The following is a 121,896-nucleotide window of genomic DNA, read 5'->3' on the forward strand; positions in this document are numbered from 1 at the left end:
AATTCGTTTGGGTATTGAAATGTGTTTTCTTCACAGGTGCCAGGATGCCTAGACTGCGGGAGAAGCCGCACGTTCGAAAACGAGCGTCGCTGGAAACAAAGACGATATTCGAGGACTTCGGATCTCGCACCGGCAGCCAGCAGTCAACAGCTCGAGAATTCGCAAGTCTAGAACTGTGCAGTGGCGCATATACGCCGCACACATGCATTACATGCGCGGTCGTGCTGTCCCTGCGAACATTTGTACGCCTCGTGATGCTGGCCGCTGCACCGAGGCGACATCGGAAGTTCAGGACGGTGGTTGTGACACTACGCGCACTAAGGACAATGTGCCTTGCTTCCCTGATGGATATACTCTACATGACGCTTCGGATGGTTCACTTCGCTGTGAGAACGGAACAGGATCCCTTAGGAGAGGTGTACGCACAAGTCAATGCGGGTTTTCTGGTAAGCAGGACCCCGGAGTCTACATTTGCTTTAGCTACCGCGGACTCTTCATCGGCGCCCTTTGATTCTCCTGGCAAACAGCTTCTCCTGGCTAATGCGCTCATGATCAGAGCTGTAGCCGTCAGTAGGGGCAAGATCGCCTGCTGATCTCTACGAAAATAAAAAGCTCCTTTTAAAAAATTAAAGAATATATTAGTTGTTTTTATCTACAAGTTTGTTTAATATCGTGAGAATATGGTCACTACGGCCACGGCGGGGACATTGTAAACGAGAGTACGCATTCGATGGCCAAGTGAGTTTTAATAATTGTAAGAACGCACCACGCCACGAGAAAGAGCTATTGTTTAAAGAAAGTGAAGAATATATTGATTGTTCTTCACTAATAGTTCGTTTAGCCACGTCAGAATGTGGAGACATTGGGAACGAGAGTACGCATTTGACGGCAAGTTGACTTACGAGAACGCACTACGTCGCGAATAACATTTAAGCTGCAATACCATTAAGCATGTCCGTGTGGCACCCCGCGAATGACATTAAAGTTTAAGGCATTAGCCAGTTAATGTCATTTTTTGTGCCCGTGTCGCAGAGTGCTAGTGAAGTGATGTAGTCAAGATTAATTCCTTCTTGTCATTTCTGTTGCTTTCGCTGCTTAATAATGCTAATTGATGTATTTTTGCTCTTTCTTTTTATTCCATGCTGCAAACTCAAATGTCAAAGCAGGGTGGGCAATAAGTATTTTTGTTCTGCTGTTCTCTACCTTGTGTTGTGCTATTGAAATTGCAAGTTTTCTTCTTTATCCGTGTATTTATTTGTTCTTTGAACAGTACGCATATATCTGCTTATTGGTCTTTTTATGTATATGTATAAGGTGACAATAAACGTTTAATTGTATGTGGAAGTTGGTGTACGTTCATTTCTCGTTTATTTAAAACAAAAATGCATTCAAGCATTAGACCAATGTAATATATATAATGGTCCGGTGCTTGAATGTGTCCCGGCCACTATTGTTGCTTCAAGGCATGTGTATATCTGGAATATCCTCGGGAAGACACACACACACACACACACACACACACACACACACACACACACACACACACACACACACACACACACATATATATATATATATATATATATATATATATCTACCGCCTTCAACGCACTCGCCGCTCAAAACCCTTCGACGGTGTCGGACGTCGTCTCCGTCTGTCAGCGCCTCGACGCCCTGCAGTCAATCCGCTTGCAACCGGACTTTTCCGACAACTCCCTGGCCAACAGTATTGAGCTCCGGTCTATCATTCGAGCCATAATTCGTGAGGAATTGCAAGCGCATGGCTCAACCCCTTGCAGCAGCGCTCACGTCCAACCTGCTTCTACGGACCTGCGCGGTGTTATTAAGGAGGAATTGGCCTCCCTGCATAACGCCCAGCATACCAACGCTTCTCCTTGCCCACAACCGGCTTCTTACGCCCAGATTGCTGCAATGCCAGCCGCGCCGCCTCCAATTACACCATCTGCACCTGTTCACGATCACCTGGCACCCTTAGACACCCGAGCTCCGAACCCGCCTTACTACTCTGCCTGGCGTTCGTCGAGGCCTACCTGCTACTACTGCGGCTTTCGAGGACATATCTCCCGGTTTTGCCGACGCCGCCAGCAAGACGAACGTCGTGGTTACGCGGCCTTTGAACGCGATGAGCCACCTCCTCGCGTTTACCGCACTTATGACGATAATCCTCCCGTTCGCCGATCTCCATCTCCGGCCGACTTCTCCAACACCGCACTCAACACACGTGCCTCGAGACGCCGCTCCCCATCGCCGCTCCGACGTTCTGTTTCGCCACTTCGCTTCCTGCATGGTGCGGTTCAAAGAAAGCTCTGCCTTAATCATCGCTTTAAATGCGACCTCTGAGACAATCCTCCTACCTCAAGGCTCCGCAGTGACTTGTTATGTGGATACCCAACCAGTCTCCCTGCTTCCTCTTGCCGCCTCGCCAGCTCTTCCTCAACAGGACAAATCTGCTTCATCTGCCCTTACTTCCGTGATAAGCCCTGACCTTACTGCTGCTCAACATGAAGCGTTGCTAAAATTGCTTACGAAGCACCAGGCCTCCTTCGATATGGATACTTCGTCCCTCGGACAGACTTCCGTTGCCTTCCATCGTATCGACACCGATGGCCAGACTATTGTACGCCGTCGTCCCTACCGAGTCTCTTTGGCCGAACGCAAAATCATCGAGGAGAACGTCGCCGATATGCTGAAAAGAAACGTCATACGTCCCTCCGCCAGTGCTTGGTCATCACCCGTCGTTTTGGTGCAGAAGAAGGATGGATCGGTACGATTTTGTGTTGACTACCGTGCGCTAAACAAGATCACCCGTAAGGATGTATATCCGATGCCCCGCATCGATGACGCCCTTGATTCGTTGCAAGGCGCGCAATATTTCTCCAGCCTTGATCTTCGCTCCGGATATTGGCAAATCCCAATGCACGAAGCGGACAAAGAAAAGACCGCCTTTTCTACTCCGGATGGTCTTTATGAGTTTAATGTAATGCCTTTCGGTCTATGCAATGCTCCCGCCACATTTGAAAGAATGATCGACACGGTTCTTCGCGGCCTCAAGTGGAAAACTTGTCTATGTTATCTCGACGACATCGTCGTGTTTTCGTCGACTTTCACTGACCATCTGCAACGCTTAGATGAAGTGCTCACATGCCTTTCTAATGCCGGACTTCAACTAAACACGAGGAAGTGCCGTTTCGCTAGCACAACGATTAAAGTCCTGGGTCATCTCGTTAGCAAAGCCGGCATCCAGCCCGATCCGGATAAAATTTCCGCGGTGCTCAACTTTCCACGTCCACTTCGTGCAAAAGAACTGCGCAGCTTCATTGGACTCGCCTCATACTTTCGACGTTTTATCCGGAACTTTGCCAGCATTGCCTCGCCCCTCCACAAGCTCCTTGCTAGTTCCAGTTCCTTCGGTTGGAACGATCAGTGTGAAGCCGCGTTCCAAGAACTCAAGCGCGCACTAACATCCCCACCTGTTCTTTGTCATTTTGATGACAAGGCGCCCACATTAGTGCATACTGACGCCAGCGGTCACGGAATTGGTGCCGTACTGCTGCAGCGCGACCACGAATTTTGCGAAAAGGTTGTTGCATATGCAAGCCGCACTCTCACTTCCGCGGAAAAGAAGTACTCGATAACCGAACAAGAGTGTTTGGCTGTTGTCTGGTCCATTCAGAAATTTCGTCCATACCTCCACGGTCGACATTTCACGGTTGTGACCGACCACCATGCTCTATGTTGGTTGTCGACGATCAAAAACTTGTCCGGGCGCCTTGGCCGCTGGATACTCCGATTGCAAGCATATGATTTCAATGTCATATATAAGTCCGGACGGAAGCACCAAGATGCCGATGCTCTTTCACGATGCCCATTACCACCATCATCGGGGCACATCACATCACCTTGTCAAATTGGCCGCACGGAGGACGCTTCGTCTCTTACACCGATTTCTTCCTTGACTTCACCAAACCGCCTTTCAGTGCTTTCCACTCACCAGCGCGCCGATTCCTATTGCCATAGTATCATCAATCGCCTTAGCGGTGTTTCATCTCCTCCCAATGCCAGGCTACGGAAACAACTCAAACTGTTCAAGTTTGAAGACGACGTGCTCTACCGGTACATTTTTCACCCAGAAGGCCATCGATGGGTTCCCGTTCTACCGCGCTCTCTTCGCGCTGCAGTTCTGCAGGCCTCGCACGATGACCCGACGTCAGGCCACTTGGGTTACAACAAAACACACGAGCGCATACGCAGCCGATTCTATTGGCCAGGCCTTTCTACGAGCATAGCTAAATATGTTGCCTCGTGCACGCTTTGCCAACACCGTAAGCGACCTACTACTGCTCCGGTCGGGACCCTACAACCACTTCCTTGTCCAGCACAACCCTTCTCTGTCGTCGGCATTGACCTTTTCGGGCCACTCCCACCTACTCCAGACGGCAACCGATGGATCGTCACTGCTGTTGACCATTTGACCCGGTACGCTGAAACAGCCTCAATACGCTCAGGAGCTGCCTCAGAAGTAGCGGCCTTCTTCTTGCAGGCTGTCTACTTACGTCACGGGGCGCCTCACGTTCTTTTGAGCGACCGAGGCAAGGCATTCCTTTCAAGCACTCTTAATCAAGTTCTGCAAGCGTCCAACACCGTGCACAAGACAACGTCTAGCTACCACCCTCAGACCAACGGCCTAACAGAGCGATTTCATCGCACGCTGTGTGACATGCTATCCATGTATATTCAACCTGATCATCGTAACTGGGATGCGATTCTCCCATTTGTAACATTTGCGTACAACACGTCTGTTCAACGGACCACCGGATACTCTCCGTTTTTCTTAGTATACGGCCGCCACCCAACCTCATCACTCGACGTTTCTTTCTTCTCTGGCCCCGTCAATGCTTCACCATTCATTTGCGACCAGTTTGTGTCTCGTCTTGCCCAATGTCGTCGTCGCGCCCGTATGAACACTGCAGCCAGCCAAGACGATCGCAAACATCGGTACGATGCCTCTCATCGCGCCGTTTCCTACCGCCCTGGTGACGATGTGCTCCTATGGACCCCTGCGCGCACACCCGGTTTATGTGAGAAGCTTGAGTCTCGATATCTTGGCCCCTACAAAGTCATCGAGCAGACCTCGCCGGTGAACTATCGCGTTACACCTGTTGAGTCCCCAACCGACCGACGCTGCCGCGGAACAGAGATCGTGCACGTTTCTCGCCTGAAGCCCTTTCATATCCGTTCCACTGTCTAATGTGCGGCCAGGCTGGCCGCTTCCGTCCACGGGGGAAATTAGTGTAAGCATTTATGCGGACTTCATCTTCATCTGTACAAAGTCATCATCAATCATCGGCTCGTGTTCGTTTTTGCGTCGGCGCCATTTTTCCTTCTTGGAATAAAGCGTCGTCTCAACCGTAGTATTTCAATATATATATATATATATATATATATATATATATATATATATATATATATATATATATATATATATATATATATATATATATATATGTCCTGAACGTCCCCTGAATGTCCATGCTGGATGTCCGCGTCGGACGTACTACGGATGCCAAAGCGATTACCTTTGGATTTCCCAGGGACGTCCCTCGGACGTACGTCGGACATTCATGGATATCCCACGGACATCCCGAATATCCAGAAAGGACGTCCGTCGGACGTCGCCCGGATATCCGTGGTTACTTGGGAATATTCGAGGGTAGAATGGTAGAAAATATGCAGGCGACTTCACGAAGCAAAGAAGCAGTAGAAACTCGGCATGCTTTTTTTGTTTATTAACGCTGATGATCATTGATTAGGCGGAGAAACGGAATCTTACTGTCCGATTCTGAACAGACCCGCGTGTAGTGCGTAGGCCTTATATCGCTGAAAATTCGCTACAAATTCGATACTGCGCACTCCTATTCTTATTTTGGCCTGTGGTACGTCGACAATTTTTTTTTTTTTGCAATCGGAAAAGGTAAAAAAAAAGTTAAATTATGGGGTTTTACGTGCCAAAACCACTTTCTGATTATGAGGCACGCCGTAGTGGAGGACTCCGGAAATTTTGACCACCTGGGGTTCTTTAACGTGCACCTAAATCTAAGTACACGTGTGCTTTCTCATTTCGCCCCCATCGAAATGCGTTCGCCGTGGCCGGGATTCGATGCAGCGACCTCGTGCTCAGCAGCCTAACATCATAGCCACTGAGAAAATCGGAAAAGGTAGGCGATTCTTTCTTGGGATATCGCCAATTTGAAGGGATTAGTAATGCTAACACACATAGAAATAAATATAAAGATGTGGCGCGCCCAACGCGTCCTTTACTTATTATTTTCACACGCCCGCAGTCTGAGCGCCTGAGCCGAAGTCAGCGTCTGTCTTCATGAGATGCATTGCAGAATTATTTTATCACTTGGCTCTATTGACTTGCGGAAGCCGATTCCTGTTTCACTTCTAATTTCTAAAGACGAGGCACTTGGCAGTTCGGAAGGCCCCATTTTCTCAGAGGTCTTATATTATGTTGCTCAAGACAAAGCGCTCTCGCATCCGTGATGCCGCTATTAGTTGTTTTCTTGTGTCAGTTAACGTGGAGCACAAATAACGCACAAAAGCGAAAGATAAGAAACTCGCAGCACTAGCCCATCCGGTTACATGTTTGAGTTTGCGCGCCTTTTGTAAAGAGAAACCGTCTAGGAAGTGCTGCCACCTGACGTAAAGTTAGGAAAACAATGTTTTGACGCCGGTATGGCCTCCGTGTTTTTGCACGCCGTGACGCGGCGACGTTGGTTTGGCTTTCCAACTCGTCTCATGGGGCTCTTGCATTGCCCAGGGGGCGCTGCGAAAAAGGTGCTAAAAAGCGCCCTCTGTGCTAAAATGGGTCGTACCAAGCTCGTTCGTCTGCTTCGGAAAGCACGTTTACAATATGGACCCGCCACTTTCGGTTGTGTTGTTTCACGGCCTGCAGCGAATATCAGGCGCCGAAGATTTTTTTCAGGGGTAGTACGCTGCGTAAAGGCAAGAAATTATGCAGTGCCGAATACGTGTACGCCGTTCAAGAATTAGGCGGCGAAGTTTTAGCACCGTGTCAATCGCAAGTGAAGCGAGTAGCGTACGAAGTGGAACTTCAGGTAAGGTTGCACGCTAGCTGCTAGATTCAGGCGCACAAACGCAAGGAAACGCTTGCTATAAATGAATCCACAGCAGCGATAAGCAGGCATAATGTGTACGGAACTGCTCGAGCACACGACGGTACGCGCCGCGATGTACGAACTGCTCGAGCGCACGATCGTACGCGCCGCGACGGCAGCGGTCTTTCGACATGCTGCGAAACAGCGGGCCTCCTGTAATCTTTGTTGACTGCATGCCGCTAAACAAGTAGTTATGCCTGCGCTGTAGTAGCGGCCATCTGTCCCTTTAGTAACTGGTAATAACTGATGCAACGCATGTGAGCTTGCACGTACGTGCGAATTGCGCTGCAGCGCGAGCTCGTACGCTGCTCGCTTGATATAGGTTTTTAATGACAGCGCTCGAACATCGATGTGCTGCAATCGGTACTGCCTTGCTGCGCTGCCTCAACGTGTTAGCTTGAGATGAAGGATGAGCGCATTTAACTCTCTTAACCTGTGCTGCTCGTAGTGGAGTAGTGAATTGTCATCGAATGAGCCCGACCATTTGTGCTGATTTGCACACACCTGGTCACTTCACCACTTCGCATCGGTCGAATTGTTAATTGTCGCTGTGGCCGGGTCTCGAATCGTGAATTACCAGCCATGCCTGCTGCTATGTCGGTCTGCCGTCGGGACTGAAGGTGCGAAACACTGAACTTTAGAGCGCAGATAATCAAGCAAGCTTCAAGACAGGCGAAGCAGTCAGCATGGCGCGAAGTTTCGCTTACTCAGCGCGAAGAACTGCAGCTATGCAGCGTTCCCGACGCTCCACTTCGTGAGGCCTTGAAGGAAAACGGTAGAATCTGATGTTGGGATTCAGGCTTCTTGTTCATGGCAGCCCATGACGGAGAAGTAATGACGGTGACACCTTTTCGAGGCTCGGCTAGGTCTCTCCGGATCGGCGTCACCGATTCCTTCTGCTCCTGGCATTACGTCCCAGGGCACACGGAGAGTCCGTTTTAGTTAAACTAGAGGCTTCGGCGAGCTCGCAGCGTGGTCTGTGAGAAGTGAGGGGCCTTTTCTCACTCGCAACAGGGCAGAAAAAAGTGCGAATCGGCGCAAAACTCGACCTAGAAACGTGATTCGCCATAGCCTGGGTTCAATACGACCCAAGCTGGTACGACCCAGATGTCGTTTCCCGCGCCGCCACCAGGCGCCGCTACTATACCTCAAACTCCAGCGCAAGACTCCCATTGCTAGCTTGGCTACAGTTCACTGTAGCTTGGCCTCGTTTACTCCCGAAAGCTTCCAGTAAAGCGTCACTACGTTGAAATGGTTGAAATACGCGCAGAATTCGTTGTGTGAGAGGTGTGCAAATACGCTGGTTAGGACTTGGGCGCCTGATTCTGCCGCCCTAAAGTTTTTAAGTCGCGTCAAGCTCCTTTCTTTATTATTTCTTTTTTGAGCAGTAATTGTCCAATAAGTGCTGCCATCTGACGTAATTCGTATAAAGTGTTCCGGCGCTGGTTTCGCTTCTCGTCTCCGCAGGATATGAATGCGCAGTTGAATGTCGATTCCTTTATCTTTTCTAATTTCGCTGGAATGTTTGGCAGGCCTCGCTCCTTTACAGGTGCTAAATTGTGCAGTTTACGACTAGGTGCTCCCAAATTCGTGACGTTCTTATTATAGTTCGTTGTACGTTTCAGTCAAGGTGTCTTTTTGGAGAGACAGTTCTGTGGAATGTACTGCTCCTACAAACTGCGAGTTCAAATGCGCCGTCGATGGTGTTGCTTCCTGACTCTAGGTGTTCTATGCGCTGTCACTGTCTAAACTCCCTGCGTTAGGTGTGGGGTCGGTAGCGTAACATATAATTTTTTTTCGGGGGCGTGGTGGGGTTGCACCTACTTTGAGCGAGTGGTGAGGAAGGAGGTCATGGAAGGCTGCGATACTAACCAAAAAATTTAGAGGAGAGGGATGTGCCCGGTGTGCCTCCTCCCCTCCCCCCTGATTACACAACTGTTTACGCCCGGACCTAATTTCCGCTGCCCTCTTCGTGCTTTCGGCAGTGCTGCAAACGCCTTATTAAGTGGAGTAAGTGCAAAAGCGATTTTGTGCCTTACAAATTACGGAAGAGAGTAGTGAAGGATATACGGGAAATACAATATTAACAATTGTTTACTAATGAATGGTAACAATCAACAACCTATTTAAATGAAGAAGCGTTGATGATGGAAAAAATATAGTTGCATTTGATCCCTGTCTTTATGTGTTTGAGCACCAAATGATGCGCAAGATATGGTAGAATTGTCGCCATAATATTCACGAATAAGCAGCACTAGGAGAACCAGGTGCACGTCTGAGTTTACGCGCCTTTTGTAACGAGAAACTAAAAAGAAAAAAGTGTATTGACGTCGTTATAGCATGCGTGATTCGTCATTGCCATGACGCCAAGACGGTGGTTTCGACTTCCGTCTCCTCTTGTAATTAGAAGTCACCGTTCGCTTGGCTTTATTTGCTCCCAAAGACTTCCAGAACTGAGTTAATACGCTAAAATGGTTGAAATGATCGCAAGCGCCGCTGTGCTATATAAGTGCAATTATGCGGCTTACGACCTGGCGCCTGATGCTGCCACTTAAGGTATTCAAGTTTGCGTCAACCTGCTTTCTGTATTTTATTTTAACGGAAGTTGCCCAGAATGGTGTTGCGATCTGATCTAATTTGCAAAAAGGGTTCCGACGCTGGTTTCGCTACTCGGTCCCGCCATATTTGAACTTTCACTTGGGGCTCTTTGGCGGAGTACTGCAGGCCACACCTGCCGTAACATCGAAGCCCTAACCGTGTGGTGCAGCGTACTGGAGAGTCCTTCCACTCTGGCCGTACGCAGAATTGCGCTGGTGGGACACACCGCAGGCACAAGGAAGCCATCCGAAAGCAGCTATCAGCTGCCCTTCATTCAGGCAGGACCGCTGCATGATGCCTTCGTAGTTCATAACGGCGGTGTTTGCGTAGCGCACGTATGTAGGAAAGCAAGGACAGAGGCGAGTAAAGAGCGCTCTTTACTCGTCCTTCCTTTCCTACTTTCATGCACTACACAAACACCGCCGTTGTGAACCACGACAAACTCGCTCAAGCCTCTACACTTCTACGCCTTCGTAGCTGTTCCGTACCTTGGCGACAAAGTCCTTTTGTTGAAACGAGCCATCTTTTGTGCTCTGGCCAGTCACGACGACCAACCAAGGCGACCAAAAGGATGGTGTTGACTTGCAAGCCGCGAAACGCCGGTGTTTCCACGAAAGTCGCCTGCTGTAAGTCGCAGCTAGTCATCTCCACCAACTGGGCTGCCGATCCAGCCGCGCAAGAAAGCAGGGGCGTTGTCCACGGACAGTCCGGTCTTTGTAGTAGTCACGGCAGCAAGTTGTACCACCAAGGAAGCATGTATACGGTATCCTTTGGCGCCTTGGAGCTGGAAGTTGCGCCTGGGAGGATATTTCCTCGCAAATGGAAGCGTGGACGGCGTTCCCAAGCAGAAAGGGCCGAAGACAGAGAACCTGAAGCGCTGTCGCAGTGTGAGGTCGAAGTAAGGCGCAACCGCTGACGATTGCGAGGACGCTCGTCAAAACGTTCAGCTGTCGCGTCAACTTGGCGATGGTTTGGAAGAGATGACCGGCACAGTCCTGCCCTAGGGCCACGGAGGAGGCTTTTACGTGGTCACCGGACGGTGTGGTGGATACTTGCGTCCGTGGTTGGATAGCGGGTAACATAATCGATGAAGCTTGTACGGCGTTCCTCGGCAGGAGGGTCCTGTCACAGCGAACAACCACGAGGATGCCTTTCGAAGACTGGAACGCCTTAAGGCGAGTTCATTCATTGTAGACTGCGCAATTGTAATGGCGAGGAGCAGACAACAGGCCGACGCTGATGAAGATGACCTTAATGTCTTTGGCACATGCCCACTCAAGGGAATTGACCAAGAGCCGGGCAGATTCGACATAATTTTGGTTTGGTTTGGTGCCTACGTATAAGGCTCAACCCATACAGGGTTTACATTAGTAGAAGCGAATAAAGATAAAAATCCGACGCTCCGAGGACGTCCTTTACTTGTTCTCGATGATGATGATGACCTTGATGAGTTTGGCGCATACCCACTCACGGGGATTGGCCAAGAGTCGGGCAGACTTTACATATTTGTTCAGGTAATAAATTTATGAATGTATAATTTTGTTGCATAATATGAAGCGAGGAAAGTTCAAAAATATTCAGTAGACTATATGAATAATACGGTCAAAAATGAAATCGGTTTGATTCAATAATGAATTTTCTAAGGAGATGCATACATTCCTGTGTGAGTGCCCAAGCACAGACGCTCCGAAAGACAGCAGTACCGGAGTGTTCAATGGCAGGCCGAGCTTTCGCACTGTAATTTCCAATGTAATTTTTCTCAGGGAGGAGAAACGCCTGCATTCCAGTAACTACAGTCTTCGGTCGTCTCTAATGAGTTGACAAAATGGCACAAAGGGGATATTGCCAGACCAGATCGGTGCATGTATAAATTTAGGGATGGGACTCGACAACGCAGTGCCAAGGGAATTGTAAGTGGTGTAGTTCCTAAGATGATTTAAGATTTGATTTTGATGTTAAAAGGGTGCATCTTCTAACCTGACAGATGTGATAAAACCTGTCGTTGGAATGAGGGTTAACTCCGCAAATGACTTGGAGCCAGTGAGTAGAAAGTGTTTAATATATTCGACTCGCCTGGAGCAGAAAGTGAGGTGCATAGTGATAAAGAGTCTATAATTATTACCGCGGTTGTTCCGGAAGATTGTCGATTACGCAAAATTAGAACAACAGCTAGGAATCACGCTAGGAATGTTGGAGTGAAGTCAGGGAGCCGAATAGAAAAAGACCAATCCAATGATGATGAAAACATTCCTACTCTGGCCCTTTCCTCACTCTGCGAAGTATCAGTTGCTATAATTACGTTAGTGTGGAGCTGATTCAAATGATCCTTGTTCTTTTCATGCGCCTGCAGTCGGAGATTTGAGCCTACCTGCATCTCTTTGTCTCCGTGAGATGCAACACAGCTTTATTTTACGACTTAGCTTTTATGACTAGCAGAAGCCAATTCCTGTCTAGTTGCTAAACATTTCTAAATATGTTGCGCTTGGTGTCTTGAAAGGCCTCGTTTTGCGAGTGCCGTTGAATGAGGCTGTTCGCGACCAGGCGCCCTCAAATTGATGATGTCGCAAGTTCTCACGTTTCAGTTAATGTGAAGCACAAGATGCCGCGCAAAATATGCGAAAACAAACGTCATAAAGATGAGAAACTAGCAGTAGTAGCCAAACTAGTTGCACGTTTGAGTTTACGCGACATTTTTAATTAAGAGGAAACAATTCAGGACGTGCTGCCACCTGATGGCAATCTAGGAAACAATATTTTTACACTAGTATAGCCTCCGTGATTCGTCATTATTAAGGCGCCACGAGGTCAGTTTCGTTTTCCAGCTGATCTCTCATGAACTGATCGTTCGTTTGGCCTTGTTTACTCCTTCTGGCTTTCTGGGGTGGGGGGGAGGAGGGGGCAGAGCGTTATTATATTGAAAATGTTGAAACGCTGGCAAGCATCGGTGTGCTGCAGGTTTGCACTTAGACAGCTTATGACTTGGCGCATGTCACTTAATTCTTTTAATCAGGTGTTGCCTAGAATATGCTGCCATCTGACGTAAGTTCCAGAAAGTGTTCCGCCGCTGGTTTGACCCTACTTTGGCTTCTCGGCTCCCGCCAGATACGAACGTTCACTGGAACTTCTTAGTGTCCCTGTATCTGCCCTGCGGGAGCATATACAGGAACACTAGGACCTCTATGTTGGAGGGTTGCAGTGCACACCTGCGGTAGCAGCGAAGCTGAATACCAGGAATTAAGGACAACGCCAAACACCGGCTCTAGTGGTCGCTCCTGCAAAGATGCGCGTTCCCTATGGCACAGCGTCGTTTTTCACTAATCGCTTACCCTAAAAACCAGCTTAAAAAAAAAAAAGAAAAGGCCCGGAGAAATAGGTTCTACATGCTTAGCTCGACATTACATGCAAGTGGAACCGTTACTTACAGCCAAAATCCCGTTCCAAATTGTGTGCGTAGTTCGAAGTATGGCAGCCTGTGGAAACCTTCAAAATTTGATGGCCTGTTTTGACGTCTGGTCTGCTGCACGGCTCCGTGTGTGCCGCTTCTCCTGTTTTTTTTTTATTATATTAATAATATTTCTGATGGTATACCCAGATACCCAGATACGACTGTTTGACACTGACTGTGTATTGCTTGCGAGGGTTTCTGACGAGGCAAATTTTTCCATTAGTGGATGACCTGAAGCCTATAGATAAATGGTGTGTCACTAATTGCGTTTCTCTCAACATAAATAAATGTGTGCACGTTAGCATCATTATAAAACTGATCAAAATCAGATATAACTATTCTTTAAGCGGCCAAGAAATAAAAACAATAATGAATTAGTCAAATATTTCGGTGTTCTGTTACCAGAGGATGGCTTTTTGTCAAAACATGCTAACACCGCACTTAAAAGTACTTGCTAAGCAGCTTTCATTAATTGATTCTAGGAATCTCATCAATAATAATAATACCAGGTTTGCACGTAACTATAATATTCCATTGCCCATGGTTCATTCTAACAACAGAAAAATGAGGTCGCCATTCGTGGCTATAAAACTGTGGAATGCTTTAACCAACACCATTAAATCTCCATCCTTTCATGCATTTAATCATGCCATTAAGCTGTTTTACATGCCTAGCTAAGTTGACATCGTTCATTATACAACATCTGCCAGTATTTTTATGCACTATACGATTGTAAACTGACAATTGTTTTTCCACTTATTTAAATGTTCTACGTTATATTTTACGCGAGTTTGTATGTGTCGCTTTTTTAATAATCTTGCTCATCTTTGAAACTTCTATACATTGTTATTATTATCCAAAGGTCCTGCTGCAGTCTTTGAGTTTGGGACCCTCGTCTGTATACTACATGTAACCAATCCACTGCACCTAAGGAATAATAAATTGTAACTGAAAAGGAAACATAAAGATGCAGGGCGGGCCCGTGGCTTCTTGCAACTTAGTTAAAAACACGTTGGCATTGACCTAAAAGATGCTTAAAGCATATGTTTTAGCAAATTTTGGGGGTGCTTTCTTTGTGTGAGACCCGTTGTGTGGTGCGCATATTAATGTATTGGAAAAAATCCAATCCGTCGCGGCGAGGTTGGTCCTGGGTAGACACGACCAGATCGTACGTTTAAGGGGAATGAGAAAATCACTTGGTTGGATCCCTTTGTCTGAATGACGAAGCAGCTAACGCCTTAAGATGTTTAATTTAAGGTTCCATAATTATATCGTAATATGCTCATCAGAAGGATCCGCATTATGTTTGTTCGCGTCACCGCCATGCGCAGTTATGCAGTGCCTTTCCAGCACTGATCTCTTTGAATGCTCTTTTTTTCTTAGAGCTATTGTCGCTTAGAATTCACATCCAGCGGATGTGCCGTAAAGCAAGAATTTTGATGTTTGCCCTCCACAACAACACCCCAAGAGCGATGCGGTTCATGTATGAATAAAAATAATAATAATAAAAAAACGTCGTAGTACTGCGTGACGCGCATAAATTTTCATTGGTTAGAGTTTATTTCCATGAGCCATTCTTTACACCAATTAGTTACGGCGTCAAAGTCAGAGAAGACAATATCGATATATTCGCCGTATATTGCTTTCCCTACATATAATTAATTCCTCTGTGAGCAGATGAACGCTCAAGAATTTTTACGTCATCGCAAGTGGTGTCAGAACTCAAGGCTAATTTGCTTGAGTCGATGGTAAGCGAATAAAAATTGTCTTACAGCTGTGTTCCATTGTTTTTCGAACCAAAAGCTGTTGACAGATATTTTAAGCACTGATTAACTTTAAGTTTAAATGACACACTGAATCGATGGCGGGAACAACAGGCCGATGCTGATAACACCATCGTCGCAAAACAAAACAAAAAAAAAAATTAGCTGTTGCTTCCTCACAACACCAACTCAGCCTTTTCCGGATTCGTTACCAGCTACACAGATAATTAGTGAATTCTGCTTTATTTCCCTATTTCATACGCAATACGAAGCACGCAGTATGCATTGCCATTCTCCTCGATCAGCTGAACTGGACAACGACGTCGTATTTTAAGAAATGGCACATAGATGTGCTTGCAAACTTAATTCATGTCTGGTAATTACGGCGTTATACAAGCATTATGCTCATGTTTTACAGTGAAGCAAGTAGCCTCTAATTAGTCGGTGTTTTTTCGTATCCCCGTCTGTTAGCAAAATACGTGGGCCGATAAGGCGGCAGTACAGGGCCGGGAGCAGTGTCCCGTACCCCCGTAAGGCAGGGGGCTTCAAGCGGTCAGCAAAGTGAAGCGACCAGTGCATACAGTCTTTGGAATCACGCATACAACACACAAAGAAAGGGTACGTTTTAATGAAGAACAAGCGCAGCACAATCACCCGGACTACGTAACTGGTGATACGGCGTTACTGATAACGATGCGAAGAATGTAGCGCAGCCCGCATACGTTTCGCGGTAAAGATTACTGTTGCGAAATCTTCCGCGCCGACGGCAGATTGCGACGTGGTTGTTGTCCCTGGGCTTCCGTATGCAAAAGAACAAGCCTATAGCAATTGATTTCGTTGTTCTTGGAGCACCGTGATGGGGGCCGGCGTGCTGCCAAAACTACCATTACTCCAATAACTCCCAAATTACTATTACTATAATTATTATACTAAAGCTATAAAGCAGCACATGCCCCCCTCCCCACCCTCTCTGCAGTTGCAGTGGTAGTTTTCAATAGCTTCGCTGGACATGCACTTTGGCAGGGCAGTGATATCGAGTCAATTTTTTTAGGCGTCTTGGGAGAACGACAAGTGACACTGACGTTCAGTGTAGAGGAAATGTGATTCAAGCGTGCACACTTTGCAAAATCTTATGCGGGGAAAGTTTTGAGCTGTGTATTACCATGGTGCTTATTACCAGTTGCAGATTTCTAAACTTCGCACTTCTATATCCCTTTTTTCAAGTGTAATCATTTCCTACAGTTATGAAAGATTCCATATCCCGAATCAAAATTTTGTTTGCTGCAGCGATTATGATCGAAATTTGTCTCTTAAATGCCAGAAATGTCGTACAAATCAGTTCAGCGGCTTTCTCATAAAAGAATTCTTGTGATTTACATGTATTCGAGTCGCTGGCATGGGAGATAGGCTCCAGGTTAAAGCTTGATATTAAAACATGCATCAAACAGCTTCCATAGGAAACTCATGAAACAGAACGCTCACGTATACGCAAGCCTACCGCCACAGCGGTGAACAAATAAAGAAACCGCAGAAGCTGTAGTCAGAAAAAAAAAAAAAATGTTCGACGGAAGCATCGCGGCAGGACTTATCTCGGCCAGACATCTTATGCGGAATGCCGACGAGGTGTCTGGGCCAGAGGTCTAGCGAAATAGGCGAGTCATCGTCAATCAAGCAAGTAGCTGGCGGTCTTCGAGATAAGGTCGATACATAGGCGCCCGCGTTTCCAAGGGCCGAGGTGAAGCCACAGTGTCAATATGCGTGTGCGTGGGTGTGCGCGCGTGGTTCCTTTTATTGTTGTTTCTTTAGTTGTACGTCATGTCATACGTCATGGCGGCAATTTCGAATGTTTAAGGCCGATACGCACCGTGGTGGTAAAAAAAAAAGCAAACTGACGAAGTGTCTATAATTCCTGGGCATTGCAGCTCTCAGGAGCATCGTGCGCGGAAATACGCTGGCCGTACTCGTAGCAGGCATAAGGTCTCCGGCCAAAAGCAGCCATCATCTGCACTCATTTAGGGCCAGGACCGCCGCTTGACGCCTTCGTAGTTGTCTCATTCCTTGGTGATAAAGCAGTTGCGTTTTGCTGCAACCAGCCATCTTTTGTGGCCTGGTCAAGTATGACGGTCACCAAAGGTGTTGCTATTGCGAACTCAACGATTGGCGTCGTCTCGAAGGCTGCGAAATGCCTGTATTTGCGTGAAAGCCGGCTGCTGTGAGTTGCATGCCTCATCTCCACTAGAGAGAGATGCAAATGAGAGAAAGGCAGGGAGGTTAACCAGACTTAAAACCTCCGGTTTGCTACCCTGCACTAGGGGAAGGGAAAGGGGAAGTAAAGACGGAAAGAAGAGCGTGACAAAAATAAAAGCGTGAGAAAAAAAATATGAAAAGGGATGCAATGGGGTCAATATAGTCTTTCTAATAGGCCACCAGGCCACTAGGCTCCACTAGGCTGCCGATCCAGCTGCCAGAGGAATCAGGGGCGGCGGTGTTCACGTACAGTGTGGTCATTGTGGTAGTAACGGTAGCCGGCTTTACCACTGCGGTGCCTTGGAGGGTCAAGTAGCCCCTTGTAGTATATCCTCGCCAAGGGAAGCGTGGATGGCGTTCGCAGGCAGAAAGGGCACGAGACATGAGGGGCCGGAACTCTGTGGCAGGTCGAAGTACGGCGCCACCGCTTGACGCGTGCGAAGGTGCTAATCATAACATGGAGCTGCTGTGTCAGCTTGGCGACGGCGTGGAGGAGATCACCGGTACAGTCCTGCCCTAGAGCTGATGAGGAGGCTTGGACGTCGTCTCAGAACGGTGTGGTGGCTACTAGCGACGGTGGGAGGGTAGCGGGCTCCGTAACACGTGAAATGTGCACGGTGTTACTTCGCATGAGGGACACACTAAGTCGAAAAACCACCAGCACGCACTGAAGGCTGCAACCCATTAAGGCAGGTTAGTTCGTCGTAGATTGCACCATTGTAATGGAGAGAAGCAGACGACAGAACGACACACTTTTTGCTGCTACTGATGACGACCGTCGTCTTTGGCACATATGCATTCACGCGGATTAGCCAAGGGTCGGGCAGATTTCACACATGTGCGAAGTTAATAAATATCACAAATACGACGCTCCCAACGCGTCCTTTACATCTCACGCGACCGCTGTCCGAGCGCCCCAGCCCAAGTGCGCCTCTGTCTTGATGCATTACAGAATTATTTTATCACTTGGCTGTGTTGATTTACGGAAGTCGACTCCTGTCTTGTTTCTTATTTTTTTATTCTTATATTAAGCTGCTCAAGACCAGGCACTCTCAAATCCGCGATGTTGCCACTAGTTCTTGTCACGTTTCAGTTAACGTGGAGCACAGATAACGCACAAAATAAGCGAAAGGATAAGGAATTCGCAGCACTAGCCCAGCCAGCTGCACCTTTGAGTTTACGCGCCCTTTCTGAAGATAAACCTTCCAGGAGGTGCTTCCACCTGGCCTACAGTATAAGAAATAATGTTTGGCGCCGTTGTAGCCTCCGTGATCCCGCATGCCATGACGCGGCGACGTTGGTTTCGGTTTCCGGCAATGATTGTTGCCTTGGCCTCGTTTACTCCCAGAAGCTTCCAGTAGAGTGTCATTACGGTCAAATGGTTGAAATACTCTGAAGGTTCGTTTCGTCACAGGTGTGCGATTACGCAGGTTACAATTTAAGTACCTGATTCTGCCACTGTAGCAGTTTAAGATCGCGTCAAAGATCCCCCCCCCCCCCTTTTTTTTGAGCAGTAATCGCCCACTTAATGTTGCCATATAATGTAATTTGCAAAAAAGTGTTCTGGAGCTGGTTTCGCTTCTCGTCTCCCGCAGGATATGAATGTTCACATGGTTCCCCCAGCCCCAAAGGGCCATTTCAAGCGCCATCGAACTTTTCGATTTCGATTGGCTCCCTATCACAGCTCGCAGAACTGAGGGAATCACGATCGAAAGGCCGCTGTGTAACTGAGGTACTGGTATGATTTTGCGACTTGGCCCGACTAACTCACAATTGCTGATTCCTGTCTCTTTTCTACTTTCGCTGGGCTGTTTGGCAGGCCTCATTCCTTCACAGGCATTAAATTATATGCGGTTTACGACTCGGTGCTCCCATATTCGTAACGTTCTGACTAGTTCGTTGCATGTTTCAGTCAACGTGTCATTTTGGAGAGACAGTTGTCTTGGAGGTGCTGCTACTGATTGCGAGTTGAAATGCGCCATCGGTGATGTTGCTTCCCGACTCTACGTGTTCTATGCGCTGGCATTGTCTAAACTGCCTGTGTTAGGTGCGGGGGCGGACGCGTTGCGAGTAATATATTTCGGGGGTGGTGTGGCTGTTGAACCCACTTGTGCGGGTGGAGGAGGAAGCAGGAAGGATGTCAGGGAATACTGGCCAAAAAATTTCGCGAGGTGGGACGTGCTCCCTGTGCCACCTCTTGGCTGCACAACTGTTTACACCCGGACCTGATCTCCGCCGCGGAAGCTAGGATATTACATATCGACACCTCTTGGCTTCGGCACTGCTGCAAAAGTCCTGCGAGGTGGAGGAAGTGCAAAAGCTATTTTTCACTTTACAAATTACAGAAGAGGGTGGTGAAGGAGAAATAAGAAATGAAATATCAACAACGGTTTACTAGTGGATGGTAACTTTGAATGAGAGATTTAAACGAAGAAGCGTTGACGACGGACGCAGTTAGTTGCATTTGATCAATGTCTTTTTGTATTTCAGCAGAAAATAATCGAGAATCAGTGCCATAAGACTGAGGAACAAACAGCGGAAGCACACCGAGGTGCCTGTTTGCAGTGTACGCACCTTTTGTAAGGAGAACGGCCGTGGAAGTGCAGCTACCCGAGATGAACTAAAGAAGCAAAATGTTATGAAACTGTTGAAGGTTCCAGGATCTGGCGTTGCCACGGCTCTCCGACGTTGGTTTCACTTTCCAGCTCCGCCCGAAAGAACTCATTGTGCGTTAGGCTTTGTTTGCTCCCAAAAGCTTCCAATACAGCGTTATTAGGCATAATCTTTGAAATTGTTGCATGGTTTGTTGTTTCGCAGGTGTCCAGTTATGTACTTTTCGACGTGGCGCCTGCTATTTTCATTCTAGTTTGCTTAGTTTGTGTCAACCTGGATTTTTTATTGTTTTTATCAGAGGTTGCTCAGAGTGCGCTGCGATGTGACTTAAGTTGCAAAAACTTCCGACTCTGGTATTGCTTCTCGGCTCCCGCCAGAGATGTATGTTCTCTTGGAACTGTCTTTCGGAGGGCTGCAGGCCACACCTGCCGCAACATCGAGGCTGTAGCTCAGAGGTGCGCCGTACGCAGAATTGCGCTGGTCGGATTCACCGCAGGCATGTGGAAGATGGCCGAAAGCAGGCACCAGCTGGTTACCATTCATGCCAGGGCCACTGCTTGATGCCTTCGTAGTTGCCCCATTCTTTGGCGGCAAAGCAAAGTCGTTTGGCTGCAACCAGCCATCTACTGTGGTCTGGCCACACACCACGATCGCTCATAGGCGACCCAAATCATGGCGTCGTCTTCAAAGCCTCAAAACGCTCGTATTTCCACGAAAGCAGGTTGCAGTACATCAATTGCAGTACCTATCTCCGCCAGGCTGCCTGTTCAGCTGCCCGAGGAAGGACGGCAGTGTCCACACACAATGGGGACGTTGTGATAGTAACGGCAGCCGGCTCTACCACCAAGGAAGAGTAGTCGGCGACGCTATTTGCCTTGGAGCACGAAGTTACAGCTCGCATACGATATCCTCGACACGGTAAGCGTGGACGGCGTTACCAAGGAGGACGGGTCCAAGAGAAATGGGCTGAAGCGCTGTCGCAGTGCGAGGTCGAAGTAATTAAAGCGCAAGCGCTCACGGTAGCGAAGGCGCTAATCATAACCTTGAGCTGTTGTGTCAGCTTGGCGATGGATAGGAAGAGATCACCTGTACAGTCGTGGCCTAGAACCGCCGAGGATGCTTGGACTTCGTCTCGGGATGGTGTGGTGTGTAGTCGGGACGGTGGTTGGTAGCGGACCTCACAACTGATGAAGCGAGTCCGGTGTTTCGTGCCAGGAGAGACTCTGCACGCCGTAGAACCAAGAGGACGCACAGAAAGCTGGAACCCCTTAAGGCAGGTTAATTCGTTGTGGACTTCGCCAATGCAACATGGAGAGAAACAGACCACGCCGACCCTGCTGCTGATGAAGACGACATTAACGTTTTTTGCACATAAACACTCCAGTTGATTGGCCAAGAGTCGGGCCGATTTTACAGATGCGCTAAGCGAATTAACACGTCGCAGTTTCGTGAGAACGGCGAATTACCGATAGCGATAGCAAATTATTAGATAGATGTACGAAGTAATGATGGTAGTTTTATCAGTCGTATCAACTTCTAAACATTCTCTTATGAACTAAATCAACATTGACAGAATGTGTAAGCGCGACTGAACCAGCACGGAGAAAGAAACGTTCACACATGGACAGTGCATATAATGTGTAAGCGCGGCAGTCCTCGTTTAGTCGTGCTTACACATTTTGTCATGTATTCAAACCAACTAGCCCGCAAAGGTATTTTAATTAGAAGGCACGGTGTCACGCGCGCATAGGTAAACATGAACACACCTCGCTGGATGAGCGCGGAAATTCGCTGTCACAACACTGGAGTGAGGAATTGCGGCAGCAGCAGCGAGCGAATTGACCTTCGTGCATCTCACCTCAACGCGAACGAAACGTCGAAAGCACAGCGCATACGATGCTACCGGCACTACTCGCAGCCTGCAAACGTCGTAGATCGCTTTCAATATACGGCGCCCACACGGCCGCGCCGTAAGCAGCAGCCGTAAGAGAAGAAAGCGCGTCCCTTTTCTTAACCGTCATCTTTCGCCTCATCCCATGCATCGCGCGCACGGAGGGAGGAAACTAAGGAGCGCGCTGGGAGAAAAGTGTGGCGGAAATGACGTAGTAGGTTCTCATTTTTTTGCTGCTTTTAAATTTTTTTTTTTTGCTGTATGGCCACGCCTTTTGGGCCACAATGGCGGCGTTGTTCTGATTTTGAGCGCTCACACGTGTTGCTCTGGTAGGTTTCGTGCCGTGGCAAAGGCGTTGTGGGGGCGGGTTGGCGTTAGCCACCGTGTCTTGTTGCGCTGTGTTACCTGCACCGTGCTCTGCCGGATGTTGCACGAGCGCGCGTGCTCCGCGCGCGAAACCACGCGCCGCGCGGCGTGGTTTCGCGAAAGATGTAAACAAGAGAGGAGGGTGGCACAAAAGGCGGAGCATCGCCATGAGCAACGCCAACTTCTGGCTTCACTTTTGCTTCACAAAGAGTGACGTCAGGGCCTCTCCTTAGTTTCCTTCCTCCGTGCATCGCGCGCGACAGGAGAGGGTGCGCTTCCGGCCCTCCTTCCTGGGTCGCACACGAGATTGAGCCGCGTACTGCATGCGGCGCGTGGTGACGGTTTTATCGCCTTTGGACTTTGCACGGGGCCTCACGGCGACGGTCGAAATACGCCTGGAGTGTCCATATAATTGTTATCGCAATAATATAAAAATACGACTCTCCGAACACGTGCTTCTTCTTTCCACGCGCCCGAGCTCAAGTGCGCCTCGTATTTTTCATGAGATGCATTACAGCATTGTTTTATGACTTGGCTCTGTTTACTCACGGAAGCCGAATCCTGTTTCGTTTCTAATTTCTGAACACGTTTCGCTTGGTGATATCGAAGACCTCCCTTTCTGAGGGGTGTTATATTATAGTGCTTACCACAAAGTGCTCTTAAATCAGTGATGTCGCCAATAGCACTTTTCACGTTTCAGTTAACGTGGATCACGAAACAACGCACAAAATAAGCCAAAGAATAAGAAACTAACAGCACCAGCCCCAACGAGCTGGGCGTTTAAGTTTACGAACCCGTTGATAAGAGTAGTGATCCAGGAAGTGCTGCCGCCTAGTGTAAATTTAGCAAAACAATTTTTTGATGCGGTTATGGCCTCTGTGATTTGGTATTGCGATAGCGCTACGACGTTGGTTTCGATTTCTGGCTTGTCTCAGAAGTACTTCCTTACTCCCAAAAGCCTCCACTATATATAGAGCATTATTACGTCGAAATGGTTGAAATACTCGCAAGCTTCGTTGTCTCAGAGGTGTGGAATTGCGCAGGTTACGGCTTGGGGGCCTGATTCTGCCACTCTAGGGGTTTCAGGTCGCGTCAAGCTTCTGTTTTTTTTTTTGAGCGGTAATTGCCCAGTACGTACTGCCATCTGACGTAATTTGCAAAAAAGTGTTCCAGCGGCGGTTTCGCTTTCTCGTCTCCTGCCAGATATAAACGTTCTATTGGTTCCCACGGCCACAAAGGGCAATTTGAAACGCCATAGAATTTTTCGATTTCGATTGGCTCCCTACCCCAGCTAGAAATAACGATCGAAAAGCCGCCGTGTGACTGGGTTGTCTGTATGGTTTTATGACTTGGCGTTGCTCACTCACAAAAGCCGATTCATATCTCGTTTCTAAATTATAAATGTGTTTCGCTGGGCCGTTTGGCAGACGTTGTTCTGTCAGATGCTTTAAAGTATCCTGTTTACGACTAGGCGCTCACAAGTTCGCGACGTTCTCACTAGTTCTTCACATGTTTCAGTTAACGTGCTTATTCGTAAAGAATGTCTGGGTGGTACTGCTGCATAACGAGAGTTCAAATGCGCCGTCACTGGTTTTGCTTTCCGGCTCAAGCTGTTCTGCTCCCTAGCAACATTCTGCGCAAGGTCTAGGCGCGGTGGCGTATCCAGGAACTTTTTTTCTGGGATGTCGATCATGTCGACGGTGATGGCACACCATCAGAAGTCACTGCTGTATACCTTAACCTGCCCGGATTTGTTTGCTGTAGACTCATTTGCAACTCGAAACATTGTCTTCTTTTTCGGCCTGATTCAAGTAAGAGCTCTGTGGGTAGTTCTGCCAATTAACATGCCTGTTATCTGTGAACGTCATTTTTACACCTCGAGCAGACCCTTTGGTTCAAGAAGTATTATACTTACTTGATATTTCATCATCATCGTTGTTGTCGTCGTCGCAGTAATCATCATCATCATCCCGGATACGCCCACTGCAGGGCAAATGGCCTCTCCCATACTTCTCCACCAACCCCGATCATGTAGTAATTGTGGCCATGTCGTCCCTGCAAACTTCATAATCTCATCCGCTCACCTAACTTCCTGCCGCTCCCTGCTACGCTTCCCTTTCCTTGGAATCCAGTCCGTAACCCTTAATGACCATCGGTTATCTTCCCTCCTCATTACATGTCCTGCCCATGCCCATTTCTTTTTCTTGATTACAACTAAGATCTCATTAACTCGTGTTTTTAATTTCTCTGATATTTACTCGATATAACCCCGGACTTCTCGGCGGAACGTTGCTGAAGCTGTTGGCGGTTGCTGGCGCGAGCGTCCTCTCGATTCAGAAGGCGTTCGATGGCAGCAAGCTGGTGGCGGCCCCTGGTGCGCGGTGCGCAGACTAATCGTCCTTTAAGGTATATACGCCACATAACGAGTTTATTTAACCATTAATTATTTCAAACACCCAGACAAACACGCCAGGTGAAGACTTGGAAGTGTTCATCAGTGTCCGAACATGCAAAGCCTCAGTCTATAGCGCCAATGCTTTTACAGTAAAAGCTCGTTAATTCGAACCGCAAGGGGAAGCTCCTTGAGTTCGAGTTAAAGAAAGTTCGAACTAACGAAAGTGAAGGACAGCAACAGTATACTGCGATTTGGGAGCAGTAGGGCATGTCAGAAAGTGATGGCGTATGCTGCGGGCACACGCCATCTTCAAGTCGAAGCTCTGGGTACGACTGTGCCCCACCACCGATGTCCACCGAAACGAACGTTAGCCGAGGCTTAACACCATCACAATGAATCGCGATGGCCGATACCTCCTAATCTGAAAACAGAGGTGCACAACCGATGAAGACTGCCGAGACAAAGACGCTGAACATGTGAAGGTGGCGAAGGCCCTGATTCGTTGGTTCTTGATTGCAAGCGCAGCTGCGACGTACTTGATTCGCTGTGTTTTGGCGCTTGCCGTGCCATCTCCGCACAACATTAGCAGCTGTACAAGATTTGTAAAGCCTCCGAGATTCGCAACGGGCAAGAAGTCTTGGAGGTTACGTAGAACGGAGAGGCGGCAGCCGCCGCTGGCTTCTGGCTGACCCCGTGCAGGTCAGATTTTTTTCCAATTTTGCCTTCTCTCGCCGTTCTCTCCGTTTCGGAGGCAATACAGCCTTGTGTGTAGGCAGTAGGCGTGTTTCTCTGGCCGTGTGCCAGGCGAGCGTAGTTCGAATTATCCGTGAGGTAACCTTCTCGCGTTCGAATTAACGGACTTTTTTATACATAGACTTCTGTGGAGCTTGGCCGAACCAAATCGTACAGTTCGAATTATCCATAAATTCGAATTATTGAAGTTCGAATTAACGAGCTTTCACTGTATTTGAAACACTGACGGATACAAGTGATTTTGTCATAGCGCTGGCTCCAGGTTGAGGCTTGTCAGTCCTTTCGATGCAAATCAGCAGGTGTGTTTATGTAAATACACTACAGTTTAATGAACTGTGGTAAGACGCCGGAAGGATCCGCCAATGAAGGTGCGCACGAGATGTATGTACAAAAGGGCGCTGAGAGAAGGGCCAGCCATTTCCCGTGTCGTTCTAACAATTAGCAATTGCGACATCACGTGAAACTGAAGGTTACAGCAGTGAACGTAGCGGGTGCTTCTCAGACACCTGCGCCCATTGACGGCCGGAGACCACTGACAATATCTTTCTGCCTGCCATTCTTTCGAGGTTTGCGTATCACGTTGCCGAGAGGAGTGAACTTGTAAATCACGCCGCCTTCTTTCGTCGCATCAACAGGAACGCAAGGGTCACCACCTTTTTCTTGCAAGTGTTGCAGTTCCAAAGGTGGCACTTTGAAGCACGGATCGATGACTGTGACGTGGCCATTCTCCTGTAAAATAAAATAAAATCTATAATGTAACACGGAAACCTTGATCTGGGTGCGTTCACCTTGCTGACAATGATGTTAAATGTCTGAAGACAAAGAAACGTAGAAGCAACGCACACGACAGGACAGGAATTGACTGACAGGTGCACACGGCTGCGATGTTGATGGAAAGTACAACAGGGTCACGCGTGACAATGGACGAAAAGACAAATACTCGTTTTCAATATCTATGTCCCAATAAAACCTTGTTCTTCTACTGTGTCAATTCTTTCGTGCGCGGACAAGTTCTACCTGACCGTGACTTGCTTGAAACCTATGTTTTTATGCATGTGTCTGTCAGCGCCTCTCCTGTGGTATGCGTTCCCTTTGAGTCTAACGAGGGCAGCATAAAGTTTATCGATTATCGGGAGAATACAAGAAAAAACTGCATATTCCAACAACTTCGGAAATAGACCCTATGTGAAATATTTCCCAGGTCGCTGACTGTCTAGATCTCGCATCGTTCAGGGTTCTGCATAGCGTTGCCAGGGACCCACGTGATGGTGAAAGGCGTCGCATACACCAGCGAGCGTGGGACAACAGCAGCAAGATGACGATAATATGACGGTGTGGGCATGGTGGCTCGTCTTGTTTTGTGCCTCGTTGAAGAAACATTAGAGCCTGCTTTGTTGTGACGTTAGCCGATCCCGAAGGCGGTAGAATGACGTGCAACGCCCAAGTATACCGTCAGGTACTTCGAGGAAAGGGCTGGAGAATGTGAGTCGATCGATGAAGAAGTGCAGTTAAACACAGAAACTGCAGATACTGTGTTTGTGCAGTTGACACAGCAGTTAAACACAACATCTGCATCTGCAGATGCAAACAGAGCCAGATGCAGCCACGAGGGAATGATGGGAGAAACTGGCCCTCGCTCGCTCATATAAGCAGCTTGTTGCTACTCGATGTGACGCATGCAAATGACGGTCTGTGGCCGAATAAAAAAATATGACGTTCGCGCACGTGACCACGGAGGAAGGAAAGAACTAGGAGGGGGCTTTTCCGCAACACGATCGAAGCCAAATGAGTTGGTCCAACCCCGTGATTGTCACGTCACAATGCGCAGCAGGTTTTCGGGCTCCCGCTGTGCTGGCAGCTGCCAGCGCAGCGGTTCTAGAGCCACCGCCGAGCAACCGAACAAGTGTCCATCGATTAAAAATCGCACGGCACTTTCAGAGGAAGAAGGCGAAGAAAATGGCTTCATGGGGGGTTGGTTTGCCAAGGTTGGTTGCATGGCGTAGTGCATCTATCCAACTTTATTTCCTTTTTCCGTGGTATGTGGTCTTGGTCGTGCTCTGTGACGAGACGTACGCGCCGATCGTCGCAAGTAGCTAGCTGCTGTTGGCTCGAAAGAAGTGCGCGTGTGGTTGTGGTTTCACCCGTAGGGGCGCATGCAGTTTGCAGTCGCCTGGTGCGTTGCGACACCATGGACTCGAGCAGATGAGGTAGGACCCTCCCACACTTATCCGTGCACGGCTTAGGAATGTCTGGGGAAAAGTTAATGGTCGTGGTTGAGCCGGCGCCGAGTGCTTGGACCATTAAGGATGCTCGGCGAAGGCAACGCAGCACTTCGGCCCCAGCTTCTTGCATATGGCGCTTCCAGACTAAGCTGACCTGGCGAAAACGGCAGTAGCCTCTTCTAGTCCAACTTCCCAAGCTTTTAATTTCATCTCATACTATCTATCTCTCCTCTCCTCACTTCTGTTCACTTTCCAATTTTTGGGTAGCAAGATAGTCAGTGTGTGGGTAGCCAGGCTTGGTCAACCATCTTTTTGCTCGCAAACCTGCTCCGTGCTGGACTAGGTAGTGGGCAGTTGGCGTTGCTGCCGCATAAAGGTACTTGTGCCGTGAGTTCTCATACTTCCCTTTTTAAATTGGCCTCTGAAAAGAGATCACACCGGTGCGACTTTCCGGTCATCCCTCCGAAGCGCCCTGGAAACATTTCGGGAGTATTACGTAACACCCAAGGAAGGGAACGCACCAATGAGAAATGGTTCCTCATTCTTGGTAGCGAAATTCTTGGCAGAGAAACTAGGATAGCGGGACAGAGATTCAAAAATGTCGTGCGGGGACCTCTGTGTAACTGAAATGTTGAAAAAGAAAGAAGAAAGCAGTTGAGGCCTAATGGTTAAAGCCTCGCGTTGCTATGCTGGGAGGGGGGGGGAGCTTTGTATTGTTTCACTATTGGACAATTGCGTTTATTTTTTAAATTTTTACTGCAGATGCCGAAATGGTGCGAGACAGGACCCCACTTACCGCAAAGTGCCTGGTGCGAGCCAAAAAAATTTTCGCATTGAAACAGCGCATATCTGCAAAATATTGCAGAACCTTTGTTTTGGTAGCAATAAGAGGAAGCAGAAGCAGTGAAGGTACGACCATCTTGAAACGTTTTTACCTTTTGTAAATGTTGAAGTAGTGCTATCCGCTGCCAGAACTTCAACATCACGGGGGTTGAGAGTCTGGCGGCATTTCTTAGGCTGTCAGCGGGTCCACCTGAAAAAGGGGAAAAAAATACCCCCATTTCTGGAACGAGTCACCAGCGGATTAACGAGAAGTTAGAATAACAGTTACAATTTCTTTAGAACCTAATCAGTGATATACGTTATTCTGTATCACGTGTCGTCACTTAACATCTCTGAATATTTGTGTAACGCTGGAATTGCGTGCATAAACTTCCAGCTGATGACAAGCGGTAGTGATGTCCATTCTACCCTTTCTCTCTTAGCGCTGAATACGGTGTGTGTGCTATGAAATAATGCACAAACTAGCCAGATTGTCTGGCGTCCTGTGACAGCTTCGCTGGTGGAACTCAATTTGAACATTATGCTAGTTCGTCATTCGCATTCGGAATGCCTTGCCGAGCTTTGAATGTCACGCCAATGTGCCAGTAACGTGTTGAAACTTTCGAGGCGTAGCTCTGACTCGAACTTCGGGATACGCAGCAGTGAAGCAAAACTCGTTTGTTTTGTTCCCCCGAACAGACTGTGTTAAATATTATCGTCCTTGAACCGTAAGAATTCTTGAGTTTTTTTTCCCAACGTTAATTCTGCGATCTATGCAGCTGTTTTATTTTTTTTTATTCCGTCCACCAGAAAAGTTGCTTGTTATATAACTATGGTTGAGGAGATGGAGATAGTTTCCTCAAAAGTGAAGATTCTCTCCTCAAGACTGACGGCCCCTCAGGACGCAGGATGCTCAGTATCTCTGCATTGGCTACCGGCACACGTGGGGATCCCGGGCAATGAAGAGGCGGACACTCTGGCAAAAAGTGCCCACCACTCAAGCGTCCCCCTCAGCCCTGCTGTAACGGCCGCAGACTTCTCGAGGCACAGGCTGCGCCGGCACATCATCGCCTGCCACCCGGACAAACGGATATCCCGGGGCCGGCCTCCACGGCCTCTTCCACAGCACGGCCTCCTACGAAGGGATGCCTCGTTGCTGCTCCGACTGCGAGTTGGCTGCTACTGGACGGCAGCCCGCCGGCACCGCCTTGGGAAAGCCACCTCGCCAGCCTGTGCCTCCTGTGGTGAACCAGAGACTCTGGAACACCTCCTGCTGGCCTGCCCTGCTCACCTGCAGCACCGCGGTCGACTTCTGTAAGAGTTCCACCGCCTGGGGCTCCCATGTTCACGACAGGAAGATATCCTCTTCCCCTGTCGTAATCAACTACCAGCCTTCCTAAGTGTCGTCGAGTACCTCGACTCGTCGGGGCTCTCGGCGAGACTATATGACATTTCTACAAAGACGGATGGCCTAACGGCCATCCCACCACCTCGGGCTTCCTGATGGGCCACTACTTCGCTTCTATCTCTACGACCCTCTACCTTTCTCCCTCCTACCCTCTCTCTCTTTTAACCCCATCCCCTCCACCCTGCTGGAGCTGAGCCGTGCTCCCGCATGGGTTGCAGAAAATAGCGCTAGCCTTTTCTCCTTCCCCTCAAGAACCACTTCTCCCTCCCTGCCATATGCCTGGATTGTTATCTCAGAAAGGGCAGCATTCCACTCTTTCAATCAAATTTAAATATTGCGCGCCCACAAATCAGCCGTATTGAATAAGGTAATTGAATCAAATATATTATATATTCCTATCAGGTGCTTTAACCTATTTTTTCGGGAATTCTAGCACGTGCAGTATTGAAGCTTCGTGATGATGCGTGGCGGTAAGCAGAAGTGCTACTTTTGATACTACCGAATTTCGGCATAGTGTAGAATTCTGCAATGGTGGCAGTTCGAGCCCGCCAGGGAGCCCGTAGCAGCCCCGCGAACCAATCAGAGTTGTCAAGATGGCGTATTCGACCCTATGAAGGAATCTGGCAGTGTGCAGAATGGTCGGATGAACCGTGTTCTTTCAGAACAAATGTTAAGGCCGACGCTGTAGTTTCCTAGTTATCCGCCCTGAAGGTGTGCTACGAAATACATTTCAGTGAAATGTTCCCGCAGCGACGCAATCGCGTCTGCGTTCTTGTATCTCACTATTCTTCAGAAAGGATAATTCAGCGGCAGATGAACATTTCTGGGAAAGTGCGATTAAACGCCGCGTCGAAAGATGCCGCCACGTACTAGCACAGGTGCTGCTCCCACCCGCGTCTGCTGCCGTTTTTTTTTTTGTACGCGTCTACGTTAGTGCGCACGCCTACCCTATGTTAGATACTTGCAGTATTCACTTGTTTGCGTATGGGATCTTCATCTGATACCCTATCCGATGTTATAACATGCTGATACGGATTCTTGTCAATTGTGAGGAAAGATACGTTGACCATCCACAACATTGTGCAAAAAAAAAAGAAAGAAGAAACGCGGGAACGGCTAAATTAGTGGCTCATAATTGACATATCGAAAGTGGGGAGTACCGATCAAGAGACTGAGCACCAATCCGAGCAGCACGGTCGAACAGGCCGACAGCAGGCAGCACCAGTACGATGAGAGCCGATACAGAAGGAACCCCTCCGATCTGCGTGCATTGCAGGTGCGGTCATATAGGTCAACTTAGGTGAAGAAAGCTACACGAATTCGCGCAAATGAGGCCCCAAAATAGGAGATCTTTCCTAGAAACAGTTGCTCGTTACTGAGGACGTATTCTCTAGAATTACTCATATTTAAAAAGAAAAGATGTTTTTGCGACCTTATGATTCTGCAATACGTACGACCTTTCGCAAAACCGAGTTCAACGTCCTTCAGACCTTCTAGAATATAAAAAGCAGCATGTTTATTGTTATCTGCGCTATCTATATACCACTCGACATACCACACATAAGGACCGAGTTATGCTATGTTCAGACTACGTTCGTAAGGCGCCGATTTTTCGTAACATGCGTAAGCGGAAGCGCAACAAGCGTATGCGTCTAGTTCACACTGCGAACGTAAAGGTACCAACGTGCGCAATTCACGCAAAAATCGTAGGTGAGAGTGTTAAAGGGTCGGCAACATTTACGACTGTTATATTACGACCGTTGCGACACAGCCAATGAGAGATAAGCTTTCGGTTTTCAACAACCGGTGACGACACTTCCGTCCTCCCGCCTGCAGACAGCTCCAAGGAGGTTATATAAAAACTGCTTGGACAGCTCCGGGCGCGGGAAGTGCCATTCCGCCATTCCGTGCGCACGATTAGGTTGGCTGCCTTGCGAGACTTTTTTCAGTTCATCTGGTTTATCCGCCGAGGAAATCGATGGCCGCAGATGCGTGCTCCGAACTTCGATGAGTGGTCTCACTAGGTTTTGTAGGAAGCGGAACTGCTGGGGCGACATGCGCATGAAGTTATGAAACATCGCAGCGTCAACTCGGAGCTTGGCGAAAAGGTTGTGAAAATCGCCGTCTACGGCCCTATCGAGAAATACTTGCCGCACCCAAACCCTTCTGCGTCGCCTCCGTCGTCTTTGGGCGACTGAATACATGACTATAAGTTTGTTTTGAGCGTGAATTTCTTCGATCTCGGCCAGCGATCGCATGTTGACAGGAGTCATATTGGACCGCTGGTGACGTCGATTCTGCAGCTTCAAATTTGATTGGCCTGTTGTAAAAGCCGTAATTTACGCAGCAGTAAATGTGAACAAAGGTGCCGGCTTAACTGCCGTAACGTTTTTTACAGCCGTTACGTTCGATACGAAAGAGCTGTTACGCGCGTTACGACCGTAGTGTGAACATAGCTTTAGTTTTATCCTCGACCTACTTACTTGTTAAAACACCATTTTTTAATCATGTAATCCTCATCCCTCATCACACCTTTAGAGTGAGTTAGCTCAAGACGACCTCTCTGCCTTCTTTCAGATAAGTTCTCTCTCTCTTGTAATCATAAAATGTTCACCATTGTTCAACTTGTATAAAAACATAGCGCAAAATTACAAAACAAGACTACACGGGCCCTGTTTATAGCACTGACAGCCGTTTCCTATGAACAGACAAGGCCCCTCACGCTTCCAAGGTGCCGGATGGTTCTTCACGCAGAGTGGAGTTAAAAGGGCAACTTTCGACGCTGTAGATCATCCTGACCGCTTCGATCCGAGATAAGAATCGGCCCGTGGTCTGCCACGTCTGAATGAGGAAAACAGCGAGGGCTGCCATAGCCGTGCCCTGAAATACAAAAAATAAACATAAGCCAATATCAAGATCTCAGCGAGTGCGATAACACGAATGCGACACTAACGCGAGGTGTCAGTGCTCGGATGCTGTGCACAAGCGCCAGCGGCAGGGACATCTTGATATAACTTGATTAACTAAAGATGAAGAAGTGCTAATTAGTCTGAGTAATTCTATTGCGGTCACTTGATTGGGTAACTATGTTTGGTTTTGCTTGAGATAGATACATCTCTACGACTTGAAAGGAAATTAATCGGACACCGTCTGCCCTGTTTTCACTTGCCCCTGTTTTGATGGTGAGAGTGTGCTAAATGCTACGTAGCCGTATTATTTGCAGATGATTCGCAGCTCCCAAAATTTAGGCTTTTGCTGGTCTAGTCCGTTTTCATTATAAGGATCATTGTCACAATTTCTTGCTTATAATTTTGCACTTGAGATGAATTCGGGCCTTGTTACAGACCATTAATGCTTGCGGTCTCTGTGTGGCATTTTTTTTTTCGTTTTCTGTGTGGCATTGTTTTTATGTTTCTGTTGAGCGCTTCGTCATGTGTGTCGCTTGTTCGGCTAGGCCACATGATCTCTGAACGCAAACATGACGCGCAAACCGCGCGCTGTTTATATATGTAACATTCCTGTGCTCTTATTCAAAGTCCTCGTGTTCTGTCCCTTTGTGCTCAAAGTCGCGCTGCCTTTAATAGTGACAATGAAAGGCAGCGCCTTTGACCAACCTGCCCTACTTTCAGCCTTGTAACCTCTAAAATCCAAACTCGACTTTGAATAGACTTTGTTGTTCATGTCCACTGTTTGCGTCACTATCATCGCCAATTTTTTATATTTTTTATATTTCTCATTCACTCCAGTTCTTCTCCAATGCCTAGTAGCTGATCAGAATTAAGACTCAGCCAGCCGACGATCTATCTATCTATCTATCTATCTATCTATCTATCTATCTATCTATCTATCTATCTATCTATCTATCTATCTATCTATCTATCTATCTATCTATCTATCTATCTATCTATCTATCTATCTATCTATCTATCTATCTATCTATCTATCTATCTATCCATCCATCCATCCATCCATCCATCCATCCATCCATCCATCCATCCATCCATCCATGTATGTATGTATGTATGTATGTATGTATGTATGTATGTATGTATGTATGTATGTATGTATGTATGTATGTATGTATGTATGTATGTATGTATGTATGTATGTATGTATGTATGTATGTATGTATGTATGTATGTATGTATGTATGTATGTATGTATGTATGTATGTATGTATGTATGTATGTATGTATGTATGTATGTATGTATGTATGTATGTATGTATGTATGTATGTATGTATGTATGTATGTATGCATGCACGCACGCACGCATCGCTCGTGTATGTGTGTGACATTAAGTGAAAGCTCGTTAATTCGAACTTCAATAATTCGAATTTATGGATAATTCGAACTGTACGATTTGGTCCGGCCAAGCTCCACAGAAGTCTATGTATAAAAAAGTCCGTTAATTCGAACTCGAGAAGGTTCCCTCACGGATAATTCGAACTACGCTCGCCTGGCACACGGCCAGAGAAACGCGCCTACTGCCTACACACAAGGCTGTATTGCCTCCTAAACGGAGAGAACGGCGAGAGAAGGCAAAATCGGAAAAAAATCTAACCGACGCGGCGTCAGCCAGAAGGCAGCGGCGGCTGCCGCCTCTCCGTTCTACGTAACCACCGAGACTTCTTGCCCGTTGCGAATCTCGGAGGCTTTGCAAATCTTGTACAGCTGCTAATGTTGTGCGGAGATGGCACGGAAAGCGCCAAAACACAGCGAATCAAGTACGTCGCAGCTGCGCTTGCAATCAAGAACCAACGAATCAGGGCCTTCGCCACCTTCACATGTTCGGCGTCTTTGTCTCGGCAGTCTTTATCGGTTGTGTACCTCTGTTTTCAGCTTAGGAGGTATCGGCCGTCGCGATTCATTGTGATGGTGTTAAGCCTAGGATAACGTTCGTTTCTGTGGACATCGGTGGTGTGGCACAGTAGGACCCAGAGCTTCGACTTGAAGATGGCGTGTGCCCGCGGCACACGCCATCACTTTCTGACACGCCAAATTTCTGACATTCCCTACTGCTTCCAAATCGCAGTGTACTGTTGCTCTCCTTCACTTTCGTTAGTTCGAACTTTCGTTAATTCGAACTGAAGCGGCTTCCCCTTGCGGTTCGAATTAACGAGCTTTTACTGTATATTATATGACACGGTATATAGCCGACGTCACTTCGTGCCTTGTCCCAAAATGTAACACTGATGCAAAACATGTGAGGGAAAAAGCACGACTAGAGTGATGCTCTAACGGTCGTGCTTACCCTGGCATTTGCCCAAGGAAACAAGAAGGCGAGAATCATGATTCCGGCGAAGGGTCCCGACGCCGCTGAGTAGAGCGAGATGCAGAACTGCAGGGCGGGTACGATGCAGAAAAGCAGAGACGTAAGTTCAGATTTCACATTCGCTCGCTTTTTTTTTTTTCATGAAAGACTAGACATGCTACAAGATCAAAGGAAACAGTCCTTCCCGCTGCAGGAATAAACGCTTCACTGTTAATTCTTGAACCGCCGTGGAGTTTACGCGGCTATGGCGCGCTGCAGCTCTCCGATGTCGCCAGGGCGAGCCTCAGCGGTGAGGGCCGCTTTAAAAACAATAATTAAACCTGCAAACTCAAGAAAGTTTTACATATTCACGTGTAAGGTGTGAAAGGACGGCGGCAACGAAGGAAAAATAGATGCCAGAGTGCTACTGCCAACTACATTGCCGATCACATTGTGTCCCTCGGATCAATGTGGTTAGATGAAAGTGACACACTGGGTCTCCTATTCTGTCTCCGTGTCGTCTGGCTTTCGCACCTTGTGCAAGGTTGTTAAAATCGGGCTGAAGCGTTCAAACGCGGCGTATGTGACAATCCTCCCCCCGCGCTGCTTTCGAAAGTTTCAGTCAATCGGTAAATGCCCTGCTCTTTGTTATCGTATTTCTTTCATCGGGTGCCATTTCGAATATTAAATGTTGTTGAACAGAAGGGGACAAAAGCTGAGAGGTTCTCAACGGTATGAAATAATGAATGCACGACAAAAGAATCACTCACTCACTCACTCACTCACTCACTCACTCACTCACTCACTCACTCACTCACTCACTCACTCACTCACTCACTCACTCACTCACTCACTCACTCACTCACACAATCAATCAATCAATCAATCAATCAATCAATCAATCAATCAATCAATCAATCAATCAATCAATCAATCAATCAATCAATCAATCAATCAATCAATCAATCAAAACAAAAGAGCAAGAAAACATCTGCAAGCGCGCAACCAACGTTTTGTGTAAGTCACCAGGGGAATTCATTGCGTACGTTGTGCCATTCTTGTCCAGCTTGGTGATTGTGCGCTGCAAACCTAAGCTCGCGTATTCTCGTGTGACAAGCGTGTTGCTGGTGCACAGCATTGCATGCTAAGTACTGCCTGTTATTGACACTTATCCTTGCGGCAGATCCAGCGTAAGGAACCGCAAGGCCGAGGAGGGTCATCACCGTGCCGCTTGTCGCAGCTGTACATGTAAACAGTGACTAAATATCGTAAGTATGGCCAAAAGAGGGAATTTACACGAAGCTATATTTTAGCGCGGTGCCAAACTTGATGCCGTCTATTGATATACATGTAAAACGCAGAAACGCTTTCATGAAGCAATCCCTGGACTAATTTGAAAGATTTTTTTTTCATTTGCCAGAGAAAGTTGAAACATTTGCATCGTGCATTTCATGGTAATGGAATTAAATGTTAACAAATGTCAATTCATGCGTGTATTTAGAAGTACCGATGAACCACCTGTGTACTCCCTTAATAACGCGCCATTAGATTTGGTAACAATTTACAAGTACCTTGGCTTTGAACGCCTAAATTGAACGCCTAAATAAAAACTTCGCTTCGAACAGTCACCAGATTTTGACTTTGCCCTCTAAATGCAATATACATTACCAAATTTGGTAAAGTGGTTGCCGAGAGATACGATTTTTCCGTTCCCATTGGGATCCTCCAAGCTAACGCTTGATCTTAAAGGGGCACTAAAGTCAAATGTTAAGTCAAGCTAAAGGGATAGATTAATGCTCGAGAACTTCTAACGCGTCAGTATTAGAGTGAGCAGAGCTTAAGTAATCGAGAAATTAAGGTAGATACGGGACACGAGACTCCCCCGGGACATACAAGTACTGGCCCGATGACGTAGGCTCCTCTTATAAGTGGGAGACGCCGACTCCGTGAGAGCCCAAAGCTCTCGTGGCCTGCAGGACCTCGAATAAAGCAGTTTAGTAGAGTAGTTTGCTAGGCAGTTGGTGCATGGTGAACGTATAATCGTTTCCAGCAAGTACGGACGCGAACACAAGTAAGCGTTGTAACCAGCGTTGTCCTGTCCGTTTTTACTTATTTGTGCTCGCGTCCGTACTTCCTGGAAACCATTATACGTTCACCTCGAATAAAGTTGATTTCATTCCTTTTTTCCTGTCAGCAGTACTCAACCACTCGTATTAAAAAAAAAGGGTCATTGCATTGGATTATATTACGGAAGGAACTGCTACTTGTCTAGTTCTATTTGATTTCTAGAAAAAAAAAAGTCATTGACGTAATCCTTGACCGCGACGCGGGTGGTCCAGAGGTTTCGTTTTTCGCTCGACTCAGCGTTGCCCGCGCTTTCGCGTTTCCGTAGTTTCCTTATCGCGCAGTGCTGCGCTGGTTTTACTAGCTAGTGCAACTCACACAAACTTCAAGCAGCAGACAATTCTAGGTACCCGCTGTGGTTGCTCAGTGGCTATGGTGTTGGACTGCTGAGCACGTGGTCGCGGGATCGAATCCCGGCCACGGCGGCCGCATATCGGTGCGGGCGAAATGCGAAAAGACCCGTGTACTTAGATTTAGGTGCATGTTAAAGAACCCCTAGTTGGTCGAAATTTCCGGAGTCCTCCACTACGGCGTGCCTCAAAATCAGAAAGTGGTTTTGGCACGTAAAAACCCATAATTTAATTCTTTCTTAAAGTATTTCAGGCCTACGTGATGTTGCGGGATGCCCGAACGGTCCACGCCACTTGACCGAGCGCAGCTGCAGCTGCGAATCCAATGCTTTGTCTTGGCTCGGTTTCTCTATGACCGCGCTTTTTCGTTTTGCGTAAAGAACTATAGCGCCGTCTGCCGGGCGTAGTTTTACTCAGCGCTGCGATTAACGAGACTAAAGGCTGTTTCACATGCTGCGACTGCAACGACGAAAATCGGTGCTGTCGCACGCGTCGCAATGCGATTTTTAGAGGGCTCATTTCACATGATTGCGATTTCAACAATGCGACTGGTGCGACGCCCACGGTTGCTTAGTGCCTGGTTTCGTGGCACACGCTGCATAATTCTTTTATTGTAGTGAATAAAACGTTTACAGTATAATATTATTGACTTCTCTTGATTAGAAGCAAATAATATGTACGTGTACTAATTTAAAAACGTTAGTTAAGATTTGTCTTGGGGTGCGCGACGGCGGTTTCTCTAGTTCAGTGCGACATCGCGCACTTGAAACAGCTGTTCGCAGGTGATTCAGCGCTGTGTGTTGTCTTATCTACCTTCTACGGCCGTTTCGTTCTGCCTGCGCTACAACAACCTACAAGATGACCTATCGACAAGTTAATATAGCTACCCTCACCGTATATGCAGTATTCGGAATTCGGCTGCCACGAAGTTGTCGTGTCAGCCCAACAAGATCCTCGCGCTACCCGTGCTCGGCGTCAGCTTCTGGAGAAAGGATGCGTGTATATTGCCTGTCATTGCGCATATGTGGTGCCTTCTCCTAGCCATATTCTTACGACAAACGCAACAAGAAGCACCAACCCGAACGCCCGCGTGTGCCCCTGAACGAAGCCTCAAACGATCTGTGTGATTACGACGTGGAATGAAAATTGTGTTGTGAAATTCAACCTTAGCGCTAGCCTGGTTCGTCCATCGCCGTGCTTATCAATACCAAGACCATAACAATACGCGCTATTCATAATGCAGGATCGTAGGCCCACGGCAGGCGCACTTGCCGTAGAATTTTTCAGCTTTCTGCTCAGCCTCGCACGCCTCTCACGGTTAGCCTGTTTTGTGGAAATAAACATTATTATATTATTAATGTTATTAGTTATTATAGTTTCTTCACTGTAATTTATAGCAATCATCCAGATTTCTTAAGCTAGTTATGCATTTAACCTGTGTTAGATCAACATTGTTACGACATGCTTATGGGAGTCATTTCAAACTAGATTGCTCAGCCACTGAGAGTACAAATGCCAGCCTCAATGTTTATTCGAATTTGGTATTCCTAAACAGATTATATTGGCAGAATTTTATGCCTGCTTGCATTTCCTGCAATTCAATGTTCAGAGCTGGAAAAACTGATTCCTTTTCTTGCTGTCGAAAGGCTGCTTCAATGTCGATAGCAAGTTTTAATTATTCATTTCGAAAGTGTTAAGCAATGACTATATGTCTGAGCTTATCAATGCATTTTTGTTCCGCGAACACAACTAAGTTTTCTCTCTCCCTCTCATTGACAGCTATGGAATGAAACCGTTCACTTTCATAAGTATCAGGATGCAAACATTCTGGAGTTTCTCCTGAGCATTTTTCTGCATCCTATAGTGTGCATGTTTGTATCAAGTTCTCGTGTTACAATCGCAGTGATCTACACATATTGTTATATTGCAACAAACAAATTTATTTCACTTTGTTTTCAAATCTACAATGTGGCCATGCAGTAACGACTGCATTAATAAGCAAAAAAGAAAACTGCAGATTCAGTGTACGTGTTGGAATCTATGCGAAGTGAAGTTTTTGTCAAGTGGTCAATTAAATGCTGTTAAAGTAACTGCGATATATACAATTTGTCTTATATTAAACAATTCAACATGTCATCTTTTGCAAGGTTTGCTTATGCACCGCATAGGTCACAACCTTAATGCCATGTAATCTTTATGCATTACACTGTTCACAAACCATACCGAAATGCAAACGGCAGTTAATCTAGATGCACGCTGCGAGACATCAACGCAGTGATGTTTGTTCAGCAAGGAATGGTGCGAGGTGTATGCAGATGAATGAATGACGTGCTTATGTACTTATTTATTTATATACCTCACAGGCTGCAAGGTTGGATTATTATGCAAGGGGGAATAAAAAAGTTGTTACAAAGGGAAGAAGGGCACAACATTAAGAAAAAAAACCAGCAAAAAAAGCAGTACCAATACATTGCATCAACTAGCCCAACGTGTTTTACTGGCACAGCATTATACAATACTTAACAAACAATAACAGAAAAAGTTACTGCCCATGCACCCTGTACAGATGCTAAACCAGCGAAGCTCAAATGTGCAGCCCCGGTGTTTATCACTGGGTTAATTCCAATGGTTTATTCAAGTCTTTCTATATTATTGGTTATGTCTGTGTTTCTTAATGAGGTTATGCACATGTTTGGCTTGGGTTTATCACACTGTTTATTTGGAATGCCACACATTGCACTTTGCAACATCACCATCATGGAAAGTGCAATGAGTGGTTCATTGTGTTAATCCAGCGGGTCCATCAAAGTCTTTCTGAATTATGTTACGCACTTGTGTTTTGTAATGCGTTAATCATAATGTTTATGACTCGGTTATGCACTGTAGTTACGAAGTGACACACCGGGGCTGCACATTTCATTTAATTAAATACAGGGACACATTTTTGAACCAATTGGGAAGTCGGAGAGAGACTGCTGCACGCGCGCTCTGCTGCTAAAGAGAAACGTCACTATCGGTTCAGCCAATGGCCCACCACACCTCTGCTGTGAGATGATAATGACATCATGATTTTGTCTTAACCCCATCCCCCTCTGTGTCCCTTCCCTGCAATAATATACAGCTAAATGTATGTTTGAAATGCATAAGCATTTCTATGTCTAACCAACAAGAAATGTCTCCGTCCATCATGCAAGATGAATGCAATGGCTCATACCCCTACACTAGGGTTTTTGGGATCGGACCATGAGTGTTTCGCCTAGGCATACACAGCATCACTGTAAAAAGAATGAACACCTTTTTGCTAGAGACCAAGACAATCATGAGGTGTATTAACAAATGAAAGTTTATTGAACATGCCGAGTAAATGCTGTTTGACAAGCAATAAATCGAATTTACACAAAAAGCAGAAGCAAGATCTGATGTGTGTCCATACAGATCCCAACAGGAAACGCATCCATCTCTGAAAGTGTAACAGCGTCCATGCTGACACAAGATTCTCCCAGTGTATTTGCATCTACAGCATCCATAATTTCTCTAGGCAGCCGATCTCCATAGAATGCTAGCTTGTTCCTCTACAATGCACTCTCCACATCTGAATGTGCATTGTAGAGGAAGAAGCTAGCATTCTGTGCAGATCGGCTGCCTAGAGAAATTACGGAAGCTGCAGATCTAAACATGCTGGGTTAATCTTGTCATCACGGCCTCCGTTAGAAATGGATGCATTTCCTGTCAGGAAACGCACATGAATTTTTGCTTCTCCTTTTTGTGCTTGTCAGCGAGCATTAACTCGGTGTGTACATTAAACTTTTGATTGTTAGATCACCTCGGTTTTCTTGTTTGTCCTGTGTGTTCTCTGGTGCCATTTGCAGCCAGGCTATTCGTTTTTTTTAGACTGCAACAAGTCACTTTAATGGCCCTCATGAGACCTTATAAAATCTTTTATTTGGCCAATGTAGCAAGAACGTACAGTGTGAAGCAGTAAGAACAGGTTATGCTAACTTCTAATTAAAAGGTTTATTGTGAAAATGCAATGATCTATAAAGGTTACCACAAAGTAGTACAACAATAAAACCTGATAAAGACTAGTGCTTGATGAAACCAAACATAAAAGCAGGAAAGGGAGAAAATACATATAGATATACAAGTCCAGGGAAAAAAAAACATTGTGATCACCAAGTGTGCATGTGGCTACCTTCCAGGAAACTCATTTTTTTCCCAATGGCATGGAACTAGAACGATGTGCTTGCATAAGCAAGCTATCAGTCTGTCTATTGGAATAACAACAGTGTTTCTTGAAAGGTGCTGGCATGCAGGATTGGCAATTGTAATGATTTTTTCCTGCACTTGGAATTTTTCTCTGTTTTCTTTCTGTAGCATTTTTATTTATGTTTGGCTGCATCAAGCACCAATTTTTATCTATCTTTCAAAGATGTCTTTATTTTTCTGGGGAAAACTCGGGGAAGGCAGGAGATGGAAATTCAAGACGATGAGCAACATGAGAACAAGGTGAAAGTAGGAGCCAACGTTTCCAAACGTGGACCTTGGAGAAGACAAGTCCACTAGTCAAGACGTTGGCTCCTGCTTTCACCTTGTTCTTGTTTTGCTCGTCGTCCTTTCTTTTTCTGGTAATTTGTATAACTCGCCACATTTTTACAAATGAACCTCAGTTGAAAGTTCGTCCTCATCCATATCTAGTGTCATCCTGTTGATACTGCTTCATGCTATGCACTCTTGCAACATTTGTGTGCGTGTGTGTGCACACATGTGGATTTGGATGTGAGATCGGGTCCTTGGGCAGACGTATCATTCTTCTCCTGTGCAGCCTTATGAATTCATTAACTATAGTGCAACAGAAATGCAATGGACAGGAACGAAGTGAACACACAGAGCGCTTCGTTCTTGTCTGTTGTCTATCTGTTGCACTTTAGTTAATTATGAATACACACAAACTCTAGTTTTCAGTTATTATGTCAGGCTTACAAGCCCGCTTGTGTCCTGGAATATTTGCATGGCTATGTATCCTGTAATTTAATTTCTGGTCATGTGCTTGCAAGTTGCGTGTCAATCTCCTGATTTTCCTGACAATCTTGTGTGATGTGCAGGCCCAGACAGTTTCTGGTGAATCCATGCAGGGTGTTGTGCAGGGTGTAATCTGCACTACAAGTGCTGCTTTGATTGCTTTCAGTTCAGCTTTTCTAGGTGTAGGATGACCTGGAATGGTACTCACTTATATGGGGTTTAGTTTTATGTAGTCTCATACTACTGTTACACTGCTATTGCCAGATCAGTGTACTATATGTGCCTTATGTTTGCTTGCATCTTCATGATTAGCAACCTCCCCTGTGGTTTTGGCAGTTGCATATAGTCTCCTGGCCTAATTGTTTACCCCCATATTCCACGGTATGCGCCTGTTGTGTTTCAAGTTCAGGTACTCCCGAGGTTGTGTTTCTGAAGGGAGGAGTAGTCGTGTTTGCATCTCATATGCTAGCTGGCATAGCATCTTGGTACGAGGTTCTGAGCTCTTGAGACAAAGAATTTGTGCTGCAGGCAGCAATTCTACTCTGTCTAGGTGCTTGTTCGTTGGCTCTTTCTCATAGAGGTCTTCAAGCATGGTACAGTTGGAAAGACCTGTTATTACTACCCGATGCCTGTATTCGATGAGTTGTCTTTTTTGTGTGCTGCAGGTAATTCATACCGTACCATACCTAGGACACAAGCAAAGCATCTGCAATTTTCTATAGTATCCACTCGTCCACCCCCATTACTTGGAGATTATTCTTTTCACCAGGTGTGGAAGTTGCGTCCAGGCATTGCATAATTGTTTCACCCACGTGCTGGCTCTGCCGTCATGGGCTTACACTTGCTGAGGATTTGTGGACGTTGACTTGCGGGCATACTTGTCCAGCTATGTGGATCACAATGTGCAATCTGAGGTAGTTCTTGATTCTAGTCTTTCTTTTTTTTCTGACGTCGATATGAGCTGATCGACTTATCAGAAAGCGAGAGGCCAGACTGGCCAAGAAAGTCTGCAGTGTTGTCGAGGGCTTGTTGCATCATTCTTGATTTCTGTATAAGATAGCTTTCCCATAGACTGTAATACGCCATAGGCTGTAGTGTTTCTTGTAGTATGCCCGTGTTGTTGGTGTGTGTGGGCCAAATGTACCTCCAACTCTGACCTGGAATTTTCTGTCTTGCAGAAAGTTACTGTTTAAGTGCTGTACCAGAAATTTTTTTTGCTCATCGTTCCTCTTATTAGAGCAGCATAAGGTACTGCTGTTAAAGGCCACTTCACTCTTTCCTAAGCGGTATTACACAATGTCCTGCGATAAAGTTTCTGCTGCTTATGGCCCACTCATAACTGCCAGAAGGGACAACTCTTGAAAAAGGTTTTCTTTGTGCTATGTGTGCGACGTAGTATGAGCATTCATGCCTTGACATTTATACATCTGTAGAACCAGCTTCCTGACACAGTACTTGCTATACCTGATCATGCTTATTTGTGCAGTGCTGTTGAACAATACATATTGATGCAATGAATATTTACACACTCGAATTATCACGAAAGATGGTTGTTTTACAATTCTGCCCTCTGCTTTCTATTGCTTTTTTATTGGTGTTATATTTTGCTTAAGCATGCCCCCCTATGCAATAGTATTTTGAAGTCTAAGGGTTCAATAAAAGGTGATGAACTAAATCTAAGTGCAAGGGCTTTTTTTTTTCACCTACGACTCCCATCGAAATGCGACTTCCACGGCTGGCAAATCAACCCCTCACCTTGTGTTAGCAGCAGAATGCTATAGACACAGTGGCAGGTGAACAAATTGAAGAACAATATTTCTGTCTATAATTTTTTTTCTTGCCTGTATGCAAGTAAAGTTTGGAATAAATTTGTCATTGCAAAAAAATCCCAGTTTGTGGTCCTTTATTGAATAAACCACATATTGTGTATTGTTGAAATGCAGAAATTTGTACTAAGATCCTCGGGTGATATATGTTCTTGCAAGTAGCATGGTATTTCATTACTTATAAAGATAGTAATCGCAGCGGATATCGTTATATGGGTTTACACACTAATATATGTGATCACAAACTTATTAGAAACTTACTAGAAACATGTAAGGCATGAATGTTTCTGCACACGTACTTGATCAGCTGTGAACGTGCAAGAACTGCTTGTACTGGCTGACTTCACTGCACAGTTTTGATTTACTTTTCTTCAGCGTGTCCTTTTATACTGTTTTATCCCCACAAGAACAGGCCGTTTGCCTGCTTTTTGCATTGTTGCACAAGTTCTACATGATTGTGCAGGAGGGTACGTTGTCACTGTGCCACTATAGCAAGCAATTTACTTAATCTACTAGCTGTACAGTTAATTACCTTGCAGAGCAACTGTTCATACAGATGCAATAAGGATACAAAGTCCGCAACATAGTCGATGTTTATTGGTTTTTGTGCAAGAAAAAAAAATTCTCCAGAGAAGAGGTGCAACTTAACGTGCATGTAATATTTTATTTGAGCCACGGATTTAATGCTATCGTAGCAAATTCATTACGATAGCCTACACTTTTGCTCTGTCAAATTTAATAAGAGGCCAGATGAGCTTTCAAGATTCATGCTTGAAAACCGACAAGAAAATGCAACTGAACGGTACCGCGTTCAGCGCAACGTTGAAATTTCGGGTACTTTGCTGTCTTGTCATTTGCCCTTGCCGAGGTTGAAATCATTCAAGCTGCTCCGTAAGCGCGATTTTTCTATGCTACTCAACAAAACATTGTAGCGACCTCGTCGTCTGCTGGGGATCGAACATCTCTAGCTAGCACTGACAACTCGCAAAGGCGTACGAAGCAAACGTGAAAATGCACTTCATTTGCTGTGTAGCGGGCCAACAAACGCATAGAAATCGAATGCAATCTGCGGTACAAGTTTTTTATTCTCCCTTCGCGTACGTACCGAATTCGACGATCCACGTCTCCGCGCTTTGCACTTGTCGGGCGAGACGCCACTTTCCAAAACAAACCGGCGAAATAGCTCCGTTGACAGCTCTCCGCGCAATTTCGACGGAAAATCGCAGCGATCGGTGCGACGGTGCGACTGTGCGACCAACCGGTTGGTCGCAGCCGAAAATCGGGGGGTCGGCACTGCGACTGCGATTTTCATCGCAAACGACGGAAATCGCACTTCCGGTGCGACGAAAATCGCATCATGTGAAACAGGCTTAACTTGTCTCTTCGGACAAGGCTTGAGTGGTGGCGCCAGGGTGACCAGACGAATTAGGATCGCCAAGCGGTTTGTCGTCTCTCGAAACAAGATTCAATTCACCGAGTGGCCTCACATCAGGACGAAATGAACAGTAGTCGCCTTTGTTTCGCACACTCCTAAGCACGATGGCTTGGGTGTAGCATTGAATTGGCGTATACCATGTGTCCCAGCTAACAATGACCGAGCTGTTCAATGAAGAAAGAAAGATAAAGAAAATGTGCTGCAACATATAATTATAAGGTTTACGGTGTTTGCTCTTCACAGGTCTGACAACCGAACACTGTAACTCGTGTGTTGAACCACGTTCTAAAACTTTTTTTTTACGTTGGTTATCATGGCTAACGTAAAGACCCTGTGTACCTCACTCAACCTCAATGCTGAAGATCTTGTCGCTGACGCGCGAAACATGCTTGGCACCCGCCAAAGTGGCTTAACGGCTATGGTGTTGCGCTGCTAAGCACTGTTAAGAATGGCGAGCTGCAAGGCAAGATTGCCACCCAGTTACGACAGGGCGATACGACGCGCATCTCCCCCTCTCCGTCGCTGCAGCTAGGAGGCGTTCGAAAAAGCGGCCTTTGTGCTGAAAACCGCCTCCTTCCACCAGCCCCTTCGACATTGTGACGGAACGAGTTCGGTGTGTGAACAATGGTTCCGGAGTTCCCCAACGCGGACCTGATCTGACATGCACGGACAAGCTGCCGCGGGAAAGCCGTATTTTGGTGCTTCTCATGCCTCGGCGTGACGCAAGACAACGAGCTACTCACGATTGGCACCGATACTTCCCGGAACGGCACCCCTCCAACGCCGTCGTTTGGGCATCGGTATGTGTGTGCCTTTGTGTACGTAAACTGTTCCGCGGAGCGGCAGCAAGTTGGCGATGAGTAAACGAACAGTCGCCGCCTCGTATGGCCGGCGGACCGAGTGTATAAAAACTGTTGTTGTGCGAATGCTGGACACACTTCTCTTGAGCAGTCATGTTAGACTGAGTCACTTCTCTCATGCAGTCATGTTGGACTGATACTCTTTTTCTCAAGCAGTCATGTTAGACTGATTTAATTTCTGTAAATAAACCCATTTTCCCCGTTCTCGATGAGAAACAGTTCTTCACTTCATCAACGACCTCAGCGTAAATAAGTTGGACGACGGCATGGGCCAGCTACCTTCGAATTCATGCCGTACTCCAATCTTGGCAAAGGACCACGAGCGATGGGATTGAGCCCCCAATCCTGACAGCACGAGGTCGCGGGATCAAAGCCCGGCGGCGGAGGCCGCATTTCGATGGGAGCGAAAGGCAAAAAACACCAGAGTCCCGTACATTGCGGGCATGTTAAAGATCCCCTGGTGGTCAAAATTAATCTGGAGTCCCCCAGTACGGCGTGACACGTAATCAAATTGCGGTTTCGGCACGTAAAACGCCAGAATTCAATTTAAATGCGCTTGGCGTTTGTGATCGCGTCTTAGTTTTCATTTTACTCGATGCCGTAAGTGAGAGGCAGAGCAGACGCTCGACTCTTTATTTGTTTCGCATTGGGGAGTTTCTTGAAACCCACATGAGTCAGTATACATTGCTTTATGTACACTGCCATAGTAGGGATCCCTTATACACCCGCACGCTCAAATGCTGGGCATGTAGGTGTGCGCGTTAGGGCTCATTATGCTGCAATAAAGATCAAGGGGATTTATACCGTAGGTGCGCATAGCGCCATCTGTACGATGTTGTCGAGTCGAGCATGCCCTTCTGGTTTATTGCATGATCGCATCGTCTGCAAGACGAACGTGTACGGTGGGTTCCGTTAAAAGAGCTCTCGGATCCCAATATTACCAGGGCACTGATATTACGTTGCAGTGGCATATTGGGGTCCCTCTGGGAACACGTTTGGTACGACAAACAGTATCTAACATAGAGGCTAGAAACGTATTCAATATATTCGGTTAAAAGAAACGCTGTCGTACGAAAGATCTTTATCAATGCTGCAGCACTGTCCAACTCTCACAAGTCTTGAAGAAATATTTTAACAACCTTTCCCTTCATACGCCAAGCGATTATGGAGGTAATGTATGGTATTGGTAGTCCACTGGTGCGGCTTTAACGGGTTAAGCACGCTAACAATGAGAACATCCCTTCGTAGAGGTATTCTTGGTTGTGTCCTAAGAAATGGCTTCACATGGAGCTGACCACGTGAAGATGTATGTGCAATCGTGTCACGAATGTGAACGGAATGAAGTCATATTCAGACGACCAACCCAACAAATGACATTGCCGAAACATTGAGGGGCACCATTCAAAATTGCCCACTTAGACTTCGCCGAGATCGGTAATAAGTCACAAGGTGGGAACAAAGTGCAAGCGTTCCGTGTGTGCTTGTACGAGAGCACAATGATGATAGCAGCGAAGCCAGAAAAAGAGGATTCCAACAGCGTTTCCAATTTCCCGACAGGATGGAAGTGCTCCCTTGAAGCAGCGGTATCTCATCATAACCGATCACACACATCTGGTCTAGGATGTACACCACCCTTTTTTTGCAACTGGTAAACAAATTTATGTTCCCTCTGATGTATCGTTGGGAGTCGACAAGCTGACACAGCTTACAGAAAGAAGAATCTTACATATATATTTTATAGTGTTGTTTTCACTATAAGAAGAGGAGTAGCCGTCGTCATTATAAGGTGGCTACGTCTGTTTCTTTTATTTTCGTTTCGATAAAAAGAAAGGACAGAAGACAGTCAAGCCAACTACCGCGAAATAATAAATGAAACTGATAAGAAGCCAAACACAACGTTACTATCACTGGAGATAGGAGACTTGGTTCCAGTGCGAAAAGGACTATCAAACACTGGATTTGTCTACAAAGGAATGTGTCGTGTCATGAAAACCGCAAGTCAGCAATGTAACTAAATACTGTCTGGTATATCGGCGCGAACGAAAAGGAAGAATCGGCTTCCGTAGCGAATGTGTGTAAATACCATCCAATGAGGGATGAAGGAAAATACTTGGAGCTCGCTTAAGCTTCGCCTTTGAGGTCGGAATACGATAGCATTCAAAGATCCTTCACTGCGTCTCACGGTTTCAGGCCAACTGCAGCAAACCGTAGTGTTTACCGGGAAACGCTGGCGGCGAATGCTATGCATGGCGAGCTTTTAGAAACGCGGCCTCTTGAGTGGACCAATCCCGGAAGTAGTGCCCCCCCCCAGCCATGCCAACATAATATACATCATTTTCAGGTTTATGTTATTGTTTTGCACTGCTAATATTTCAGTCTGAGAAGATTTACCATACAAGACATGCGCGGTCGGCGCTTTCGTTCCTGAAATTTGTTTATGGGCTGCCCTTCTCAAAATTCCGAGGAATAACTTTGTCAAGAATGTAAGACAAGGTGTGAGCAACTTCAGTGATAGAATGGTGTGGCAACGTAAGCCGCATATACTGCATGCTATACAGACCTTTTTCATCCACGCTGTGGCAGCAGTGCATTCATGACCCCAGAAAACGTCCGGTCATGCATTTCTGACAGTCAAGTTTGCCAAGAAAACGGAAGTATTTTGCGCATAATTTACTGTAGGCACATATTCTTGATGTGTTCAGATATAAAGAAAGTGCGGCATGTGTAGATCTCATGTAGGGGATTTTTTCGCGGCCCTGAACAATAAAATTAATTTGCAGAACATTCCAACTTCTTAGCAAAGCTTGTGCCAGCTGGAGGGTTCTGTAAATTTATAGGCTATTGTTACTTCCGTTGTTCCAGAGGGCTTAACCGGAAGTCTTCAGGGAAGCCTGTTTGTAAGCGTGAAAAGGGTCTATAACAAGGTGTGGCCGTGTACATATACTTAAATATATTTGGAACGTTTCGCTCACGAACAAGTCCACCGACGCCAACACCGCATTTTCTGCGACACGGGGCTCTTAACGCTCTCATGTTGAATAGGTGGGAGGCTGAAGCGCGCCGAAAGAGAGAAAGAAGTCGGGGAGCGTCGGAGGGAGCCAGGAGCTAGAATGATAAATAAGTTATAAATGGTGTCATGACACTTGTTTGATCTATTTGATATGTGCGGGTTCTTGCATATACTAGGTTAAAAGAAGTACTGTCGCACCGAATTTCTTTATCAGTGCAGCAACACCGTCCAACTCTCACAAGTATTGAAATAATATTTTGGCAACCTTCCCCTAGATACCCCAAGCAACTATGGAGGTAATGTATTGTATAGGTAGTCCTCTGGAGCGCGCTTAACGGATTTAGCACGTAGACAATGAGAACATTGCTTCGATGATTGTGTCCTAAGAAATGGTTAATGAGTTGTGTCTGTTGCGTTTGAGACATTGATTCGGATTTTTGGATGAGTCATAGCACGTCCCCCAGAGATGCGAGCGACCCGCAGTCAACTTGGAAGCAGAAAAATATCACAGTTTTGCCACAAGGGCGGAGCAATGCATGCGGTGGCAACATGTCAGAATAATACACGAAGTGTAAGACGCTTAGCTGTAATGGCAGCATGAATTTAAGTAGGCCTAAGCTGACTATGAGTAAAAACGAGCTGTTGTGCTAGGGGTCCTCTGTTTGAAACCTTCAACTGGAGAATTTCATTTATGTTGAAAAAAATTGGAGGACACTTAAGCTTCGCCTTCAAGAGTGGAACGCGACAGCGTTACCGTCGACGCGCCAAGGGGTGTAAGACAATAGGCTACAGGGCAGCCATCACTCACGAGGCGCCCCGCATCGGACGCGGTGAGCGTCGAGCCATATGGTCGAGCAACGCGGCGTTCGGCGCAGCAACGAAACGTGCGCCTGAGCAAGCGGAACGAACCAAAGAACTCCGTATCTCTCGGAGGGGGAAATGATGCACGCCAGCCAAACGTCGTGATCGGCACGGGCAGAGAGATAGACAGATAGTGATCTAAAGAAAGGAAGGACGCTTAGGGAGCAAGGCGAAGCGTTGTCAGGGGAGACAGCGCACGTAGTAATGATCCCCAAAACTGACGATCCTGCAAAATTACTTTCAGTTGAGTCCTACCGTCCCATTAGTTTGACCAATACAGATTATAAAATATACATGAAAGTGTTAGCTAGAAGGCTCCAAAACGTTATTAGGTCCCTCGTTGGCCCGCATCAAACCTGTGGCATTAAAGGTAGAACAATTTTTACAAACATACACATAGCAAGAAGTATTCTGGAATGTTGTGACGCAATGCATGACCGCGTAGCTATGATTCAGCTAGATTTACATAAAGCGTTCGACAAAGTTGTACATGAAGTTCTGTTTTTATTGCTGGAGCACGTAAATGTTGGATCTGTAATTACTGAAGGCGTTAAAATGGTGTATCATGATTGCACAGCCAAATTAGTGATCAACAAAGAATTAAGTATGTCAATTCCTGTGCGGTCGAGTGTGAAACAAGGATGTGCGTTGTCCCCTCTACTTTTTGCGATATACTTGGAGCCGTTTTGTTTACGTTTGCTTGCAACACCATGTATTCGAGGCTTCACTTTTTTCAGCAGTGAAGTTAAGGTCTTAGCGTACGCGGACGACATAGCCGTGTTTTGCACTGATGCTAGAAGCGTGCAGGAAGTTGTCAGTGTTGCTAAGGCGTTCTGCACAGCAACTGGTAGCGTGATCAGTTGGTCGAAATGCCTTGGATTTTGGCATGGCAATTGGCAGAGGACCCCCGAGGTGTACTGTAATATGAATTGGACCGTCTCCCCCGGAAATTACCTCGGTGTTCCGCTAAATAACTACCTCAATGCTGATGAATATTGGTCTGAGGAAAATAAACGCGTCAAAAATGCTACCGATAAATGGGGTGGCCATAACTTTTCAATGTTCGCAAGAGCTTCCGTTTGTAATATGTTTTTAATTGCAAAAGTGTTCTACGTGTTGCAAGTGATGGCCATGGCAAGAACTTCGGTTCAAAAAATCCACCGAGTGTTTGCGACCTTTATTTGGGGATCGCAATGGGAGCGCACAAGCCGGTGCAATTTGTTTCACAAGGTGAAAAACGGTGGGCTAGGGCTCTCACACCTGTTTTTCAAGCAGCTAGTAAGCAGATTCTTCTTTGTGCGGGACCAAACTGATGTGTTTTTGAGAACAGTGATCCAAGCACGATTGCAGGATTATCTATCTGACTTTGTCGTGTCATCTGTTTCTTTTGGAGCTGGACCGCTCAGTCCTTATTTGCGTGAAGTGGTTACTTCTGTACGCCTGCTCAAGGCAAGGTTCTCATATGAATACTTGTGTGATGTCACGAAAAAGCGTTTGTATTCTGATATTCTCGATGTATTTTTACCATTACCGGTTTACCGAGCTGCCTACAGGCTAGGTCCTGAGCGCGATGTGCTAAAGCGCGTCAAAAAATGCCAGTGAGTCTCTCTGCTAAAACGGTCTTTTTTCAATTACATACCGACACTCTCCCTGTAAAGCCATGGTTACAAAGCAAAGGTCTTTTTGTACCTTGGTCGGTAAACTGCTTCATCTGTAATAAGCCAGAATCAATTGAGCATATTTTTATTGACTGCCATGACGCCGTATTTCTGTGGGACGTCCTACAAAGAACACTTAAAAAAGAATTGCCGATAAGCCCTTTTGGAATCCGGTTTCTTCCACGTGCAGAAACAGGGGAAGCGCCGAGTGTTATGCTAATGCTGCTTTGCATGCACAGCGTATGGAAGACGAGAATGGACATCAGACATTGTCATATACAGGCTCACTCAGCAAGACACTATTTTGTTGAGAGCATTATATACGCACGAGACTTGTTCAGAGCACTATGTGAACCCCCGGAATGGCTTCCTGTACTAGACCAATTGGCTTCTGTGAAGCCCTTTTAAACACCTTACACTGGCCGAGCTGTGGCTGGTGTTTTTAGAATACGTACATGTCGTGTAATTGATCTTTTTGTTTGCGTTTGTGAAAAGGCAATAAAGAAAAAAAACTCGTGGCTGAGTGGTAGCGTCTCCGTCTCACACTCCGGAGACCCTGGTTCGATTCCCACCCAGCCCATCTTGGAAGTTGCTTTTTATTTATGGAGTGCCTGCCGCGATTTATCGCTCACGGTAAACGCCGCGGACGCGGACGCCGACGACACCGGCTTTTCTGCGACACGAGCTCCTTAACGCTCTCGCGTTAAAATTAAAGCCAGCGTCTTAACGTCTTTCCCACTACTTTTTCGTAACGGGTATGTTTCAAACCTCTTTCCTGGCCCGATCCCGAAGGAAGTGTACAGCCGCGCCAATAAAATTACATAATTTGCAGGCTTGAGCTCTGTTATTATTTCGAACTTTCAATACTTTCTGAAAAAAATTTTAGATGAACGGCATGCGTTGTCGGTGTTTTGTTTCATAACATTTGTTTGTGCGCTGCCATTCTCAATATACTGCGGAATAATTTTGTCACGAATGTAAGACCTGGTATGAGCATCTGTAGTGACAGAATGGTGCGGTAATACATAACCCGCATATACTGCACGTCATATGGCATGGCGTGGCACATAGCATATAACCATGCATATACCTAAATATATAAGGAACATCGTGGCGACGCCGATGGCAATAATTTGCTTGCAGTGTCCGTATGATTGTCATCGCAACAAAAAGGCAAAGACAAGTCAACGTGTCATCACGCTTCTCTCAGCACACTCAGCACTCTGCCTTCCCCTCCTGGCATGAACGCTGTGCTCGCGCTCCCTATCATTCCTGTTGAGCAGCTGTGTGCCAACAAACACAAAATGTGTTTCATGGCGAAGTTTTCATTGCTTGCGATGAAAGCGTGCTAACGAGCTTTCCTACTACAGACCGATCGCCAGTTGCTTCGGCAAAGTAATGGAAAAATGGTCTTGTCAAGGACGGAATGGTTCCCAGAGAGCAATAGTTGCTTTCCTGATTTAATGCATGTATTCAGAAGAGGCCTTTCTTCCATTGTTGGTGTTGTCGACTTGGTCTCCACTGTTGAACAGGAAAGAAGTCACCTTCGGTTAGTTGGAGCTGTTCTTCTGGATATTAAAGGTGCATACAACAATGTACTCCATTTTGCAATCCGTGATGCACTAGAAGATTTAGACGTCGGCGGCCGGTATATGGGCGGGTTGTTAGCTACCCCAGTGGCTGGGCCGTGTATACGTCGACAAGTGATCGCGACACCGCCCAGTACAATATCCGTCGAGGTGTTCCACAAGCGGCAGTTATCAGTCCAACTCTTTTCAATGTTACATTGACTGGCCTTGCATCTGAACTTCTTAACGCGGTGAAGATTAGCCCATATGTGGACGACATATGCATATGGCCATCTGGAGCCACCCGTCCCCAAATGCGTTGGTACTGCATCACTTGAGGCAAAGTGCAAAAAAGCACGAGGACAACACAGACAACAGTGCCGCCGTTACCTTCTGTTGTACTCGTGCTTTTTTTGCGCTTTGCCTCATGTGATACCTCTATGTTTATGTGCGCTGAACACCGGGTACCTATGTGTGGCAATTCGTTCACGTGTCATTGTGTTTATACTCTTTCTTTGTCAAACCAGGAACATTGTGCAGGGTGTAGCACATAGATTGAAACATTGGAGTAGTCGAACGCGAGTCATGTATATCGCGCATCTGGCGGTGCTGTGCTGTGCTTGTGGTATATCACAGTGTCATCGTCGTGCCTCGAGAAATTCGTGTAGTCGTTTGGCAAAATAAAAGTTTTTTTTGTTGCTCTAACTACTGCAGCAGGCTTCGATGTTTATTGGGCAACGAGAGAAAGCAAGCGCCAACTTACCGAGGCCAGCTACCACGAAAGGGGTCGCTTTTTCGGAGACGCGTATGCTCGGTGAAACAATGTCCACATATAGAACGGCTGCGTGGGAGTTGACAATGGACGATATCGTGCTGAAACGTGGAGAGAAACACGGGTAATAAAAGCTAGTGGGAAGTAGAAGAAAAAAAACCACTACCGTCGTCATCCTACCGCTGTACGACCGGTATTGGCAGAGACAGTGGATGCTGTAGCAGTTAATACGTACGACGCCATGCGTCGATGGACAGCGTTATGCAACTATACACAATGCTATGTAAATATATCAGAGGCGTTCGAATGGCGAAAGTTTTCAATCGAAACAAGTACGGATATTCTAGAAAGAGGACCTTTGAAGATCGGATCGGAAAGCGAATCGAATACTGAATGTATGCGATTTCTAAACAAATGTGTAACATAAAGGTTGCATTTGTAGTCAGATGGGGGTAAAAATAGAGGGCTTCATTACGTCATGGTGTGCATGTAGTGTCGCGAATGATTGAATCGCAGATTGAGAAGTTCTCAAAGGAAAAATAACTTAAACTTAATCGTTTGATGTACGCTAGTGACAGTAACAGTAATATAGCAATAAAAAACAGCAAGTCACGTCGTAGAGACGGCGTTTGTCTAAGCAGCAAAGTATAAGAAAACATCAGCGCACATCATTTTAATGGTTCATCCTTGATGAAATGGGCCAAACTATTGCTTTTCCTAAATTCAGACAACAAGCACGCAGGCCAAAAAGACGGGGCAGGCTTATTTAGTGACTCGAAGCTACTGTGCGGAGGTGATCGCCTACAAGCGTTCGTCTCTCGAACTGGTGCATCTACTCAACCACCACCAATCTGCTGTGGTGTCAGTTAAGGCAGACTTGGCTTTCATGGTTCCTCCTCCCTACGGACTGCAAGAACGGTTGTTATCACAAGTGGTATCTGTACAGATCCGGGTGTTCGACAATTCCAAACGATGAATTCTCGAATAGAATACAAATTGAATAGCATAAATTATTCGATCATTATTAAGAAATTTCGCACATTGATTCATCGCTAAAGTAGACGTATACATTGCTAAGCATTCTCTACCATGCTAAGAATGACGCGCAACGCTACACTTAACAGGGGCGCTCGTTGAACTTGGGCGAGCAACAACCCTGCTTCCATTTTCTTTCGCGGCCTATCCCGCGTCTCCTAGTCGCACGAAAGCAGAGCGCGATGCTGACACCTAGCGCCCCCTGCACCAAACGAGGTGAGACGACGACCCGCCGTTGCAGCTTTCAAGGGCACCGATGCAAGGTGCGTGGCGTCATGCTGGAGTTACTGCAATACCGAGCCAACCCTTGGCTGGTTTTTGTTTCTCAATTACCCTAGGTTGCTGTTGAAACAGCTAAACTATTTTGCGATGCTTTAGTAGAGCGGGCTTTCGAAATTTTACGGTTTATTTCTAGGTTTTATATTGTCCTCAAGCATAACGAAACTTTTCTCTGTAATTTACGTCGGTTTATCGCCGGTCAGTGTCAGAGTGGTTCCTTGTGTATACCGACTCGCACAGCGATTCTTCAAAGAACTTCGTCTGTATTGGCTCCGCTAATAAAGAAGAAAATCTGGTCCAGTTACGGCTAATGTTCTCTTTGGTTGCCGTTCAAATTCAAGTAACAGAAGTACAAAGATAAGCGGAGAGTAGATGTAACGCGCGATACAGCTATCGTGGAGTGATATAATTGTTTCAGTATGAGGCGAGGAAACAACGATGAAAAGGAAAACGACTTAGCAATGGTCTTTTCCCTTAGTTTCACGAAAGAAAGAAGTGCGTCACTTGCTTGATCTTTCATCAGGTCTCAAATGTTGAAGCTACGTCGACAAGAAAAACACTTATTCAAGTAATATTTTCATTTCATGCATTGTTCGAGCACTGACACGTAGTTGAGGTGATGTGTATTGGAACGAACATGCATACTTTCTCCTTCATAATATTGCAATTTTAACGAATAGAAACAAGAGTTCTAGTTTTTTCTGGCTCTTCTGTCTTCAACACTACACTGTTCATCATGTCGTCTGTTAATGATACACTACTGTTTTTGTTTGCGCGTTTCGTTTAGGTACTGACTCGGTGCCGTGGGGCCTTCGGATGCCGAAATCTGATAACTAAACTAACCAATGGGTAACCGGTTGACTTGCTCACCAGACTGAAACTAAGAGTAAAAGAAAGACAGTTAATTTTGATTGCCCTCTTTAACTCTTATCTTGCTTGTCGCTATGCACAAGAACGCCACAAGATTTCTGCGGAACTTGCGGACATCTATCCTCAAGAGTAAACGGGAAGTGGTCAGCACTTACCGTTCTATCATAAAACAGAGCGAAGCCGGAAGTAATTTGTCAGGGGTACTTCCAACATGCGCTTGTTGCTACACTCTGACAGATGCAGCAAATTAGTAGATGAACGTAATGTATGACGCGTGTAATTACCTTATCGACGCGCTCACGACTCCAGCCAGGAACAAGCCCCGCACGCCTGCAATCGCACTGACGCTTGTGTTTATGTAGTACGGCACGATCTGAAACGAGGCGGGCACGATTATGTCAATGTGTAGAAGGGATATGGATGTGCGCGTGTCTTTCACGTGCGGGCCTATTTCTCGCAGTTAGGCCATGAAAAAAAAAGACGGTGAAGTGATCCTTAGGAGATGACTGGTGACGTTAATGCGATTAGCAATCTTTCTTATAGTGGGGGCTTAATTCATTATGGTACGCTTTACCCCGTGCCATCCATGAAGCGCGATACATCGTGGGCACATCAGCAGGTGCACGAACTGCCAATCTCGCTGCCAACCACAGTGCCGCATGATACTGTGACACAGAATACTTCGTTGTCGCCCTGTGGTACGTTCTCACGTACCCGTTGTGGCGCCTTGACACATCCATTCTGCGGGATTGGCCAGGAATGGGCGCGTACCAATATCCCATACGCAGCGGCGAATACGAAGCTGATTGTTCAGGCACATACCTAGTGGCACATACTTCGTACCACGTGCCCAGTGACCCAAATTGTCGATAGGCCAGACAGTAGTGAACCGGAAGTTGTCCATTCGGGCACATCGCCAGGGGCGTGCGTTGTCTGCTCAAGACAGCAGCCAGCACATACTTAGTGGACCAAGCTAGTAGACAACATGGGTCACTGGGTATGTGAAACTTAGCCAAGTTGCATAAGAATGCTAGTCGCATCAAAAGCCACATCGCAGGCTTACGCGGTGGGTCGAGGTGGGAGGTGGCAGGGTCTTTACAATCTTCGCTCTGCGGCCAGTCACTGCTGTGGATGAACGGGGCAAGTTCACCGATGGTAATGCGCAATAGTACCTAGCAAAATTTTAAAGCGAACTTTTCCCTCTATATTTTTCTGGAGTTTGACATTCGTCGTCGTTATCTCGCCGGATATATTTGCCGATATGTACAGACAGCTTAGACTACTGGGTATGTGCTGGCTGCTTGCCTTGCCGAGTATACAACTTGAAATCACTGAAGGTGAGTCAGAATAGGCAACTTGTTGCCGTCTGCTGTCTGGTTTAGTAGACAACTTGGGTCACTGAGTATGTGTCCCAACAGACAACGTAAGCGCTGGGGTATGTGCCACCAATGTGCCCATTCTTTGCCAATCCCCCAGGATGGATTTGACACTGCTGCACAAGGGTTATGGCGCCCTAAACGCATTCAGGTATATGGGGTACGCCTCTACACATGCACCTCCCATCTGCATTTTTGTCTTGACGTTTACCCTCCCTTGCTTTTGGATCTAGGAACAACCGGAAGGTCTGTGGAAGGCCATCGCAGTAAAAATGATGCACCAGGCATTGGAGCGATGCAGCTGGCTTCACATCATATTTTTTTAAGTGTACCAAGACTTCTTTCATGAGTACACTGGTGGCACCGTTACAAAAAATTTCAGCCTCAGTACTTATCATTTCATAGTTGAATAAAAAGATGCGTGTCGATTGCCATCGGCTTCATCAAAATGTCAAAGACGCCAAGAAATTCAATCGTCATGAATGATCCGTTGGCGGCTCTTACATGCATTAAAAATGCCACACCTGGACAAATGGGCGCGCGTGTAACCTACGCTCTACTGAAAGAACTTACTCAAGCTACTTCGTTAAAGGAACATGTGGTATTCCAGTGGCTTCCAAGTCACTGTGGCATCAAAGAAATGGCGAATGCGTTGGTAAATGCAGCTCACGAAAATTTGGAAGCGCGCCTTAATCGCATATCCCAGCCCATCACCCGGCGCATCTTACGAGGCCTCGAGCAAGATATGTATGCGTCGAACTGATTCACATAGAGCACAAGATCATAAACCTGATGCCCATCACCTCTATCCTGAGTACCAGCTAGGACCCTCAGCTTCCACGACGTCATCGACATCCTCTTACACCGTCTGCGCCTCCTGCTTGCAGAAAACATTTTTAAAAGCTAATCTTTTCCTCTTGAATCCGGCCAGGTTTCGCGACCGTGGCTACAGCCTGGCTGTTCTCTTGCCAACTAGGTCAATCAATCACAGTGGAGTACGTTCGCCACTCGGTTTCTTGCACACCCACCAGATGGCGCTCGCATGCGCGGCAGCGGTAGCCGTGAGGGAAAAAGGAAAAAAAAGGAACCAGAAAGCTCGCCTTCGCGCATCCATCCGCCATCCGCAGCTGCACGCTAATGAGGAAGTAAACTCTTCTTGCAGATAAAATGGACTCGAATTGCGCTACGTACGTATGTGCATGCTGCCCCTGAAACCATGATGCGCATGATGCGGGCGAGAGATAACACACTCACTCCCGCACTTTCGTTTCAGTGAACACACCGAACGGAGTGGGGGCTCGTAGACTGACGTTGTCACGCTTTACTCAAGCTCCCACGTCTTCGTCCCTGAGCTGACTTCGCAGTTAGCGGCCGCCTCTGTCAAACGACCGCGACCATTACCGGAGTCCGCGGCGGAACGCCGTAGAACAACCTTTTCCAGGAGTTCTCGTGCTCCAATTAGTCCGTGAAGGCGACAGCGAACCAGCTAACAATACTCGGTCCGCAAAACGTTTCTTGCCTTACTGGCGCCGTAGCGCTGTCCGAAGGGGGCTTATTGTTGGCTTCACGAAGCGATACGTCGCAGCGGGGCCGGAGAGGCCAGAACGTCACTACCCCCGCTGGCCGATCGTAAAAACCGTCGTACTTCCGCGTGGCGTGGTTTTGTGCCAGACTGCTTCTCGAAATTTTAATTGTTCTGAATTGGCTCTAACTAAATTGTTGAAAAGCAGAATCTGATGACATAATGATTCAATGTCAAGAAAGTTAGTGAACCAAATATCAGTTGAAAAAAGATCGCTATGTTCCGATAAAGAAAAGATTCGCTGACAAAAGCTGGTGGAAATTTATCTAGAAAAAGTATATTCGCCGAAATAACGAAACACAATAAAACAAAAACGAACTTTCTGGTATAAATCGAACCACCCCCCACCTCAGAAAACATTACGCCATCTTCTGCAAAAGTAAAAGCCGAAAACGCTGTACCTCAAATCATGAAGCAAGAGATAATGAAAGAACAAACCCAAATTTCCACTCTTAATTATAACGAATCACTCGCAAAATAATTAAAATCACAATTTTTTTGTAATTGTTTTTATGCTGCCCATGTTCACAGTACCTTGAAACGTACTGCTTATTGGTCCATCGGGAAGTTTCATCGTACGTTTTACTAGAACAATGTGCGAAAAAAAACTTCATTTTGTGGATAACCTGTCACCGGTCGCTATCAGTGCTATACTGCTGGCGTCTACGTATCGCATATTCCGGCATTTCATAAATGGTAATAGGCCATACGGGCATCTAAAGCTCTCTAATACGTTACTGGCACACAAAAATTTGATAATAACTGCCCCTTACGAAACATTCAAGCCCGTCCATGTACAAAACGTAGGCGCATGAAAAAAAAGCAGAAAAAGAAGGAAAAATAGAGGAAAGCGATGGATGACCTACACTTTAACAATGTAAACTGTCACAGGTTTTGGGTGTTGTCTATTCCTTTAGATACCTGCCGCAATCCGTGAAATTGCTGATTTATAACTCACTTTTTCTCAGTCATCTAAATTACGGCTGCCTCGTATGGGGGACAACTTCAGCCACAAATATTCAAAAGCTGTTTGTAATCCAGAAGAAATTTCTTCGTGTCATTTGTAATAAGCCTCGTGATTTTCATTCCGCTCCTCTTTTCAGCGCGCTTAAAACCCTTAAATTGCCTGCCCTAATAAACCTGCGCTTGTTGTCAACCTACAGAAGATATAAGAAAAATATTGGTGCCCTCAGCTCTCTCGCTAATCTCACAAAACGAGAAACCCCCTACACAACTCGAGCTCCTGAGACTTGGTGTGTTCCTCAACTTCGGATTAATTATGGCCAGCAAATGTTATGCCACTGGCTGCCCAGTGTACTCAATGATCTTACCAGATGCAATATCGATGTGTTGACTTGTTCCGCAAAAAATCTGCGTGATATGTTCCTGCAATCTTGACTGTGTACCGTTGTACTTAGTGATTTTTTGCCCTTAGTGCTTTTGCTCTTCTCTCTTTTCTTTCCTTTTTTTCTTCTCTCTTTTTTTTCTCCCTTACCGTTTCCCACCTGCCCTGCTGCTGCCATTGTAAACGGAACCTGCTGCCAGTCAAGCTGCTTCTCCGCAGCTTTTTTCCCCTTGTTTTTCCGCCACAACCATGTACCTCCTTGCTTGTGGAAACAAATAAATAAAAAAAAACTCTGTTTTGACAAGTTGCTGTAGCGCGATAGCGAATGAACACGGGAATAGACGCGTACAAACGCCAAATTCAATTTCACTTCGCTCAGTCCAAATGGGATTGCACATAGGCAGAGACGCACCGACGCAAACAAGGCGCGAAACAGCAAAGCACTATAGACGTAAATCGTCACGCCGACATGGCGAGTGTCACTGTGGTTGACTTGTGTGCGGCAACCGGTATGAATTAGACAGCCCAGGTGCTCGCAGTCGCCTAGTTGCGAAATCAGCCGAAGCCGAATCAGCTTGCGCCACGCAGGTGTGCTTTATGGGTCGTTGCTGCCACTGCCTACAACGTGAAGAACCGTACCTAGCGAGTTAGTAATACTAATTGCATCTATGCTTACAGCGCCATTGTGTCGTTAACACTCATTTTTTTTGTTGCTGCCGCTTTAGCTTTGTTAGTTTGCGCATGCGTGAGCCTTGCCGTTTCATCATCATCAGCCTGGTTACGCCCACTGCAGGGCAACGGCCTCTCCCATATTTCTCCAACAACCCCGGTCATGTACTAATTGTGGCCACGCCGTCCCTGCACACTGCTTAATCTCATCCGCCCACCTAACTTTCTGCCACCCCCTGCTACGCTTCCCTTCCCTTGGGATCCAGTCCGTAACCCTTAATGACCATCGGTTATCTTCCCTCCTCATTACATGTCCTGCCCATGGCCATTTCTTTTTCTTGATTTCAACTAAGATGTCATTAACTCACGTTTGTTCCCTCACCCAATCTGCCCTTTTCTTATCCCTTAACGTTACACCTATCATTCTTCTTTCCATAGTTCGCTGCGTCGTCCTCAATTTGAGTAGAACTCTTTTCGTAAGCCTCCAGGTTTCTGCCTCGTAGGTGAGTACTGGTAAGACACAGCTATTATATACTTTTCTCTTGAGGGATGATCATGATCTGAGAATGCCTGCCAAACGCACCCCAGCCCATTCTTATTCTCCTGATTATTTCCGTCTCATGATCCGGATCCGCCGTCACTACCTGCCCCAAGTAGGTGTATTCCTTTACGACTTCCAGTGCCTCGCTGCCTATTGTAAATTGCTGTTCTCTTGCGAGACTGTTAAACATTACTTTAGTTTTCTGCAGATTCATTTTTATACCCACTCTTCTGCTTTGCCTCTCCAGGTCAGTGAGCATGCATTGCAATTGGTCCCCTGAGTTACTAAGCAAGGCAATATCATCAGCGAATCGCAAGTTACTAAGGTACTCTCCATTAACTTTTATGCCCAATTCTTCCCAATCCAGGTCTATGAATACCTCCTGTAAACATGCTGTGAATAACATTGGAGAGATCGTATCTCCCTGCCTGACGCCTTTCTTTATTAGGATTTTGTTGCTTGCTTTATGGAGGACTACGGTGGCTGTGGAGCCGCTATAGATATCTTTAGATATCTATAGATCTCTTTAGATATATAGATACCTTTAGATATCTTTAGATATCTATATCTTATAGATATAGATATCTATAGATATGCCGTTTACATGTGACTTATTAGCAATACACTTCCAGTTGTGAGATAGCGCTGGCGTCGTGTCGCCCTTTCGTGGTCTGCAGTTTGTTTCGTTCGCGTTGTATATAAAGATGCCTGGCCTCTGTCGCGGCCCAATCTCGCAGGCCATGTTATACAGCTTAGTGTTTTCTGCAAAATGTTACTAGAGGGAATTCTAGCGCTAGTAACAACGGGAGCTGCTAGCGTGGCGGTTAAATTAACTACGGAAATGACGAGAAGAGCGTGGATTCGCCTTACACTTATTTCTCTTGGCTTGAAAGGGCCTTGTGACTTTGAATATGGTGAATTGTCCAATTGGTGACAAAATTATGCGTTATAAGTGCAACGATTTGCAAATATTAGGCTCGTTGGTCCTATACTTACTGTCTTGCTATGTTTAGAAATGAACCTACGAGTGACTGGGAACACAGATAGATCAGGCGCAATAAATGCCATTGCAAGAACATTGCAAGAAGAAGACGTGCCGCATAATCAAATAGGGGTTTTGGCAAGTAAAACCCCAGAATTCATTCATTCGAGCCTCAAGCACCAAAATTAGACAAATCCGCATTCCGCGGTAGCAGAAAGATCAGAGCACTATAGTTCTCTCTATTAATTTTTCTTTGAAATTTAATTGGCCTGCAGTACTTAATGGAGTTGCTCGAATTATCATTTGAAAACGACGCAAGACTTTTCGAAATACCAGCTGTCGCAAGTAAGCGCGTGACACCATGCTGTCAAGTATCCTTCAAATGATGTTCGCGTTCGGAAGTTGGACGAAGCAGTCCAGTAATGCGTCAGGCGAATGCATTCTTGTGCGTTTCTGTGCCAAGCTTCCTTCGGAAATATTGCAAACTCTGTATCAATAAGGTACCTGATCGTAGCGAGATATGGATCCCGAAAGAACTGGGTCGCAGTCCCGAAACCAAAATACCAGGGTCAATGCTGTCAGGCCACCGATAGCGTAGAAGAACGAAAGGAGGCCAGCGCCGATGAACGTTACCCTGGAAAAAAGGCAGACAAACATGTATGGCTGTCGGCATATAAAAATTTGCTTGTGTAATCCATGTTACTGTTTGAGACAAAGACCACCGAATATTGAATGGAATACACAATACATTCCATCTGCGAAAAAGAAGAATGAAAAAGAAGAAGAAATTGGTGGCCTATTTTCATTACATGATGCATGTATTACCAATCACAACTGCTCCAGCTCAATTGAGAAACTTGTAAAAATTTGGAGGACGCTTAAGCTTCGCCTTCAAGAGTGGAACGCGATAGCGTTATCGCAGCCTATTGGCACCGCCCACTCATTCGCTCGGCATGCCCTTGACGAGACGAAGGGGAGAAGCGGGCGAGTGGCGCGTCACCTGTTGGGGCAACGCCGTACATTGCGAGGAGGGGGTCTTCTGTGTTTGCCGCAAGATGGCTATGCGTGTGCGCGAAGCACACAAGAAATGTAGCGGAAAGGTACTTCGCTACTCGTTTAACTGCGACTTCTGTAATTTAGATGCACATAATTACCGATATACACCGCAGTATAACTTTCTACGGCACGTTTCTAAGGCAACACCGCACTCACTAAAGGCGCTTTTGTCGCGCTTTGAACCATCGAACTCATGGCTGAGTGGTAGCGTCTCCGTCTCACGCTCCAGAGACCCTGGTTCGATTCCCACCTAGCCCATCTTGCAAGTTGTTTTTATATATGAATTGCCTTCAAGGATTTTTCGCTCACGGCCAACGCCGCCGACACCTGGTTTTCTGGAACACGAGCTCCTTAACGCTGTCGCGTTAATAAAAAACATTCACCGATGATTACGGTACTCCCTAATGCGAAATTTGAGCGCAGCTCTATACGTATTTTCATTTCACGATACACGGGCTGGCACGGACAATCTGTCTCGGGCGACATGTTGGAAATGCAGCGAAGGGCGGCGCGACTGCCTCATTAATGTGAAGATCGCGATAGCCAACGCGTGGGTGACGCGTGGGCGCGATTACCAACAGCCGCCGCAGAGAGACCTCCCACACGGCATGCGCCACTCTGGCACCATTGTCGACGCGCCGCGATTTTCTCCTCTCCTTCGCCATACCCTCCTCCGCCTTTCGCCTCACGGTTCCGCTGCACTCTCTCCGCTTTCCTCCTCGCGTCCTTCATCTCCCGCTTCACTCCGCGTTTCTCTTTCATCTTTCGCTGTGTTTGTTCGCTCGGTTACGCCGAGCTACGACGCCGAGGCTCGCCGCAGGGAGGGGTGCCTATAGGAGCTGCGCGCTAAAGGAAAATTAAATCCAGTGATTTAAGGTGCCACGTCCTCCATCTGATTGTGAGGCATGTTACAGCGGAGGACCCCCGATTAAGTTTGACCACCTGTGGTTCTTTAAAGTGCCCCCAGTGCACGGTGCACGGCGCACGATAGTTTTTGCACTTTGCCCCCAGCGAGAACGGCTCCCGTGCCTGGGAATTAATATCCGCCACCTCGCGCTTAACTGCCCGGCGCCATAGAAACAACGAAGAAAATTGATTGTGCATAACAGGACATGTGCAAGGACAGTTACGAAAGCAGCTCTTCACCAAATGTTGAAGGAAGAAAGTGGTATAAAAGCCCGTGGATCTTCTTAAGGGAATGAAATTATGCGGAGATTGTCCAAATAATGAAGTACTTGGTTAAAGGTAAAAAAGCAAAATAAGAAGAAGAAATATTTAGTAGGCTGCCTGATGCAAGGCATCCTTATTGTACGAGAGAAAATTATTGAAAAGTTAGCGACTCTATGCGATTCGCTCAGCAAGTGGTGCTTCTGCGTAGTAAACGTTTTTTTTCCTGCACCAGAATCCCTGGGAACATTGGCCACTTGCGTCGGGTTCCTTCTCCCTGTGGAGAACTTGAAGTGTCGTATAGAGTATATGTAGTATGTGAGCATAAATAAACGTTCAACAACTTGTGAATTCTCAATTCAAATATGAATCGGATAGCAAGGACTGTTCGATCGGTAGTAAAAATTTTGAACTCTTTCTTTCTTTCTTTTCTGTTCACTTTCCAACTTTCCGTATTCATTACATATTTTAGCGAAACGGAAAAGCCGCCACCACTACACGGAGTTTAAGGTGTTTGAATCGTTTTTTTTTTCATATATTGAGTTCCATAAAGAACAATAGTGTCGGCAATGCACGCGGACTTACATTCTAGCCTCGGGGAGGGATCTTGCGGCCAAGAACCTTTGCGTGATCATTTGATCCAGGCCCAATCGCAGGAGCTGATAGGGGAAAGCCGCGACTGAGGCGGCCCACACAGTTTCGTCGGTGGTTAGGTCGATGTCAGTCCTGCGTAGGAAGCAGAAACTCAGACACGTAACATTCTCAATGCATAGTTACAGCGCCAAGATGCAAGGAAAGAGCCGTGAAACAACGCTGACAGCGCTGTCTTCCTATTAATTTTGTTCGCAGAAGGAACAACTTATGTAGTACTGTGCAACAAAAACGCCAGAACGTAAAGTACAGATGGTGCTGCCCGCGTTCTTTATTGTCTCTGTCTATAATGCGTTTAGCTCTGCGCTGTGAGCGTGTTCAGGATGACACACCAACTATCCCTAACGTTTAACTTACTATGTTATATTCGTTTGATGGCCGCGCGGTATCATTCATAGTTATAGCGCTCCGATCATGAGGTCGCGAGCTGAATTCTCTAGAGCGGCAGCCGAATTCTGACGGTGACTTAATGGACGAAATCGCCCGGGCTCGAGGCAATGAATCTTACACTCCATAGACATGGTACCCTCTCAGATAATTTGCATTCCTTGAGCCTTGCCTTGTCCCCGAAAAACAATCTCCGCCATCAATCTTGAGCGCCTTTCCTATCTTTAACGTTTCAGTTCCCACACTTTCAGGTCACGAGTGGAATGCGTCTGACATAACCTTCCTCCCACTAGGTGGAAAGTTTTGTCTAGTCCACTTCCATTTCCCTTTAGCTTATCATTTCTCCAAATCGATTGAAAACTACACACTTCCCCTATGCTTTTCTTGACTTCTATGGCTGTGACCAACACAAATCAGATCCCTCGGTTCCTCTTTTGAATCAGTGTTCTATAAATGAACTCTAAGGGTAGCAGAGTGTGGCTCGCCTTTTATCTCCGCACTTTTATGTTTTCGAAAGCCTATTCAAAACGACTGACGTTTCAGGGTTCAGCAACAACACAGCAATATAAAAGGCTGTGTGTGTGGTCACCCACAACCTACAAACGACAAAAATCTCTTCGGAGGGATGAAGACGAACACAACAAAACAGGCACGCCTGAAAAAAAGGAGGTAATATCAATGTCCATCGATACTGATAATAGCTTACCGAAAGATGTAAGCCCTGACATCAAGTTTTTCTAGGTTTGATGCTGGCGCGCTTCGGCCGGAAGAATCGTACGCTATCTTGGCAATGATTACAAGAGGCGATGCCGCCATGATCAGGGTCTGCACGCAGTCGGCCCAGACGACGCTGCGAAGGCCACCCTAAAGGAAAAAAAAAAACAAGGAGATCACCGTCAGCGCATGCGCTGAGCGTTGAGCCGTGCGTTGAGGTCCCCTATCAAGAATTTACTCTGTGCTCTACGAAGCGCTTCAACGCGTTCTTGCGATGGTTTCTCCAGAAAATGGCAGACAATGGTTTTACACCAAAATTAAGTTCCGTAACAGAGTCAGCGCGCCCATGCAGGTGTGACGCATACACATTCAGAAATATCCATCCGAATGGACTGCTGAATGCAAAGTTATTAAAGGACCCTGATTGCATTTAACTGAGGCCATTCGTGCCCTTATCCGGGTCAAGACTTAAGCAAGCTAACGCACCGTATGACATTGGAGAAGTGGCACAGACCTGAGTTGCCCCAGCATTGATTGCATTCCCTCGATCCATCTATGCAACTACGGCTGTTACCTGGGCTTCCGCGAAATGAGGAAACAATGCTGTGCCGCTTACGCTTGGGCGTCGCATTCACCAATGCATGCACCTGTTTGATTGGAATGGCTGATAGCGCCGAGTAGAATGCCTGCGGTGTTGAGGAGACTATAGAACATCTGCTGAGTAGACCATAAATATGATCGCTTTGGTGCAAACAAGGAAGGACGGAAGGGAACAAGAGGAACGCAAGTATTAAACGACTAGCCCAGCAACATGCACTTCTGGTATAGAACATTTACTGTGCTACTGCCCATCTTTTGAAAATGAGAGACGTGACCTCTGCACAGCTCTAAATCAGTTAGATAGAAAACCGTTCACTTTGAACAAGATCTTGGGACAATGGCCTCGCATGTCGCAGCTACAAAAGGCCACAAAAGCGCTGCTGCGATATTTGGGAGCTACCAGATTGAGTCACCGTCTGTGATCCGGACTGAGTGACCGATCGATATCCCCAGTGGACTTTGTATTCTTCTTTCAATCTTTCCATCCCCCTTTTCCTTCCCCAGTGTAGGGTAGCCAACCGGGCTCAGTCCTGGTTAACTTCGCTGCCTTTCATTTATCATTTGCTCTCTCTCTCATATCCAGGTGCACATGTAAAGTTTGCGTGTTTTCTAACGGTTGATTTCGAAGGTGCCGCGACCTCGCGAAGGACCCTGTTTTATGATTTGCGGGATATGCATCTGAATTACCTCTGTATTCAATGTAACGCGTATATGACACAACTGGGAACGAGAGCACATGTCTCTGCGACCGTTTATAGACGTAATGTGCACCTTCAAATTTGCCCGTAATTGTAGTGCTCTCTCTCTGTCTCTCTCTCTCTCGTTCTTTGTCTCTGTATACTCGTTCTCCAGCGCCTGGTAGCAAGGCGGACGTGCTTCTAACTAACCTCCCTGCATTTCCTCTCTTCTGTCTATGTATGGGCAAGCGCACGTGCTGTGACTGCACCACACTAAAATAATTCACATCCTTAAAGGGGAATAAGGGTGTACATTGGTCTATAACTCACACCCTTACACTCTTTTTCGGTATACGAGCACTCTAAGGCTGTGAGTTACAGATATATTTACAGCCTTAATCCCTTTTAAGGGTGTAAATTATTTTACAGTGCAGGAATTTGCGCTATATCTTATGTAGAATTCAGGGATTTCTTGTATGTGACCCTACCCTGTTTCGTCGTAAAGCACGCTTGTTCATGTGATGAGAGAGCTTTACCATATGCATGAAACAAGTGTGCACACAAATTTATTGCCCACGCATGTATTACAAAAGTCCCAATGTATTGGTTGTAAAATGTGGAAAGGCGGCACAATTTGTAGCGATAACGTGATGCTTGTCGCAAATACAGTTAGGTGTGTGCTGCTGCGCCCACCGTGAATCCCGTCGTTCATTGTACACTGTAAGCCGCTTTACACCCTTAAGGGCCTTTAAGGGTGCAAATAGGCCTATAATTCACACTCTCACTCACTTACAGCACTGAGAGGCTCTCGGTTTAGGCAAAGCACCCTGAAGGGTGCAAATTTGTTGACAGTCTTAACAAACGCTGCACTTAAGGATGACTCACCAACTTTGTAGCTTAAAAAATGAAAGGGCCTAGTGTACGTTTGGAAGGCAACGTTGACCACAGAAAGCACGAATGAAATATTGCATCCCGCTCCCTTTTGTATCAGCGTTTTAACGGACAACGAAATTCCACTTTGTTTAAATTGCTTATGATTACTGATCATTATCATCAGCCTATGTTTCGTGGTAGCAACTATATGGCCACTCCAGGCGCGTTTCTGTCGTCGGCGTCGCCGTGAGGTTCTGTATAAAGTCCAAGGGCGATAAGATCGTCGCGGCGCGTCGCATGTGCGAGTGCAAGCGTGCGAGTGTGAGCTGGTGTTCGCGGCCCAATCTCGCTCACGCAACGGACGAGAGCGGGGAGGAAGCGCGCCCCCGTCCATCGCGCTCAAGGCTTCGAGGTGAGGGTCGGGGGGGAGGGCGGCACCATAAATGGCGGCACGTTCAACTCCGGGCGGCCCGGGTGGCCGAGCGCAACCGGCCGGGCGGCTATATCTCGACAGCCACCTGCGACGGGTACAGAGTCCGGGCTGCGCTATGTTTTCGCGACTTAGTTCGCATTCATGCGAACGGCACGAAGGTCGATTCGCTCGCTGCCGCTGCCGCAGCGTCTTCTCAATGTAGCGTTCTGACAGCGAGTTTGCGCGGTCATCGAGTGACATGTGTTCGTGTTTGCTTGCGCGCGCGTGACACCATGCTTGTTAATTTATTTAGTATGCCTATGCTTACAAGTTTATACGGCCGATTAAACTACTATCCTTACTTCGTATAGTCTAGCTGACCACAAATTTGCTATCTCAAGTGATGCTTCGTCTTTCGGGCGAAACTGCGACTTTTTTATGTCTACTGCTGCAAGAAGACCTCTCCCAGCAATCTCAAATTACTCCTGTCTTACGCTAGCTGATTCGAACTTGCGCCTGTAAATTTGCTAATTTCGTGACCCCATTTAGTTTTCTGCCGTCCTCGACTGCGCTCCCCTGTCCTTGGCACCCATTCTGTAACCCGAATGGTCCACCGGTTGTCTGACCTACGCATTACATGGCCTGCCTACCTCCATTTTTTTCTTATTGTTAACTACAATATCGGCTATCCCCATTTTCTCTTTGATCCACACCACTCTCTTCCTGTGTCTTAACGCTACGCCTAACATTTATCGTTCCTTCGCCCTCTGCGTGGTGCTCAACTTGTTTTCCAGCTTCTTTGTTAACCTCCAAGTTTCTGCTCCATATGTTAGCACTGGTAGAATGCAATGATTGTACACTTTTTTTTCAATGATGGTAAACTCCCAGTCAGGATGTGGTAATGCCTGTAGTATGCACTCCAATCCATCTTTACCCTTCTATATGTTTCCTTCTCACGATCAGGGTCCCCCTGTGAGTAACTGACACAGATAAACGTACTACTGCACAGACTGTAGAGGCTAACTGGCTATCACGAATTCTGGTCCTCTTGCCAGGGTATTAAACATTACATATTTGACTTCCGCATATTATTTTCAACCATACTCATACGCTTTATTGGTTACAGTCCTTAATCATTTGTTGCAGTGCATCCCCAGTGTCGCTGAACAGGACACAGTCATCGGCAAACCGAAGGCTGTTGACATATTCACCGTTGATCCTCACTCTTAAGACTTCCCCGTCTAATACCTAGCTTGAATACTCGAGATTACGCGACATCCAACACTAGATACGCCAGAAGACAGCGGACATGCAGCCACCGCCAACTTGGCTCGTCCAGTATTTGCACCTGCCTGAGATTACCTCCAAGATAGGGCGCGTATGGTGTGCGCACTAAACCGCGCGGACTATGAGCTCTGCGCAGCCAGGGTGGGGCGCAAACGGAACCGACGCGCGCTCACCTACTCCCCCTCCCGCCTCCCTGTTTTCGCGCTTTATCACGTGAGAAAGAGATTAATCCTCAATGTTGGCACAGACAGGTGCACCACGGATCTCGGAGGCCATGCAGACACTTCGCGGGTGCGACACAAGATGGCCCAGCCTGTCCAGAGGGATGCGCGAGATCGAGTCAAACTGCAGTACGTTCCTCATACGTCACGCATTTCGGCATTGTCATTACGGTGTGTCGCTGCATTACTTCACCACTAATCGCATTCACGTCGACATTCGTCGTGAGACCGAGTCTCCCGGATTGCTTTCCCGTTGTTTTATTTGCAATGTTATTTCGTTTATAAAAGGTAAATTTTCATCTGCCCCAACGTAGCAGAAAGCTACACCTGCGTTTATTGTTCCTTGTTTTGGGTTTATATGTGATTCTTAAATTGCTCGCTCCTTAGTAGCCAAACTTTTCATACATTAGCAGGTAAGAAACGACAACAGGAACCACAGAACGGCTGTCAGCACGAAGCTACAAGAAAAGCCAGAAACGTTTCTCAAAGAAAGCTTTGAATTTGAGCGTAGAGCAACTGCCCAGAAAAGTGCATTGGTTCTGGGTTCTATACGTAAACGAGGAGGAACATTTCTGCAGATTCGAAGGTTAATATCTTTCTCACCAGCTCGGAAGGATTTATTTTTTAGTTTCCTGCTACTCTACCGCGTATCAAATGTTTTGCCCCTTTCTTACGTGGCTATATCTTGCTGTTACTCGTTTTCTTTTCTACTGCAGAGTAAGTAGTAACGCGTGTTTTATCCTGCAGTTATTTTTTCTTTGTTTTGGTGACAGTCTTTTTAAGCATGCTTTAGGCTTCCTCTCTCTCGGGCACATTGTAGTGTAATTAACAATGACGACGACGACCGCAACAACAACAACAACAACAACAACAACAACAACAACAACAACAACAACAACAACAACAACAACAACAACAACAACAACAACGAAGCCCTTCAGTTCTCCTTATTCTTCTCGCTCAACAGATTTAGCTATCACAGTTTGCGGAATAGTGGGTCACCGGTTTCGTTGAGGGCAGCAACGGTTCTGGTATAGGGACATTCGCGTCGCAGCGTTTAACCTGAGAGCAGACAAATGCAGTGCTGCAAATGACCAACGATATTCTACTTAATTTCCGGCGCGGGGCATTGGTTGCGTGATAGTTAACGTGCAGCCATTTTACGATTTCCCTTCGACAAGAACATTCATGCGTCACAAAGAAAAAGAAAATATCAGACGCGTTGTAGTTGAACAAATTGTCACAAGATGTCGGGACAATCTCTGGTAGTGGCGTCCATGGCTCTGGTACCTGGTATTCCGTAAATTCAATTCAATTCAATTAAGCTTTTATCGATGAATAAATACTAACACAGATGTATGCAGGATGATGTCCCAAAGTAAAAACTGCAGGTGGGACCCCAATTGGCAAGAAGTTTAAGGACAAGGTAGAACTTTCCACTGAAAAGATTGTAAAGAAGGACGTCACTAGCGCTCAAACTTTGTCATTGCAGGCCAGTAGGTTTCGCTAATTGTATTGCCGATGTTCAGTTCCCCGAGGAGGAATACACAGCACGTGTAACTCACCAGTGCCGTGTATACGGTGCCAGTGACGCCAATTATAACGGTCGTGGCTACCGTGGACACCGGAAACACTGGAATCAAAAACAAATGAAAAGTACAAACTAGAAGGTAAACGAATGAAACGAAACATTCAAAAACAGTCACATGTTACAGTTACTGACAGCAGAAACTGTGAGAAACTGTAAACGTCATCTCACGTCGAACCGAGGAGTTAACCGTGCGACGAATAAAACGCACAGTGACAGCATAGAGCTGACGGCAAAGAAAGAAAGAAAATGTGACTACGTGCGCTCTGAACTTGGAAGGGAACGCACTATGAACACTCCAGCACCGACTATAGCATACGGAGATTACGCATTGATGCTTGCAGATGACTATTTCATAGATGTCTGCATAGCAAACCACGTGTGCAATTCCACCACTATATAAAGCAGATATGTCGCCGTGGTTGAAGCACTGACTAGACGTTCCGTTGATGAGTGCGAGGTCGCGGGTGCGATTTATGGACGCAACAACCGCGCTCTAGCGCAGGCGGAACAGAAAAAGAAAAGAGTACTCGTGCTCTTAAATTTTGGTATAGCACTAGAGGTGATACAAATTCGTCCCGCGATCTCCACTGTGGCATCTACGGCTAACAAGGTCGCTTGTTCTTTTTTTTCTCTTCAGGATTTAGTTTTGTGAAAACTTTTTACAACTGTCGCTCGGGTTATGATCACAACTAAGACTGACTGACTTACTTCCGTAGTCGTATACTGTGCTGTTATAAGAAATTAATCACTAAATATATCGACAAAAATAACATGTTATTGCTAGCTTTTTATTATTATAATAAACAGATGTGATATAATAATATTGTTAATACTAGTGGTGAGCTTTTGCCAACCGCGCACTGATTTTTTGAACAGTTAGGAGTGTTCGTTAAATTGTAATATCATACTCGAATCACCACTACATGCGCTCGAGAAGTGCGACTGAAAGAAATGAAGCTGCTACTGGCACCTTCTTCGATCCTTAAATAAATGAGTTCTACTGTCATAGCCCGATTTCCTTCCCCTACAAATTCACTTTCTACATTTTTTTTATTTCTTCGAGATTCCTAACTTCAGGCTTACTGCCATCCTGTATTTTCGTCAGCGTGCTATAACTGCAAAAGAAGCACTCGCATATAAATGACATATTTGAGATAACATCGACTACAGTGCTATGGAGAGTGTGCGACCCCCTCCACAAAAATAAAGAAAAGAAGAGCGAACAAGCACACGAGGGGTTGGGGACAGTCCCCCTCCCGTAACAGTCTGTATGAAAGAAATGCACACTGTCCTCCATTCACATAATTACTCAATTCTCCGAACTCTACGGCATGCAACGAGACAGGAGACATTGAGCACTTTTTGTGGTCCTGCCAGCAATTCCAAGATGAAAGAGACGCTCTCCTGAAGAATTTGCAAAACAAGGACCTTCCGCATGCGCGCCTGCAACACCTTATATTTCCCGAGGGATCAGTGATGGCCCGCAAAGAAACTTCACGTCTCCTGATCGAATTCTTAAGAGACACTGGGTTGATGGACATATGGTGAAACCCATCAGCGGTATTGTGCGAGACGCTCGGGCGGAGCAATTGCCGGCCTTGTTCGCCAGGCTAAACCCGCCTGTTGCTACACCACCACCACCACCACCACCACCACCACCACCACCACCACCCACATAATTACACACTTTGAACATATAAGTACACTTGCATAAATAATTACGCGCTATATACAACGAGCATGTAGGTATTTCATAGGAGAAAGAATCGAGTGCAAGAAAACAATCACGAACATTTTATGTTGTAACACAAGGCACACGACAACGTAGGAGTAGATGCTACGTTGCAAGAAATGCACGCGGTACGACTACATGGTCGCATAGTGACATACATCACGTCACTATTGACAAACCGCACTCTTCGAGTCTCAAGATAGGAGATTAATTCTCGCCTCTTCGTTATATCACACATGGCCTTCAGCAAGGCTCACTATTGTCCCGTGTTCTTTGTAACCTAGCCATGCACAATCTCCTGTATCACCTCGCAAAGATAGGCAGGTTGCATCACTCAACGTACGCAGACTCCAATCACAGTACGGACCACGAAAGGCTCGCTTGGTGAGCAGCAAGTATGCCGTCCAAGCAGCTCTAAATGCAGTATACTTTCATCTTTCAGCAGCCAGGCTCTCTCCTTCCCCGTCAAATTCGTATAGTATATTGTGCTTGGTCCGAAAAAGATGAGGGAAGACGCAGCAGCTATACTGAATGGGCCGGAAATACAAGGAAGCCCGATCGACAGAAGTACAGGACTTCGGAATCTAGGAATCGCCATATCGGATACGGGCAACCACGCTGCGGGGCTTCAAAAGACACTGAGGCGTGTGTATAATTAATATCGCAATAGAGTAAATGCTGCGGCATTTTTTGCAATTCGTATTATAATAAGTAGACACGGGAAACATACCGCACTTGTGGCCCTTACGAAAAACCACTAGATGTTAAAGCGTCGCCATCATATATGTCACGTGACTACTGACCACGACGAACCATGGTTGTGAATAGGCCACTGTTGCGGTGAATATTTCTAACCTTTCTCAAGGTGGCGTGGCCGATATTTTAAAGAAGATTAGGAGTTAGCGATATAACTTACCGGTCGACATGGCAACTGCGGCACAGTAGAGGCCTGTTACGCCTATGGCTTGCTGAAAATGAATGAATGAATGAATGAATAAAGCGTGTCCATTCGTACTTGGCGACAACTGTTCAGACGCCTAGTTTGTGACTAAAGTAGTGCGCGCAGTAGCGACGGTGTAAATGATGTAGTAAGTGTAGAAACATTATCCCCAGAACTGTGCTGCGGTAAAAACTAACGAAACTGTTCAGACTTATCGCCTCCTCGAAAATCAACCCTTTCCAACCCTCCGCATCCCTTCATTCTGCCTGCTGAAAACTGTCCGTTTAGAACTCCTGGAGATGCACTTACGCTTAGCACGAAGTAGATTACTGATGACGCAACTCCAACGCCGTTTCCATAGCGCATACGAAGGTACTGTGGGGAGAAGAGGTAAAATAGTTTGAAATGCATTAATTACTTTCGTCACGTTGAAGTGGCACAACGAAGTCCTTTTGAACGTCTGTGGTCGTGGCCAGTGGCGGCGACATATGCCTAAATGCAACTGCGTGTGTCGGTGCAATGAAGTTATACTGACGAATAACGCATGAAGTTCGCTGATGTGCATTTGTGGATTAGTACAGTAAGGGCAAAAATAACAATTTATTGTGTCGAAATAAACCGCGATATCACGTGTTTGATGGTGTTGTTCTAAACGTCTGAGAAATATTGCCAGGCGCTTAAAGACGCAGACGTGGAATCTCGCAATATATATATATATATATATATTGTCAGTTCACCGCAACATCCATACGGGTTCCAACCGTGATTGCCTCGCAAGTCGCAACATTCACAGTCGCTGCAGCTATCGGAATGTAATAAGTTGATCCTGTGCAATCTGATTCTCGTCACCTTTCTTATGTTCGTTTGGTTGGCAGTTCCACGTGTGACCCTTTGAGGTAATGATGAAATTATTGCACATCTGTGCATTTGTTCACATTTTAGTTCACAGAGGCAGGTGCCGTGCGAAGACACTGGACAGCTGGCCACTGCCGGAACGATACATGAGGATAGCAAGGATCGACTTCTGGCCCTGTTAGTGCGACATATTTGATATATAGTGCTTAGCGGGGGAACCTTCTCACACGGACGCAGGAAGGGACACACTCATAAGCGCTAACTTTCTACAGAATGTTTATTGGAAGCCGAATCAATATTTATAGGCCATGCAGCAACTCAGGCAAGCGCAAGCAGAGATGCATCGAGACACGACAGTTATTTTCTTGTTAAAGAGAAGAGAGAGAGAGAGAGAAACAACTTTACTGCTCCATTATGAACTGAAACGCGTTAAGCGTCTGATGGGGTGGCTCCCTCTTCGCGGGCTCCATATGCTTCCAGGGCCGCCTGGCCCCTGTGGATCAGTCGGAGCTGGTCTTCCAGGGCGGGGCTGGACAGCATGATCTCCCATCGCTCGGAAAGAGTGGGGATAGCAGGGGGGTTAGTTATGGGTATAGGTGGGGGGTGGTCTATGGAAAAATTGCACTCTCCTATGACGTGCCGAAGGGTGCCTAATGCATTGCAGTGAGGACATGTGTTCTTATATCTCTCTGGGTACATTTTGTTCTGGAGGCAGGGGTGGGGAAAGGATCCTGCCTGGATTTGCCTGTATATTGTTTGTTCGGCTCTGGTCAAGGAGTGGTGGGGGTGCGGGAATGTCTTCCTGCCGTCCCTGTAATATTTGACTATATCTCTGTAATTTGTGATGGGTTGCCATCCCCTTGCCTCCTCCTCGTTGGCCCGGGAGTTTAGCGCTCGGGCCTGTTGATGAGCATATTCATTGCCCTCAACTAAGGAGTGAGCCGGGACCCAAACTAATTCGATTGCTTGTTTAGGAGGCGTAGCTTTACCAAGAATTTTTAGTGCCCCAAGGGACACCCAGCCAGATCTGTAGTTCTTGTATGCAGCTTGTGAGTCCGTGACGATCTTGGTGACGTTTGGTTGCAGGAGTGCGAGAGCTATCGCTGCTTCTTCTGCTTCCTCCGAAGACGGAGTGTAGATTGATGCGCAGGTGACCAGCTTTTCCAGCCCGGTGACCACGACTGTTGCCCTCGTGGAGCGTTTCGATAGAGAGGCGTCTGTATATAAAACAGTGTCGTCTTCCTCCAGGGTCCTGGAGATGGCTCTTGCGCGGGCGTCGCGTCGTCCGGCATGCCTTGTGGGGTTCATGTTGCGTGGTAGTGGTTTGCATTCCAACTTCTCATTCAACTTTTCGGGTAATTGGTCGTGGCGGGTGTAGTGCGATTCTTGCCATCCTAGCTTGCGGAGGACGCTTCTGCCCGCCTTGGTCTGGCTAAGGCGTACCCTTTGATTGGATAGGTGGGCTTCTACGAGCTCGGATACTGTGTTGTGGACTCCCATTTGAAGTAATTTTGTCGTGGATGAATTTATGGGAATACCCAGGGCCTGCTTCGTGGCTTTCCTGATTATTGCGTCAAGTAGTAAGACGTCCTTCTTGAGGAGCTGCAGGTACGGCGCCGCGTAGACGATTCGTGATATAACAAAGGCCTCAACGAGGCGCAAGGTGTCCGATTCCTTCAGACCCCTCCGCCTGTTGGCCACTCGTCTGATCATGTTCAAGATTTGGTCTGACGTGAGCTTCATTTTTCTAATCATGGCTGTTGCCTTGCCGTCTGCCTGGATCAGGAGGCCCAGGATCCTGAGTTGTGGTACCGGGAGGATCCGGTTCCCTTCCAAAGTGATTTCTATATTTTCTGCTTGTGTACTTGATGCACGTGGTCTGACAATGGTCAGCTCCGATTTTTGAGGCGAACAGCAAAGGCCACATGTCTTCACATAGCTGTTGATCGTGTCAGCCGCTTTTTGGAGTGTGTTTTCTATCCAGCCATCCGACCCTGCCCTCGCAGTCCAGAGGGTGATGTCGTCGGCATATAATGCGTGGCCCAGACCATCTATTGATTCGAGAAGCTTGGGCAACGGCAGGAGAGCCATGTTAAATAAGAGGGGGGAAAGGACCGAACCTTGCGGCGTTCCTCGATCCCCCAGGTAGATCGGTTGGGATGTCTCCTCTCCTATTCTGATCCTTGCCGTTCGGTTACGAAGAAAGTCTCGGATGTAGTTGTAAGTGTTCACTCCACAACCCGTGTTGCGCAGGTTGCGGAGGACACTTTCATGTGTGACGTTATCAAAGGCCCCTGTGAGGTCTAGCGCTAGTATCGCTCGCGGCGCCTGCTTCGTTGCTCGCTTAATTACCAGTTCGTTGAGTTGTACGAGAACATCCTGGGTGCCCAGGTGTTGCCTAAAGCCATACATTGTCTCTGGCATCTGATCGGTGGCATCAAGATGTCGCTGCAACCTCTTAAGTACCATACGTTCCATGACCTTCCCCACGCAGGACGTGAGGGATATCGGTCGCATGTTGTCGATGTGAGGTGTCTTCCCAGGCTTGGGTATGAAGCGGACTTCTGCCTCTTTCCATTCGTGTGGAAGATTGCCAGACTCCCAGACCCGGTTCATATACTCGAGCAGCTGTCTGCGGGCCTTGTGTTCGAGGTTGTTAAGTAACTTGTAGGTAATGGAATCGGGTCCCGGCGCGCTGCCCCTGTTGCTCTCGGAGATTGCTGAGATCAACTCGGTGTCAGTGAATGGCTTATCTAACGCTTCATTGGTAGGTCCTGCGTAGTCGGGAGGTGCGATATCACCCTTCTCCGTTTTCAGGTACTTGGCCTTCAGGTCGTTGATCAGTTTTTCGGCGCCCCCAGTATAGTTGTTGAGGGTGCGTGTGAGGCTTCGATTAGTGGCGCTCTTGCTGCCGAGAGGATCGATCAGGTGACGAAGGAGGCACCACGTCTTCCTGGTAGAAAGGGTGCCCTGCAGTCCATCACACACGCTCAGCCAGTTCTCTCTGCACAGCTTGGACGCGTATTCAGCTGCTTGCTTGTTGAGATCATGGATGCGTTTGCGAAGTTTCTTGTTGTGTCGTTGTTTCTTCCAGCGTCTGGTGAGGCTGTGTCGTGCTTCCCAAAGGTGGGCAAGCTTTGCGTCCACACAGGGTGTCTGCAGTGTGGTCGCAATTTTCTGGGTGTATTTGTCTACCAGCTCGAGTTGTTCCTTAGCCCATTCCCCATACGATTTGGTGCTGTTCGTGTCCTCGTCTTCATCGGCTGCTTGCCTTTTTCGAAGTTTGTCCCAGTCAGTTATCTTTGTTGTTCCCATTCGGGCCTTGAAGGCGGGCCCCCTGATCGTAATACTGAGGATATCGTGGTCCGACCCCAGGTTCGCTCCTGTGTTCTGCCACGATACGTCCAAGGTTCCACTCAGCAGGGTAAGGTCTGGAGTGGTGTCCCGGGTTGTACTTGTGCCCATGCGGGTGGGAGTGTCTGGTTCGTTGAGTAGGGCTAATGTGTGCTGATCCATGAGGTTCGCCAGCACCCTGCCTCTCTTGGAGCAAAATTTGTAACCCCATATTGTGTGAGGCGCATTGAAATCTCCTAATATCAATAGGGGTCGGCTGCCCGCCTCTCTCTTGCTGTCGAGTAATGTGCCCTCTATGTCGATGTTCTTCTTGGAGGGCCGACAGTATGCGTTGAGTATAAAGATATTGTTTTTGCTTCCTATGCCTCTGCTGTGAATTTCCAAGAGAACGTGTTCACACCCTCTCTGAATGGTAATGTGCTGCGTTGCAGCTATGTTGCTTCGGACTAGGATGGCTGTGCTTTTCTCACTGGGATCGGTGTATGTGACGTACCCCGCGAGTTTTGGTCGCGAGTTCGTTTCTTGAATTGCAAGGATATCCGGTTTGTGTTCCGCATTATCTATGTATTGCTGTAATTCGCCTATTTTGTCTTTAATTCCTCGGCAGTTCCATTGGGCTAAGATCGTTGTATCTTCCTTCCTATTTTTACGCCTGGCCGCCATCTTGGCTCAGGTTGGTAGTCGTGAGACTACTCGCCATGCACGGTTTCCCATACGGGGCTCCCTTTTTAGCTTTTTGAGTGGTTAGTATAAGCTGGTTGACATTAGCTTCTAGCGCGTCGAATTTGGCCATCTTGGACGTTATCAGGCCGATTTGGCTGGCAAGCTGTGTGACCATCTCGGTGAGGGCTTCAATGGGCTTGGCCCACGCCGGTTCCTCAGACGGACTCGATTCAATTTTCTCTGCCTCCATTGCTGTTACCGGGGGCTCCGGTTGAGCGTCCCTCTTGGCAATTTTGCGTTTTGTGACATCCTCGCTGTTTTTCGATTTTTCTAATGCCTCCATGCGTGCAAGAAGCGCGCTGATTTGCTCATTTTGCTTAACTACAAGCGCTTTGAGTTGCATGCATTCCTCACAATCTTTCTTGGGAGTCTGGGGAAGGGGAGGGAAATCTTTGTTGCTAAGAGCGATAGGAGATCTAACTGCCCAGCCCACCTGTTTAGCGGCGTTCCTCGACGGTGTCTGGCTCCGGGTCTTCGACCTTGAGCGCGACTCCCGGCGGCGCCCGCTGCAGCTGCTGCCGGCCACGTCACACGGCGACGACGCTCTCGAGCCCGGCTTTGAGGCGCAGCTGCTGCTCCGCCCTCGTCCGCCTTCACAGGAAAGAGAGTGATTCCGGTACCCTGACGTAGCTGCTCCCTCCCGACGTGGCGGTTTGGAGGATTCTGCAGGCGTGTAGTTGGTATCTTTCCGCTCCCACCGGCGTTTCCGTACCACGTACGGGATCTTGAAGCGAGCTCTGCACACCTTGTCTGCGGTCAAATGTTCTCCTCCACAGAGGTCACACTTGGGGGTACACTTGTGCTGTTCATCGGGATTTCGAGCACCACATACCCGGCAGATCCGGTCTGTTGGATCAGGGCAAACATCCATGCGGTGGCCCAGGCGACCGCACTGATAGCAGATATCTATCTGTTTTCTGTATAACGAGCATTTGGCGAGCACGCCCCCGTAACGAACGTAGTTCGGCACTTTGGGTCCATTGAAGGCGATCACCACAGACGTCGTGTTAGCGATGCGATTGGCCTCTACAGCAGTGGGATTATATTCGTTGACGATGTTCTCATTGATTTCTTGAACCGTGTCTCCGAGGGGGACGCCTCGTATGACTCCCTTGGTCATGCCATGGGGGGCCGATTCGTAGGCGCTGACCTCGTGCTCATTTCCTTGGACGACAATCTTGGTGACTGCAACATACCGGTTAGCATTTTCTCTTTTTGAAGTACTGATGACAACGATGTTTTGCTGGTAATTTGGGCATATCACGTCCCGGATCCATTCTTCTTTGGTGACTCCCGCCGCAGCGTAAATGGCCCGGCCAACTTCCATATGGCCGACCTTGCTGATATTCAGACCACCGCGTGGTCTCACCACGATCTTGGTATCGTCTCGGGGCAGTGCAGGCATGCGCGCTCTCTTGATTAACGTATCTTTGGCGTTCTCGGGTCTACGACCGGCACCGGAGGGTTTTGATTGAAGTGCATTGGGTAGACCTAGGTCTCGCTGACGTGGTCGGGACTTGCGTTCACCGGCGATGCGCCAGCCCAGGGTCCTGGTTACTTCTTCGGGGTGAATATCCTCCCCCTCTATTTCAACACTCATGGGAGTGGCCATGATGCAGGTAGAGTTCGGAATAATGTGCGTTCCAGCAGCGACCGCCCGTCGGCCGCGGCGGCTAGGCCAAGCGGTCGGCGGAGCAAGCCTAGGCTTAGCGACGACTCGCCTTGGGTGGGCACACAATCGTCCTTAAAGTCCCAAAAAATGGTCCCCTACCTTAAAGGCAGGTATCCTCGTGGTCCTGATGACGACACGGAACACGTGGTGCAAGAATTCTTGTAGCACAAGGTGATGATCCGGCACAGTCATCGAAAAACTGCGAAGCCGATGCGAAGCGCGTCCCACCGGTTATGCGCCTTCTTCTTGTTAAAGAGAACGAAGGGGTGCTACCTTGTCAATGGTCGAAGTCTCGGTTACCAGTCTCGTTATATCCTCTTTGTGCTTGTGCTCTACGACACGTTCTTGGAAAAGGGGTGAGCCACCGCACGTGCTGCAGTGGGCTGCTAAACAGCCATTACCACCTTTCTTTACGTTGTTTCAGTGCATCGAGACAGGACAGTTATTTCCTTGTTAAAGAGAGTGAAGGAGTGCTAACACTATCTTGGCATACCTTGTCAATGGTCGCAGTCTCGGTTACCAGTGTCGTTATATCTTCTTTGTGCTTGCGCTCGGCGACACGTTCTTGGAAAGGAGGCGAGCAATCACACGTGCTGCAGTGGGCCGCTAACCAGTCATTAGCAGCTCTCTTTACATTGTTTCAGTGCTCTATGAGCTTATATCGTTTAGACGTCGGTCGGTTTGCCCGACGTTGTGTCTACCACAGAGCAGATGTATCATGTATACGACGCCTTGAATTCCGAAGTTTTACGTGCCAAAACCAGGATTTCATTATGAGGCACACCATAGTGGGGGAATGGGGTATAATTTTTACCACTAAGGGTTCTTTAACGATGAATAACTTTGTCAAGTATCTAAGACAAGACATGAGCAACTTTAGTGTTACAGTGGGGTGGCCAATAACCTGCATATCCCGCATGTCATATAGCAAGGCGTGTCATATACACATACCTAAATCTGTACGGGAACGTACGCTCACAGGGACGCCGGGGTGGTACGCCGACACCGACATCGGGTTTTTTTCGACACGGGGCCCTTAACGCTGAAATCACACTGCGTCGCGCGCAAGCCTTTGTATAAAGCCTCTGAGACGCAGACTGCATTTCTATGAACAGGTAAGCCACATAGAGCACCACAGAGAGAACGGGCTCACGACACTTGCGGTTTTTTAAGGATCCTTCCAAGGGCTTACGATTATGCACCTCAGACGACCATGGTCAGCCAGTGGCAAGATATCGATGTTGAGTTAGGGCTTTCGGTATGCGCGCCTGCAACACACTGCGCTTCCAGGAGAGTCTCTTATAGCACACAAGCAAGCCTCCCGTCTCCTTCTCGCATCACAGCGAGGCACTGGTCCGCTGAACGCGCGGTGACGTAGCTCAGTGAGACCGCAAGAGACGCTTTGGTGCAGCCATTTCCAGCTAATCTCGCGTGCAGCTACCACAAGCGCAACCACCAGCACCGCTGTAGTTGAGCTGATAACGACGGAGGCGAAGGCACTACGAGCACATCACCTCGAAGACCGAGGTGATCTTGAGCTCGTACAGGACGGGCAGGAAGAGGTAGGCGACCATCAGCACGGCCGGCGCGAAGACCGGGATGGCCCAGAGAGTGTGGAAGCCGTACGCGTAGTAGTGCGCCGTGAACGCTATCAGGCCCGACGCCGTCACGTTGGACGCCACCATGGACACGGCCAGCGGAAGTGTGCCTATTGTCCGGCTTCCCAGGAACGTCTCGTCTTTGCTCCGGAAGCGAGACCGTCGACGCAGGGAGAGGTACAGGCCGGCGCCTGCGTGGTATGCGCGGACGGGAAGTTGGCGATATTGCGCTTCGCTGGCTGGAGCTCGCGCGTTGATGTGACTGAGATATGTAGGCACGTTAAGACAGTTTTATTTTCCATCTTTTTAATGTGTTCTTGTTTTCCTTGTTCTAGTACCCTTCATCGTAAGATTACCGTCCCTTCTGTCTGTTTTCTTTTTGTATTACACTTATACTCTCCACAGCCACATGGGCCGGCATTTGGTATCCTCGCCGAAAGATGAAACAATTACAGTGCCCTTTGCATTTTCCTATCATTTAAGATCCACTAATTCCCAATAAAAAAAATTATAAGCTAAGCTGCGCGATGCCTACGTCGAAGTGCTAGACACGGAGAGGAGAAAAGTTCGCATTTGATGAGAAATAAATTGATGTCGTACTGACAGAGCAGGTGAACTCTATTACGAGTACTTCTCATTTCTAGTGTCTTTTTTCTTCAAGAATTAGGGACATTTCCCGTTTTTCACACAAAGAGAGCACCTTTTCTAACGCGCGATGTAAGAATAGTTGAGTGGATACGCAATCACCTGCGTATAGTATAGCAGATATCATTAATAAAGATAAGAAAGAACAGCCGGTCAAACACTGGGCCTTGTAGGAGACTTGAATAAGCTAGGACTTTTGCCGCATTGTGCCTCCGAATGGAAACAGACTGTTTTCGGTCAGCAATACATGGTGAAATCCAGGACATTAGTTAGGCGTTTTAAGTATACAATTTAAATTACGAAGCAGTATATTGTGATAGACCTCATCGAAAGTTTGCAGAAGTCTAGAAAAATTGCGTCAGTTTCGTTTCCATTGTTTGCAGAAATCGCGAAATCGTGAATTATTTCTGCTGATTGAGTTTGGGTAGAAAAAACCCTGCGACGCCTATGTTGACGCTTGATGAAAAAGTCGTCTTCTTCGAAAAGCTCTAATATATGCCTAGGGTACATTTGCTCTGTCAATTTACAAGCAGTTGAAATAATTGAAACGGGCAGTAGTTTGTTTGTAACAGAGTATTTTGACCCAATTTTGTGTAGTGATTTCAATTTTGCTACTTTCCAATGGTTTGGAACCTCACTTTCTTGCAATGACTTTGAAAACAGGAACTGGAATTATTTTGCTACCAATTCGACATATCTTTTACAAATGCATTAGGGATGTCATCAGGACCACATGCCTTTTTCAAATCAATATTTTAAGGAAGATGTCAAGCACCGCGCAAGAAACGCACTCGCATAATGAACGCACCCCCATCTTAATTTGCTTTTGAAAATCTGCATACTTTAATGCGAAAGCATTATATGCCTCATTACGCGAAAATCCGTAGGTGTCGGCGCGACTGAAAGATGATACCGAAAATGGCCGACGGCGCAAACCATAAAAAACACCTCAAAACCATATATACTCGGGTTGACGTCATATATTAAGGCGTAAGCCTTCAGTGGCTCATAAGTGTCCGGGCGCAGTCCGTGGTGGACGCAGGAAAGCGGTGATCACCGGCGAGGGAGCGAGGAGAGGAGGTGCCCCCGCTGAGTGGAGCAAGGAGAGGAGGCGCTGTGCGAGTGGGCGCGTGGGAGAGCGCGGACATGCTTTGTGGGCCCATGAACGATGGGGCCGGTCTTCAAGCAGCACCTGAACAGACACCGCCGATCAATCCAGTCGTCGCAACGCGAAAGATAATGTTTGTCCTCCCGTCTGAAATCGATGACGATGGCACGCGTTGCAAGAAACCCAGCGGGACGCGCGGCAAGGCCGTCACAGTGCCCGGAAAGCCAGGAGAAGAGGCAGAGTAAGGTTCGCTCTTAAATGTACGGGAGGGTAGACATATACAGCTCCGCTGTAAGACATGTCACCACAGGGAGTACAATGCTTTCGCATTCCGACACGTCAGCAGCCTTGTGTGCCTCTGCTAATTTTTTTGTTTTTTGCTTTGCTATACTGTTTGTCTCACGTTCAAAAAGCCGTGCTGTAGTTTTTCGGAGAAACTAGAATATTTTGCTCGCTCACGTGTTTAAAGCAAGCGCACTTAATCTCTGTGCCCGTCGCTGCGTTGGAAATATGAGTAATGCCACGCGAGAAACGCCGAGGCGACGTAAACGAAATTCTGCGGCTAACTCGCGCAGGCTGCGCATCCATGCACGCTACCAGCAGGGGCGTTGGTTTTGGCGACTGAGAAGCTGACGTCAACGCCACGACTAGAGAACACACGCGGCAAGCATGCGGTAAGAATAGGCTACGTGTTATCACGGTCGCTTGGGGCATTGCGCAAAGAGTGACCGCGTTAACACTCTGGCTGTTCTCGTCGCATGATTGGCGCTAGGGCGGGTGCAAAGGCACCTCGCAGACTCGGGAGAGAAGAAAAGGAATTACACGCGGAATCTCCTGCGGGTGTTATGTAAATGATGCGTAAGCATTTGCTACTAATCACGTGCTATTTCGTCGTCGTATACATGCTGCTGCGTTTGGTATAACTGCGAGAAGCACCGCAACAGAATCGCGAAACGGGGAAGCGAGTTTGTATCACACGACGAAGAAAGAGGCGAGTAGTAGCAATGTTCGCTCAGCTTACATGATGGTGCGTTTCTATGATGCCGCTGCTTCATAAAGGATGATCGCTGGACGACCCGGCTGCGCGGGCCCTATTTCGAAAGCGAACTCCGATGGAAACAGAGTGCGCCGCGTGCTCGTAGCTTCGTGTGCGCTCTGCTATCACCGCTAGTTCGTGTTGAAGCGAGGGGCAGCACGAAGGTCGATTCGTTCACTGCTGCGGGCCCCGTCTTGAAAGCGATCGTCTTACGCGACGGACAGACGGACGAGTTTCATCCTTCGGTAAGCATAGACATGCTTACGCACTTGTGTGTGTGTGTGTGTAGTGATTTTTGAAGGAGAGGAACAGAGAAGTGCAGTGCCGTAACTGTCTCTCAGAGGAGGACACCTCAACAGCACTACACAGGGCAAGGGGAGTGGGTAGAAAAGGATAAGGGAGAGAAGGAATGGAGGGCGGAAAAAAAATAACAAGAGGTTTGAAGAAGCAATGCGGGGCTTACAGCCGCGCTCTCAGCTGCGTGTCGGAACAAAAGTCAAGTAGGGCAGGAAGCACTTTCTTGACGATGGAAGGGTGGGCTGCCGGAAAGAGAAGTGCTCCCTCCGAGTCACAGGGCAGTCCCACACGACGGTATGATGCAAAGAGCGCAGTGCGCTCAACATCGAAGACCGGGCAGCGGAGCAGAAGGTGCTCAAGCGTCTCCTCCTCGCCGCAATCCAAGCACGCGGGGCTGCCTCTTCCGTGCAGTCTGTGCATTCTGGCGGCCGTGTTGTAGCAGCCGAGCTTACGCACTTAAAACCGCAACTGGCTCCCTGCAACAGTTATATTATGCAGTTTACGGGCTCTGGTGTGACGTAATAGGAGAGCGCGTGCGGGTGCGATGCGCGACCTGGCGCGGGAGAGTCCACGTGAAGGAGGGGCGGCCAGCACTTGGACGGCATGACGGGCATGGTCGGGCGTAGTGGGGAATTCGCGTCCGTTGCCCGCTCTTCTGCCTCTTTTTGGTTCCGAAGGGTGCGATGGGCCCCAAGTCCAGCTGTGCGCCTGCCGAGGGACATAGAGAGAGTTTATCTGCCAAGAAAACGTAGACGCTGACCATACACCGATAGTCTTTGACATGCCGATGAGAAAATCGGCGGAAGGCGCACACACAGCCTGGTCGCCAAAACAGCAGGTTCCCTAAATCAGCGCGTCAACGTGATGACAAAAAAACTGGCTGTGGCTTAGCTAAGGTTAAGCCCAGGATGTGAAGCATACTAGCCTTTATTTTAACGTGACAGCGTTAAGGAGCTCGTGTCGCAGAAAAGCCGGTGTCGTCGGCGTCGGCTCAGGCGTGCGGCGCTTGCTCAGGCGCACATTTCGTTGTCGCGCCGAACGCTGCGTTGCTCGACGCTCACCGCGTCCGATGCGGGGCGCGTAGTCGCTGCGCCGTAGCAAAGCCACCTAGAAACAGTCTCTGTAGCACGCCGCAACCTTCGCTTCTCATTCCAACGGGCAGCTCTGTCTCCAGGAGGCATCTCACCTCGTGAGTGTCTAGCAGTGACAAGCGCAGCTGCTTATATACCGCCGCGAGCGACGGCGCGAGTTGGAGCCCCGTTTCTTTTCTGTCGTGGCGTCACGGTGTCACGTGGTCAGCCTTGAAGGCGACGCCGCGAGCGACGGCGCGAGTTGAAGCCCCGTTTCTCCTCTGTCGTGACGTTACGGTGTCACGTGGTATTGAAGGCGACACCGCCGCGCCTGAGGAGCTGGGTTGAGCTCTAGTAATAGGCTTCGCATAAAATACTACGAGGTTTCACGCGCCAGAACAACGATCCGATTACGAGGCACGCCGTAGCGGGGGTTGTCTCCGGAATAATTGGGACCACCTGGGATTCTTTGACGTGCACGTAAATCTAAGTGCGGGGGTGTTTTTCGCATTTCAGCCCCATCGAAATGCGGCCGCCGTGGCCAGGATGCCAGCGTTATGATTGCGATGATGGCAGGCGGCCGGAAGCGGCTGCAAGGGCGAGCTGTTCTGGAATCGCGCAGCGACTCGTGCGAGTCTGGTGTTTCCAATCTGTGTGCGGTGGAGTGCAAATAAAAAACGCTGCAACGGTTTGCAAACGGTACACTCCTATTTTTACTGCAAAGATAAGTTATCTGATGCATTTTTCATATCATTAGCATCTTAAGTTTCCATTTTTGCCTTTCCGCAAGAGCCGTCGTAAAGCTTACCCCGTAGTATAAACCCCTCCACCCTCCCCAACTTTTCTTTATTTTCTTTTGGAAAAGAGAGTGCGTTCATTACGCAGGTACATATCGCACATGCCTTGTTCATTATTGCTACATCACGTATGGGTGATTAACTGGAAGTGAAACGTGGTAGAATATTGTCGCCCGTAGTGAAAACAGAGGAGTCGATCGTTAAAAGCGGCAGCTATTTATGAACGCGATGCGTTGTAAAACCATCGATATCAAACAGGTCCCAGTGACAGGATGAAGTAAAAGACGCCCGCCAAAGTTTTTTTTTTTTCTGTGGAACTGAAAATAAAGTTTGTCAACGACACACCGTAACAGTGGCACTTGTTACGAGCAACTTGATCTTGAACTTGCATAGATTAAGTAGATATTTTAGGTAAAGTAGAATATGTTCAGTGCTTTCAGTGCTCAATGCAGTTCAGTGCTTTCGCCCAGACCACTCCTGCAATTTGCGTTTTCAGATGAAAGAACTTGTGCGATTACTTTTTTCTTGAATGAAGCGTAAAATTAACATTTGTTTTCCGTAGCAATGACAACGGTGTCACAGTTAATTGCATATAAGTGCATATAAAGCGGATAAAATCAATGTAGCGTACGCCTCGCTGAATTATTCTAATATTTCGTGAATAATAATGAAGGAAAAGTCATGTAAACGGTGTAACGACTTCGCGACAGCTGTAACACATCATGACCGTCTGCATTAGCCAATCTAACAGTTTACGGAATTGTTATATGCTTTTATTCAAGGTTACGAATTTCTAAACATTGTGCTAAAATTGTGCTTAGTTTACCCACATTCGGCTTTGTGCAATTGTTGAGATTCCAAATCAATAATGTACTCCTAACTATCGGCAGAGAATAGATTTCGCCTTGAAATGATGCAAATGTCATTCGAATTCATTCACACGCCGTATTGAGCAGATCATTGCTTCGTTTTCTTTTCACATTTCCTGATTTAATTTCTCTACATTCATTTCCGACAATGAAATGTCGTAGAAAATTTTCGACAATCCAGCAGCCTGCAGGAATACCTCGTTGCTAAATTCTCAAAAACCACCGATTCTTGGCCGGTCCCCCATAGTGGACGTTGGCCGGATGTTGGGTCGAAGAACTGACCAACCAAACCAACTATCCTGGCCGGGCTTCCTTCAGTCTCCGTCTCTTCGCAAGTACGTCCAGCAAGTAGTTTTGTACGCGTAACGCTACCGCCTATAAGTCAATGAATGTCCTATATACGCATTCGAATAGGGAAACGAGAGTTGGCGACGCAGGTGCCACACTAGGCAGCTTCAAGACTATCCGGATACCACGCGTTGCTCGTACTTACCCAGGCTTAGCGCCGTGAGGCCGACGAAAACTACGTAATCCCAAGTGGGCACGCTGGGTGCAGCCATTGGAGCAGACACCGCGGATGCTGTTGATGAACTGGCGCGCGCAGTCTGTTGCTTTTGAGGTGCTGCAGGTGTCGCATTGGGATCGGATGATGCATCGTTCGTTCTCCCTTTCTCTCGCTCTTTTCGACGTCGCCGAACATGCTATACGCAAGGCCAACCTTCTGTGGCTGCGAAGGGAAAGCTGCGGAGGCAAAGCGCGCACAGGTGAGAGAGTGCTTCTGAAAAAAAAAAAAGGAGGTTTAGTCCTCCTCAGTTTTGGCTGGGGAAGGGAAAACATAAACGCCTCATCGGCGACAGTTGAACAAGATAGGACGCACCAGCGAGTGCAAATGTTCACGTATTTTGCGGCTGTTTCCTTCCGCGTTTGCGGCTGTTTCCTTCCGCGTTCCGCGTTCGCAGGCGGAAGGCGCGTCGATTCAACGTGCGCTCCAAGCAACCAAAAAGCGCTGTCAAAGGCTGCCGGACTACTTGGCGCGGTAACACATGTGTTTCCCAGCTTTCCCTTCATAGCCATTGAAGATTGTTTCGCGAGTATGTAGCAAACCATACGCTCGTCTGGTTGACCTCCCTGCCTTTCCTCTCTTTGCTATCTCTCTCTCTCTCTCTCTCTTCGCGAGTATAGCTAGGCTTGTGCATTCGTCAAACGATCCGGGCTGTGGGCTCAAGAGTTTCGTATCGCAGCGTTGAACGGCACTTTTGGGGTGGGACAGCTCGCACTACTCTGCTTTTTTTCTTTCTCGTCTTCTTTTTTCTTTAGTGGTACGAGCATCGAGTGGCACTCTTGTTTCTTTCGCAGCACTGTCAGTGCGCCTCCATTCAACATAAATCAGGAAAAAAAAACAATACAGTACAAAGTTCATGGCTTTCGTGATATATACCATACCATACCAGAGCAAAAGTTTAGTTACATGTTGAGTTACTAAAGTGTCTGGAATAATTAGAATTAATTAGAAATCGCTGAGACGACCGGGAACGAAATTCAAGATAAATCAGAAAACATAGAAAAAAGAAGTACAACATTCATGGGTTTCATTATTTATATGCCTTTAGAGCGAAATTTTAGTTACAAGCGGAACTACTGAAGTGTCTGGAATAATTAGAATCAATTACAAATCACTGAGACGAGCGCAGACGAAATTCAAGATATATAAGAAGATAATAGAAAAAAATAGTACATTACAAGATGCATGGACTTCATTATACATATGATATCAGAGCATGAATTTATTTACAAGCTGATTTACTAAAGTGTGTGGAATAAATATAATTGTTTAGAAATCACCGATTACCGCACACCAAAGCACGTAATCGTAGACTTTAGAGACCCGTCACGCGAGCATGACTGCGGCGAAATTCCTAGAAACCCGGAAGTAGAAAGCCAAAGTAATGCCGTTGCTCATGACATCACACGCAAGCAGGTGGCATGATTTTTAACCGGCTAATTAATGGAAAACAGTTGCCTCCCAGTTTGGTTCCTGCCTTTCTCGCCTAAAGTTAACCTAACGAGCAACAACGCCGAGGTGCGAGTGCCCCTAGGAGGTACCTAAATCAAAAGATTAGGGTGGCCTACCATCTTTTCTTTTGTTCTATGCTGCTGGCGCGTAATTGGGCGGATCATGCCTATCGATTCCGTACGCTTCCCCTTCGGCTATCAGTTGAACGCACTGTACGTCCATAGCTGAGTGGGAAGCATTTCATATAAAAAAAGTTGCATTTGAAAAGACTGGTCGAATTTCAATACATACATACATATATATATATATATATATATATATATATATATATATTTATTCAATTAGCAATGCCAGAATATACTGCCCTCTGGCACTTGCGGCGCTTTGACAGCTGACAGAAGGGTCAATGACTTCCTGGACATCGGTGGACCATAGCCGGAGGCTGGGGTTCTCACAAGTTTTCGGGGAAACGTTACGTTCCCACAAACGTTTCCCCGTAAAGATTACAGCTGCGCAAGCTGCCACGGCGATGGCAGCTTGACTGCAGCATACGAAGTAGGGAGTGACGTAACTACACACTCGTCCGTGAAAGAACAACCCGCCTAGCAACTAATTTGTATTGTAACAGTGCCATGGCAAGGCCACGCATAGCGAGGACTCCTGAAGGGCAGCATGCTTGCCAGGCGCGGCGAAGTTCTATTCTCTCTGGTGCACTCTTCGTAGGTGTAGAAAGCCAAGTCGCAGGCCGTCGAAATGTCTTTGGGCTAACAATTAGGTAAAGCGCAAGTGAATGTCAGCGCGCGAATAATTTCAACCTACGTTGCAATGGGTAATCGTTCTAGTCGTCGTCTACAGCTTCGCTATCCAACCACCTTCACAGAGTGGATTGGAGACCGTTTTGTGATCTTTCTTTTGTTTAAGTTGACTATCTGCGAAATGTACGTCGTTCTAACTGTGCTTTGCTGTGTCATGAGTCACCGCAGTGTGGCCTTAAAAATTATGGGAGTTTACGTGGCGAAACTGCGATCTGATAATGAGGCACGCCGTAGTGGCGGACTCCGAAATAATTTGGACCACCATGGGGGGTTTCTTTAACGTGCGCCTAAATCTAAGTACGCGGGTGTCTTCGCATCGAAATGCGGCCGCCGTGACCGGGATTTGATACAGCGACCTCGTGCTCAGCAAGCCAACATCACAGCCATAGCAACACCATCAGCCAACGGCAGCCATAGCCAAAACCACCATTGATGTTGCGCCTGCGCTCTTTGGTGCCGTGTTTCGATCGCTGCGATGTACGGCGAGTGCGAAGCCGTATGTCGCATCACTTAGGCCTGGCTTATATATCCGATCCGCATCATATATGCTGCCGGTTTGTTTTTCTGCAGTTGCAAAATAACCCTTCCCGAATGAGTACCGTATGCCCGGCTGTTCGTTTCACGCGTGTTGTCCGTCAACTCAACGTCTCTGAACACTAGAAGGCGGTTTTCTACCGTTCACACGCCAGACTGTTACGAATGTGATGCATATTGACACGTGTACTTATCTTTATCGGGCGACCACGTTTCGCCGCTTAACAACTGTAATCGCACAGCGCGGGACGCTCCTGCATGTATCCGAAGTTTCTGGAAAGTTATCGATGCTTCTACCCGGCTGTCTGTTGTCGCCGAGCCTTGTGTTATCTGATTTCATCGCGTGACGCGAATGGTGTAGAACTTTGTGGAAGGCACGCGGGCCCAAACGATTAGTCTGGAACATTCGACGACTGCTGTATAAAAGCCGACGCGCTTGACCAGCTGATCAGATTTTCGACGATCGCCGACGGTGTTCGCCGCTATCGTTGTGCTATAAGTGTAGCCTGTCGTTGTAGGCACAGGTTCGCCCAATAAAAGTTAGTTTTGTCTTTCACAGTATTTGCTACTGTGTTATTCAACGTCACCACCACGTGACAATATTATCCACGTTGCCGTCTATTTATTCATTACTTTTTAACTGCAATTCACCGCCCCGGTTTGGCTGCGAGCGCACTGCTATGTGGCTAAAGCATTTCATTTCATTAACCTTTCCATATAGTCACTGACGTACTGGCATGTTTCTGAGTTCCTGTACCGCCATGTTCCTTACGACATTCCTCTTGTGAGATAGGGTCGAATGTGACGACCACACCAAGGGAGCATTTGCCATCACACACGTAATTTTCTTTTATTTCTACGCAACCAAACTCAACCTTTGTTTTCGTTTTGTAATATTCGAGGAAGAAATAAACGACGCTGGGGGAGCGTCTGGTCCGAAAAATACCCTACACAGAATAATCACTCTTCATTCTTTCACCAATTTATTTTTGTGAAGCTGACGACACACTGTGCTTGTTGCCAACACTTCCGATCTTAAGTAAATAAATAAATAAAGAAAAATAACTATTTGCGCCAAATCTGCATTGAGTGATTCAAGTAAGATTTGTGGGCTTCTTTAAAAAGAAACCTTCGAAGAAAAAGAGCGAGAAAGAACAGACTATATGTAGCCATTGTTGCTACCAATGCAAGTGTGTTGATGACCGGCCTTGTTCTCTACAGATGTTCGCTACGCAGTGAAACAGTAAACAGTGCCACAATATCATCAGTGCAAGTAACATACTCCTTCAAACGTATCATTCCTTTATAAATCCTGAGTGTAGTTTTTGTTTTCCGAGGTGACGCACTTCCAGCGTCGGGTTTTTCATCTGATATTAAAAATAAAAAAATGAACACAGTGGTTTGTTTTCGGTCGTGCGGAAGGTAGAGAATGCCACGAATAATGACAAATGCTGTTTGGGTATGGTGGTATGGGTATGGTGGGTGTGGGTATGGTATGGGTTTGGGTATGGTGGTATGGTATTCCTATGTGACATCGGCGACATGCCGGGAGAGAAACGGGAAAACGTACTGGTACGTCATTGGGAGTGAAAGGGTAAAGCGAAGCGTTCTAAGCTTGCTTTTCCGGGGTCGGGCGGGTCTGCTCTGTCGACTCCTCGGCGAACGAAGTGGGTCGGTCCTGGAGATGGTGCAATAGTTAATTGGGCCGATTCCATGGGTCGCGGAGGAGGGGAGGAGGGGGTTCTCCATGTGTTGCCTTGTTGCCGCGTAGTCACGTAATCGCAATGCATCGAAAAGTGGCCCCGCGGAAGATGCTACAAACTGCAAAGGTTCACACAAATTGCAACGTGTTTGTTGGAGCTGTTAAAGCGAAGCCTTCTTTGCCTACTTCTGGTTGTTGGGTCGAGGTCTATCTTGAGGATATATTTGTGGATATACAGACAAAGAGCATAGAAAAAAAAACCCCGCAAAGTGGCTTACATAACCCATGTATGTCGACCAAGCATTTATATTTATGTTTTCAGCAAGAAAAATAAGCTTGTTACATAAAGCCTGAACATATTATGTCGGCTCAGAGGCATATCTTGAACACACCGATCTGCTAATTGGGATGGTGAAATATTTTTAACGGAGAAGGCACTCACGAGTTCGATTAGACAGCACATTGCTAAAAATGTGGCCGCGCTTCGGTATTTGAGTGCACTTCAGCGTTCATCACTGCCGTTAAAACAAGAACGCCTAATACACTGACGGCACTTGATGCGTGCCTCTTGATATTGTTCCTTTTTTTTTCCCTATATCTTGATTTATCTTCTTTCTATGTGCTTCGACTACGGCTTTTATACACCACCTGTATCGAGTTTCCTTCTTTCAGTTGGGATAGAATAAAAAAAGAAATTACCTTTGACAGATAGCACTGCTGCGCCTTTTTGAGTGCGTATCCGGAACACGCAGAAGTTACCTGCTCCACAAATCAAAATGCCCAGGTGTCCAATTGAAAAAAAAAAAAAACGATTAATCAAACTTTTTTAATTATCCGCTTTAGGACACGTGTCGCCATTGCTAAATTTAGACCGAGGAGCAGTGAAGTCATGCTTGCTTAGCAGGAGTCGCGAGATGGGCCACCGCGGCAGCTTCGTGGCTATGGCGTCGCGCTAAGCTGGAGGTCGCGGGTTCGATTCCGTCCTTGGCAGCCACGCTTCGATGGAGGCAAAGTGCAAAAAAAGAAGAACGCTCCTCTACTTATAGATATTAGCGCACGTTAAAGCGAACCCCCAGGTAACCAAAACAAATCCGTAGTCCCCCCCTACGGCGTACCTCATAATGAGAGCGTGGTTTTTTGCACACAATACCGCGAAACGTTAATTTATGTCTTACTATAGCGCTGTCCTTGAAATATATTCTGCATTAGAAGGAAATTCATCGGATTTTCACTTAACAGCGTTACAAAAGTATGGCGCCAAGCAGTCAAATCGAATTAAATCAAATCAAAGTTTATTCCAGCATTCGGGATGCTGAGGGTCAGGACGATGTTGAAAGTACAGACAACCGCTCAGAACAGGAATCAAGATAACACCGCTGATGGAATGATGCCCTGTCGTAGTGGCTAAAACGAGCCCCGTTTTTCTCAATAAACGTGGATTTATACTTTTAATTCATCACTAAAAGTCGCGAAAAATGCCATTTGGCACCCCACGCAGCAAAAACATGAAACTGCGTAAGAGGTCCACCACGTGACATTCTACTAGTGTTCGCGGCTCCTGGTCTCTTTATTAGTATTGACATGCAGTATAGTTTTTACTGTTATAAGTTTTTCCTGACTTATTATGTGCAGATAAGCCTTCGTTTGTAGTCAGCAGTAAAGTGGCGCTGCCTTCGTTTTCGATGAGTAGGCTCGGCTCGTCTATCGACAGAACAACGACGACGGGGGTCAGCCAGCGATGACGTAAGCCTATACTTAGGAATGTCTGTAGGGAAACACTAGGAATATCTTTACAACAGCGCGAACTTATTGCACCAGCTTTTTAGTTTCAAAAGGGGTTGAAAAGGTCCCGATGTAGGTGGTCAACCACAGTTACGCTCATTCCTGCGAAAGCAGAATGATGGGCGGATTTCACAATTTGCGAGGTTGGCTTCGACATCGCCCTCGCTTCTTAGCGTGGTTGGAGGAGGGACTCTTCTTTTAGACGCTGCTCAGATGGAAAAAGTCGGCTCGCTAAATATCCACGCGCTTTTGGAAGTAACCACTGCAAGTGTAAACACTACCGAGGGAGAGCTTTGATTTGCGCCGTAAAAAACTAGGTCCTTAGAAATCGATTGTCAGTTCCTATAACTGGAACGCCAATGCTTCTTTGGTGGATTGTGGCGATGAATATCTTGGAAGTTGGCGATAGTTTTAGCATTTCAGCTAAGCAGACGCCATTTCGCGTAACACTATGGATTTGAATTTGCAATTGGTGCATGCGTCTTGAATTTAGTAATTAAAGTTATTTAGCGAATCATGCTTGAAAGTCGTGGGGACATTGAGATTCGTTGTCCAAGCTATGTGCGCCTCTTTAAGTAATTGATCAACAGACAAAATACACAAACTTCACGACGAGTTTTCCTAAGGCACCGGTGCTATATACTCACCCGCCGTAGTTGCTCAGTGGCTATGGTGTTGGGCTGCTGAGCACGAGGTCGCGGGATCGAATCTCGGCCACGGCGGCCGCATTTCGATGGAGGCGAAATGCGAAAACACCCGTGTACTTAGATTTAGGTGCACGTTAAAGAACCCCAGGTGGTCAAAATTTCTGGAGTCCTCCACTACTGCGTGCCTCATAATCAGAAAGTGGTTTTGGCACGTAAAACCCCATAATTTACTTTAGTTCTATGTTATATACTTGAGTCTTGGTTCCAGTTGCAGATATATGGAAGAATGTTCCTGGTAATAGTCACAGATATCCTGACCACTGTTCTGGGCGACAGAGACTACCTTAGCGGAACATACTTTCAGACAACTTTTACTGTCAATAGCATCAGTGGCATTGTCAGACCAGTATCTTTTCGGGCTATACGCCTATAAATATAGCTGAGTCGAAAAATGTGGGCCTTTCGCGTGGGTATGCTTCACTCGGTATGTGCCGCTCTTCAATAAGCCTCCTCGATGCCAACTTGGATTCCTGTATAGGTTCCAGTGGACATGCGCGGACTTCAAGGCGGCGCCGCCAGAAGGCGCAGTGCGTACAGAAGGAAGCTCGAAAGCGCGATCCCGGCATGCACGCCTCGTACATGACGCGTTTCGGCTAAGTCGAGCGCCTCTACAAGAAGGCCTCTACACCGAAATGACCAGTACTGCGAAGGTATACTGTGAGGTGATTTGTGCGGTGCGCGACCTTTACAGCGAAGTGACCTCTATAACGAAGTATTCGGGAGACACCAAGAACTTTGTTATAAAGAAATTTGACTGTATTTGCATATATGCAAACACAGTCAAATTCCTTTATACTTGGCTAGTCATCCTAGGCGTGCTCTACCCGAATTTCGGTTGCGTGAGCTTAAAAATAAACAGTTCAAATTTATTCTGAGAGTTTATGTGGAACGCTGTTTAGTTTGATTGAATAGAAACTATTTGCAACAGTTCCTCGCTTATCACAGCTTGAAAATAAGTGGAACGAAATTAAGGGTGTAGTGCGGCGGCCTCTGCATGAAAACGCACAAAGTACGGCCTGCCGAGCTGCGCTGCCGTCAATGCACGAGGGAAGTGATGCGGAGTCTTCAGTTGTCACCGCATGTCTAGCCAAGGACGCTTGCGGGTGGGGAAGAGCAGTGTCCCTCTATATGCTCATATACGGGGACACTAGGGAAGAGTCGCGCCAGCCGCAACAGGGATAGCGGCGGCAGCGGTTGGCACTTCTGACAATAGCTGATTATTGCGATGGCAATGATATGGACACTCCAGGCGCATTTCTGCCGTCGTCGTCACCGACTGCATCGCCGTGGCGTTCCGTATATGTTCAAGTATATGTTCCGTATATGTTCCGTATATGATCGTCGGCGCACACCGTATGCCATATGTGCGAGTGAAAGCATGCGGGGGTGAGCTGACGATGGCGGCTTGATCTCGCGCGCGCACGGGAGGAAAGCAGCATCGAGGAGAGGGGAGGGAGGGGGGCGTTATACTCAAAGCCCCTTAAACTTCGTAAAGTAGTGCCACGCTTTGAAGAATGCCGCCTCCTCCTCGCGCGCTCTGGCCGACGCCGCGTCGCTATTGGCCTAATAACATCACGTGGGCTCTCGCGCCGTGCATCAGCGCCATTTTTGCTCGAGAAGCGTCTACGGAGTGGTGAGGAGTGCATGTTGGGGCCGTTGCTACGCTCGAGCAATGTAGGTGGCACCACGGTCGAGGAGGGCGCGCGAAAGAGAGGAGAAACGAGGAGGAGTGAAGGCGAAGGAGGAGAGTGGCACTACTTCACGAAGTTTAAGGGGCTTTAGTTATACTCCGGCAGCTTCTGCGTGCGGCGCCTCCGCGCGGGCCTTATCTTGAAAGGGATCTGCGATGCGGACAGAGTGCGTCAGTGCTGATAGCTTCGTCTGCACTGTGTTTTCGCAGCTTAGTTCACGTTGAAGCGAGAGGCAGCGCGAAGGCCAATTCGCTCGCAGCTGCTGCCGCACTTCCTCCCTCCGAGTTGCGTAAAGAGGCTAGGTAAACAGACCCAAAGCTGCTGAAATAGGTTGAGAATGCTATTCGCATTAATAGAATGGAACGTAGGGCCGAACAAGATGCGAAGAAGTCATTTTACGCTGGATAAGTTGCGTAGAATTGCTTTTGCTTTGCTTTATTGCCTGACAAGCGGTGACGTACGGTCTTTCGTAAGGCTCTGTGATGAAAAACGTAATTTATTTCAGGACACTACATAAAAGTGCTTTTTCTGACTGTGCACCAGTGGTTTGTATCGCATGGCCTACAAAAACAAGTTACCGCGTTAGCTGTAGCAACACCTGCTTTTCTCGTCGTTCAAAGGCGATGGCTTAGCAAACCTGCAGCTGACGCTTTGAGCCTAAAAAGCCCATTAGGTTAACCCTCCTCCTGTGTGTTTCCTGGTTGGAGAGACCTGCGATATATGTGTCTCTGTGATATGTTGCATAACATTCATCACATAAACTGATCATGATGACACGTACAGGCCTCTCATCCTCTGCGTCACCAGTTGCAGTGTGTTGTATGGATCACAATAAATTGCCGAGGGACTCCCAGTTTTGAGCGCCCTCCTAAACCCGTCGCAAAATTGTCTTTTTCTCGACGCCGGGGCCCTGGGTTGAGTCGTATTTTTGGTTCGGGTAATTCTTGGTACGAGAAGAAGGTCGCGACGTGAATAACGTTCTCTTTCGCTCTTCCCTTTGTTTTATTAAATAGTATTTTTTGAATTTGTAACGTGAAACGTCTTTTGGAAGCGGAAGAAAGGGGTAATTTGCTAAAACAGCGTAGTCGCCTGCTAAACCCACGCGCCTTACTTTGGCATCGTCGTGTAGAAGCTATTACTCTATCATGCGTGTGTCACGTGCACAGATGGCGCCGCTGTCGCACCACGCATGACGCAATTGGAGATAAATTTAGCCTCTCGCTAGGCGTTCAGAGAGGCATAGAGTTCGGCAGTACGTTTGTCGATTCGAGCGCGAGCGGTCGAGTTTGAGAGAGCTCACTCAGCCATAGTAGGTTTCCGCCATAGAATTCAAACCAGTGCTTGTAAGTAGCTAATGATGCTTACAAGTGTGGAATATTTTTTTTTTGCATAAGTGTCGCGCTTACTCGGTTATGGCGCCTCTCGCGTTCGACACTCATGTTCCAGAAGTGGCGTGAGGAAAGTCGGGCGGCAAGACAAAGGGATACCAATTCGCGCCCACAACCTTTGACTACGTTGGGCCACCTACTAACAGGGAGTGGTCCCGATAACAGGGAGTTAGGCCTCGCGCCATGGCGTTCGGAGAGGCGTAGCTGGGCAGTACGTTTGTCCACCTGCGTATGAATGCTACTTTTGAGGTTGGTAACTATGTCATAGAAGGCATGTTAGAAAACTCATACTGGTGCTAATCATGAGTTATAGAGAAAACATGTGTGCGCGATTTGTTGCAGAAATTTCAAGACTGCTAGGCTATGGCACCTCTCGAGTTCGACAAGCGTGGTCCAGAAATGGCGTGAAGAGGCTCTGGAAGCAAGACAAAGGGACATCCAATCCCTTTGTCCACGGCGGAACGTATCCGTCTCCATAGCAGCACAAGCGCGGAAGATTGAAGCAAGTGCAGGAACCCCAACCGTTTACGAAAGTGCAGCGGGCCGGAGGGGCGCAGGGCAGTTTCGGGTGCCACCAGTAAGTGGGTCCATCAGACATACGTGAAGCAGGTGCATGAAAAGTTTCTTTTGAATCCAACAAAGGGCCGAGTTTGACCAGGGCTACTGGGTAGCTGTTACGCGAGCTACTTGGACGGAACGCACACGTGCTGTCGAAAAGCACCTACGGCGTCCATGCCGGTGACGTATACGGGTGATATAGTTTCCGTTTTATCGGTGCTCCGGCCGACAGCGAAACATGAAACGTGCTGTCTCCCTAAGCGAGTCGCTATCTCGCGTGCTGGCACGTTGCTGCTGTAACAGCAGCTGAGATTGAGACGTGCTCAGCCAAGGAGCCGCGCAGTCAGAGGAGTGAGTGGACACGGGGCGCCAAAGTGCCCGGTACTTCCTGAACTAATAAGGTAAGTCTTCTTTACCTCCGAGGTAAACGTAGCGAAATAAAACCGGTTTGCGTAACAGCGGAAATGTGCACTTGAAAGTCCGTTTACAACGATACCGCATGTAGAGATGTGCTGTTTGAAACGATATCTATGTAACGATCAATGTAAACATTCGCGTCATTATTACCTTGCAAGGGTCTACTGGTTAAGGGTTATAATTTGATAAAGTTCTAATTGATAAGTGATTAGTGATAAGTGAATTGATAAGTGATAAGTGAAGTGATAAGGGATAAGGGATAAGTCAATTAAGGGGTCACCTGCGGTGACCCCTTAATTGCAGAAAGGGAGTTGCCATGTCATTTTGGCGCAGACCAAAGGATTGGGGTTACCACCCACACGGCATGAACTCGATGCGTAAGAGAAGACGGCGTATACAATTCATGCGTTTTTTTATTTCGCCGTTTCAGGTAGTTGCTGTATACGCACAAACACAAAAAGAACTAAGATGTTAGTCACACTTGCTTTACCAACTGCTTGTACTATATTTAGCCCCATTTTCGAGAGATATTGTTGGCTCTCCTTGGAGAGTAGGTAAATTGCAGCGTTTTCTGTATAGTTACATATATTGTCTTGCTTTTTATGGTTGCTTCCCTGCTCCTATAATGTCTGAAGAAAAACGTTATGGTGGCCGCTATTTACGGTCCATAAAACAGCACTCGTTTGTTCTGGACTGCAATACTATTGAATATCTCTATGGGATAAGTTGCACCTGTTCTCTCCCCTTAGCCCCTTTCTTTATTTTATACCCTTATCGAGGGCCTTTCGGGGCATTCCTGAATAAATATCAGATGCGTGCACTTTGCAGCAAAGCCTTTTTTTATGATTAAAAAAGTCTGCACTGGTGTAAGGAAGGAAGAATGATTATCTTATCAGATGCGTACGCTCGAATCCAGACTCGATAAGTTTCTGAAATTATGAGCCACGAAGTGGCTACACAGAAACACATATCTGGAAATGATTCGCCGCGTAGTGATTGAATCACTCCAGAAATTTTTACACCCTTGAGGTAGCTGGTTTGTCTCACAAATAACGCAACAACACACTTACGCTTATAGGCCAACCACACGGTAATGTTGTGCTGCATAAAAGACTAGTTTCATATGTGACCTCAAAGATTAGGCGTCATCCGCGGCTGCTCATGGCGTGATGCGAAAATCTCGGAGGCGACGTTTTGGAACAGAGATCATATCCGCTATTCACAAGGTGGACACATCATCTGCTTAAGGGCTATTTCAATGCTGGTAATAACAAAATAATGCTCTGAAGCTTTGCCAACATTGGTTGAGTAGCCTATACAACTAACCTATTACCAATTTAGCCGAAGTAAAATTGTGTTGAACTTGGCGTTGAAGACCATATAATATTGTATTTTATTTGACAGCGTGCTGAAACTGCAGATTCGATCAAACAAGTAATAGTTGTAAACTGTGAGTGATTCTGACCACCTAGTGCGCACTAAAATGTGGCACGAAAGTTTGACTACGGCTTCATACAGTTTTGGTGTCATCTGCGCAGCTAATAGCATGCTTACTAGTCACAAAAAAGCCGGTAAATAAACCTTCATTTGACCCCATGAACGATTCGATCTTAATTACCCCACGTGCACAGTAGCCAACTGGACTCAGTCTGGTTAACCTCCCTGCCTTTCCTTCCTCCCTTCTCTCTCTCTCTCAAGTCCCTTTAACGGTGCAGAATTTGTTACTGTGATGCATAGTACGCAATATTTGTGGAGTTTGGGTGGCCCATACTATATCGACGCCATCTATGGCTTAAGAGCGAGACTTGGAGTCATCGTTGTGCAAACTTCGGTACGGCACGTAACGTTTTGAGGAACTTTGCGCATCGAAAGTGTGGCTGCCACACGCGCATTTCACATGTTGTTCAACTTCATTGCTCAAAGGGCACGACGCCTGGCGAGAGCCATGCTAACCGAAATTGTGCTCGTGGTGTCGGCACTGCCACTGCTGGGCGTGGCCGTCGCACCGTCCGCGTTGGAGGTGGTCAACTTGCCGGGACTCCGCGAGCCCATACACTTCAGGCACTACTCGGGTTTTCTGAACGCCACCGAAGGTCGACTGCTTCACTATTGGTAAGTGTACGCATGGCCACGTGTTAACTGTACGCACGTCTATCTGTTCCCGTGGTCATGCTCATTTGTTCGTTGTAGTTTTATTTGAGCATTTGTAGTGTGTCGTTTGCTGTCATCTCGCCTCCTTGCCCATATTACCATCTTTACTTTTTTTTCTTGCTGTCATCTTGCTGAGAAGCAGGCAAGGATTGCACTCCCATCGCTTCCTTTCCCATCTTCCTAGGTTTACTTTCTTTGTTCCTATCATATTGCTGAGTAGCAGGCGAGGGCTGTACTCCTCCGAATTGCGGTCGTCAACCTGCTTATTGCGTTTCTTTCGCCGCTCTGTCTAATAGCTTATATGCCTCCAAGCACAGTATTAATCCAAAGGGCTTACTAACATTTCGTAACTTCTTCGAGCTCTCTCCAAGAAAACATTATTCACTTTCCTACTCCATGATCAAAATGATTCCCATAACCACTTCGCTCCTGCTCATTTCTCTTTCGTTTTTCCTTTCTTTCTTTGCTTTTCAATTGTACATGTTTAAACATTTTTGGTTTGTTCTGTTGTGAATGCCGAAGCTACTGTTTTAATCGCGCTGCTATTTATTGACTTTGTATTATTTGTTTGTAATACATTTACTTTGCACAATATTCCACTTAGTGACCACTACGTTGTTCTTTTATGCTATACATTTGCACAAATGTATATATTGTGTGAGAGCAGGTCCTCTTACAGCTACTTGCTCTGGGACCTCCTTCTGTATACTTATGTAAGCATTTATACCACTTATGAAATAAATTAACTGAAACTGAAATAAACCGAAACTTTCAAGGACTGTAGGTGGTGCCGCTGTACACCCAACATGGTAAGAGTAAAATGTTAAAAGTAAAGTAAAAGGTGATTGGTGGATTGGTGGAAGAAAAGTAGGGAAACGACAAAAAAAAACGGAGACGTACAAAAGCACAGTTCGCCATAGGGGATCAGAAAATTTGGTTGTGGCAGTTTTAGTTTTCTTTCTCCTTATTTTATTGTTTAACCCAGGTAGGACATTAGGCAGTATAATAGCAAGAGCTTGGTGGCGCAACCCATCGCCCCGTTACAAAGGGGACGTTCATAACATCCATCCATCCATCCATCCATCCATCCATCCATCCATCCATCCATCCATCCATCCATCCATCCATCCATCCATGGTGGTCACTGAGATGATCGCGACGCTGGCGGAACGTGTGCGATTACGGGCAAAGCACTTTCCAGGTGCTTAAGACTCACATTAATGCGACGATCATTTTGCGTTAGAGGCACATGACGTATAGAAGTCCTGCGCTGCCTTTTCTCGTACCTCACTCGATCATTGAGAACCTTTTCTTTTTTCGACGATGCAGTGTGCAAACCAATGTCAGTTTTTTTTTCAGAATGTACAATACTTCTACTTTGGAAAGGCACTGATATACAAGTTGCCCTCGCATCCTCTGTTACGACTTAAGATGACCGAAGCTTCCATGCACATGGAAATAATCAAATAAACAAACACAAAAAATGGAAACAAGATGTCGAGCTTCTGCCTGTTTTTCGTTTCATACAGAACTGCTGGTGCGTTACCAATGTTTAGAATAGAATTAGCATTGAGGCACTGTGATGGCCAATTTTATTCCTGCAGCTTTTCAGACAAACAGGGCACAGGTTTCCTAGGAGAGTCTGCAGCGTACCTGATAGGTGTATCGACAAATAAGGCGAAAGAAAAACAAGAACAAAAGAAACGCGAGAATGACAGGTGTTGTATATCGTGAGTGCTGTTAGAACACCTGCAGAAGTTCCGGCTTTTTCTGTTACATTTCATGGCTTTCAGGCTTTGCCACCATTGTATGTCAGCGGGATTACTACAGCGGAGTATTTCGAGTCTGATTTTAGGCTTACAAAAATTTTCTTTCTGCGAAGTGGTTGCGTTCTGTGCAGGTGTATACATTATCATCGATACAAGTAGAAAGTAAAGTCGGGTACCGTAGTAAGTACATTGCCTAACTACCTACATATGAATGCAACAGACAATGAATGACTATTTCCGTAATTGCCCACAGGTGTATGTGTGTGTGCGTGCGTGTACTTGCGCGTGTGTAAATGACAGACAACTCTGGAATTATGAGTGTAATATTTCAATGACTAGCAATGTCATCGCATAAAAATATAAATACGAAAGGCATACTGGCTCAGAAATACTGTCTGCATCATGCCTTAGAACTTCTTATTCACTATATAGGGAGGTAGATTTTGACTCCGATTTACGATAACGTAAAGCCATAGCATGCGTAGGCCAATCCAAGCCAGGCATGCGTAGGCATGATCGTTCACAAGCACGTGTCGTTCAGGGGCGTGTCCTTCTGCATCGTAGTGTCCTTGTCTCGTGCACAGCCGCGCGCATTAGGGATTTCGTCATATTTTTCTTTCCAGTGCTGCATTATTGGTAAATAAAGTACAAGCTATTATCCCTGTTCTTGTTTCTTCATACGAAGGTTTATGGAAAGCCAGCGGTCTCCGTCTGACGACCCCGTGCTGCTGTGGATGAATGGAGGACCCGGATGTAGCTCGCTCGTTGGTGTTGCCATGGAGTTGGGCCCGTTCCGCATTGATCCTCTTGGCGTGAACCTAACCATAAACCCATTCAGCTGGAACAAGGCTAGTGCAACTTGCTTTGTTAATTAACGCGTTACACAGCCTCGTGTTAATTTCATAAAGGCGCTCTTACTAGGAGTCTCGTCTCGATGGAGCAGTGACCATTCGCTACCCGTGTGAACCGAGCACTTAATTTTGTATCGCAGAGCCGCAAACGTCGTGACGTCCCATACTTCCTTCTATAAACTACTAAACGTCACAGTTCACAAACATGGCTAGCTTAACTTGCTTTAGCGGTGGTTGTATCACATCTCGCACAGTTTCATTATGAAGAGGCAGCGATGACTCATACGCAACCAATTTCCGCTGGGGCTCATTTGTCATTTAAATCGCGACAACTGCGGATATTGTGGTGTTTTCTATTCTATTCTCTGTGTAGATTGCAAACGTGATATTCCTCGAGGCGCCGGCAGGTGTCGGTTACTCGTACGACCCCACAGGGAACAACAGTACTGACGACTACAAGGCCACGGAAGACAACTACCAGGCAATACTGGATTTCTTTTCCAAGTTCCCTGAGTTCAGGAAGAATGAGTTTTACGTGACGGGTGAGAGCTACGCCGGTGTCTTCGTTCCTCTCCTAACACAACGCCTTCTACTCTCGAATCCCCTTGGAATAAACCTGAAGGTATGCGGTTTAATCTAAAACCATACACGTCGTACTTGTGTCATATATCTACTTTGTATAGGTTCGAACGAAAAAAAGAAAAACTGTGACCGACATAGCTGCTCCGCCTTTCAGTGTGCATTTCTGAAAGAGTAAAACTGTCTGCATAAGAAATCTGAATGCATCTGTTGCTAATTAAAAAAGTTCACGGATTACAGTCTTACTCGTTATGGGTAACAGGTTTCGATTCCCAAATTGAAGCTCAGCAGTTGTGAGGTCGTGTCTGCTTATAAAATCTGAAACTAGGATATGCCTTAGGGATATCCGCCACTGAAAGGTTGCTGTGAAATAGAGCTTCAGCTAGAGCTGCATTAAATGTCAGAAATCCGAAAGAGCGAACAATTTTGACAAATTCTCTTGCCCTTAATATGACTGAAGACGTTATCATGGGATGGAATGTGAATATTTCTCGATTGGAATCACAATGGTTAATGTGAAACTGATCAAAAGGACCTGTAAAGTGGGCGTAAACCGGCCCTGGTATGTATAGTATGATGAGAGTTCTGCCGCATATGTTTTTTCAGCTCTTCATACCGTGCGTCTTGGACTCCGTGACATTCTGATATGTGCTTGCGCATGCACTACATATATTTGCAAATGAAGGACCTGCTTCAGAATTTATAGTGTGGCTATTCGAATTTGCTAGCAAATTTACTCCCGCTTTTGATTTGCCAAGGGTTACGCCATCGGAAACGGAGCGGTTGATTTCGAGCTCCACGGCCAGGCGATCCTCTTTTTCGGCTACTACCACGGCCTCTTCGGAGACGAGTAAGCGTTCGTTACTCTCGTTTTTCGTTCGCGAAGCAGACTGATGGAACCAGTGCTGCCATTTTAGCAATTTTGTCGCTAGATTTAGCGAATTTATTCTCGGTTTAGTGGCAGTATTTTTTAAAATTCACCGACCGACGACTTCTTTAGCGATGTGAAAGATCTACTGGCATTTCAGGACTTCGAAGTTAGAAAAATTGCTTCAGAGATAGCCTTCTATAATGGTCTTCATGATTGAAAAGCTACACGGGAGCGCCCGAAATTGGCTGCATGTCGGGTAGGCTCTGTGACCATGATGAAGCAATGCTTGCTTTCACAAGTTTCAGTGTGCTCACAAAATGCATGTTTGTTATTATTGTTTTACGTTTTATTATTGTTTTACTTTTACGGCCTTGCGCTTTCACTAAGTACGCTCGGCTCATGGACGTATACAAATTTTGTTGCAACATTTAGAAGACCGCATGCGAATAATTGTGGCAGAACTCGTCTCACGATGACTCGGCATTAGTGCGATTAGCATTTGAGCTATCCAGCGGCAAGGCGTATTTCTGAAGTCACGGTTATTTAATGTGCATGCGTAGCTGTCATTCAGAGCATTCCGTTGCTTCGGCTGAATGCGACCGATTCCGGCGTCGTCCCACTTTGCTAGGGCGCTCGCTTGCCGAGGTCGACCGCGATGACGGCGAATGTAGGACGCCGACGCCGTGGCGACGAAATGACGTCGATGGAACGACAAAGGTGATGTGACAGACGAGCGCGTGACGAAGATGGCGTAATGACGAAGGCGTGACGACAAACGGGTGACGAAGCTTCAATGACAACGATGGCATGACAACACTATGAATGCAATTCGATGACGACGAGCCTATTACAGCACTGGCGTTACAACTGTACCACGACGCTTATATGTTGACGATGGCGCGGTTACGGCGACGTGATGAAGCTGGAGGGACGACGACGGCACGATATTGATGATGGTATCACGGAATGACGACAGATTAATTACGATAGAACGACAAAGAAGGATTCGCGTCGACGGAATGTCGAAGGTGGTATGACAACGCCATGACCGCTACGGAACGACTACGACTGAGCGACAGTGGTGGCGTGACGACTATAGAATCATGAAAATCAAATGATGAAGTTGGAATGACGAAGACGGAACGACTACGATGACGTCACAACAACGGAATGACTACGAATGGATGACAAGGACACGATGACTGTGGCATGACAACGGTGTGAGTAAACACGACGACGAGTGTACGACGACATGGCATGACGAAGCCTGGACGACGACGATGACTTGACCACGATGGGATGAGAAGAGTCGGATGACGAAGCTGGAGTGACGAAGACGATGTGATAACGAATGCATGGCGATTGGATGACGGGGATGGAGTGATAAAGATGACGTGGGGACGATGGCATGATGACGCAAGTTGAACGACAAAGCTGGAATGACGACGATGCAACGACCACGGCGCTATCACTACCACAAGCACATATCCTAAGCGCCAGCTATTGGACAACTTGGGCCACTGGGTCGGTGTAAAAGGCGTGACGACTATGGCTTGACGAGAGTCGGATGACGAAGCTGGAATGACGAGGATGGAATGATCACGACAACGTCGCAATCGCAAGCACGTACCTAGCGATTCAAGCTGGTAGACAACTTTTGTCACTGTGTCGGCGTAAGAGACAAGATAGATAGATAGATAGATAGATAGATAGATAGATAGATAGATAGATAGATAGATAGATAGATAGATAGATAGATAGATTGGCTTAAAGCGGCTGAAGTAGGCAAAGAATGCTAATCGCACTATTAATAAGATAGATACAAGATAGCAAATCTGGTTATAGGAGCGGCTGGTGTTGTTCGCGCGAGCCTCAATACACTGCTTCCTTATAGCATGGACCAAGCAGTACTGCGAAGAGCGACGCGATTAAACGACGCGACTAAAAAAATTTACGACAACACTGGATAGAGCTTAAGCCCATCATTCGCGGGCGTTGTCATTTGGTTTTCCCAAATGCAAAGCGTGATACATTTCTCTTTTTTTTGCAGCCTCTGGAACGAGGTGACATCAAATTGCTGCAATGGCTCAGTCTCGAAGGAGACATGTGACTTCGCCTGGAACACTCATGATCCTGCCTGCGTTAATCCGGTATATCTTTGCTCCTTAGCAAGTTGTGATGTTTACTTATCGACGGTGAATTACATTTCAGCGCCAGCATATTGAAGGAGATGCTTCTTTGTATGTTATTTATTGGCACCACTGGAACACAGTACCCAGAGAAATAGTTTTGTAAATGACGTCCCGTCTGATAGGAAGAAGAACAACGCCAGTAAGATTAAAATTCAAAAACCTGCAAATAAACGCGTGATATTAGCAGATATCCGTGCATATTCGTCGTGCCCTTCATGCCGAAATGGCGCCTAGTATTCGCCGGCAGTCAGGCCTCGCCAACTTTGCACTGATTTGAGTGGTGGCTTTTAAGGTTCCAAAGCGACACGGGGAATGCCAGAGACGTCGTAGGGGACGAAGGCTCTGGGTTAATTTTTACCGCCTTGGATTCCCTAACGTGCCCCCCAAAATCAAAGCATACAAGCGCCCCTACATTTCGCCCTCCTTGAAGTGCGGCCGCCGCGGTTTGGAGGCGAAAGCGCGACGTGGCTCAGAGCAAATGAACGCTATAGCCATGGCGCAACCGCACAGGATCAAACTTTATTTCGCAGAGCCTGTCTTTCGGTTTAAGAAGGTGTAGGCACGTATGTTGCTCATATATCGTGTTTTCTACCCCCCCCCCCCCACACACTTTTCTTCCCCTGCATACGCACTAACGTATTATCGCTGAAAAGGGACGGTGCGTTTCTGAAAAAAAAATGGCTTGGTACATCCAGCGCATTGCATACCTCTGGAAAATTTTTTCTTTCAAGACGGCGAGTCGGGTTAGTTGGTTCAAGTTCATGTAGAACAGATCATGCCGCGCACTGGCACAGAGACCGAATGTTAAAGGGGTCTGCTTTTCTGTGACATTTTGTCAGTGTGCCGGTGCGCTTTGAGATCTGTGCAAAAAAAGAAAAAAGAAATTTCTAGGACGTAATACTTTGTCACCGTGCGTCTAGCAATGGAATAAAAAAGTGGTTTCACAAATCATTGCAGATGCAGATGCAACTTCAGATTTTGTCACTAATTGGTAATTGTGCTTAGGAGGATATGTCACGCTTAGACGTGAAACATTGTGTGCTTACCTGGATAAAATAAGTCAAAGATGACAAGTCCGCGCTCGCTACCCACGGTCTCCGTCTTCGCTTGACCTTTAAATTTCAGCATTTGAGGGAAGGATTCGCAAATAAGCGCGTTTATAAGGCAGCTTATTTCGTGTTCTGTTGGTGTTGCGCTTGTTCTTTTTCCTTGCAGTGCGCTTCTTCGTCGTGCTCGCTACAACGTTAATTTTGATTTCTTAGGTGAACGTCGCGTACGAAATCGTTCTCAAGAGTGGCTTGAACGTGTACAACTTGTACGTCCCCTGCGACATCGTCAACCAACCGGGGGAGCTTCTGTCGAGGCGTCACCCGGAGATGACGAGTCAGTACGCAACGAAGCAGCTCCTGATCAAGATGCTTGGCCTGCGAACGTCGGTGAGGCCCGCGTGCATCTGAACATGCCGTCATTCTGAATTGAACATGAGCATGCCACGTGAACATGCCTCATGAGCATAACACGATTCTGTGCTTCGGAACATGCCACCGTACGCTTTAGCTCGCAATATCCTGTCTAAATACACGTGAATGGGGAAAACGTGTTTCTCGGCTTGCATTGAACCAAATTTTGGCGGTTTGTTGAATTTTAATGAAAAAAAAAAGTTAAACGTATTGTAACTGTAGGAAGTGGAATGTCAATTTATGCTTCACGCATTTTGAAATTTGGACCCATAACTAGCCTACGGCTACGGGTCCAAAAAGTACTGGACAAACTTTTATTGTGTTTTCATGGATAAATAAAGAATTTAAATTTGAAAGAATTTGAATTGGAATTAAATAAGTTATGACAGCTTGCAAAATTAACAGAAGCTTTTGCGTCTACTTCTCTACTGTGTAAGTGCGCAATAAGAAAGTACCTCATAATTCCGTAAACTGCACCCAATGATACATCTAAAGTGCACAAGAATTACTGTATTAAACACCGCTCTGACATATACCACTTGTTTTTTAGAAAGATTTTTGCAGGACCCTCGTAACTGTACCAAACACTTCACGGCAACTGTCAATTCATATATCACATCTGTTTGCTTGATATACTCTAACAGGTGCAGTTTATACTCTAACAGGTGCAGTTTATACTCTAACAGGTGCAGTTTACAGAGCTGCGCGTCTGTATTTGGTTTAGAGTTAGTTATGCATTTGTTAACTTCGTGCCTACATTTTTTTTATTCCTTACCGATTTACGGCAGTCTTTGTAAGGAAGTTTAGGTCTAAATCAAGATTCTGCTACTTGCAGTCGGTATGATTTAGTTTTAGTTCTCAAATGTGAGAAACATTGTTCAATTTGAGCGTGGTTGTCTGATTTGGTCATTTCTGTGCTCCACATGTATCGGAATAATGAAGTTAGACCTGAATTCGCTCTAAATCTCCATCTTAAGAGCATAATGCTACAACAAAACACGGGGAGAGATTAGGCGCAATAAATTAGGTTAAGAAGACCGACGCAATGTCATAATTGCGATGCAGTCGGAAGCAGTCATACCGAGAGAGAGAGAGCGAGAGAGAGCGAGATAGATAGATAGATAGATAGATAGATAGATAGATAGAGAGAGAGAGAGAGAGAGAGAGAGAGAGAGAGAGAGAGAGAGAGAGAGAGAGAGGGAGAGATGCTTTGACACTAAACCCCAATCCGGAGCTTCTTATAAGAGGTAAAGACAGTGACAAACACTAACGGTAAGAACTGACTATCATTGCAGCCTACAATGTAGCGTGCTTACTTTCAATAGTATTTACTGCGTGAAGAAATGCACATTTGTTTGTTAGTCAGGGCTGATATTTGTCGCATCTCAAAGGCTGTCCTTTAGAGGCAGCATTAGCTCGGGAGATACGATCTAAAAACATGGAAACGGAGAAATAGTTTTTTGGCAACCACTAAACCAATTTTGATTAGGTTTGTGGCATGTAAAAGAACAAGTGAAAATTTAATAACTGAAAGAAGTAGATTATCAATTTATGTCGTGCTTTCTTCCGAAAAAAAAAACCTCTCGAGTTTGATGCTCTGTAATTGAGCAATAAAGAATTGCACCAAAATTCTGGAAACTGCACCTAAGAATAATAGCTTGGACATAAATGGTATGTTATACACTGCTCTGTAATATATAGCACTAATTAGGGAGAATTACTTGTGAAAAACTCTCGTAAATGTTGTAATAATTTCATGTAACCTGAACAATCGTACATCACGTCCACTATGCACTTTAGAAAACTGAGCTAAGCGTTTTTGGAGAATAATTACGTGTTTATGAACTTCGTTTTTCAAGTTTTTTAACTCGCGGAATTCCGGCAATTTTTGTATAATGCGATATATCTTAAATAATTATTCTGCTTTCGGAGTTGCCAGCATTTAAGATTTTTTCCTCTCGGTTCGAGCAAGTTTTACTCAGATAATTCCAACGGTTGTTTGATAAATGTATTTCTTCGTTTCACGAGTAATTGAAGACGGAAATTGGAGATGCATCCGAGGTAAAGCTTCCTCTTAACTCTATTTTCGCTATTACTCCAGTCATGAACCAGCCAGTGTGAGTACCGCGTTTAACAATTCCGCTTTCGATTCACAAATGCGGTGCCGCACTCACGTGACTGTGGTCCGTCGGTGTTTTCTAGAGCCTGTCCGAGACTCCGAATTGCTACAACCAGGACAACTTGCTGCTGTACTACAACAGACGTGACGTCATCGAAGCTTTGCACGTTGAACAGTCTCCCCATATGTGGGTGCCGTGCAGGTGAGTCCACTTTAAGGGTTCGCAGTCACGTAGAGGGCGGGGGCGCCAGCACTGTCACTGTGTCACGTGGCATGCTCCAGAAGCGAAACGCAAAATCTGAGGAGACAAGTCCGATAAATAATATTCAAGGAAATTCAACTAAACTTCTGCAAGGATGAATGTCGTTTAGAAGGAGATGTAATACATTCGCTTCCACGCTTTTAACGTTTTTAAACATGTTATATGTTATACATGTTATATGTTAAACATATGTTATACAAATTGTATTCGATTTGACCATAATGCGAAGAATATACTTATTTTTGGACTGGAGCGCGCCGGCCCTGAATTCTATAGGGCAACAGGCATATGTTTACAAAAACTGTTTTGTTTCTACAATACAGTGAAATTGGTCTCCATAAAGCGAAGTTCAAACATATGAGAGTTAAATTTGAGTTAGAATTGTATGTTGCAATGGTATAGTACAGATGTAACTTTCCAACAATGTTTGCATATTGTTGCTATTGGCTTCTTTGTTAACAGTATTGTATTTATGCATTCGCAAAACCTCCAATGCATTTGCAGCTTACACAGAGAAGAATGTTACTGCACATTCATTACATCCTATAGAGGGCAACAAGTAAATATACAGGTTGCGGACTGCGAACTTTGAAATCGAGATGCTATAATTTAGCTGTGGTTTTCGTAACGAGGCAGCGAACGCATGATTTTGAAATGTCAGCTTGACACTTGGTCATCAGTGATAGATAACACGCGATGAAGTATGTAAAGGTGTGGCAAACAGGATGCGCCTGAGCCCAAAGTCCTTAAAGACCCTATGAAAGAGTAACAGCCGCTCGATTAGGTATTACAAGATGTACCGATATGAATGTATTATTGTTGCCGACCAAGGGCTAAATGATTGATTCGGTACTGCACCATACAGTGTAAACCTGAGCACTGATTAGTGACGAACATAAATTTCAGTAACTGTAGGTTCATCACGTTGGCTTCATCTGTACGCGGCCGCTATGCCATTAATTGGGCCTGCAATCTTGCGCAAAAAAAGTACGCCATTTGCCATGGAGCCATCACCAGGAATAAAAAATGCAATGAACTGCTCCATCAATACTATATGGTTTCTCTCGTTTCTTTTTTTAATATGTTTGTTGTTCTTTCTTGGCACAGCGTGAGCTATAAGTTTGAGAAGAAATGTGTGCTTATAGCAAGCGCGTACGTATATGTTCTCGGAACAACCACTTGCTTCGTGCTTCATTACAGTAAGACCCTAAACTACACCCAGCAGCATGTGACTGTGCGGGAAGTGGTGCAACAACTGGCCGAATCTGGGCGTCTCAGAGGCCTCATTTATCACGGTGACGTGGACATGGCGTGCCCGTTTCTAGGAGGCGACTGGTTCGTACGCAGCTTGGGATACGAGGTAAAGTTTTCTCCACAAAAAGAAGAAAGAAGTGAAAAAAAACTTTTTTTTTTGCTACGTGTGCCAGGAGTAGTTTGTGAGATGAAAATCTCCACGTTGTGGACATCATGTCCCTTTTAAACTGTTACTGCACACAGGCAACGCCGCAGTGGACCTCTGCGATGGGTCACGTGAACTTACGTAATGCGAAGGTTGTGGGTTCGCATGTTCTTAGGGGTCTCTTGGTTCTCCTGGTCGTCCTTCATTTCAAAGCGAGCGTATCACATGCGGTATGTTTGGCGCCTTTAGGCAGCATACGAATGTTTGTTGTTCAACATACTGCTCATAAAAAGAGTCGATGGTCTACGTAAAAAAATGCAACAAATTGCATTCTTTTAAACTTTCCTCTCAACCTTTTAGTCGGATAGCGTGGCAATTCCTAAAGTAGCCTACGAATCTTGTACCATACTCCTGAGCAGCTCTGTGGATGCGAAGACAGGAGTGAATTCTTCGCCTATCCTTCTTGAAACTCCTCCTCCTCCTCCTCCTCCTCCTCCTCCTCCTCCTCCTCCTCCTCCTCCTCCTCCTCCTCCACCCGTTCCTTGCATCCTGTAACAGTAATCTAGTCTTTAAACGCTCTTAAGAGGAAGCTTTAGCTTGGGATCTCCCATCGGGATACACGGGAACGGAGAGAACTTCTTTTTTTATCTGCAAACATTGCACCAAATTTGACGAGATTTGTTGCACTTAAAATAAACTGTTAGTGTACAGCGACTGTAGGATAGAGAGCTTGTTATTTATGCCGTCAACCTTTTTAACCAAAAATGTTTGAAATTCAAAAATTGTATAAGACCTCAAGTATGAAGAATAAAACTAACTCGGGAATAAAAAACGATGTCACTATTACGTACGCTGTACCTAATGACGTATCTAAAACGAAAAGAACTGGTGTAATATACATCGCGCTAAAATATACCACCAATGTCTGAGTAGGCTCTTCGCAAAACTCTCATGCACGTTGAAACAATTTCACGAACGCTGTGTGTTCATATATAAAATTTGTCCGCTTTAGATTCTCTGACAGACGCACCTTACAGAAATTCGATCTCTTTTTGGTGGAGAGTTAGGAATTTGAAAATTTCTCACAGCATGGCGGCCGCCTCGTTTTTTGCGCCACCGTTGTTTGCTGGGAGATGGCTAAGTGGACCGAATGCCGTCAACGTGCATCGAAGCGACTTTCTCTTCTCACATGTCCCAAAATATGCATCAGCTCCCTGTCCCCAGCGCCCACCTGTGACGAAGTACAGGTCACCCTGCTGTAGGAGTATCGCGTTTCAGTCGATGAGCATTACCTTCGCAACCTTCGCATTATAAAGCGTTGAAACATTACTTGCATTGAATTATGTGGGATTTTGCCTTGCGCGTCTCATTCTTTTTTTTGGCAGCCCACATCTCAATACAAGATGTGGCACGCTGGATCCGTTATCGCTGGCTTCGTGCAGACCTTCGCTAAGGACATCACTTTCGTCACCGTGAAGGTAATTTTTTTTGCAATGTATTTTACTGGCGCAGTGATTGAAACGTGTTGGGAATTGTGTCGATCGGGTCAGGTAATACTTTGCGAGGCTTGAGCGCCCAAAGAAAAGCCGTCATTCGCAGCTGTGTCGGGTAGAATACAGCCTAACAAGAAGCAGTTAAGGAATTCTGCTATCGCTAATATTCCTAGCACTCAGGCTTCACGAAAACGCGGACGATGTCTTGTGTGAAAGGGTGATAAACGCAGGCGTAGGCAGCTACACAATGCGTGGCAACAAGGTGAGGATAACAGGTGGTTCTGCCTCAGAAAGGCACAAAATACCAAACGAAGACGACCTGTGTTAGTAAATTACACCCCTACAATACCAGAAAAGAGACAGTTATCGTAAGAGAAGGCTTGTTTACGTAGGAAAGACTCAAAGACCAGTGACGCTGCCACCTTGAAGTTTTCGCATGGACCCGGCGTCATGTCGCGAATTTCGGCTGCATCGGTTCCGGCCTACTAACATTTTATCGAAAAAAATTGATTTCATTGTATTGTGAAAAAGCCAAAGGCTTAACTTGAAAGATTTCGCTAACTTCAAGGGTCCACAACGAAGAAATGTAAGAAAAGACTTTGAAATTGGTGACGTCACGCAGATTTGCAGGCGCTGGGATAATAAATGAAGACGGAATGTATTCTGCGACGATCAATTTCAGCGATACTATCGCCTTGGCCACGTCGCCTTCGCCATTGGCGCGCGCGGAATGGCTGTACTAGCAGAATCGGATGAGCTGATTGGCTGGTTGAGTACTGCGTCATGTGAACGATCACAACGAGCCAATCAGCGTGCACCTGATGGCGATACTATCGCCGAGGGGACACTGTTGCCTAAAGTAATCATCGCAATATACGTCCCAAGGTTGAGCGTTTTATTTCTGTTTTATTAATCAAGCTGTTACCGCAAAATTACTGAAAATGAAGGTTTGAAAGGATCCATTATTATTATAAACTAGTTAAATGTCCCGTTAAAGCTCTTTTCAATATTTACGATTCTACACTTTCTTGTACTGAGGAACTACGTACTTGGGCAGGCAGATGATCTAAGTTCTACGAAAGCGACGAGTGCTTTAGACAAGAAACTGCGACACTCCACGGCCGCAATAACCCACGGATAATTATAGAGGCTGTTTAAGCTTGGGAATCAAAATAAGTGCGTTGAGATGTTTTGCGGAGGCTTTGCGCTCTGTGAAAGAGATGTAGAAATCCAGGTTTGCAGTCTCCGCTCTCTCGGTAGTCCCGTGTCTGTTGAAGTGTTTAAATTTATAACACCTTGCGCTTTATACCATATTGAGACCTGGTGCTTCCTGGCATTTGCAATTTGGAGACCTAATTGACAGTTCATTTCGATATGGCTTAGCAAAACCGCTAAATAAACGCAGTGAAATTCTCCCTTTGTTTTTCTTTACCTTGGCATGCCAATGGGGGAGTTGTGTCCTACTTTTCTCTTTCGTTGCATTTTAGCTTTTGAGAAGAAAGGGTGGGAGGTGGGGGAGGCACCAAAATGTTCGAGCTGTAGTTTCTAGGAAGACATATTATCTTTCTTTGAGGGAGGTTGGCTTTTTGTGTACACCAGAATCTTCATTGAGCCTCGTGTTAACCTGCTGCCGGAGTTCGTGTAAAACTACTGGCAATCTTTGATAGTCTAGTAAACGAGGTGTTATGCGGTCTTTCGCGCATATATGCAAGCGCCATTTGTCCGAGACGATTTAGAAGTCCATAATAAATAGTAATGTTTCACATTTCTTAACGCGATAGCGCTAAGGGCTCCGTGTCGCAGAAAATGCGGTGCTGGCGTAGCTGTCCGTGAGCAAACATTTCCGTATATATCTAGGCATATGTATACACCACGCCTTGCTATATGACATGCAGTGTATGTGGGTTATGTTGCCACAACATTAAATTACTAAAATTGCTCACACGTTGTCTCACATTATTCACAAAGTTAGTCCTCGATATTTTGAGAATGACAGCCCACAAACAATTGTCACGAAAGAAAACTCTCTCAGCGCATGTCTTTTATATTAAATCTTCTCAGACTGAAATATTAGAAGTTAAAATCAATAACAGAAGCCTGAAGATGATGTAATATTTTTTCGCCGTGGCTGTGCGCGACCTCCGAGAACAGGCCCACGCAAGAGGCCGCGTTCGTACCAGAAAGCTAGCCTTCGTGCATAGCGTTCGCCGCCAGCGTTTCCCGGTAAACGTTACGGTTACATATGCTGCAGTTGCCGGGAAGCGTGAGAAGCAGTCAGACATCTTTGAATGCTATCGCTTTCCACTCTTAAAGGCGAAGCTTAAGCGTCCTTCAAACAATGGACAGGGAAGAACTTTCTCACAGACTACTTGGAATTCAGTTATACTCGGGTTACTAAGAGCATATAATGGAAGCACAGGGATATCTTTCTTGACTCGGTGATCAAAGAAATCAGTTGACGCTTGCAAATATCGGATGGAACTGCAATGTTGCCTTTGTTTCCTGAACTACTGCTTCACTTCAGGGTGCCGGCCACATGGTTCCCATGGACAAGTCTGAAGAATCACTGCAGATGATATCCAACTTCCTTTCAAGGCGCTCGTTTGAATAAAGGAAAATGTGTTTTCAGCGGAAAAGATCGATGAAGAAGCGGCGGAATAAAAAGAAATTCACCGATGATAACGATAATCCCTGATGCAAAATTTTAACGCAGCTGCACAAGTGTGTTCATTTCGTGGTTTATTGGCTGGCGCGGACAATCTGTCTCGTGCGGCACGTTGCAGATGGACGGAAGCGTTGCAAAACAAATAACAATCAAGCACAACGATAATCTGCTCGGCGGGTCAAGCCAGCCGGCTTTTATACGTGACTGGTCGAAGGTTAAAGAGTAATCGCTGGTCCTTTCGTGATTTCCAGAAAGTACTACACGATTCGCGTCGCGCACACAATCCGATTGCAAAAAGCTCTGGTGATTACAATACGGAACTATTGATAACACTCGAGAGAATTCTGATACATGCAGGCGTGCCCTAGCGTGCGCGTGAACATTAATCTCGCAGTGAACTTACCTTTTCAAAAGCTATCAGCTACGGCGGCACAGTGGCTGTAGCCCTGTACACGTGATTGCTTTGTCTCGGGTGCGATCCCCAGTCGTGGAGGCTGCGTTTTAGTCCGAAAGATCGCGTATCGCGCTTTGGGTGCACTTCGAAGAACCTCCAGATAGTCTTAAATTAATCTGGAGCACCCCACAGCGACGTTTCTCATAATCCGCGTGTTGCTATGGGCCGTTAAGCGTCATCAGATCTCCCCCGAAAAGCTCGTCGCGCTTGCGTCTCCCACCTGGTGTCGCACTCAAGACGGTATTCAAATACACGCTAAAAATTTTCTCACCCTTATGGGTGTAATGCGGGTGTACTTATCCTTTCACCCTTGTTAACACCCTTGAAACACCCTTTTATAATGGAAAAGGGTGTTCAAGAAAAAAACACCCTTGGAACACCCCAGTTTTTTAATTTACACCCTAATTATAAGGGAGTAAGTGAACAAGCTTACAGTACATGAGAAATGAACATTTGCAGTTAACGAGTTGATATTGGATACATGAAACGCGCGCTACCTGCGCTTGAATCAGGTAGCTGGAATGATTAGATAGGGGCATCTAGGCGGCAGCGCACTGATTTCGAACAGCGTTCAACCAGCTTCAACCAGCTTCTAGCCACTGTCCGGGAGATATCACGAAAAGCGCCTTCCGAGGAGAAGGAAAGGTGCATATCAGAGGGTATCGAACAACTCCAGCATTCAGGACCTTCCCGTGGTCCCACGGAAAAGCTCATGCGGCCTGTCGTACGTTTCTGCGTGGACAATGACCTTGGACTTCTGCAGTCCGATAAGGAAGGTGGGTTTGTTGTCCTCCCGAATACTTCGTTTACTAAAAAAGCCAAAGAAGCCTTGAGCAAAAACTTCAAGGCTGTGTGCGTAAAACCAGAAAAAGTGAAAAGTGCCTTGGAGCTGCTAAAAAGGCTTAACCTGGAGTTGTTAGAAAAGACTGTTAAGAAGAGCAAGGGTGATGTACTTTCCGCATTTTTCACTGTAAAAACGCACAAGCCTGACTACCCTATGAGAACCATAGTGACAGAAGAAGGCTCATGGCAGAAGCCTGTTGGAAGGTTCTTGCAACGTTCCTTGAATGCCCTTGCCACTGAGGACCCATTCGGCATTGACAGTTCAAGGGTAGTGATCGACGCTTTGAGATCGGGAGTGCTAACAGCGAACACGGCATTTTCTGTGGACATCGAAGAGCTGTATTATTCTATTCCACATGAAGAACTTTTTGTGGCAGTGCGGGAAGCTATCGGAAGCCAAGGAGAGACTTCTTTTCAAGGTAGTTGCGGCCTCTCGACTGAGAGTTTTATGGAACTGTTGCTTTTTTATTTGTCGGCAACTTTTGTTAAATTCGATGGCAAAATGTTTTTACAGAAGAATGGTATCTGTATAGGGTCAAGTGTTGCGCCGATAATGTGTGGTATTTTCTTAGCGAAATTCGACAAGTCTTTGTCAGACGCCATTACCGAGAACCGTGTTGCCCGGGTGTTCAGGTATGTCGACGATTTCCTGGTTCTCTTAAATATCAGACGAAGTGATTGTCTCCCTGATATCATTTGCAGTATTTTATTAGTTTTTCAGCATTGCTCTCGCCATCTCAGTTTCACCCACGAGGCACCACAAGAAAATTCCATCAAGTTTTTAGATTTGACTCTAACCTTTCACCCTCAAGGTCACATTTGCTGGGCTTATAGTCCAAGAACTAAAAAGACGTTGCTACCGTACCAATCCGCTCACTCGAAACTGGTCAAGCGTGGCATAGCCTCTTTGTGCTTGTCGAATGCGGTGGAAAAGAGTTGTACGCATCTAATGCAAGACAGTGCCGCCCAGCAAGAAAGGAGACTGTTAGCGGCATGCTACCCAAAGACTTTGATCACTGCAGTGGCTGAATCTGTGTACAAGCGTTTGAAAAAGAAAAACAGGGAGGATCGCGAAGTGCGAGACAAAATAAAGAAGAACTTGGTGGTCATGCCGTATGTACATGGCATTTCTCATCGATTGAAAAAGATTGCGGCAAGAAACGACGTCAGTTTGGTTTGTTCTGCGCCTTGTAAGCATGCAAAACTTTGCAGTAGGGTCTCACAGCACAGTTCGCGAAAGAGTACGTGCAATACCAAGCATGTTGTGAAGCACCGCACGTGCGACACATGTGTAATGTACAGTATCCCTTTGACATGTGGTAGAGATTATATAGGACAAACCGGTCGCTGTGTCAATGATCGCATGCGTGAGCATGCAAATCTAATACCCACAGGCACAGGAGGTAATCTTCCGCTGCATTGTAAGGAGTGCGGTTGTGATCCTATCTTCAATGACGTTTCAATCTTGGCGAAGGCGAAGACTCAGCAAGAAAGAGAACTGATTGAAGCCTATCGCATCTATAAACTTGGCCCCGAGAAGTGTGTAAGCGCCCCATCTGTGTTCCTAACCAAGAAAGAGCTTTTATTTCTTGATAACTGTAGACGTGTATAGATAAGGTGTTGACCGTGTTTTTGTTTTGTTGTGCCTGCGCATGTTCAGTACGGACTTGGGGGACGTCGTTTTCATGAATAAAGTTCAGTTGTTAG

The 121,896-nt window shown here is 46.6% G+C and overlaps 2 protein-coding genes across 4 annotated transcripts; one reads left to right on the forward strand and one right to left on the reverse strand.

The window, feature by feature from the left end:
* Nucleotides 1–25,490: 25,490 nt before the first annotated feature.
* Nucleotides 25,491–90,120, reverse strand: LOC135916511 (sodium-coupled monocarboxylate transporter 2-like). Of its 2 annotated transcripts, XM_070525363.1 has the most exons (14): nt 89,967–90,120; nt 83,568–83,842; nt 75,759–75,824; nt 75,426–75,477; nt 72,752–72,819; nt 67,109–67,266; nt 65,950–66,090; nt 63,646–63,775; nt 34,980–35,066; nt 32,448–32,605; nt 30,886–30,986; nt 28,431–28,528; nt 28,292–28,344; nt 25,760–26,002 (listed from the first exon to the last, which is right to left on the reverse strand). In XM_070525363.1, the coding sequence occupies exons 1-14, from the start codon at nt 90,031–90,033 to the stop codon at nt 25,879–25,881; spliced, it is 1,578 nt and encodes a 525-aa protein (XP_070381464.1). In that variant the 5' UTR covers nt 90,034–90,120; the 3' UTR covers nt 25,760–25,878. The 2 variants fall into 2 exon arrangements, with proteins under 2 accessions (XP_070381463.1, XP_070381464.1); XM_070525362.1 differs by lacking the exon at nt 28,292–28,344 and having other exon boundaries at nt 25,491–26,002.
* On the forward strand, nt 86,484–118,855 carry LOC139049672 (lysosomal protective protein-like). 2 transcript variants are annotated; one of them, XM_070525365.1, is made up of 12 exons: nt 86,484–86,685; nt 100,449–100,683; nt 103,005–103,193; nt 105,687–105,849; nt 106,226–106,474; nt 107,190–107,281; nt 109,353–109,452; nt 110,757–110,930; nt 113,157–113,275; nt 114,536–114,695; nt 116,120–116,212; nt 118,752–118,855. In XM_070525365.1, the coding sequence occupies exons 3-12, from the start codon at nt 103,027–103,029 to the stop codon at nt 118,836–118,838; spliced, it is 1,404 nt and encodes a 467-aa protein (XP_070381466.1). In that variant the 5' UTR covers nt 86,484–86,685; nt 100,449–100,683; nt 103,005–103,026; the 3' UTR covers nt 118,839–118,855. The 2 variants fall into 2 exon arrangements, with proteins under 2 accessions (XP_070381466.1, XP_070381465.1); XM_070525364.1 differs by having other exon boundaries at nt 86,485–86,685; nt 100,449–101,065.
* The last annotated feature ends 3,041 nt before the right edge of the window (nt 118,856–121,896 follow it).

Source organism: Dermacentor albipictus, chromosome 9, assembly GCF_038994185.2.
Source record: "Dermacentor albipictus isolate Rhodes 1998 colony chromosome 9, USDA_Dalb.pri_finalv2, whole genome shotgun sequence".
In the NCBI taxonomy this organism is placed as follows: domain Eukaryota; kingdom Metazoa; phylum Arthropoda; class Arachnida; order Ixodida; family Ixodidae; genus Dermacentor; species Dermacentor albipictus.

Excerpts from the sequence above, each read along its gene's own strand:
- LOC135916511 (XM_070525362.1), bottom strand. The coding sequence starts at position 90,033 with ATGGCTGCACCCAGCGTGCCCACTTGGGATTACGTAGTTTTCGTCGGC. Across the intron at positions 75,478-75,758 it reads TAATCTACTTCGTGCTAAGC|CAAGCCATAGGCGTAACAGG; the intron begins GTAAGTGCATCT and ends ATTCATTTTCAG. Across the intron at positions 26,003-28,430 it reads TACTTCAACATTTACAAAAG|GAGAATGGCCACGTCACAGT; the intron begins GTAAAAACGTTT and ends TTTATTTTACAG.
- LOC139049672 (XM_070525365.1), top strand. The coding sequence starts at position 103,027 with ATGCTAACCGAAATTGTGCTCGTGGTGTCGGCACTGCCACTGCTGGGC. Across the intron at positions 109,453-110,756 it reads ATCCTGCCTGCGTTAATCCG|GTGAACGTCGCGTACGAAAT; the intron begins GTATATCTTTGC and ends TTGATTTCTTAG. Across the intron at positions 114,696-116,119 it reads TACGCAGCTTGGGATACGAG|CCCACATCTCAATACAAGAT; the intron begins GTAAAGTTTTCT and ends TTTTTTTGGCAG.